Source organism: Lichenostomus cassidix, chromosome 5 (assembly GCF_008360975.1).
Source record: "Lichenostomus cassidix isolate B80296 chromosome 5, HeHo_3.0, whole genome shotgun sequence".
In the NCBI taxonomy this organism is placed as follows: Eukaryota; Metazoa; Chordata; class Aves; order Passeriformes; family Meliphagidae; genus Lichenostomus; species Lichenostomus cassidix.
Genome location: NC_139486.1, coordinates 13,178,194 through 13,322,372, shown reverse-complemented (window position 1 = coordinate 13,322,372; position 144,179 = coordinate 13,178,194). Strand labels below are relative to the sequence as shown.

Here is a 144,179-nt window from a genome sequence, read left to right as displayed (position 1 = left end):
AATTGGTGTTTTATTCCTAGCATTGAAAATTATGTCAGGAATAAAATGCCAATATTTCTCTTGTAATTGACAGCTCATTTCTGTCATATATTAAGGAGGATTAAAACATCAATTTAATGATGATAGTGTGACATTTTAGATATTTGACCCAAGCTTCAGATGATAGAACAACTTGTGGGTGGAGGAGCTCTATTCCTCTTATAGAAATGATGTTAATTAGTTGCAATATTTATATGAGAAGAGGAATAAAAGAGAGAAGGGGAACTTGCCCTGTCAAAATGTTTGCAATTTAATATCAGTGTTTGGCAATTATTAAAAATGCACAGACACAGAAAAGTTTGCAAAAGTGGAAATATGATCAGTGTAGCAGTTGGTACCTGGAAATTGCTGGCTTTTGTCCACCAATCCTATATTTGTCGAATCCTCTGCTCTTTCAGGTATCAAAGTTCACAACTTTTGACTCCTGTCACTTTCTCAGATGGAGAAGCTTATGAAAGGTAAAACATAACACATCCTCATGTCTGCACAACGGATTTCATTATTTACTTCCATGCAAAGTGCTCATGGACGTGCAGTATGCCACCATGCGAGTTGTTGAACCTTGGTGTTCAGGAAGCTAAACATCTATAAATCAAAATCCATATCAATTTATCTCTAGAATTGTTTGACTAAGGATATTTGTATTTAAAATGTCTGAAGGTAACTAGTGCAGCTTTCCTGATTCGTTTCAATGTTTGCTCAGTGTGAAGGTAGATAAAAATGAAGCATGGGTGACAAGAAAACATCCTAGTAGATTTCTCATAGAAGATAGAGTTGTGTTGAATACTTCTCATAGGTCTCTCCAGCTGTCTGGGAATTACAGCCAAAATATTGCTGCTGCTCTCCAAACAAAGTCCAGGAGTGACAGAAAGCTGGAGCTGACGTATTGATTTCCCTTTGCTGTATTTGGAAAACCTGGTAAAATGGCAAAACCCTGGAATTTCTGCCCTATGTTACAACAGCATCTCCGTTCCCTTTTGTCACTTAAACAACTTGAATTCCAAATATTTTGCAAGTGCCAGCTAGTGATATTTTAGTGCCCTCTCCACTATTCAGATTTTACTTATTTCTATATGTGAACTCTTCCCCATTGCCTAGATTTTATATTCTTCCACTTCCTTTACTTTGTCTTCTACCAGAGTGCCCTAATCACCTTTGTCCCTTGCCCCAGACAGCTCCTGCATGGTACAATCTCTCTAGATTCATCCTGGCACATGACAGCCTGTCTTAAAGATGTGGGTTTTGTGCTACCTACACTGAAGCCAGATACCCTGTTGTTGTTCCATCTCTTCAGCTTCTGTAGTGGTCTGCTTTTGGATGAGGAGCAGTGAGAAAAGAGGACCACTGCAGACAGTATTAGAAAAGTAACCATTCTCTCATAGCTACCACTTCAAACCATCAGTCAATAACTAGTGAAGGAAAGATGAATTATCTATCACATGCCTGATGTCATGGATGTAGTGAGGTAAAATATCCTTGCTCATGCAAGCAGCTCTACAGATTGAAACATAAAGCACAACTGTGTAGAATACCATTTTCCCTTAACATGTGATATTCCAACAGCCTGATCCAGAGGTCACTGGAAACGTTAGGAATCTTTCTGTTGACATAAATTATTGCTGGGTTAGACATGAATAAACAAAATATAAAGGATATTCAAAATTCTTATTTGGCAATTCTTGTTGCTACAACCAATTTGATTGCCTATCTGAACCTGACCTGTAGACAAATGCAAACCATAGGTGTGTATTTTTTTGAGCCAACCTCAAATGCCCCAGTTACTCGAAAACTGAATACTTATTTGCAGGACAGCACTGAATTACATCTGTTTCAAGAACACATTTCACAGAGTTTAGTCTCACTGCAAAGCAGTTTTTCTGTTACCTAAAGCCCAGGCTGTAAAGGTTTTGAGGTTCAAACAAGAAATTGAATATTTGCATGTGTTCATCAAAGGCAGGTGGCCAGACTAGCTCATTGCAGAGATGCTGCAAGTCTCCTACTCTTTAAGAATCACTCTGCTGTATTGCAAATGACACCTTTGTAAAAGACTTATAATTTTTCCCTGCATAGAACTTACATTCTGAAGAAAGCTTGTCAAAACATAATTGTAATTATGTAGCACAATATTTTGTACATTTAAAGATGTTTTAAAACTTATTATATTTCTGAGGCTTCCAGATTGGAAACTGCAGGAATGTGTAACTACATTGCTTTTGTCTTTTTAGTTCTCACGACAATTGTTTAATCTGTTTTGTTTCACACCTGCACTAATCCTCTGATTCTCCTCATAGTACTACTTCTGAATGAACTCTCATCTTTTAGTAAAGTCTTGCAGTACAGATACAACCTTGTGAACTCCACTAATAATGCATAGAATAACTCATCACAGAGTTTAGAGAGTGCCAGTTACATATCTTGCCTTTTCTGTGTGTACATTGAAATACAAGTGTCTAGATAATAGCAGGCAAAAATAACTAAAAAGAAGAGAGACATATCTGTAGTCTAAACAAAACAGTGTATTTTTAATTGAAATAGCATTCAGTAGAACTGAACATCAAAACATTTAACTTTTTCAAAGTTTTCAGCATTAAAGAATTAAGATGAAACACAATTAGGAAACAGAAAACTGCAACATTGTAGAGGATGGTCACTTTTTGTATGTCATGTGGCTTTAAAAACAAGTCAGATAAATGATGATGCCATTAAAACTGAACTAATTAAAGAAAGCTTCTTTTAAGAACTCATTAACTGCAACCTCATTTGCATAATGATGCATATTAATTAAGTTTTAATGAATCTGAATTTGCACCAAGCCTATTCATGTTGGCTTTGAAACAAATTGAACAAATTAGTTAAAAGCTTTTTGGAATCTACTTTTCACACCAAACAGGATATGAATGCAATCATCTCCACAAAAAAGAAATATTTTTCTTTTAATTTAATTCAAAGGTATGCAGACCCATCTATTAATTATTTTTAAATGCAATAATTTCCACCTTTTCTTTGCAAAATCAACAGTATTACTCATTCTTGAGCGGCATGTATTATAAATGTATGTTGTGGGATAAAATCATTACAGCCAATTTATTGAAAATAAGGTGGAAACATTTGACTTCAGGGTGCATTTAGTTTACTTAATACATGGATTTCAATTTTGTTGGTAACCTTTAGGCATTTTGGCTGTGTGCAGAACAACCACTAAAACTGTATTTTTTATGTTGCTATCAATTTTTCAAGATATATGTAAAATGCTAAATTGCTCTTATAATACCCATTTCCTAATGTAAGATTTCACAGCATTGTAAGCCTTATAAGTATTATAGGAAAAAAATAACTTATATGCTTTTAAAAGCTGCATGTTCTTGCTTTGGTGTTGCTGGATCTTAGTTTTTTTTCATACACACAGGCATACACACACAAGCAGCAGAATCCAATTTTAACAAGTTTGCTTTCAGCTCATAATAAAAACCAAAATTACAGCAGAAACACTATTGATTTCCTTATACTCCATTGTGTCTTCATCAAGAATGAAGAGATTTATGTAATTACTGCTCCATCTTTTGTTGTTAGAAAGCACTTTTTTGTAAGTCAGCAGATACAAAGGCTGGAATGCTTTTATTGTTGAGATTAAAAGATCATTTTTTCTCTTTCTGTTAAACTGTTTTTCTGTGATAGGTTCTTCAGGGAAGCTGACAGTTAGGAAGATACTATACATTGAAACCCCACAGTTTTAACATAATTTTTCCAGCATTTTATCTTGTCACCTTCTTATTAAAAAAAAACCAACTAAAATGCACTGAACATCCCCCAAACAAACTCCTCTCTTTAATTCTCTTTTGTTTCATTGTCCATGGTGATATCCTCTGCCACTAAGCTCATACCAAAGCAGATTTCCTGCAGTAAAGTACTTTGAATCCTTTTATACTTACTGGTTCAAATTACAAGATGTTGTATTATTGTCTCCTAATGATTTTATATTTTGGTTTTCATTCCCCTTTCATCAACAATTTGTCTTTCCTATTCATTAATAAACAAACTCAAACATGTAATATCTGAGAGGTTTGAGGACTGTGTTCTAGAATTGTGTTTTCAGCAGTGCAAATCTCTCCTGAATGTCCATTCCCCTAGTGGGAACAATCTGTACTGTAAAAGGCAACGAACCTTCTGCCAAGATTTTAAGGCATTGCAATACTGGATTATAGAGGCAAAGAAATGCCTGGTTATATTGTGCTAATTTGTCTCACAGTTAATGAAGTAACTGTATGGAAAACTTTGGAGTAGAAAAAAAAAATAGTTAAATCACGATTGTGCAATTGGGAGAGACTCACTGATTTTCTTCACATTTGTTATCAGAATTTCCACAACATAAAGACATGGTCTTAAATTTTGTGTCACTGTCCAGTTTGAAAATGTCATCAAAGCTAAGAGAAATGTAGACTTCTCTGTGATTTTAAGGGCAATGATTATATTCTACAGTCACTTTAATATAAGACATTTCCCCATTTAAAACTTTTTTTTTTAATTCTTGTACTTTTATAGTGTACTGTAACTTGAAAACAAAATGAAGCTATTAAATACTTTAAGTACCATCTGATTTCCAAATAAGAATAAATTTTTATGAGATCACAACCTGGAATAAAGAAAAAGAATTGCTCTAAGTTATAGAGTCATAATTCTTTTGAATTTTAGGATCCTGGATTAACCAGTGAACATTAACACCATTATAATAACCTATAATTAAAAAAATAATAGAGGCAGTTGGGACCTTCCATTATGGTCTCTATTTAAGCAGACAGATATCATTACAGATAATAGTTTTATATTTGCCAGAAATGCAGTCACCCTCACCTATAGGCTGCTACTGTAACCTGTCATGTAACCCATTGCTTTGCATGTTACACTTGAATATTCATGTTTCTGGCCTTAAAGATTTTAAGCTTCTTGGAGACATAAAGCACAATTTGCAAGGGATGTTTGCTTTGTTCAAGATTACTTTTAATCTTATTTATCTGATCGCAGGAAGCTTTTCCTTGGGGAAGTGTTTTGTGGATTTTTTTTTTTTTTTTTAATACAAATTTAGTGTGCAGAGCTGGTTTCTTTTGGGGGAATTTTGACAGAAAGTGTCTTCCTTGGGGGAGGTCAAGAGTCATTGGTATTAAACTAGACAAGCTGGTAGTGTAGTGTTAATGGAAATGGAAAGCAGATGTTTGGTAATTAGGGGAGATGTGAATGACAAGGCTTGAGAGGTACGGTACATGCGCTGGCTGGCACAAAGCAGCTGTTGTTACCGATTTCACTGTCAGAAATGTACACAAGTCAGACCATCCCCTGTGAGTTTGCCATAGCAGTGACAATTAGAAAAAATTGTATTTGATTAAAATAAGTAATATATCATACAGAGTAATTTTCGTAACATTTCGAAATGGCCTGGGTTAAAGTCCAGGAAGATGAGCTAGATGTAAATGAAGCTTGGTGAATTGACAGTCCTTAAAAGTAGTGAAAGTCAGGATGAGTACTGACAATTGATTCTAAAACTCTCTGTCCTGACAGAGGGAAAAGGAAATAATTTGATCTTCTGAAGGGTACAAAACACAATATTTAAAAATTGAAAATTAAGAAATAAATTAATCTTTCTAACAATTTTGTATTTAGAAGAGAATGTTCTTATTTTATTTAAGTGGTGCTAATACATTTATTTAACAGAATATTAATTAGTTTTTTATTTATTTTATATTAACATAACTTTAATTCTATGGAACAATTTTTTTTTTTTTTGCTATCAGAAAGCAATTCATTTGAGATGGACCAGCATAAACTGTGATAGTAATATAATTATTATGGCTGATCCTAGATAGCTATTCCCCATTAAGTCAAATAAGAATTTTGCCTTCAGTTTGCATTAGTAATCTTCAAAAAGTTCTGTGATAGGTGCTGTGCAAATGCAAAAAATTCATGATCTCTCCCTATTTTTACTGGATTCAGCTCATTTATACCTAGATGGAAGGGTTGTCACATCTGTCATCAAAAAAGACTGGGCTCATCTCAAGTTTGCTACAGTTTTCATCCTTTCACCATTTGAGCTCTGTGGGTTGCAAACTGCGTTAATAAAAAGGTTACTATAATAATAAAGGAATAAAAAGATTGCAGCCTTTCAGACATTAAGCTCTTCCCCATTCAGTCCATCAGTGCTGACTGCCTCAACTAAAGAAAGAGCTCTCCTTTTTCATTAGTGGTGAGAGGGAAAGTTGAATTTTCCCTCTTGGCAGTGTTTTCCCTTTATGCTAAACCAAGCTACTATTTTCAAAGCAAAATTCTGGTGATATTAATTTCCAGTGTCCAAATATGCCTGTGACACTGGTCTTTAAAACACTTCAAGGAGCACTGGATGTGAAAGGTATAGCAATAAAATGTACATATTTTTATGAATAAATTCTATTTCAAGAATTCATTTGGTAATTGTAGAAATATAATGGGCCAAAAATACTAGAGATGATTCCTTGATACATTGTTTTTAGCTTGGCACTTGCATAAGGAATATCTGAATTAGATCCCTTTGTGTACTTGAAATTAAAGTTAATTATGTTTAAGTATGTCTTAATTCATCTGTCCATTCGTGAATGAAACTTTTCTTCCCACCCATAGTAAAGGCTATTAAAAGTATTAGCTTTCATAAATGGGATTTAAAGATTTTAGGGCATTTTTTATTTTCTTTGGAAAATAATTTCCTCTCCCTGACACATACATACATGCACCTACATGAACACGTACTTCTCATGTACTAAGGGTACCATTTTATTTAAGAGGTCTCCTGGGAAACAAAAGCAAAAAAAAAAAAAATCAATATAAAGAAATAATTTCTTCTTTGAGGAAAGGCTCATTTGTGAAGTTTGTTATAGCATAAATTTTAAGTGACATTAAAATACATTCCCTGAGTTGAAAATAATCACTTTTCTTTGGACATGTCAAAGAACATAATGTATTTGCAATCGTAGACGTTCAAATTCTGATAGAAATTGCAACCTCTACTTTTAAATTACTTAATTCCTTATTTTAGTTTTTCACCTTCTTCTGATGTATAATTTTATATTATCATGTAGGGGAAAATTCTGCCTTTAGATGTGCCCCTGTAGCTTCCATTAACTTGAATGGTGTTCTGCATCTCAAAGTCAAATTTCAGTTGATACTATGTAACATTTTTCCTCTTATGTGTTCACCAAAATGCAGTGTTAATTTAAAAATAAAAGTGGTTTCATTACACCTGAGTGAAGTACACATAATTTTAGGTGGGTCAAAAGCAAAAGATCAAATGCCTGGTGAATAATATAGAACTGGGTTTTATTCAGTTAATGACAATTTTGCCTGAAAAATACTTCACTGTTGGATGTTATAGGACTGCCTTTAAGACAGGTATGCTTTGTTAAGCCAACTGAACAATGGAATCAGAGATTACAACTCGAAGGGATGTTAGATCATCTAATCTTCAGTGTGCCCTATAATCCCTTTTTAAATATATCTACAGATGGTGTTTTAACACCTCTTCTTAGTGGTGGTTTAGCTGTTAGATTGTTCTTACTGCTGACTGAGCTTATTTCCTTTTAATTTTGAGCTGTTTAAAGAATTATTGGTCAATTTGAAATTAATTTTAAATAAGAATGAAATCAAAGTTAGAATATGGCAAATTGGATCCAAATCCTCCCTCTCTAGTCACGAGAGCAGAAATTCTGAGATCAGAGCTTCATGAAGTGTAAGTTGCAGAGTAGTGGCACTGCATGTGAACAACTGGAGAAACTGGTTCTATGAAAGCAGCACTGTTGCTGATATCTGGATTTGCAAAGACATTTCTGGGAGATGCTGTGTTAGCAGTGCTGTGGGAGAAAAGACAGGGATTAGATGAGAGTTTTGGAAGAGGGGTCCATGGTTAATTTTGTTCTGCTTAGAGAGCTATGGATGCTGCTTACAGGTTTTACTTCAGGCTGTAGCTTTTAGTATGTCCTGGCCTCATGGCCAGTTTGGGTTAGGAAGAAGTCAGCTCAGTTCTTTAATTCCCTAGGAATTCTCTGTGATCAAAAGTAATTACTTTTGTGAAGATGCACGGGACATTTTCTTTTGGCATCAGTGTATAATGCAGTTTTGGTTATTTAGACTATCTTGGTACTGAAAAAATGGACCATGACACAGGAATGAAAGCTGATATTTCCTCTCTGCCAGTGGTAATTCTTAAAAATCTCTCAAATTAAAGAAGTGTTCAGACTGAGTAGTTAGCTTCTGTATATGACATTTCTTCTACATCTGTTTAATACAAAAACAATTGGAACTTAGTCAGAAATACAGCCAACATCATTTCTAGAGCAGGGGTAAAACCAGAGGAATCAAAACCTATTTTTACATCAGTATTACTGTTCTGTAACTAAATGCTCAGCTGGTGCAATATGAGTGTTGAAGTCACTGACTGAAGATCCATTCCTTCTTACAAGGGCCAAGACAGGCTTTGGTTTTCCTGTGAACATAGGACACATGGATTAGGATCTTAATGCTGTGGTTTGGAAAGAAGCAAGAGATGAAAAGGATTCACAGTGAGACAGGTGCCAGGACTCCATCCATCACACATTAAACAGGTCAATGAAAAATACTGAAATTAATCATGGGATGTTTTGTTTGAAGGATTTGGGTGGGAAGTGGCAAGAGGAGGGGGCTAAGTAGAGCATATGGAGTGAGATGTGCCTTACTGTTGAGAACTGGACTCTGACCCTGCTTGTAGTTGATGATTTGGAAAAAGGCCAAAATGAATATATTGAATTTTGAAAACAATTGCTCTGGTTAACTATAATAAGTGAGAGATTATTTTCAGTGCATTATCTGCATAGCAATGTTCTTTTTAATTGTTGATTTGAATTCATTCTAGCTACTTTTAATGGTGTGTTGGTTCATCTCCTTTTGGAACTAAGCATACACACATTTCTTGTATTTTGGATTATCATTTTTCTACCCAGTGGGAACCAGAAAAAAAAATCCTAATGTATTTTAAATGTGATATGTAGAAAAGAAAACATAAAGACATGATTCTCAGTTGGCTCATACTGCCATATAAATATGGTATAGTTACTTGATTTCTATAAGAATTAAACTCAAATCTTTTAAAATGCATGCAAATTCTTGCAGAATATATATGAAAAAGTCACTATAACTATAGAAGCACTTCTGCTCCCTTGATAAATGGGACTTCTAGACCACACTTTATTGAGTCTCAGATTTTTAATAATTTGAATCCTGCAAGATTTAATTCTGCATAATTCTGGCTGAAATCAGCTTTTGATTGAGTTGTAATGGCTGTGTTATTGTAAATATCTCTTCATGCTAATGTTGTGCTGGAATTCAATAATATTTAGATGAAATTTCTAGCCTCAAGCAGTGTGGAAGCCGGATTTAGAAAGCCTGAAAGTTTGTGTCAAAAAGTCATTTATTTTTGGGAACCCATAACATGCACTGTAATAAATGGTCATCCCAAGGTCCAATTTAAATATATCCAGTAGAAAAGAGAACAGTTGATACAGTGTATTTTTTACACCCTTGAGCTGCTGGACTGAATAGTATTGATTGAGCAGGTTTTGTAAAAAAAAAAGATTTTGAACTGTAATCATCCACAGTGAGGGTAGAGTTGGTGACACCAGATGAGCAGGAATAAATCATGCTATCACAACAGGCAGCCATAGCCCACTGCGCTGTACTCTGATGATATAGCAGAAATAACCTGTCTCCCAAAAACCCTTATTCCAGATGTGGCTTTTCAGTCCCTTTTTTTTGCTTCTCAGGCTGGAAAATGCTTCATACATGCAGGGGAAATCTTTCTTAGTCCTTATATAGTTTGTATTGTTCTGTTTTCTTTCTGTGTGGTGGTGGGAAGCCTTAGCAATTGCAAGGGAGAGGTAAAAATCAAATTAAAAGAATACAAGTTCAAAAAAATCCATCCAAAATCACTGAATATTTTAAAAAACATTTATAAGAGAGACGAGAAAAAAGTCTGAAAATAGGTTGAAAAAAATAAAAAGGAATAGAGCTATAACATGAAATTCCAGAAAATCAGGATATTTTACTTTACATACACATGTGTTCATTCTGACACATATCTGCTTTGCAGTTTTGTGTCCCATTATGAACTATGGGGGTCCAGAAGGACCTGGTTCCCTGACTGAAGGTCAGTGGTCCCTCTTTCTGTAAACTGAGCCTTAGGAATAATAACTTACTACCACAACAAACATTTGAGAACAATAAATACGATACATGCTGTGTATATATGAACATTGAGAAATCTCACCTTTAGTATTGTCCTCAATAGTTTCAGAATACACTTTTCATCTGCCTCAGTGGCTTCTTTTCTAAGTAGGATTTTTTTGTTTTAACACCTCTCAGCTGTGTTGGTTTGTTCAGATATTAGGCTCCTCAGTCAAATACAACGCACATATATTCATATATAGTCATATATATTAATATATGCTTGGCTTGTTACCAATTGGAGAAGTTCACATTTACTATTAAAAAAAAAATTCTCTAAGCATATCATCAAGTTCAGATTTGAAACCTGATTCAGCAGCAATATTCACAACCATCAAAAATGGGTAAAACCTGTACGTTTGAGGACATACCTGCCCTGAAATCACTGCTCTGACATATCCACTGAGCTTCAAGCTGGCTGCTTTGGCTACTGCTGTCTGCATAGCTGCAGCAGTGTGCAACTTGGCATGGGCTCTTCAAATCTGCCTTGCAGACCTCCAGGCTATTAGCAGCACTGAGGCTTGGCTAGGTAAACCAGATCCATCTGAAAGACTGTCAGAACAAGGACTGCAGTCCAGATCTGTGCTTCAAATAGCAGCTAGCTTTAGTCCAGGCTCTTTTATTGGATGAGAGATGTCTTCCATGTATGGTTATTAAAAAGCCTTACAAACTTAGAAGCTATTGAGCCACTTGATGCTGTTGCCCTAACATTTTGATTGATTTGATTGAAAAGCATAAGAAGAGATGAAAGGCAAATGTATCTTCCTTGTAATGGGTACAAATATCCCAGATTAAAACTGCAGTTAATATTGCAAGAGTTAATATTGCAATATCAGGAGACAGAGTTTGCTTCTGCTGTGGATCTCAGTGCCAGAGAACAAAGGTCACTTTTATTTATGTAGTGGTCCTTGTATGGAAAAAAGAAATGACACTTAGAACTTCTGTATACAATGCTAATTTAGAAAGATTATCCTTCTTTCCCTGATTTACACTGACTCTACTTCTCCCCTTAAAACCTGAGGTGAAATTTAATCGTCAGCTTTTGTTGTTTTCTGGGGGTTTCCTGAGCCAGCCAGTATCTAATTTCCTTCTTTTTGTCTGCAAGCAAAAGGTGAGACTCTTTACAAGACTTATCCTATTTCTCTTATTCCCTGTATCTGTTAGTCAACCCTTGCTGATTATTTTTGCTGTATCAAGCTATAGTATATTAAAAGTGCTCTCCTCTCAAATGAAATGTCTTACAATTTAAATCTCACTAGGAGTGTCAGCATTGCCATGGGACATCTCCATCTTCCCAAAGCAAACAAAATTGACACAGTTGATTTGGTGTATAAATGTCTGCAGCTTTATTAAATATGCATTAAAGTGCAACAGTCATAAATTACATGCACTCAGCTCACTCAGAACATAATGTGTACAGCTAAATAACTTTCTGACTCTACAACCTAAGCAATAAGACCAACCTAAAGATGGACTGGATGCTGAAAGTCAGTTCCCTAAAGTGTTTGCCATTGGAGTATCATTTTATCATGCTGTTAAGCATCTCACCTCTCTTGTGCGGTGTATATATGAGTAGAGGAGGGAGGGGAAGGGGAAAGTGAGATTTCTGTATTACTTTTACTTTAAATTATCCATTTCATTTGCTTATATGAACCTTCCTTGACATGGAATAATGGGCAGTTTTCTTCTTGGGTATTTATTTGTTTCAGATGAATAAAATAATCTCAAATAAAATAATATTTGCTGTTGTAATAATGCTAGATTATATTTATACTGCAATTTTATCATATGATGTTAATATCTTTCAAAACTGGACATATTGGAATCACCCCTTTCCTTTAATAATTCCCCATTTTCCTGTGGTAGAACACAATGTAAATTGTATGTCTTTCTCCACCAGTGTGTATTATAGGAAAGAATAATTTCTCAGCATGAAGCAGAAGGGACACTGGTTTAGAAAAGGCAGAATTCAATTACTTGCACTCCTGAATAGATGGCCATTATGCAGTGAAGTGTCATGACTTGATGTCTGCATGTACTGTAGTACTTTTTCAAATTTGATCCAGAACCTGACTTGAATGGTCTTTCTGCCTCTCAATGTCATGGTTTTTCAAGGATGATACAAATTGTACTGATAACATTAGCCATTACACTTTGTAGTACCTGTGTTTTTCTGAGCTTCTTTCTTCTGCTGACTGACCAGTGTCAGCCCAGATCACTTTCTGATAATGCTCAGTACTGTGCAAGCATCAGTGGGCCATGGAGTGAGCTATACATTGCAGCCTTCTCACTACCGCTGAATTCAGGTTTTTGGTTTTTTGTTGCTTATCTTTCTTTTTGATTGTTTTCTTGTTTGTTTCATTTTGTCTGGTTTGATTTGATTTTCCTTAAAACACTGTATTGAGCAGAAAGAAGATTTAGTTGCCTTTTTCTGTTTCTTCTGGCTGAAGTCCTCTCAAATGTCCTTAGGGTCAGTGCCATCTAAAAAAAACCCCAAACTATTCCTTCGCAAAAATATCTGGAAAATCCATAATAAATTAGCTTGTATTATGAAAAGCAAGATAGCAAGACACTAACTTTCTGACAATATCTGTAATTCGTGTTTATTTTATTTCCCATTGATTTATTGCCATAAGTCTCTTGGCTCTCTCCCAAACATCTCCTGGCAACAGAGTCAACCAAATTAATTTTGTGCAAGAAAAGATCTACTATGGTAACTTAAAGTCTGTCTTCATCATCTGGTTAATGATCTCTTGTGGGCTGCTCTATACTTGCTTTATTTTCCCTTGCTTGACAAATATGAAAGGAAAATCTTGGGGTACATGTAATAACTATGACCTTGCTTCTCCCTTTTGAGAATATGTTTAACCTCCCATGATCTGTCATGTTGGAAAGGGTCCTTTCCAAAGAATTTTTATTCTTTCTCCTCTATAGATTAGTTTCTCACTTCTCTATTTTTGTTTCATAGCTAATCCTTGTTTAACATTTACATATTCCTGATACACATTACATAATATACATTAATTTGTTTCTTATGGCTATTACTAGCTGAATTTAGATAACTACTGTGTTCTGAAATGTGACTTGATCCTGCAGCTTTAACTATATTTCCTCAGTAGTTTACTTTTGATTTCTTAACACTCAAAACTTCATGAATTTTTTCTCTCTGATTGCAAATCAGAATAAGTGATCCCCATTTAAACATTAAGGAATAAGTTTTCTTTCTAGTTTCTTTCTATTTCTTCTTTCTGGTTCTTCTGACCACTTCTAAAATGAAGAAAACACATTATATCATAGCATACATATCACATCTTGGGCTGGAAAAAAATAGATAGGCTAGAGTTTATTTTAAGCTCTAGTTGGTTGTTGAATTAATAACTCTACTTCACATTAAGTCCTTACCATCTATTCAGTGACAATAACTATACTGTTGTAAAATTTTCAATAGCTTCAGCAATGAGATGCCATTTTAGCCATCTATGCATTATTCTTTAAGTGGTATACCAGGCTACCACCTCTGTATCTTTTTTCCAGACTTAGTGAAGCACAGCTTTTGTCACTCCACTAACTCAGATGTTCTCTCAGAGTGGCTGGCAAATCGAAGAGAATATGACAAAGAAAAGGAAAATATTCTTAGTGGCTTATGACTATTTTCAAATTCTTTTATTGCCACCAATGTGCTTTATTACTCTTCAGTTCACAAGAGTCTATCTGTAACTAAGTGAAGAAGGCATGCAAAAGGGAATTTTCTAAGAGATGACCCAAGAGACAATTAGTAACCACGACAATTAAAACTAATCCTGAAACATATATCACTGAACTCTTTGTGCAATTCATGCTCCTCTGAAGATTTTTCAGTGGCAGAAAATCAAAACTGCTAAGAAATGGAATTTTTCTGAAAAAAATGATGGTTTATAAGATGTTTTAAGATCAAACAAGTGCCTTTTTCTAGAAGCCTCACAGTGATGCACTAAATATGTAAAAATAACAGGTAAAGAATTTGCAACAGACCCTCTGCAATTAGACTTCAGCACATGGTAGCCATTGCAGTTCACATGATAGCCATTGCAGTCAATGGAAATCTGACACCAGCAGGTCTGAGAAGACAATAACATCCTTGGGGACAAATCAGGCTGCCAGTCACCTTTTTATCATTGTTTTCAGTGTGTGGTTTATGATGGGAAGAGGATCACTATTTGATTAAAGGCTGTATCTCCTATATGTACCACTGACCTGATCTTTTTCTTTTTCCTTGAAAAGTTTTTGTCAGATGACCTCTGCTGAATTCTGTAACCTTCTGACCAATCAACCCCTATTGTCCAAAAATCTGAGAGAGAGAGGAGAGAGGGCATCCTTTGTATGCAAGAATGTATGGCTCATGCTGTATCAAATTGTTGAAAATAAAGCACAGTTGCTACACAACTGTTATTGTCTCCTGGAAATATATGACTTTTTTCTTTTTTTTTTTACTCTTGTTACAATAGCATTACAACCTACATGATATTTTCCAGACAATCTGTGTGCCCAGACGTGGCAGAGTTGAATTATTGTCCTGCTCTTTTAAGGGATAATAAACTAGTTTCATGTATGATGTAGCAGAAAATGAATTCAGGAGGGAGAAATACATACAGCTACACTCAGGCTGTTAGATAAGTCTGAATATGATTTTGGGCCTAGAAAAAAAGAAAACTATCTTGCTCCTACTATTGTAAGATGCTAGTCAACTACCTAGGATGAAAAAGGAAAGCATAAAATTTTGCAATTGCATATTTCAGTTTCGTAATTTGGGTGTGCATGAAGGAGGCCCTGTGGAAAGTAGCTGTATATCTAACACCACTTTTGGCATGCTTGTTGACATGGAAGTGAGCAAATCATTTAAACTGGTGAAATTTGCACGCTGACAGATTGCTGATGAAATATGTTTCAGATGGAAAAATAAACAGGTGTAAAAGTACAGGATCCGTTTCATTTGGCAAAGGTAGTTCTGTGTACCTAGAAACAAAGATGTGTAGGACAAAGTTGAGTGACAAACAACTTCAGAAAGAATTTATTTGGGAATATTTCTATGTGCTCATATTCCTGGTGAAGTGCCATGGTTCAACATTTTAATGGTACCTTCAGGGGCCAGTACAGAAGATTTTTTAAAAAATAAGGGAATACATTAATTTATATTTGATAGAGAAGGAATAGCACCTGAAATAATGTGTCCATTTCAGATATGCATGATTAGAAAGAATACTGATATATGGAGAGCTTGAGACAAAAAAACATTACAGGACTGGTTAATGTAATGAAAGATACCTCCTAGAGAAAGTAAACTTGAAGTATTTCACACTGGTTTAGATATGTGTTTGGGGGAGATGACAGAAATTTTTGATCTATCAGGTAGAACTAGAAAAAACTCTGCAATTGTTAATAGCTGAAGCTGAACAGAAGATGACAAGGAATTGGATCCTCTTCAGCAGTGAAGATACTTAATCACAAAATAATTTTCACTATGAAAGACAATAAATCAAGACAATTATTGTCTATGGAACACAATAAATCAAATTTTTGTCTAAAGATTATCTGTGAATCTACATCAGCTGATGTGCAGTTAAAGTAGAATTGAATATTAGAAATGCATTACTATAAAACCCAAAATTTTTAAATTGGAAAAATGAAGCAAAAGTGATAACCAGAACCAATATCACAGCGTAGCCTTTGAAGGTGATTATTTTCTTTTCTTGAAAATATTAAACTACAGCCTATACTGCCAAGGCAAGTCACATATTGTTAGTGAAATATTGAAGCCTATGTTAATGAACACAGTGTAGTTTCTGTTTGTGTAGGCCTTCCGCTGCATTGATTTATCAAACCAGTAAAATACACCAAGTGCTCATCTTGTGTGTTTAGTTTCCATTATATTGGTGCCAGAATTCCTGGATAAACAAATGAATATAAATATATTGTGAATAACAATTATAATTATTTAAAGGGGCACAGGTATGGTGAGCAACAAAATTTTTAGATTTGTTTTGTATCTGGGAGAATGTTCCTGTATCTTAATTAATAACCAACTCTTTCTTGAAAACATTTACAACTAACTTCTATGGTTAGGTGTTGCAGCACCTAAACAAACACCTTCAAATTCTTTTCCTGAATCCTACTGAATTTCCTGAATGTCTTACAATTATTCGTTCCTCACGTTCCTTGATGAATTAGTGCAAGATGCCTAAAAAAGCCCAACAGATTTTGGAAGGTTTTCTTTTCTGATGTGTTATTTTAAACTAAGGATTTTAAGGATCCTTTCTCAATTTGGTCCTCTAATTTAGTCATTCAGATACCTTCAATAACTTTTATACTTTTATGCTTAACAGGGATGACTACAAGCTGGAGTTTTTTGTTCGAAGGAAGTTGGACATTTTTCTGTCCAATTTTGGGGAAAATAGTCCTTGGACTGCATCTCTGCAAGTAAGATTCCTCATGAAAAGGCATGCTGCCCACTTTACACTCAGGCATCCATGTTTGTATTCCTTAAAAATATAGTTTAATGTTTGTATGTTGTCATACAAAATGCACAATGTGTAGCATCTTGTTTCCACAAAACCCCTGTGGAGACAATAATAAGATATAAAGTTGCAATTACATGTATTATATGGGATCGATTAGACTAGCTGGGAACACATACCTGCATTTAAAACAGCTCAACCTCATTTTGAGTGCCCTTGATAATAAAATTTCTATCTATCTTTAGCATTTTTCATCAATTGATTTCAGTGTACTCTATCATTTAGTGTTTCACGTTCAAAAGCGTACTAAGAAAATGAGTCTGAAATAATAAAATCCCTGCAGCATAGGGTATGGTGAATACTTCTGAAGTTCATGTCAAGGGGATCCTCAGACGATATCACAAGTCAGGCCCCTTTCTTTCTGCCAAGAAAGTCAACTTCTTCACCTACCCAGGAAGCAAACTGCTCTTGCATCTTGCCTTTGCAATTCTTTCTCCTTTGTTTGCCCCTTGTAATGCTTTTCCCCCCTGCTCAGATTTTTGTGGGTTTGTATGTCTTTCAGTTAAATCTTAGAAAAACTGAAAGCAATAGAGATGCCCCTTGCAGTGGAACTGTCCAGAAAACCCTCATTCAGTTTTGGTCAGAAAATACAGAACTCTCTGTGTTAGAGAGAGAGATGTATTCCTTTGGATTTTGCTACTCTGAGTATTATGGGAGAAAACATTTCAAATATTTGTAATTGGCAATAAGAACAAATGAAAACATAAGAATGTTTTGGATAGTGATTCTCTGAGATACTTGATATAGAAAACGAGACATAAGGCCTGATGATCTGGATCAGAGACATAAATGAACTTTTTTCTCCCAGGTCTGTTGCTTATGTATTAAGTACACGGGAATCAAACTTCAAAATATGTTTTGGTGAACATACAGTTTTGCCAGCATAGCCTTAAAGGACTAAGTTGATTCTGTGGATTTGTTTTTGCATACCCTAGAGATACTCAGGGACTGCATCATAATTTAATTCAAAATGTCAGTGGACAAGTAAAGAATAACAACATTAACAGCAACAAAAACAATAGTAAAACACATGCACAAAAACAATTTGTTCTCTTAATCTAGGCTTCCACAATTTTTATTTCTTAAGGTTGTATCTTTTTTTTTTAATGCTGATAGGTAGACAAGACATAAAAAAAATCTGGTAATAAATATTTTTGTGGTGTTATTTAGTACCTTTTGAACACATGCATCACATACACTTTCTTTGTGAGACAGTGAGATGTTTCTGTGGAAAATTTCAGTCATGCTTATGAGTGTAATGTGAGTAAGTTAAAAATGTGTTGTTGCAAACTAGTAAAAATTTCAGCCAGAACTGGCCCAGGTTTCTGATGAAATACTAAACTAACCTTGTCTAATTATACCTTTTAAAAGATGAAAAGAGGTAATATGAGTTATTTTGTATGTAGTGACTGCAAACAGTGTTGCTGCTCTGCGTTGCTGTTTCACATTGAGCATGGAATGACCACAAAACATTAGAATAAATTGTAACTTCTGCACATAATTTTGGTGGGGGTTTTTCTGTTTGTTTTTGGTTTTTGTTTTTGTTTTGTTTTGTTTTGTTTTATTTTTCATTTGGTTTGATTTTTTTTTTTTGTTCAGAAAACATGCCATGGAGTTAGAGTCTAATTAATATCTGATAGTTGTGTTATGTGTTTAAGATTGTCTGGGCAGTAATCTTATGGACATTTTAAGTGTTTTGGTTCTTGGTGGTGTGGTTTCATGAGAAATGCCATGAATCTATAGGTTTAAAAATACTGTAGGATATTTTTAATTTGTCAGAATGCAATAAGAACTATCGCTGTTGAGCCGCTAGCAGAGAAAAGAACCCAGTTCTCAGTGGCAAGAAGGAAAGACCTTTATTGTTTTGATTTCATCATATATATAGAGTTTTCAAAGGTCACCCAGATTGGTCAGTCAGAAACCTTCCCCTAGGCGTGATTGGCCAGGCCTGCACCATCCAAGTCTTGGGACACTGTTTTTAATAACATCCAAACTTTATCTTTATTTATCAAACACAAAAGGAATTCTCATGGGAAAGACCTGTGCTAGCCACAAAGAACAGGCTATTCCTTGATTTGTTGGTGATTTGTTTTGTATGCCTGAAATGTTGCAGTTGCAAGAGTACCCTTCAGGTCCAATAATTTGTTTTACAGACAGAAAGACAGTCATCTTAATTAGCTGCATAGTGCACAAAATATACTATAAATGTATCTGATTATTTTACAAGATTGAACAGGCACATTTTCACTGTCTAAGTGATAAAGTGTTTGGTTTCCAAAAGTAGCATGGAATACTGTTTGAACAAGAAGTTTTACAGGCATTAGTAACTTATCTGTCACATATAACTGAATTTAGACCTATTGGTGCAACAGAAAATTACAGAAATCTTATTATTGACTTAACAAATGAAGATATTTGAGTGACTTGTACGGGATTTTCCTGGAAAAGCAGAATTTTCATTCTAATGTGGAGCCAGGAACTATCTGAGGGAGACAAAAATATCATCTAAGAGCCAGGTGAAAATATTTCTTCTGAAGTAAAGTAAAAATCTAAAAACTCACAGACCAAGAAAGAAGTGCCTTGATGAAACAATTATTTACTCATCCCTATAGACAATTAAAAAAATCTATTAGGCCCTATTAAGGACAAATTTTAATTTATAGAAAAGTATTTATTCCCAGCCTGCTCATATAGTGGTGTCAGACTGAAACCTCTTGCACCTTGATCTCCTACAGAGAGTACTATGATAAACGAAGCATATATTTCTAATTAAGAGTCAATAAAACAAACTGCTCAACGTGTCCCTCTATTACTGTGCTGGATGTAATTGTTTTTAAAACACTGAGCTAAATCCAGTATTTTAACATGATCTGGGGTTTAATCAAAATCAGGATTACAGCATATTTTATGATAATGTCTCATTTACTCCACATTTGAAGACACAGTAGGATAGTATAGGAATAAAGGCTACATGACTGCTTCTGTGTCTACCACAGTTTCCCTGTGTCCGGGGAAAGATGTTACCCTTCTGCTCCTCACTTTACAGATCTGTGAAATATGGATAATTATACCCTTCCTGAACAGCTGCTTTGAGTTCTGTCAGTGTGCCACATATTATATTATCATTCACTTCTATTTCGTGATGCTATTCACTAGAACTTGGAATTATTAAGCAAGCTATTAGGCTATAATTAAGGAAGTGGTGCCTGAGTATGCAGAGGTCCAAGGCAAGGTTTATGCAGATAGCTAAAAGTATTGTCTAAAGATTTCTAGAGTTGAAGCTCAAAGTCTGTCCTGAGGCTGAACAAGCTTGGGGAAGATTCCTAGATGGCTTTGCTTTGACAAGAGCAGAGAGATGGCTTTGGCAATTAATGAGGGTAATGGCTTGGCTGGTTACCGAAGTAGTTTTATCCTACCCAGCTGCATTATGTCTCTTGCCCAAGTTAAGCTGAAGCCTCCTGTTTCTCATCTATAAGTATTGCTGATGTAAGGGCCTAAAAACGTACATGTTTCTGTAGAATTACATAGCAAGTTGTGTGCAACCATTTTTTCAGGGACAGTAGCTTTTTCCCCATGTGTGGATTGAGACTTGTTTGTCTACTGTATCACGGTCATATATGGTCAGTTCATAATCATTCCATAATATGATTCCTCTTGTATGGAACATATTAATCATATATGGAAGACATAATTATAAGGCATAATCATATAACGAAGAACAGTTTATCTCTGAACCTTGCAACTGGCATCTTGTGAGCAGCCATCAAATTATCTGTGCTTTGTTCCTGAGGAGGAAACGAAGTCTTCACACTGTTTTGTGTTTGTGCTCTGGTACTCTCCTGTGACCCACTTTGTTTTAAAGACAGCTGATAGATCCCCCAGTGTCAGTGTTGATGTGAGTCTCCTTCCCCTGGCCATAAGGACACCATCCATCAGTGCCATCAAAGCTATCATCCTGCTTCATGTTTGTGAGGGAGCTGTGTGAAGTGTTTACACCTCATAGTTTCCCAGCAAATGACAATAGACATCAGTTTGTATCTATCTCATGAGTTTGAAACTTTCATGAAGATGAATGGAGTGTGTCACATCAAATAAGCTCAGTGCCCTCCACTGCTGTATTGGGATCCTTTCAGAGTTCCGCCTTTGTGGAGCGCATTTCACCTGTCCTGAGCAGAGATATTGAAGTAGCTGTGCTGTTTCAGTCAAAACATTCATTGTCAGGAGAACATATTGGTATCATTTACTGCAGGCTGGTGCTCTTTTTATGGGTATTTGTAATCTTTAATCAAGTGGAATATTAATAACATTGGATTCTTTTATATTCCTGTGTTTGCAAAGCTTACACTGTTTGCCTCTTCAAAAATTAGAAAAGGCTGTATTGAGTTAATTTTCTTTTGCATGTATAATTTTGCACTTTTTTTTTTCAATGTCACATGAGTAGATTTGGGTCAAATTTGTGTTAGTTTGCTGTATTGGAACTGAACTTTAGGAAGTTTACACAGTGGGAGCTGGTGTGAACATATCTACTCACACTGAAACCTTTACTGCTTTTCTTTTAAAACCTTTGACTTTGGTGTAGCTTAGGTGACCTCGTTTGTAATATAGAACACCATTTTAGGATGAGGGAAGCAGTGTGTGAGTAGAAACAATGGTTCAAAATTAAACACTGTTTCTGAGTGATTTTCATCTTCTGCATAAATGTGCACATAGGAAACCTAGGACTATCAATGCTGTTTCTAGCCATGTTATCTGTTAAGGCTTCCCAGAACCAGTTTTCTACAAGTCCTTATTTTTAAAGCAGAAACACTAAGTAGTGAGTCCTACACTGAAAACTGAAAATCGTTTGGCTGGTAGCATACACTGAACAAAAATGTTTTCCCCACATAGAGTATGGAATGCTTGCTAGGAACTTCCTTTCATTCAGAGTCTATCACTCTTTTTCATAATGTATTCTCAGAATATTTTAAGAACAGATTATATCTGCACATTTTCTATTTCCTTCTGTGGTGCATCTTTTCTTTCTAAAGTACAGTTAAATCTTGCCCTTCTGGTTTTGCTAACCCATATTTTGTCTCACACTTAAAAATGTATTATAAATTCCATGTGGCAGAGCCTATTCCTTGTTATGGTAGTCTAAAGCAACAAGAAGAATTTAATGTTGTATAGAATGGTGAAACAGTTAAAGACTTTAAAAAAACCCTTTTGGATGTATGCAATTCAGTGGATAGCTTTGGTGCTGAAATGCATGGCTTAACAGGCCGTGTGACATGTTCACACTCTAAATAATCCTAAAAATGAGGGTTTCAGGCCAGTATAAAAAGCCAAAAATAAAGTGGGAATATAATGATATATTTTTAATATAAATAGCAAGACAAGTTTGAATTATGATAGTGTTACCTTGCTGATGGAGTGACATGCTTTACTCACAAGAAAGAAGCAGTAAGGTGTTTCTTGATAGAAACATGCAATTTAACAAACTTTGATAGTAAATTTGATAGTGGTTCAATAAGGTTTGTTGTCAAAGTACACTTGCTTTTTTTACTTCATAGAGGGAGCTTTGTCCCCTCTTGAGTCATGAGGTTCAGAATAGACCATCTTGCTTTCCTCAGAGAGGAGTCCAGGTGCATCTGGATCCCCTTCTAGTCTCAGATTTTGTCAACGGTCTATAGGATTAGATGTGCACAATCAATCCTTTCTACCGCTTATCTTAGAAGTCAAAGTATATCATGCTATTAATCACTCAGTAGGATCTGTTGTGGGAGGGGATCTCTCAACCTGGAGCAGTAACCTTCAGAGATGTCCCTGCTCAAGGAGAGATCCTGGTGTGCAGCCTGCTGTACAGGAGAGTTCCACAGGCCCTGGGCTGCCTGCTATTTATAGAGTGAGATGAGTGACTTATGGCCATATTTGCATACCAGCAAGACGTCTGGGTCACCATTCCAGACAGCCCTTGGCTGCCATGTCCAGAGTAAGATGGATGCAGCTGGAGCACACCATGATTAAAGGAAGTCTGTGGCAGAGTAAGGAAGAGATCTCAACTTCTCTAGATTTCAACCAAGATAAAAATTCCTTTAATTCTTTGTGCCTCATTCTCTGCTTTTCTGTTCTGTACAAGGGTTTCACTCTTTGAATGCCATGATCTTTTAATAAAGACACTTCTACAAAAGACTTCAGTTGCTGTTTTACTGAAGAGCAGAAATTTGCATGATATTTTTCATGTCTTTAAACAAGAGAAAACAAAGAAAGAAAACTGCTGTTGTTTAAAATCATGCCAGTGTTCATGCATTTATCAGTGAAGTAAAAATTTCTTGGTTCATCTTCTGGCTACATGTGGAAATGTGGCTTGGTAATTATGGAGAGCCCAGACAAGCACACAGATTTGAAATGCATCTTGGCTATGTGTGTACGACATGGGTCTGCTCTCTTAAAAACCTGGGGTTTGAGTCCTGCTGCACAACAAATGACAATTCCTGAGCTAATCCATCTGCAAAATATGGCAAATGATACTTGTCTCTTTCTTAATGAGGCCTTGCCGCATAATAAGGGTTATGTAGTGCACAGAATTATTAACGTCAGATGAAGAGCTGCAACTAGAACTCGTGGCTCACTGCCCATCATATTTTTGCTAGGCCAAAGGGTGCTTTACAGATGTAATTTGCTTGTATATGCTGGATCTCTCTATAAATTTTTTCAAGGCATGGAGTATAATGGATGTAATTTACATATAAGGAGTGCCATGGAGCTCTGGGCACGCCTAATGCAGACAGGAGCTCAGTGTGCCAGGAACAAAAACTCAGAGCTGGCGTGCCAGGAACTGTGGGGCTCAAGTACCCTTTGTGCAGATTTAGTTCATTCGTGGGAATGACTGACTCCTGCTGAAAATGTAGCAAGGATAGAAGGGGGTTACTCTGAGACAGTTATTGGAGGATTGTAGACCAAAGTAATAATGTCTGGCAAAATTAAAAATAGAATTCCTGAATTTTATGAGTTGATGGACATCTACTGAGATGGCTTATTCTGAAGCTTTTTATGTGGTTTCTTTGTAGGCAAAATGTCCATGGATGCCAATGGGATTTTTTGCTGTGTAAAGAATGCTGGAATACATTGTAGTTAGTAAGAACTGTTTTGGATCAGAGATTGTTTAGGAATGGTTTTGCTGGGTGAACACAACTTCTAAGGACACTCATAAGCAGTACAAGACCCTGTTATAGAGATCCCTTGTTGATAGGAATTGTCAGAATTTTGGCAAAGCTGCTGGAAATACATTGTACATGCCAGCTGAAGAACTACTCCCATGAGAGCGACTCAGTCTGAGCTCTGCTAATGGGGGTGGAAAGAAAGTGGGAGCACCTTCTACTTATGTCTGCCTTGCATTACCTCTTGGTTTCCTGACATGGTTGATGGTCTGAAGAAACGTGACTGAAGCTGGATCACTTATCTACGGAGAGGACAGGATAAGAACCATTGATATCATGATTTGTCTTCATGAATCAGTGAGTAACTGCCTGCCCCTTCTGAAGATGTAGGGCTAACGGGCATTTAATAATGAGCCTTCAGTGTCATTAAATATCTGTTAGTGTGCTGCACATATTTTGTTTTCACTGGAGTTATCAGTGAAGGCCCACATTTCATAAGGTACTAATACAGTATGGCAGAGATTAGTATATCATAGAGGGAGGAGGAGAACTAAAGTATTATCATATGTAAGCTATTAGTGTAATTATATTTTTAAAGTGGTGACTTAAATTGGTTACTTGAACTGAGTTTCCAGTTTGTGTAGAGGAAACAGGAGAAAATAATTTATATATGAAGGCCTCAGTCTTTTGTTTAAGTCAACAGCACATAACGCATTTTAAGTTTGCTTTTTTATTGTTGAAGTCCCATAATCTGTGAACACTTGGTCATGAAGTAGCTTGTTATTAAAATATAATATCATGTTCATCTGTGATTATTATTTTAATTCAGTGCTTGGTTGACTTATACAAAGCTGCCTGAACTCTTTCAGTAACCACTCTCCATTCGCCTACATTACATTTAATTTATACCACGATGATAAAAAATTTGATTTATTTTACAACAGATCAGTAATTGTGCTCTACAAATAAGTCCGTAATGATAATCAACAGCATTTTCAACATAATTTAATTTGTCTTCTCCCGAGAGGTAGTTAAATGCAGTAATAATAACACTACTGTTATGGACTCTGCTGCAGTTAATCATGGCCTGAATATGCAGACAGCCCCAATATTGTATTGACAGAAATTAAATTAACCATCAGCTTGGGCAATCAGTGGCTGTACAGCTATTAAAAGTAATAAAGGCAACAAAACCCAACCATAGCCAATTACATTTTGACATATAAACGAAAAAAGACAGATGTTTTTGATTTGAAATTTTTATTTTGTTGGAAGTAAGGAAGACATATCTTTTCATATACATTATTTCCTATGCCTTAATTAACCCATAATACACATCAGAGCCTAAGAATCATACTGACATAATGTAATATCACAGGTGTATTCTGCATGCCTCTTAACCCAAACATTTCATTATCTCCATATAGAATGGCTTTGTGTAGCATGTTAATGCAAAGATATATATCAAAATACATGGAGAAGACAAGGTGCAATCAACATTCAAAAAAATTTCAAGAGATTAGGGAAAATAGTATCTCTCCGGGTCCAATGTGGCATGTTTTTCTTAAATTCCTGTTGAGGTGAGAAGCAAAACTCTCAAAATTTCTGAGGAAGTCAGTGACTTGGGTTGGGTTTCTAGGGGAGAAATTAAGAAAGACTCATTTTCACTATATATACAGTTAGCACTTCCTAATTTTTTTTTCTTATGTGAAATGAAGCATCCATAACTTAGTAAAAGTTACTTTTATGTTGTGTTCTCTTTAATATCTCTTTTGTCTAAGAAAAATCAAACATTTAAGTGCACTCAAAAGTGGCTAGTTATTTAAGTATTAAACTGCAAGGTAAAGTTTAAATACTTACATGAACATGTATATGTAATATGAAATTATAAATCTAATGTATATTTAAGGGAAAATAGACTACATCACACTTAAGGTTTATGGATATTTTATCAGGGAGCAATGCTTTAACAAATCAGAGGAGTCATTATGTAATAAAATCTAAATATATTAATTTGTTTTTAATTTACTTTGTAGTACTTTCTATAGGTTTACAGCTTGAAACATATGTATTTCAGCTTATTGTGGTTTATATCTTATGATGAAAACAATGTCTCAGGGTACAAGTGAAATAAATAGCATAATATGCCATCATTCTTAATCAAAATTAATCTTAAAAAGAATATTTTGAGAATTACAGCATTATCAGTCTCTTTAGACAGTGTTTCCTAATCTTACACAGCAGTTACCTGCTCTATCAATAGCTTTCTGGAGAGTTTGAAAAACTTGGCATTTTTACAACCATGTCATGACTTTTTCAGAGTGATGACTAAAGACATTGCATTTTAGAAGGCTGAAGCTTTATAGATCAGAAATGAATTCAGTTGCCTAATCCCATAGGAATCCATAAGCTTAGTTCAGATCCATTGAAAAACATAAATACATGTTTAATTTGACACATACTATTACTGAATGCATATGACTTTTCCAGCTCCTGAGCACTTCTCTGGAAAGGGCCTTAGCCAGGAGAAGAAAATAATCTTTCATCTCTAAATCTTTTTGCTCCTTAGATTTATTAAATTCAATATAGTTCACTTACATGGAAAAGGAGAATAATCCTGTAGGAACTAGGAGAAAAAATTATGTGGTTTGTGTTATGCAGGTCAAGCTAGGAGCTCAAGGTTTTTAGAAATTCCCTTCTGACCATACAACCCATGAATTGAAGTTCTTTAAAAGAAATTTGCCAGAGACAAAGGCAGGTTTTAGAGCAGCACTGACTGTACAAGTGGAATGACAGAGAAGATGTTTTCATTTTTTGAAAGCTGAAGTGTCTGTGAGCAGTAGAAGATGTAGGGCCAGGTTTCCTAAGGCACATGTTGTGTGCTACCAGGTCCTAGTGAAGCCCCAGGTTCCCTCTTGTGACTTGGTTCCTTGAGCTGAGTTTCCAGCTGTGCAGATTTCAGATCCCCTCTGTTCAAACCCCTGTGCAGGTGGTGCTTGGCCAGCTGTGGCCAAGGGGAGAATGTAATAGCCAAATTCCCACTGCTATTCCTAGATAGAAAGTCATGAGAGACTTTCCTTCTTCGGCCACTGAATTCACAAAATATCTAGGAATCTGATGATCTTTGAAAGATTTGCTCTTTGAAGTGTAACTGCAGTTGGCCAGTGGTTTGAAAAGATGCAGAGAGAGACTGACAGCTATGTGGGAGGGATTTCTGTTATTTCATAAGACAGCAGCCAAAAGCCAATCCTTTCCAAGTTTTGAGGACAGTTATTCTGTGGCAGATCACAAGGTTGTAAAGGCTTAACTGGAGCTCATGTGCAATCTTTAAAGACAACCTATTCTTGCCTCACCCATTAACAGGCTAGTTATAACTGAATGTGTTCAAAGGCAACATTTTGGTTTATAATTTTGATGTATATTCCACGTAGCATGTGCACTTACTTCTAAATATGAATATAACAATATGCTGTCAGATGCTAATGTTTATATGTAGGTTGGGTTTAGGTATGTCATGCAATGACAAAACGGAGACTTCCTTAAGTTGTACAGGATTGAAAAATTCCTTTCCTAGCTATGTTTCTGAGCTTAAACTTTCTTAGCCTTTATAAATAACTTTCTTTCCTGAAGAACAATGATTTTGTAAATAGGTAGCACATGAGGGCCAATATCTGTTATGACACTTCTTACCAGGAAAGACAGATATATCATTCATGGCTATTTCAGTGATGAGTTATCTTTCCCCTCTGTAGCCATGAAGATACATGTCATAACAGAGATCAACTATAATTGTAATGCAATTTTCCTTTATGCAGCATGTGTTGTAAATGGTGTTGATTGCTGACAGAAACTCAGAGGGTGGGAGATATTACTCCTGGTACTCACAGGGCAGGAAATACAACTTAGGCAATAGTGAATATTATATTTGACGCATATTTGCTTTCATCCTATAACTTTCTTCCAGGTTGTCTGCAAGTTTCCATAAAGCAATCCACTGCATTAAAATGCAGTCTGGAAATTTTGTTCCCTCAGACACTACTATATATTCCCTCATATTTGTTCAGAAGAGCGAGATACACAACATTAAACTAAGCAACAGGTTGCCACTGTATTAATTGTAAATTAATTCAGCAGGATGGGAGTCCTAATATAATTATGAGGGTCTTTGGGAAAATGAAACCAATCTTCAACTAGCATACCAAAAGAAAAGGCTACTGTGGCTAGCACAGGCTTTTCCCATGAGAATTCTTCTTGTGTTTTATAAATAAAGATAAAGTTTGGATGTTATTGGAACAGTGTCCCAGAACTTGGACGGTGCAGGCCTGGCCAGTCAGGCCTGGGGGAAGGCTTCTGACCGACCAATCTGGGTGACTTTTGAAAACTCTATATATATGATGAAATCAAAACAATAAAGGTCATTCCTTCTTGCCACTGAGAACTGGTGCCTTCATTGCTCTGCTAGCTGCTCAACAGCGACAGGCTACTTTTTGCTTACACAGCATTAAATTAAATATTTCAGCCCTTGTCATCCCTCTATTTCTAGAAAGGGAACAACTTACCATCAACAAGATAAATCTAGAAAATCCAAGTTTGGTTACCAGTGCCAGCAGCAAATGAATTGTTCTTTCTTTCTTCTGGTTCTTAAATTATAGTAATCTAGGCCAACAGAGATTTTGATTTAAAGAGCAACCAAGTAAACTGAGCCAAACCCACACCCAACCTGAGCTTAAACCAAAATCTTTCCAACATATTTCTGCCAGTTTTTCTTTCTGTGAAAATTTTCTGTTAACTGTTCTTATTGTACGTTTTTCTTTTTATAATTACTATTTATGGATAAAAAAATGAGAAAACATTGATATTGACCATCCACTGCTTTCAACTGGTACTTTTATTCTTTCACTCTGATATTGACAATCTCAATATTGTATTATCGTGTATTTCTCTATCTGAAGCCTTCTTGGACAATAAGTAACTTTTTTAGAAGAATTTACCGAGAAGAATAAATTTTGAAAATAATATGCTTGTATGCTTTTTATATACAAATGCACATATATATTATGTAACACTGCTGTGCTATTAAATGTGTTTGAATTAAAAAACATTTGCTTAATTTAACAATTAAGAGTATACCTATACAAAGGACACAGAGTTTAGTGTGAAGTGAAATGTATGATATAATTGTGAGTCAGAACAGAAAACTGTTTAAATGATCTAAAATTTTCACTGAAAAATAAAAGCTGTTTCTTCATGTTCCTTCTTTCCTTTTTTTTTTTTTAATAGCTAAGTTGTAAATGACACTTGATTTTATTTTGAGAATATAATGAAGCCAAATTAATATGAATTCAGTAAAAGGAAGACTGTCTTTTTTGTTGGAAAGGTTTCTAAATATTCCTATACTTCATCATTTTATGATTTTTTTTTAATAAATTCTTTCTTTTATTCCTCCCATCCTGTCTGGAGTTGAGAAATATTGACCACATAGTTGGTCTACGCTTTTGAACTTTGATACCTTCTCTCAATTCAGTGACACATGAGTGAGGTAGAATCTAAGAGGAGACCTTCCTGAATATCCTGGAAAATTGTAGACTGGAAGAAACAATTGCTTCAGGAGGTAAAGCTTGTTGACCTTGCTATTTCTGTCATAGAAAGAACTTGCTATTGGTCATAGACCAATTCATTTTGGTCTAACATTAATGAAAACATGCCCAAGCAGGTACATAAGGAAACTCAAAAGCTGTGGACACAGGCTGGTACTGGTATTTCACATTGTACTCTCTCAGAGAGATAGGGCATAAACCCACATCAGTACATCTGTAGTATTGGAGTAAATCAGTCAATAATTTGGGGGTTAATTTTCACTAAATACAGAATCTTATCACACTTTCCTGGGTAGTGAGTTTGTTAAGGCAGGTGGCATAGCTGCAGTTTCTGTTGTCCAGACTGAGCTTTTGAGACATCCAGTTGCTTGCATAATTATTAACATCTACATGAATTCATCCGCCCTCTTGCTCACAGGATGTGCCTCGGGAATGGGAGATGGCATTTCACTGGCTGCCCAAAAATACATATAACTTCACTAGTGGAAAGAAACAATTCATTTGTAAGCAACAGTTGAACACTAAGCATCACCCTTGTTATGTTGGTATTGTCTAGAAACCAGAGTGGCAACAGATCAAAACAGAAAACCGTAACTTGAAGAAACAACATGTTATTTTGATAGCTCTTGTTTTAAGAATGCAAGCACATAGCAGCTTGATTTTAAGTGTGTTGTTGTTTTAAAACTATAACAGCTGAATGAGCCTTTCTCTGGGCAAGATTTTTGTATTACCTGTCAGCTCCATGACTTCTGCTCATTTCCAAAAGCTACTAATGGACAACATGCATCTTTAATAATCTGTTATGGCCAAGAAGTTGCTAGACTGAAACATCTGATACAGGAGTCTGATCCTCCTCTTGTTTAAATTTTGCTATAATTGCGAAACTGTGTTATCCAACTCAAAGGGCACAAACAGCAGATTTGTCGTGTAAATTATGGAATCTCATAGAGAGGGATGATAGATTAGAAATCCAAATATTAAAGGTAGCATTCAATATAAGGTCTTACTTGTGGTTTCTGAGTATTAGACTTCCCTGGGGAAAAAAAGCAATGTAGAAAATGCCACCTTAAACTACTTCATCACCCTTCTTGAAACCTTTTATTCTTAAAACAATTTAAGGACATATTATAAACTGCTGGTTTATTGTTTACCCTTCTCACTCTGGCTTTGTCTTCTATTCCATTGCAGCATTTCCTTTCCATTCATGACATCATCTTAACCCTCACTCGGGGAAAGGGAAAAAGAGACAGAGAGAGAAAGGGAAAAAAAGCCTCGCAAGACAATCCCCCCCACCCCCTTTCTTGGCAATAGAAATACCTTTAAGTGAAACATAATTGCAATCTCTCTGCCCTTTCTCCCCCCTCTGGGACTATTCAGCAAACCCTACAACATACACTTAAATCTTCAACTTCTTAGAGACACTACACGCAGATGGGAAAGATTTGATTAAAATTACAGTGCTTTAGGTTCAACTTCACCTATTAAGAAAAAAAAGGATCTGGTGGTGGACTTCTTTCCCTGAGAAATAACTAGGCCACAGTAATTACAGACAGGGCCCTGCTGTGCACCATGAATAGGATCCCTGGGGTGGTATTTTCCTGTAACCTGTCTATGCAGGGCTGTTGACATCAACATGAATGATAACTATGCCAGGCTTCCTTTTTTTTTTCTTTTTAAAAATCATTATTATTTTTTGTTTGTTTTACTTTTTATTATTGTTATTTTTTTATGCCTTAGAAAAAGAAGGGGAGTAGAAAGAAAATTAAATGTTATAGGTGTTGTGACTTACATTTTTTTGTGTCAACGATGCTTTTATGTACTGTGCTATACATCTCTGTGATTATTTTCTCAGATTATTTTTCTTAAAGTTGAAATTTAGCCTCAAGCAATTAAGAGGCCAACATGAGGAGAGTAAAAGGCATAGAATACTAGAAACTGTGGAAGTTTAAAAGTTAGCACTTTTCCTAGAACCTTAATTAGTGGGAGCTTTCCTTTTTGAGCACTGACCCACTTTAGGACAACTGACTCATATTATTAGATAATGTCCGCCAAATTAATTTTATTTGGATTTCATGTCACATTAGACAGCTATACTTTGTTATTGCTTTAGCTGATAAAAGTCCTGAATTACCCAGAAAAAGCTTTACTTTGCATTACATAGCACTGGTGAAATGGAGATTAGAATTATATCTCCTGGCACACCCCAGGCATTGAACAGAATCAGTTGAAAGTGTATTGGAAGAAAATATCTGATATAAAAGGCAAGGAAACAGCACTACACAATATTATCAATATGTTAGGATGGGTACAAAGAAACCCATCAGTTTCCACCAGTGGAAAGTTAGGTTGAGCTCAGATCATAACCAGAAGTGCATATAGGATACTGACATGGGATTTAGAAGAAAAGGTACTGTCTGGAAATCTTTCAAAAATGGCAGAAGGAAAAGCATGAAAAAGGGAAATAACAGCAGGATCTGGCATGGAACAACTGTAATATTTGTTGGAAGAAGCAGACAAAAGTTAGCAAAGACAAAGTTCTTCCCTTCTCCCTTAATACTCAGTGCTTGAGAAATATAAAAAAGCACTAAACTGACCAGCAGCCTTGCCAAGCTCAAATGAAGCTCAGATTCTGCTAATAAGGGAAAGTTGAGTTGATGATTGAGAAATGACAAATAGACTGAGCATTGACTCTGCTGGTCCACACAAGGATGGAAATGTTTATGTTTAATGTAAAAACATAACATGGAACCAAACAAGAGGATGCAGAAAGCAGAATGATGTGGTCAAAGGAAAAATAAAAAAAAATTATCTTTTCATCATAATTGTGAATGGATTTGAGCATGGCCTGGTTGTATTTGTCAAGTTTTGACAAAAGGATGTTGCAATAGTCAAAATGAGAGATGGGACTCTGGATATGCTTGCAAATCTCACTTTAAGCACATAGACAGAGGGCCCTATATAGAAGAGTGTTCTGACTTTATGGGCCTTTATGGTGGAATCACTTTGGATATTGTCCACAGTGATTGGGAAGAATGGGAGAAAACAGCTCTTTCTCTCCACATTAAGCTCAAGCTATTTTATATCTGCAAAGAAATGTGTGAGAGAGGCTTAGATTTTACATTTGACAGAGATAGACATGTAACAGGGGGATGTATAAGACATCTGAGATCTTGCAGCTCAGACATGAAGGGATGCTGTTGGATGGCTGCAAAAAATCCAGTGCTATAAATGCAGAAACTCAATTGTTTTCTATTTCCTATAACCATGATAAAGATGAGTTTTGCCATTACAACCAGCTTAAATAAGGAAAAGATGACATGATTGCTATGGGATTTGTAGTATTGTAGTATTAGCAGTTAAAGAATGAAACTTCATTGTGCTAGAGGTCATGTGTGAAATTCTTTAGTGCCTTCCAGGACTGCCTCTTCAAGGGAGGGCTGTAGAGCAGACTGAAATATTTGGGTGAAGCCTAACTTTCTATGTGCCTCTCAGGTGGAATGGAGATTAATGTTTATGACATTTCCTCTCTAATTATTGAAGGGAGGGGGCTGGGAGAGCCATGCTTGGAAGTCTTGTGGGAGGGAGCTCAGATTCAAGCCTGCTGAGGTGCCCCTGCTTTCTCATGGGGGGCAGCTGTGAATCTGATCTGCACAGTTGAGTTATGACTCAACATTCTCAGTTTGGTATTTTTTCCCCATTTCCCTTGTACTTCCATGGATTCTTTTGTTACTCTTTTTATTTTCTATTTATTGTCCTAAGTTCAAATCTTCTGTAGTATCTTTGTGCTGCTTTCTGTCTATAATGAGATTGTTCTGCTTTTCCTTGGTTCCTCATTTGCCTCAATGGCTGTTCCTGTTGCTATCTCAGCAATTGAACAATGCACCAGGTTCTACCAGTGCAGAGCCTTTTCTGCTTTTTTGTCAACTGAGACAGTAACTTCTGCTCCTTGTGGCAGATGACATATGCAAGGAAGCACTTATGCAGGGCAGGACTTCTCCCCTCCTTCACTCTCCTCAGCTCCCCCAGCCTCTGCCATCTCTGCTTTCTCATATTCATAGCAATAGTTCAAATGTGCCTGGCAGTGAAAGGAGTACTCCTGCAGCTCTTGGATCTTGTTTTATTTTATTATTTCATTTTATTTTATTTTAATTTATTTATTTTATTTTATTTTATTTTATTTTACTTTATTTTATTTTATTTTATTTTATTTTATTTTCTCTCACGTTAAATGTGAAACATAACCCTCCATTCATGTCATAGCTTGCCCTTCTGACTGGTGAAAATGCTCTTGGCTCACAATACATGTCCTTTGATGGAAAGTCCTCAGCTCAGTTAAGGTACCTTTCGTCTGCTCACCTTCTCTGGTGGTTTTTGCAAGGAATTTTCTCACCAGTGCTAGGCTTTCCCAAGAACTCTCCCAGTTTCAGTGATAATAGGTTTGTGTATACTGCAGAGTGATGCTGAGCTGATCCAGTTGGTTTTAGTTCACATTAATCACACTCTTTTACTCAAAACAGTATACCTCTGATATAAACTAATTAAGCTAGTGATGTTTAGATGAAGAGATTAATACGGCTTAGAAAAGCATAACCTTTATCCATAGAAATATCTTAAGATAATGAGTTTTACTCAGTGGGCTGGATTCATAGAAAGGTGTGCTCTGGATTTAGACATCTAATTGCACATCCTAAACCAACAGGAAAATAAACTTGTGCAGGCAGAGAAATTTCATCTGCATACATGAAGATGTAAAGGAGGAATTATCTTGCTTTAGATCTGATGCTTGAGAATATACAGGGAATTAAAGATAGAATCCACAAAATGAAGAGATGACTAGACTTACAGGCAAAGCAGAAAAAACCAAACAACTTTGCTTGTATTTAAAAGTACATTTTCTCCTTCATGCTTCATGCTGACTTAAAAAAAAAAATCTTCCTTTAATTTCTCGAGTTATACTAAAGACAAACATTCTGGTTTATAATTTTAAGCTGCTGTACAGCCTTGCCATGAACAAATTCCTGAATTGTCTGTATCTGTAGGATACCATTTTTAGTTCAGGGAACATATGAACAAGATGAAATTATTTAGAATATTTATACATAATATACTTATGATGCCTGAAAAAAATTGATGTTAGATCAGCTATGAATTTGTAATTAATTAGAATTTCAGTTAATTTTTGAGTTAATTTGATATAATTTAGATATTAATACATTAGGTGTTAGATCTGTGTTCAAATTCAGCTCAAAAAGTCAAAGTGTTCAGAATAAGATCTGTTTTTGGTGGAGTGTCATACAGTCTTAGATCTTGGACCTAATCCTGGACTAATCTTGGTTACCTCAGAAATTCACTTTAAAATCAAACAACTCAGCTCATAGGACCTAGTGTGGTCAACAGGAACAGAAATTTAAAAGCCACTCTGCACCAGTATCTAAGCCCCTGGAAAGGGATAAAAAAAGGAGGAAATTGCACCTCCTCAAGCTACAAAAAAAGGAAAAAATTCCAGCTATCCTACCAGTTTGAGTTATTCAAGAAAGCTATAATAATCAGGCATCTGTAAATGAAAATTCACCTCAGATATATATTATCTACTGTGCTTGTCTCCTGTCATAGCCAGTCTGTGCTGATTCAGAACAAGGCAGTTCTCTCCTGCTGCTGAGCACTTGTGCATTTCGAAGAAATAAATCTTTCCTGGCCAACCAAACCCTGAAGTATGGGTTTTGATATTACTGCTTGTCTGAATGCAGAATTTGTAGCAGTTTAAATAGAACTCCTCTGTGGAGCATGCAGATGTAACACTCAAAACAAAAGTCACTTCCTGCATTCTTTGCATCCCTGCTGGGGTCTAAGATCCAGACCATGCACTTCACTCAGCAATGAGGTTTCTGCCCACTTCATTTAAATCCCTCACTCATTTCTAGCATCAGACAGAAACCACCAACTTGACAGTCCAGGCATCTTCTATCCTGCCCTCTGGTGCCACTGCATCCGGAAAACACACGTTCCTCTGCTTGCCTCTACTTCTCATTATGAAAAAGATGTTCTGCTTTACCTTTAGCAGCAGACTCAATAGTTGTGTACTTCCTCTCCAATGTTTTGGCATCCAACCCCTTCCCACCCAATGACCTTGGAAAGAAACACCAGCTCAAGGAAGTTGATTGTAACTTATAATTTGTGGTTATATAACCAGTGTAAGTAGCAAATCTCCATAGTTTGATACACATCAAAAAATGACTTGTGTTGTCATGGTTGTATGCTTTGAAATACCACTTCTTAAATTAGTTTTGGGCAGATTTCTTCTTGAAGGGCTTTTCTTTCCCCATAGTTCCTATCAAAAAGGCTCTCTGCCATGTAGCATCCAGCAGTCCAGGCTGGGCCAGATTGTGCCTGTGCGAAATTTGGTTAAGTGCTTGTCATCCGAATTATATGAATTGCTTAAAGAGCAACTTGGAGAGGGCAGAAAAAGAAATTTTCAGCCATATTTGCATTTGTCCACTCTACATAGACATTGCCAACTTTGTCTTATTTTTGGTTGTTCTGTGACTTAGTGGGAGCTGTGGCATTATCTGTGTATCTTTTGGATTCACTGAGAGCTTTGCTGAATTCCTCACACAGTGCTGATCAGTGACTCTTACACATAATTCTCTTGGTTATACTACAGGTGCTTGGTAAAGGTTCTGTTCACCACCAGGACTAAGTGATACTCAGTCTGGTCAATAGCAATCCTTTGCTTTACAAATGAAAAGGCAGATTTTTGCACATCAGAGGTATTTATTAACTCAGTACTGAGAGTGAAGAGTCCTGTGAATGTCCACAGTTTTTTCAAATGAGCTGTAAGTTGGTAAATTTGAATCTGATTTGTGTCTGATGAGTTTAACTCAAGGGAAGACTAAGTACGCTTGAACCTGGTGCTTGAACTAAGAATGTATGCAGCTGGATTCAGTATAAAAATAGTATGAATCCATTTTACATTGCATGTAGAAGTTTTTGCACAACTTTATGTAAAATAACTTTTTATTATACTACAGTTCTGTGCAGTTTACTCTGTAATAGTGTTTTCAGAGGTAGGAGTTTAAAATTGGAGGTCATATTTGCTCCATATGAATATTAAATATCCCAGGATTATTTTCATAATCATACAGATTCACAGCATGTCCTTGAGCAGACCCATCTTTCCACCAGGACTGGGTAGTTCCTCAAGCCTGCACAATCAAATGAGTGGCTATAGGCTGAGACAAAGCTTTGAAAACAGTGAAATTAGAGGCATGATATTTATGCAAGAGTACATTTGAAGAGTGGAAAATCCATTGCAAAAACAGTTGCACAGCTTAAATCTCTTGGATTCTGTGAGTCCTCTCTCTCTGCTGTTTGCATGCAGAGGAGTTCTGTATCCTTGGACACATCCCTGCTCATGAACAGGTTATGGAACTACATCACAAAATTCCTGTCTTCACCTCCCGCATTCCCAGGAAGGATTATCTGTGCCTCTGTGGTTACATTTTAGTGTATCTCAGGGTTAAATACTGGGACTGTATTGGCATATTCTCCCATTCCTTTTGATTTTGTTCTGGGGTTGCTTTCCACAGAAACTGGGCTAACACAGAGCCTTATACTTTGAGCTGGCTAAACTTCTGACTACATAAGCAAATATGCTTGATATGACACTGTAGGAAAGGAAAATGGGATCCCTTTCTTCTATTCTACAGGCATTCACAAAAAGAGGGGTGTGGCCCATGCTGCATCTCTTCTTTAAACCTGTGTTTATGTAGTCATTCTTGCCCTTCTTGTTGTAGTGCAGTTTAAGAAGAGAGACATGAGTCACAAGAATTGGGTCTAGACTGGACTGGTTCTAGAGCCATGGTCTGAGGAATTCTGAGGATATTTTCACATGTAAATCAAAAGACTCCAAAAGACTCTTCTGGCTCAGATTAAAGTTTTTTCTTAGTGAACAGGACATTAGGGAAAAATGCAGAATTGTTTTCATTGTAGCAGAAAAAACCCCAAATTTTTTGCTGAATGATATCCTCGTAAATTCTGCAGAGACCTACACCATACTGTTTGCTACTGGAGTAGACAGGCTGCAGGATGCATCTAAGATACATTCACATGGAGTTTATTTACAAGTATTTGTGAAAGTGTCTTAGATATTGTCATGGTTTTGTCTGGGAAAGAGTTAATTTTCTTCCTAGTAGAGGGTACAGTGCTGTGTTTCGGATTTGGTAGGAGAATAATACTGATGACACGTGTTAGTCACTGCTGAGCAGTGCTGTTGTTACTTCAACATGTGTTTTGCTCCTCTTACCTTTCTGATCCTCTCTCCCATCCCACCCCGAGTGAGGGGCTGTGTGGTGCTTAGTTGCAGACTGGGGTTAAACTTGTCACTCGTATCTTGGATGGCGCTTTCATCACACCTCTGCATCTCAGCAAATTTTGCAGAACTTACCTAAAAGCATCTTCTCTGATGTATGCATATCTCTCATCTCCTCTCTGCCAACAGAGTCTAGGAGCTGCAATGCAATATTACTATGCATTTGGTTTGTATACAATCAGCTGCCTAAGAACATATATATACACAGAAAGTATTTGGTAGCTTTGTGACCTTGAGATATGAGCTATTCCTCATTGACTAACCTAAGAATACACATCCTGGTATGTTTTATTCATAACCCTATATGTGTGTGTAAATATACACATATATGCAAGTAAATATTCATTTTGTACATATTACACATTATAATGAGTGTGATTTATAATTTGAAAAATGAAAGCTAGTGGGAAAATTCTTACAAGTGACTGCTATTTTCTCCTTTGATACATTTCCAAATTGATGTTTCCATCTCATTGTTTTTGTATTTGTTTTTAACTTTATCTAAAAGATTTTAAAATGGGGTATTATTTAACAAAGAGGAAAACTTTACCACTTTCTCATGTAAAACTAATGTGACAATAAAACTGTCAACAAGGAGGCAAGATCCGTCTCACAAAAATCTTGAAACCACTAAGTGGAATTTGCATAAAATAGTTCTGGTATTATTATTCACTGTTCTTTCAGTGACAGATATGTCAAGGCCTTAAAACCTAAAAGAACAATTATGCTATTGTATCTCTCGGAGGATTCAAGGGGTGTGTCTTTGGTGAAAAAGTGCTATTAGAGCTTTGAAAAGCAGTAAAAAGACAGCCCAAGGGGCTCTTTAGCTAGTCATTTTAAAAAAGAATGCCTGGGCTTTAAGTGTCTTAAAGTACATTTATTCAACTCTTACTTTGTGCTTTAAAAAAACTGCTAATAATTAATGGCTGTAACATTTTTTTAACATTTGCATTAGCTATAAATAAAAACTCTTGATAAAGCCTTTATTGATTAACTTAAACTGTGATTCTCTCATGAATGTTTCTGTATTTCTGTCAAGCATATTGCAAAGAATTATATATAAGCTTTTTGGTTAAGCTAATATTGAGGAAATCATTGAACAATTATAGACCAAAACAGGAACTAATCAGTAAATCCATTACTTGAACAAGCTAGCTTAACATAACATGTCTGACATTAAAAATGAGGGATTGATAAGTAAAGTATCATTACAGCTGGATGTGCCATAGAAATCAGCAATCCAAATGTAATTATGTATTAAGCATGTTCTTGATTTTAGCTTTGGACTTGTTGGATTTGGTGTAAAAATATATATATTTTGAAGTTCTCAGTAGAGAACGAGTTGGAACAAGCCTGTAAAGTACAAAATCACTAAGCAAAGAAAGAACATGTAAAGCATGTATAAAAAATGGATCAGACTTGAGAATATGGAGCAAAGAAACATCAAAAAGAATTTAAATAGGGAAAATCAAGACCTGAATTAGCAAACTTTAATTGTTGTCGACACTAGCCAGCTAATAAATGTATTTTAGAGTGAGACCAAAAATAGCATGAAATTAATTTATTTCATACCCTTCGCTGTAGAACAGTGTAATTATGAACTTGGCAGCTAGGTGCTAGATTGGCCAGAGACCAGGTTAATATACAGTATTTGATTATAAAATTATTCATTATAAATATGGCAGGTCTATCTCTTTCTTATCAGGATTGTCATATATCAATATAAAGTAAATGAGGGAAAAGTGCTGGCCTTAGCCAGCTATTTTTTGTTATTAAAGAACACATTGCTGTTACATCTAGAGTACATTGAGGTGCTATTCAGTTCCCACAGTAAGTCTCTTTACAAGTACTGGTGGAATGTAAAGACTTAGAGCAGTCTGTGTAAAGTAGAGAAAACTGGTTAAATTACTACACTGTAAATTTTACAACAGACAGAATACAGCAACTTCCATTAAAACTCTTCTAAATAGCATTGCAAGTCAGTAACTTTATCTTAATATTCTTTAGATATTCTATACACTGACTGTAGAAAATACCATAAAAGCAGAGTAATGCTGGCTATTTGGAAAAGTTAAGGTGTAAAGTTTTTAATGGTGACCACTCAGTGTGTGAGTGATTAGAATGTCTGATGATATATATATATAAAGATCCATATAATTTCAAATTTGTCATGCCCAATATTTAGGTAAAATCAGTAGTAGTCGATTTTTTATTCTGGATATTAATCTAATTTTTATGTGATATTCACTTAGTGCTAAAATACCTATTCTAATTAAACTCATGTGGAATTTTGCAGGATGTGTGGAGTTGTGTGAAAATTGGGTTTTGCACTATGTGGTTCACTTTGCATTCACATGGTTGAAGTTTTGTCATGCAGGCATACAGAATCAGGGCTTTTCTTTTGTAATTTTGACCACGTGCTTTCTGTATGTGTGAAAATGCATATTTGTGCATAGATAAATAAGTATAACTATGGTTCTGTATTAGAACTTAATTTATTGCAACATTCTGATGCTGGCTCTTGAGCCAACATGCATTTTATCACACTATTAGATGATTTAGGATTCTGCAAATATATATTATGCAAGTGTGGATGGATAGCACTTTATAAACATAAGACTGAACCATACTTCTTATCTGTCCTTGAATTTTAGGATTGTGATTGACTTTGTATGAAAAATTCTCCCTAGCTTTCCTCAATGTACAGTAGTTTTGTCTTTTAAAGATTAGGATTTATAAAGCAGAACATAATTGTCAGATTTTAAAATACAGTTGGGCTTTCTTTCCAGCTGCATTCTTTGTTAAAAGCTGCTTAAATTCCCATACATTTAATGATGTCTTTTTTAATGACTTTTTCTGATTTAAACCCTTTTTCCATAATTTAATTTTTCTTCTCCTTTTCTTTTTGTCCCCAGCTAATGTAAGAGCTTTCTGACAGGACCATATTTAATTAAGGAAACAGGCCAAATTCTGCCCCCACTTAAAACCCATTCAACTTCAAATTTGATGGGCAATGTGGAGATGGAGACAGCTGGCATTTGTCCTGGCTGATAGATTTTGTAAAGCTGCAGGCAACAAGCTCGGTCAGAATGGGGCAGTGGTCAAGCACAGTCCTTGCTCTGCAGATCCTCAGTGAGCAGGAAGGAGAGGTGGCACCTGCAGCTTTTGCTCTGAATGCTTTAGGCAAAAGGAGTCTCTCAATCTCAATTTCTACCCCAGGATTTTTACCAGCCTTCCCTGCACTTTTTCATGTGGGCATTTCATTAGGAGAATGCACTGACAAGGAATTTAAAAGAAAAATAGGGCAGTGGCCTTGCTATTTGGCTAAAAAAGGGTAGCAAGGAAGAGACCATTATAATTTGACAGAGAAATAGGGAGTCAGCTGTCAAACCTGGAATTGCTGCCAGAGTGGTGGGGAGGAGGTTCCATAAGGGCCAACTTGAATAAATAAGCAGAGCAAAGCTCTGAAATGGGACGAAGGAGCTTAAATGTCATAATCAGGGGATTGATGGATTCAAGGTGTGGGAAAGATACATCAGGTCAGACTGAAAGGCAAGGCAGATGTTCCTTAGATGCAGAGGATTGTGGAGAGAAGAAAGTGATGTGAATATGTGGGAGGCTAGAAAGGAAGAGCTGTAGTGGACGAGGTATTTAGGGTAAAAGAAAACAAAGGTCTGGATAGGTGTTTCAGAGACACGGTCAGAAAAAAACCCACCTGACTATTGAAGGCACAAGAAAGGGCAGAATTTGGACACAGGCTGCTTATAGGGGGAAAAAATTGAAAGGAAATAATCCAAAGAACCTATTGAGCTGTGGGCCCGACTAAGAGAAAAGGTGATGATTTTATTATACAGAGTGAATGATGTCAGCGTGAGAGGCACTCATAATAGCATTTCTGAAATGTGACAGTGCTAATGGGTTTGCAGCCGTGTGACTCAGAGAAGTTGGCCCATTTTTTTTTTTTCTGAAAGAAGATGGACTTATCTAGATGACAGAAATAGCTATTGTCCCAGATGTACCATCCTTGCTCCCACAGAATTCTTTAGGAATGACTCTTTCAGCCATAGCATTTCTGTTCTCTGGAAGAAAAATCTTCCATTCTCTAAAAGGCTCTAGAAGTCAACACACATCTTTTGAATGGGTATATATATGCACAGAATTTTTCCCTGTGTGTGTCAATGTATTTGTTTGCTTCACCAATAGTATGATTGGCATTTGTTATAACCTTTTGTGTTAGCAATAGAGACACATGGCAGGTGCTCCTCTCAGCCCCTCAGTATCCAGTCCTCTTAAAAATAAAGGAAAACTGTGAGAAATATTAATATATGTTCAGACTACTGTTTAGATCACTACAGTATGAGACATTGGTTTGTATCTTGTAGCATCTTGCTGCAAGTGAAGTGTTTATACTGATACAGAAAGTGTATTAAATATTTAAGGTGTGTGTCAGCTTACTAGTTTTGGAGCTTTGGGGACAGGGACAATGCCTCAATGTGTATCATGAACAACACCAAGTACAGGAGGGTCTTGACCTGCTGGTCCTCCAGGAGCTGCTCCAATAAATAATAGTAGTTGGGAAACAGTCTGTCATTGTAATGCATTGCTGTTACTGTTGTAGTTAAAAGAGAAATGGGAGGATCATCTTGACAGCCAAGTCCTGGTCTTTGGTGGTAGATATTGTCCTTGTTACAGTGAAATCAGTAAAAGATTTTATGTCAAGCACTGACCCCGGCAGTTGTTAAAATCCCAAATTTCTAATGAATGCAGGTGTGCTCCAGGTGGTTGGCATCCTTCCCTATCAAGCCCCAATCAAATACATTCCTGCATGGATGCCCCACTGTATATTGGGCACAAAACTCGATCATCTGATCTTCTGTGAGAAGCAATCTGTGGGAAACCTGAACTCTGTGATGATACCATGTCTCTCGAGAGGGGCAATGGCTAAAAGGTAATACCAAAGTGAAACCAAGAATGCTGTGGCATGCTAAATATTGTGCTGTACTTCTCTACACAATTTTCTGTTCTACCCCTCATGGAAGAGATCAGCCTCCTATTGCATGTCCTGGGCTTGCTATGCCTCTCCTCAGATATTCTTTACAGAATTGGGTGGCACAACCTGATCGTGTTTGGCTGGTGTGGGAGCTGGAGCTTCTCTCCACAATCCACCTAAGAGCACTTCTCTTTCTCCCACCAAAATGAAAGAACAAAACACTGCTGCCCTGTTTAGGGGCTCAGCCGTGGGTCTAAGAGGAAGGTGGGCTGCATTAGCAGTACGGCATGAGAACCCCAGAATCGGTGCTATCTCCCAAATAAAGTTCAAAAGGAAGGCAAGAATTTAACAATGGAACGAGAACAGGGCCCCAAATTTACCTTCTTTTAATCCAACTGAGTACTTTCCCAGGAGGTTTAGTAGCATGTCTTAACTTGGTGGTATCTTAATACTTTCTGGGTGTCAGTATTTTGAATAATTCAGGTGGTGTCATCTGTCATTAATCTATGCCTCCTCTGCCAGTCAGGGTTCTGACATTGTCTGTGGGTGGGATCCAGTACCTGAAAAGTTTCATTGTGTTCCCTGCTGTTTCACATCTGAAGAAGGGCTTACATGCCTGAAAGCTCGTCTGTTCTTTTCTAACTAAGTCAATTGGTTTAATAAATTCTATTACCCTTCTGTACTAACCCTGCCTCTAGTCTGTTGCTCATTGCACTGTGCTTTTTCCTCAATTACCCTTAAATTCAAGTCCTTCGTCTTCAGTTTTATACTTTTTTCCTCTTTTCCTATTTTTCCCTCTATCATCTCTCTTTGTATATTTATTTCTCATATCTGTTGCCCTGTTCATTTTAAAAGCCAGAACATAAATCACATTTAAAAATACACTTCTGACTATGCTGTTTATACTCTCTTGGCCTGAGTTGCCTTTCACACCTATAAGCTTTGTCCTTTTCGATCCATTTATCTTTGCTTTTGAAGGCTTCAGCATTCTCCTAATAGCAGCCTGTTTCTGTGAAAAGCAGCATTGCAGGACAGACTCTAAAGAAGAGCTAGCTAGAGTAAGATTTGTCTTGACAAAAATGACAGTCAGAAGAAGTTTGAGCTGACACTATTTTCGTGTAACAATTTGGAGAGAAAAGTACTTTTAAAATTTTAGGAGAACAAAAATTATTCAGGAAGGTAAACACTGAAGTATATTTTCTTATTTTTTTATCCCAGTTGAACCAAGGAATTCACAGAAATTACCCAGTCCACAGAGACTTGTCTCTTATAATGTTCCAATGCACTATGCAAATACCTAAAACCATTTTTCCTCTGGACTGAAGAGAGTAGCATGCAAAAATTTTTATAATCAGATACCATTCTGTAATTATCAAAATAAAAATCAGAAGTTAAGTTCACATATTAAATTACAGTAAAGCACATCCCAGGAATCTAAACACAATTAACTCTTTCTTTTGAAAAGTAATGTCACTTGTCTTGCCCCCTTTATATTCCTTTGAATCATTATGATGAGGGCTTAGAGAGGTAACTTTTATCCATGTCTTTCATCAAAGTTTACATTCTGGCTATTAATTCAGATACAGTTTTAAATACAAGTTGATTGCATTTTCAATACATCTTGAAAAACTACCTGATTATTCTATTTCCTGTCTCAAAGTTATTCTTATCCTCTCCAAGACATCTCAGAGAAATTAATGTAGAAATGACCTGTTGGTAGATTTTTAAGAAGCTGTCAAATCAGGCACATAACTGAAGGCAAATTTCAAATATTAGTGTAGTCTATCACTTCCCCATCATACTGGAAATATCTCTCAATAGCGTATTGAAAAAGAGGCATTCAAACCAACTTGTTGCAGTAAACAACAGTGCAGCAAAAACAGTATTACAAATTTTTTTGTGACCTTTTGGGAAAAGTGTTAATTTCTTGGGGATTTCAGGGAAAAAAGTGCCAATTTCATGCAAATTCAGGGGAGAAAGGTAGATTGAAAGGTTTTTCTTGGGAGGTATAAAAGCTGTAATGATTGTAAAAGACATACAAGCGTAATAATCATGAAAGCAACACTTTTTTACTAGTGTATATTAATCGCCTCATATCATGCTGGCAAAATGTAGAAACATGATGTTTTACCACAAGAATGATGAAATGCATCTTTACATTAGTTTCCAAACAATTCTAAAAATGGATCCTTAAATCAATGTCTTGCAGAGTTCTCTGGGGGCTCAAATAGTTCTGCCTCCTTACTGAAGCCCAGAAGTACCAAGGGCATCCTAAGTATAGATCTCTAGCCCATGTGAATAAACGAGACTTGTTGATTATTTGAAGAGATTATATGAGACTGAGCCTTCTGTTATTGCTCCCCTCCTTTGACTCTGAGGTTTATGGGAGAGCACATTGTATGAAAGCAGCACCTGCAGCCAGTAGTGGCAACAGTTTACTGTTGAATTTGAAGTGAATGTAGAATAAAAGGTGAAAAAAATCAGAACAGGTTTTATGATTATTTAAATTTTTAGCGATTTACTTATCTGCCATAATTGCAATCATTGAGAAATGTGAATGATGTATCATGTGTCCTTCAAAAGGATAGAAACTGTGGAATTTGGATTTGTCTATTAGCAAAATGTCATTTAATCTGTCTCAGTAAGTCTTGCCTGCTTCTAGTAGAGAAGGCAAATAGCCAGACTGAAACTATTAAAACAATATAGAGGGCAAAATATAATTTTCACAGATAATACAGATAGTGGTAGCTGCTTGTATGTATGAGCATTCTACCCTTAGAAGTTAACAGCTGATATTGGCTCTGGAGCAGTGGTTGGATTTCTGGCATATTTTGGGAAGAGTTTGAGTCCCCTGTGAAAGCTGCAGAGCTGTGGTGTCACCACTAACCAATAAAAATTTCTAAAGTCTTATTCATAATATTTGTCACATTGAGAAGCAATTGCATGAGAAGGATGTTGCATTTTATTAGCTATGCTGAACTAGAATCAGAGACGTTGATTTGTATACAATTAAAATAGTAGAATTACTGAATGATGTTTACCATATCTGTTATGGTATTTCTCTTTCTTTGAAATTTGCTGTTAAAATTCCCTCATTTACATTTGCTTACTATTAATCTCTCTAATTCTGCCTGAATTGGATTAAAAATTGCCTAAAATAGCCACAAACTAAGAGGATCTTTATGACATTCTAACAGTTTCTCTGCAGTCACCAAAAAAAAAAAAAATCAATAAAACCAAACCAAACCACAAATAAACAAGCAAACAGAAAGGTATGTCACAGTCAAAACGTGTGACCTCAGCTCTCCCCAAAGCAGCATGAAAAGCACTTCCAGAAGAATAAGGGGGTGTACTATAACCTGATTATAGTGTAGAGAGAAACTGCATACTGTCCTTCATACAGTTTAATTGAGAGATGACTCTATAAAGAGTTGTAACTTTAAAAGGCAGTTTTATTGACTTACAGAATACCTGTAAGTCCAGCAAAAGGTTAAACATTATCTCAGAGAAGTCCACTGTAGTTTAGCAAGAGATCAAAGAGTTCCATTAATAGTGCAGTAGGAGGCAAAATATATATATATATATAGCAAAGGTTTATATAGCTCTGATGAGACTCCCCTAGGGAAGAGACTCAATAGGTGAGAAGGAAATAAGAGGGGGGGAGATGGGTGGGAAATTATTGCCAGTCTAGAAGGAGGAGGCAGAACAAATTATTTTAATGGCAGTTTTTAGGAATACATCTTGAATGCACAAGCTGATAGCAATAATTGAATGTGATAAAATCCTAGACAGTGAACTTTCCTTTAGCACAAACATGTCAAGACAAAAATATCAAGTCACGTAAAGACCCTCCACCCCCTTTCTGACATCATGGTTCAACATTAGTCATGGTTGGCAAACTTATCCTGAACTTACTGAAACAAAATTTAAACAAAAAAAAACATAATGGGAAAATGGAGAAAAATATCACCTGTTCTTCAGCTAGGTTGGGCGGGTTGTTAATAAATAACATTAGCACAGTTCTAAAATTCTGGAAGTAATGGAGAGTGTAGGTAAAAAGTCTAGCTGAGGCCATAGGCTAGCACATAAACACCACAGACTACCAGGCTAAAACTACAGAAATAGTTTAAAAGTAATACTTTCTGGCTTTCTTGATTGTTGTTAATAAAATCAGAAAACATTTTGAAATAGAGCAAAAAATATGTTCCTTCTCTCTGCCTGAAAATGAAAGAAAATAGAATGCTGAGAAGTCAAAGAGACTCACCTTGAATCGCACTGAAATTTTCACAGTGCTTGAAAACAGTTCCTGCTTTCTTGCTCAAGTTTTGAGAGCTGGACTGCCCTCTCTGCACCCCTCACACTGCAGACCTTCCTCCAGAATCCCAGCACAAATAGTTTCTGGGCCCATGGCTGAGGCTGTCTGTGGATTTGAACATAGAAGATTGAAAATTACTGAGCATGATTTTGACATGGACCCCCAGATGTGAAAATAAAAATAGCAGGAAAAAGAATAGCAGGAAAGGGCAGAAAATTAAGTATTTGAACACCAAAAAACCCCTTTAAAATCTGTAAGTAACAGGTGAGGTCACCAGCCAGGGAGCAAGGACAACCAGAGCCCACTGAGGGTTTTGTAGTCATCAGGATAATAATTTATTTAGTGTTTTATACAGTGAAAACAATGGCTCCTGGTCACTGCAGACTTGACATACCAAACTCCTAGCACCTTACATCTGAGGGGAAGACAACACACATCATTGCTGCAGGCCACTGCTGGAGAGCTCTGGCAAACAGCAGTGAAAGGGGTGAACATCATCAACTGCATTCAACTTGAGGTAGAATTGAGCAAACTGCACCCACAATGCAAGAAAAAAAACATGTTTCCATTTAAATATGCTATAGACAATTTTTCAATGCTCTCAATATTAAATTGCATGATATTAACTGAACCTCAGGGTGCAGGGTCTGGACTTAGTATCTGAGGCTTTAAAAAGTACATTTATGGGAAATAATGCCACTTTAGCCTCCTCCTTCCAACTCTACAACAAAAAAAAAAAACTCAGTAGTTTTCTTTTTGTATAACTTCGTATACATTGAATTTTGTTTGTTAGAGAGAATTAGATCCTTTGGCAAATGAATCATCTACCATGCTCCATCTTTTCTTCCCCAAGGGGATAGAGCCTTAGGCTTTGCATCAAATTTTACAGTACACAATTTTTTAAGTTGTTGGAGTTTATTTCTAGTTCGCAAATTATTTGATTGAGTCAAGTGCAGTCATGAGGTGGAAAAGTGGTGATGGATGAGTATGATAAATGCACTTTGAAGAAAAGTGCCTCAAGAAAGCTGTGCAGATGTATTCAGCTGCATAATATCAGATTTCCATGAAAAGGGTAGCCATTGATATACTAGAAGAACTCCCACTAATGGAATCATAATTAGTGCAAGCTACTTGCATCCTGTGCAAAGTTAACTCTCCCTTGTCACAGATAAGAGATTAGTAGTATTTTAGTAAAGCTTGATGCTTTGCTATTTGCATTTTCAAATGCACTTTAAATTAAATCCTTTCTCAGATGATAATTGGTGATTGGGATTGTCTACTAGAGCTGTATTTGGAATTTTCTTGCGGTATGTGTCACTAATGAGAAGCTGAAAATAAGTTTTGTATTCAGCGGTGTGGGTTGCTTAAGGACCTGGGGCTTGGGCAGGTACTACCATGGACTACAGGTTCAAATGTTGTTTCTGTCTGAATTATCTGCATCAAAGTATCATGGGAACTTCACACTGACATCACCTTTGCATTTGCAATCTGGATATACCCACCAAATATTGAAAGCACAGAGGAAAAATACCAAAGTCTAGCGATGTTAAGGATTTATTCTGAAATTTTTAAAAAAATTTCAGTCGTAGGATCTTTGTGTTAGATTTTGGCCTAAGAATTTTCCTTGAAATCTGAAGCACTTTAGGGTCTTCAAAAAGTAAGAAAAATACCCCAGAACAGTGTAGAGTGAGGATATTACCTCCCACACTAGAGATTCTCTTCTAGCAACAGATCTGTGAAAGGCTACATCTCCATTCAGGGCAAGGACATCTGAGTCCCTCAAAGCACTGTTGCAGTGAGCAATGGCTTCTAGAACAGCCAAGCAGACCTGGTCATTCATACACTTGAAATCATTCAATTTGGGTTTTTTTATGAATATATACTTAGGTCTTATCTGTGTTACTGCTGCTTATAGTAGCACTGAAGACTGTGAGGCCCACAGTACCAGGGCTGATGGCTAAACAAAGAGTGGTTGCAATGGATTCAGCAGAGGTCCCTATAGAGCTGCCAGCTGAGAAATGGGTCCTGTTTGTCAATACAGGATGAAGAGCACAAATGAAATGGGGTTCTGCAAGCTTGGTATGATGCCCATGAAAGCAGTGGAGCTTCTCTGATTTATAGAAGAGGATCACCTCAACTGCAATTGTATTTTAGTGGGTAATTGAGTACAAAGAAACCATGCACATTGTATAGATTTTTTTTTTTTTTGCAACAGCAAAACGGGATTTTGGCAAACTTCTAATGAAAAGTCATTCTTAGTGAGTAAATTTCATTATAGTCAGAGGATGAACGTGTAAAGCATGACTGAATCAATCCCATAGTCTTTATTTTAAACCATTCCATATTAGTTATCAAAGTATTTTCTGTAGTTCACCACCCTGCTTAAGTAGAAGGATTTGCAGCAATATTGCTTGGTAAGAAAGGGTTAAAAAGTGAAAGATAAAGAGCTCCAAGTGTCATTGTTTTAGTAACAGTAATGTTATGTCTCTGCTAAAGAGCATAAAGAAAAGAAAAAAATGCTGACAAGAAAAGAAATATCACACTTTAAAAAACTTTACTGAGTCTAAGGAAGGCACTTTTAAATTTGTGCCAGTTACAGTAATTAGTAAACTTGTTCTTAATAGTGTTGTTAAAATGTAATTTTTTCACACTTTCTCTGACTTTGACACTGCTGCTTTTTAAACTTCATTTTGCACTTTGTTCCATTGTTCTTTAATCTTCTGCACTTTGCATTTAGTATCACTGAAATTTCGCACTTACTATGTCAATAACATCTGGCAAAATTGCCACCTATTAAGAGTAAGTGTTCTTTTTTCTCCTGTGAGAAATGTGATGGTGTATTATATTGGTTTCCCTTGAGAGGCTAAGGAGACAATTTTAAAGCAGATAAATGCATTAAAGAAATAACCTGAACTACAAGAGAAGGTTAACGAAAGTCAGAAACTTTTTACTTTTTTTTTTTTTCACCCTTTCTTTTTTGCTTTCATAAAAGCTTCTTGTACATGTGGGGAGTTTAGTTATGCAATGTTTTGCACATTTGGATGTATGTTATATTTCATAATGCTGCTGCAGGATAGGATATATTCTCATAGGCTTTTATCTATAACTCTTTCTGCCCATATTGGCTATGTGTTAGTTTAGTGATGTACTGCAGCACATGTGCTGGTAAGCTGAGCACTGCTAGATAATTGTGAAAACATGGAAGTATTTTTCCAGAGATGATGTAGACAGGAGTAGGCCTGGCTTTGAGTTCTCCCCCTCCATGGTCAAGCAGTATTCTGGTTCTCTTGTGCATGGAGCGAGTATCAAGTTCCTTCTCACAGCAGAAATGTTCTACTGAAGGAAGGTGGGATGGGTTGAAGTCATCACCCTCGTTTCCTCTGTACTTACCAGCCCAGACAGAAAAGTTCCTGACCTTTCACATTATCCATAGGCAAAATATTGACCCACTTTTGGCATGTTGTCTTCAACTTCCCAAGTCAGGACATACATATGCTTGTCTGTACACAGTCTGGCTTTTAAAAATGTTTGATCTTGCTTTTTATTGCAACCTTTTCCTAAACTGTATAAATATCTTGTGTATGCATGTGATATTTCTACATATAGTGCCTGTAAATGAAACTGAATTTAGATAGTGAAGTACAGCTTAAGTGACAGACTTTTCCTTTGCCATGGATAATATCTTGGCGAAACTGAGCCCCCCATGCTATACACATGCTGAAATGATGCTTAACTTCACATAATTGCACACAAGGCAAGGAAGGAAAAAATTCACAGGAGAAAATTCTGTACCACTGTTTACACTGTGGGGTCAATTTTCATAATACAGTCTCCCATGGCATTGCAGGAATGTGAGCTGGGAAGGGCTAAAGGAAATACAGTGTGTTCCAGAGCCTGCCAAAGGCATGGGGAATCCTTCCTTTGACTTTGGGAGAGCCTTGGCCTGAGTCTTTATTTTAAAAGCAAACTATATGGTCTGATTAAAAAACCAGGAGGGATGGGAATACAATGAACTGAGACAAAGGGATTTTGGTATTTAGGCAGATTGTGGAAGGGCATTCCATGTCTGCAAAACCTCGTGTCAGGACTCAGTGTTGCAAGCACTGTGCTATCTGGCTTTGCATGAGGGATGTGAATTTTGCACTCAGCTACACACACAGGCCCAGTTAGCATAATGAAAACTGTGCATACATTGAATCACAGAGAGAGGCTTGAGCAGAAGAAAGTCTGTCCCCATGGAAAAGTGACTTAACAATTAGACTAAAGAAATGGACTGTTCTAAAATTGGTACACTTGAGCTTTATTCAGCATATTGTCAAAGAATAAATAGATACAGCCTTCATCTCTGTGCAGATTCATGTAAGAGTCTTAAAAACATAAATGGCCTGAATTTGTATGCTTGAATTCAAAAGAAGTTTTACTTGAGTAAAGCTACATAGGGATGAGTTCAATGCCTTTTTGACTTTGATATAAACAATTGCTATAGACCACATCTAATCTGAAATAATTTGAACTAATAATGTTGAAGATATGCTATAGTCTGACTGTAGAACAATGGATATTTCTATGGTTTTAAATTTGCACATAATATTTGCAATGGCTTTTATTAGCTTTTTTCAGTATATATCTACCCAGGTGATGTGTTGCTACTTAAACTTTGAATGTAGATCTTGGAGGACATAGAAATAGCAAAATAAAGTATACTTAAACAGTTTCACTGTTTCTTTCTTCCATGTATACAGTTAAGGCTCAGATATTTGCATCTCAATTGATCCTGTATTATAATATGAAGTTTACATACCACTGGTTACAAATAATGACGTGGTGAAGAAAAACAACTGTATTTCTCCTCCCAGATTTTCCCTTTTCTTAAATTTCTCTTCTTCATTCTTTATTGGCTGCAATTTAAAAATCTTTTCCCTGACATGAATGCCTTTTCTTCTGACAAATTGACTCTTCTGATGTTTTGTTATTTTAAAGTGATTTTATATTAAGAAAAAAATTCTTAGCAATACACAAATAAGACTCTAATGAGCACAAACATGAATCAAATGCTTGTGTTGTCCAGTGTTATCCAGGCTGATACTGCAGTGCTTGTCATTAGCCTTCCTTCTAAAATTGTAACCTTCAGTTTCTCAATTTAGAAAAGATTATTTTTTTCCTTATTCTGAAAATCCACCAAGAATTTGCAGTTGTGATTCATTAGCTTCCAGTTGGAGACAGAACTGGAGACTCAAGCAAGTTCTTAAGGTGACTGCTTGACAAAATTGTCCCAAAAATCAGTTATTTTTCTGTTTAAAGACACATTGTGATAGATTACATGCAGCTAGCTCATGTGAGCCTTGTTCACACTTTGTAGTGATTTTCTTGGTAGGTAGTTCCCATGATTTCCTGGGGAAGATTCAGAGAGTAAGTCAAGGTTTGGCAACTTTTCAAAGTTGAGGTGCCAGATGGTATTTTTCTTTCCCAAATTAGAAGTTAAGCATGCTGTTTGAAACTCAGCAAGAGCTGGGAGATACTGCCTTTCACAGAAGCAAGATGCTGCCAATCACCTTTTTGGAGGTATCATCTCTCTGCACAAAGCCGTAGTTTCTCAGCCCCTGTTGAGTGTGGAGGGTGGGGGAGCCTCTGCCTTTCACAGGTGCCTCTCTAAAGATGTGCTTTGTCTCCCAGCTCCTGAGCCTGCCTGAGCCCTGCTGTGTGCCCTTGAGAGACTGCCTGTGGGCCATCCTGGCCAACCAAGCTGAAGGGTGGTGATCCCAAGGAAAAGAATTTTGTTAAAGGAGCAGAGAGTGCCCAATCTAGCCCTAGGCAAGGGAGCCAGTTTAGATTGTCACAGGGATGCCCCCATCTGATAGATGTTTGTGTGCTCTCTATTTCTGTTGTCCCCATGTTGAAGATATTTTGGGGCTTGTTTGCTTTTCCTCCAAATTCAGTTTTAAATAGGTGACTAAAAGGTCAGGCCTTCAGCCTATAGTGTGTATCTTCAGGCAGTTATGTTCACAGTAGGTGCTTCAGAGAAAACAAATTTCTTTCAGGTAGACAAGTGACTTAGCTGCCAGCACCCATTTTCTGGCACCTGAACATTGGCAAAGATCAGTCTACTTCCCTGTTCAGCTGCAGCCTGTCAGCTGAAAGCTGCTGCATTTTATATTTTTGAATCTCTTTCATGTCACCAGAGGTCACAGTCCCTTGTCTGGGAATCAGTGAACTCGTGAACATCTTCACGGTGTAAGGCCCTTTAAGTCTTCTGCTTTGTGAACTAACGGGAGCAAGAAATGTTAGAAAAACACACCTTTTATAACCTGTTAAGTTAGAGATTGCCTTGTACTGCAAACTAAAGCCTCCACTCAGTGAAAGGGCAACATAAAGATACTCAAAATAGAGGGACAATTTCTGAACCAAGTAAACAGAGATCCAGAAAGGTGGTCTGGCTTGTCCTTCAGTCCAAACGCAGGTTCAGCACTCCTCAGCTGTTTGCATGACATGAGTGTAGCCAAGCTGTGGCTCTTGAGAAGAGTCTAAGTGGATACATGGGCCCAGGGACAGAGTCCTCTTGTGCAACTAGCAGGAGCCCTGCTGTGTTACCTGAATTCACAGTGGCCAGAAGAGCTTTGGAGGACAACATCAGTGAAATGCTTTGGCACCTGGGCTCTTGTGATGCAGCAGAGTGGCTCATGGGTTTCTCGGGCAAGAACGTTGCATTTCTCATGAGTGTGAACATCAGCAGATTCATATCTGAATAGAGGCTGAGGCAAGTCAGAGGACTGTCATCAGAAGTCCAGAATCTCTTGGCTACTACCAACTGATAGCTCATCTCCTACCATATCAGAACAAAGAGTGCAGAAACCTATGTTGATGCTTTCTTCATCAACCTACCAACTTAACACCACTTTTAAACAAAAAGGAATGCAAACCAACTTGACATTTATCAAGATAGCTCAGAGACAAGAAATATGTTCCAAGCCTGAAGACAGGTGCATTACCACTAAGAAGGATTTTGTTATGAATGTTCTCATTACAGTGTGTCATGGATAACTAACAGCATAGAGTTTGTGCCTTGAGGTTCAGCTTTGCTCTTGTTATATTGTTGTCACATGATTTTATGCTAATCTTTTAGATTAAATGGTAAATGTAGAAGTCTTTATTCAATTAACAAAGAAGTAGTCATTAAGGGATGGTGATTGAAATAAAATGGTGAGAAATATTATCGTCTTAAATAAGAAATTACTGCATGAGTGGACACAAGCAGTACAGCAAGGGATGGAATCAAACTGGAAAAGAGCAAAAGAAATACTGACACATGCCTCAGCTCTTTGTTTAAAAGGTAAATGTTCAGAATTTTCTTAAGCTTTTTTACCCACTCTGCATGACACATGTAATGTATATCCTAAGTTCTGCATGTGAGTATTCACACATATGATGTTCAGTATTTACTCTCTTGTAGGTTTCAATTGTTTTAAAGTTTGCTGGTGGCTATATATCTCTCACTATAGATTTCATCGGAAGTAAAATAATGGACTCTTTTAATGTTATTATCTATCTTTCGTACAGTAAATCTTCAAGTTGAGGGATGCATTTCAGTCCTGCATTTTGTTTTAACCTGTATTCTGATCAGATCTGACTGTAATTGTTATCATTATCATTATTATTATTTAAGTGATTTCAATAGACTACTGACAATTACCTGGAATAATATAGCCTATGTATGACAGTGCCAGCCAGCAAAAAGAAGGGAACCTGCCTATGGAGCCAAAAGAGCAAACACCCACCACTCTACCTATTAGACAGCTAGAAAATGTCTTCTCTGTCCTTATAGCAGGTAGGCAGTTATGAAGTGTGGTAATTACCTGTCCCTTATCTTATCAATAATTAATACTTTTCACTTTCATTATGTTCTTTTCTTTCTGGTTACTACACCTTGTTCACCACGCTTGCTGTGTCTTGTTCTGTGCATTTCCACAGCTGCCACATGTTAGTTTTTTGTGCTCTTCTTAGACAGAAAAACACAGAGAAAATTTTGGATTAATTTTTATAATCAGCATATCTCTACATATACATATATATAGTGCTAAATGTTCTGGAAGAAATCAAGATCATGGTCATTATCATGGGCTTGGAGGGGAGGGTTTACTCTGCCTTAATCTGCCAACAGCATGTCAGCTGCAAGTAAAAAAAAGTGCTCGAAGCAGAAGTCTACATTGTTTTGCAGGTGTTTAGGTTATATTGGCATTTTCCTTTTAATAGCCCTCTGACATTTCAACTGTCTTATCCATTGCAGTTGCACTACACAGGCATCTTCAATCTTACTGTAAATGCCCAGTGGGGCATTTAACCAAGCATTTTATTTGCCCCATCCTCAGAAGTACTGAGGGTCTTTACTTTTATCCTGACTGTGAGGCAGGACCAGGACTGACAGAGCTCAGATTTCCTCTATCTTTCCATCACAGACAGAAGCCGTTGAGGAACCTCTATGACCAGTGTAACTTAGCATAGCTTGGCAACAGCTCCGTGCTGCAGTCAGACAGCCTGTTCTGGCTGCAGATGGTACCCTGATTTCTCCCTGCTTAAGCATCCCCTCAGCTCACACCCAGGCTCCTGCAAAGTTACTGCCTCCTCGGGTCTACTGGCATGAGTCACAGAGTGACTTTCTGGTCCAAAGCAGCCAAACCAATGCAGGTTAAGGAAATAGTTTTTGTTGAATAAGGTTAGGGAGAGACTAGGCAAGCAGGCAGTGGCAGCTGTGAGGGAGCAGATAAGAGGGGAGCAAGTGAGGGGGTTTCATCTGCAGTGAGAAGAGGGTGTGCCTGAGCAGCACATGAGTGATGTCAGAACCCCTGACAGTCTTCTGATAGGGGAAAGGGGAGAGACTCATGTGCCCTCCATTCCTTTTTCCTGAACCAAGTCTATCTGTCACATAGAAGTGTATCAAACTCAGTGCTAAAATGCATTTATTATTTTAAGGAGTTGAACAGCTGTTACCCCAGACAGTGAATGGTTTCTCTAATATTTTAGTCACAGATCAAGTATAGAGAATAGAATGAACTAATTTCTCCCACTAGCTGCCTTTGTTTGAAGTCTGGCTTTATATACTAGGTTAATTTATTAGATCTTCTTTTTCATTTTCCTTTAGCTGGTTAGTATCTAAGGCCTAGATGTGTTACAGATAGCTCACAAAAAAAGCTCCATTTTGAGCAGTGATCAGCTCCTATTTCACATGAAAGCTATACATAGGTCTGGTCAGAACTTCAGCAGTAACAGCTTTAGGAAAACAAATTATCATAGGAAGTGATTGATGTACTGACTAAATAGGTTGCAATCTTCCCCTGCAGTAGGTGGTGCTCACTGCTTAAATAAAATTAAATAGTGACAGTGATGGGCATACCAGTTTTTGGTTGAGTTCTAAAACCGAGGATGGACAAATTGTGAGGAAAAAAAATCTATGAGAGAGCAGAGCCTTGTTTCATAGGGTGCATTCTCTCTAGCTAACCTTTCCTTTGCAGTTTCACTTTTAAGTACTATTGCTAAAAAAAACTCCTCTGCATGCATTCTTGCTGCAGGGACACCTGGTACATTTCAGTGTACAGTGCACTTTAGGAATGTCTCAGAGTAGCAGAAATGTTAAATTTTTATGTAAGAAGTGCTATTTTTGGTGAGAAAAATTGATTGGTAATTTGTACAAATGCTAACTTCACCTGTTCAGCTGCTGTTTGTAGGGACTCCAGTGGGGGGATATGATCCCTGTTTCCATACTTCTGTGTTGAATAGAAGCAGTCACAGAAACTAAAGCAAGCCCCATGTGTTATTCTGTAATAAAATTTTTTAATTCATACTGGAATTTTTGATCCAGGCCATTCTTGAACTTTTAGGAAAGTTTGGACCAAGATCTGAATTTTATGGCTTATTTCTAGAATGGTTTTGAACTAGATGCTAAATTTGTGAGCTCTGTCCTGTCTAAGTACTTGGATATTATTGCCTTAAAAACTAAAAAAAAAAAAAAACCAAACACAAAAACAGAAACCAAAAACCTAAACAAAACTAAAAAAAAAAAAATCTCAGTAGTGAAATCCTGTGTTTTGAGACTTTTTTCAAAACAGCTGATCTGGTTACCCAAACAAAATAAAAATGGAAATTGCATTAAAGGAGTGTGCTAAACATTTTGTAGTTTGATTTACTATTTGTATATTTGCAGGCCATTATTAACGTTCCATAATAATACTTCACCTGGTAATAATACATATTTATTCCCTCATATTTCTAAAACTCTTTGAGAACCTAGAGAAGTGCAGAGTGTTCTTAAATATGTGTAAAATTCCAGCTGTTTTCCACACAATAGATTTTGCCTTAAGTGAGAATGAATATTAAAGAAAACATGAAACTTTTTTTCTAAAGTGGATCTTTGCCGACCACCTGATAAAAGTACATTTATTGGCATGCTTTTCATCTTTTTCTTGATGATATATAATTTTAGTTTGATTTAGTTATTACTTCATTACTCTAAGAATAAAAGTTCACCGAGGCTGACACTTGTCTCACAAGGTAAATCTCCACTCCCGTAACAGTGAAGTAAACCTCTTCTTTTCAGACAGAAGAATATTCTCCTGTAATGTTTTCTTCATAAATATTGGTGTAGTGCTTAATAATGTCTTCTGTACAGAAATCATGTCTCTCTTGAGAAATAAATTGGTCTAAGAGCCCCAGAGAGAAAAAAGTAAAATCCTTAGCTCACTACTTTAAACCTGGCATTTTCTAGATGCAGTGTTCTGCATGGCTTGGTTTTGTTTTGTTTGAAACCACAGTATTTCTATTACTATAGAACCTGTTGAAATGTAGACTGTTAGCTTGCTAATGTAAATTGTAAAAAGGAAACTAATTTGTGCTGTTTTCTTAGGCTACAACCAAGATTATTTTTTTGTATTCAGAAAAAAAAAAATTACGATGATGTAAAGGTCCATGAGTTAAACTGCAACCCTTTGTGTAACAAGGAAAAAAGCCACCTGAAAATATGTGTAAAATGTGTTTTGAGCTGCAACAATGAACTCTTTCAAAACAATGCTGTCACTGTTTCAGTACTTTAAAGTGACACTGTGATTTTCAAGTATTAATAAGCATCCAGGGGGAGCTAGGGAGTAACAATTTTGCTTTTTCTAATGGTATATAAGGAAATATGAATGCAGAGAAAAGTAGTATAAATGACTAGTTCATATTTTGGGATTGGGGCTTTTTTTTACTAGGAACTTTTGATGAGAAACTGGTCAGCCTTTCTGAGGGTGGTGGAAAGACTGTCAAGGTCACTGCCAAGGACAAGAGAGTCAATTAGTATGCAGATCAGAGCCAAGGAGTTCAAAGGTATTGTTCCAATTCAATCACATTAGCCAGGCCAGTAATGAACAAACGGCATGACCTTAATCAGGGAGCCTGAACCACTCATTGAAGGGAAGTCTGTGTGTCTCTGTGTGTATTTGGGGGGAGCAGGAGGAGGGGTTAGGGTGGCAAAAAGGATGTGGTTTCTTTTGTTGTTGTTGTGGTTTGGCTTGGGCTTTTTTTTTTCTTTTTTCTTTTTTTTTTTAAAGGGACAGCAAGCCCAGTTTGCTTAATTAGCCACCAATAGCAGAAACTTATTTCTGGGTCCCTGTGTTCTGAAGTACAAAATTGCTTTTATTTTGGGGGGATAAATGAAACAGCTTCAAATGGACAGGTGGCTTGAATATTTTAATAAAATGCATTCAGTGATATGCTAAAGGGTATGCAGGAGGAGGGAGATAACCTTATGTAAAACACCAAACCAAATTTTGCAATTACAGTTTCTCTCACACTGTTCTAATTTTCTGAAAGTCTACATGCAAGGAAAATTGTGGGTGATTTTTTTCCCCTAGACATAATGTAAAATAATCCCCACTCTAGTTAATAATGGAAAGAATGTTTATTTAGAAGAAATATTTCTTTAGAATCCTCAGTCTAAAAAACATTGCATCATACATAATTATATTTTAGCTATACAAATTGCTAAGTTGTTTCATGTGCTCAGCACAATGCACACTGCATGTTTCAGTGGACTCGATTTAGTACAGTCAAAAAGCAGCATTCATATTCACCTTAACAAATGCCCATTATTATAAACTTACAAAATATATCTCTCTGCTATTTTTCATGTATACTTAAGCACATTCAAATACTTCTACAGAAATGTGTACATAGTGAGGACACAATAATAAAATGACAGGATATATCTGTACTCATTTATATATTATAATGTCTGCATGTTTCTGCAAAGTGGTTTTTGAATGCATACTTAGGACTCCATTGAAATTTCTACATAAATCGGGTCTGTGTTCCATTTTTATAAGCTAATGATTGAATTTGGTAGCCAAAAATACTAAAATAACACTTAAAAGGGTAACATTTTTCTGTGTTTGGATATGCAAACACATAGTTTCTGCACGTGGAAAGACTAAAAAAAAAAATCTGCAAGAAATCAATATTAACTGTTGAAAATGTGAATGATGCCTAAAATACATTCACACGGTTTACCTGCAAGTTATGTGTTCACATGGTTTACTTACAAGTTAATATTTTGTGTTTATATATACAATAAATTATAAGTTTTCTGTATCTTTCTGGGTAACATTTGCTCAACAGTTACTTCAATTGGAGCAGATTATCAAAGAAAGCTGCAGGCTTCATTGGGGAGACTGCAGAAATCATTCATTTCTCCTTAAATGAATCGTGATAGGCAACTAAGATTTTAGGAATCAAGGGGTACTTGTTTGGGTTTTTTTTTCTTTCACTCTCTTCCTCTCTCTTCTTTGCTGGGGAGGTACTTCATCATATCTCACTAAAACGGAAGATGCATAACAGAAATGAAACTATTCTAGGCTATGAAGCACCCTAGGGGTTCATGAATGTTGGGGGAGGAACACTGATTATACAATGCAATAACATATTGAGACACTATTTCAGTTTTACACTTGGTATCAAGTAAATACAGGATATCTCACCCATGAAGGGTGATTATCTTTCATGAAGGGAGGAAATGAGTTATTAAGGTCTTTCTCAGGAGCAAAACAAGGATAAGAATCTTTATTAATGTAAGAAACATTTTTTTCCCCCTACAGTAATATACTTCCTTTTTAGCAAAGATACAGATTTTTTTTGTCTTTAAATTGTCCATATCTCAGAATGGAACACATATCAGTTTTAGCTGACACCACTGCAGTGCTTGAGAATATTGTTATAAAACATGTGCTCATTTTTTATCTAGATCACAATTAATAACATTTTTAAGCATGCAATGTCTATCTCGTCCCATAAAAACACTTGTAAAGTATTTGACATTTTATTTGAGGATATTAAAAGATTGTTTAAAAATAAACATACACCAGCAGAGCAGAATTTTCACGCGATTATTCAGATAGTCAATAGGTCCTCTTTGATCATATTATTATGATGCTTCTGCTGGATTTCAGTCTAAGACAGGCGTATTTTTTGCTCTCTCTCTCTCTGTCTCTGTCTCTGTCTCATCCCCCCCCCCAAACAAGGTCATAGATTTTTTAAAATGAGGACTAGAAGTTCCAAGTACAAGATTAAGTAAGTTCTAACAGTGTTATAAAAGTAAGTGCTTTTTTCTATAATAAAAGGTGTTTAAAAGGTTCGCTACAGCTTTAAACAGAATTACAATTTACTTCTTTCAAGTGTCCAGGCCATAAATTCTTCTCAATTCCCTCTCTCTCTCCTTGTCGGAATTAATGAGATCAGATTTGATCAGGGCAGTGATGTGTTCAGAGCCAAATCACACAACAGCGCGCGTGCGGTAATGGAATTTGCATCTAATGCATACATAAATCAAACATCTTTCTGGACATTTTCATATGCATAATGTCATTTCATCCAGTTCTCTCTGTGCAGAGGGGGAGATTTTTCTCTCTGAGAGAATGACTTTCTTTAATGCTTTCATTTTATTTTCGCTGACTACAATCCCCGAGAATGCGCTCGGTCGGAGAATCTTTCGGGGCGCGGTTGACAGTTCCTTTTCCAAGAGGGGTCCTTCACATTTATCATGCCTCTTCCTCGGGGGCTTTGTTATGCAAATGTGGCTGAAATTGATAATTCCAAAGTGCTTCATTTCGGTTCCTTGGCGGTTGGAGATGGTAGATAAAAAGAAACTGACAAGACACACTGATTGCCCTCAATGCTTGTAACTCTCTTGCTAACAAGGCTCGATATTGTTAAAAATTCCTATTGTTATCAGGGTGGCAGTTCCATTATGCAGGCCTTGCAAATTTCTCATTTGAATATTAACCCCTTAATCACCCTCCCTGCTCCCCTCCCCCAGCCCCAAACCAGTTGCCCTCGGGTAGGTCAGAATGCAAACCAGGAAATTATTGCCCTATTTTTAGTGAAAACTATGTGTGTGAGTGTTTTGTTCTGTTTTGGTTTTTTGTTGTTTCTTTTTTTTTTTTTTTGGTTCCCTAAACTACTTATATTAATAATTTTTTTCAATGAGAATCTTTTACTGTTAAAAAAAAAAAAAAAAAAAAAGCTTTAACAAAACATGTCTAGCAGAGACAGACAGAACCGGATTGTTTAAAGTTAGGTTTGGGAGAATATTTACATCAAAATATCTGTTCACAGAAGTCAAACTCAGTAGCTCCTGGAGACTGGAGAAGTTTCATTATTTTTAACTTGTATGTACTTGCACTTTATGTTCTAACTTAGGTAGGCCTCAGGGAGGGGATAGCGTGTCTTTATATACCAGAGATACACGAGATTTTTAGCTGCCGGTCCTACTGGCTGCACCATGCCTATCTCAGGCTCGCCAGCACCTAACTTACAGCCTGTAGACAGGTGGCTGAAATAAAGGAGTAGAGAAAAAGGGAACTTGAGAACCTCAAGGATTTCTGGAGCTGTTGCTTTTTTAACCCTGAAGGACAGATGCCTATAACTTCCACAGTTAAGCACTTATTATTATTGACAGATTTCACTTACATACATAGAACATACTGTTAAAACATGGAAGGGGAAGGACTGATTCAGGGACCTGATGCTGCAGCCCCCATGATTCACAGGAGTTTTGCCGGTATTTTCAGTGACCACTGCATCAGGTGCTAGAAAAGACATAAAATCAGGAAATTGCAGGTTCAAGCTAAGGATTAGGTCACACAGCAAAAGAACAGGACTGGTTGCTAACTGATTTACTCATTGATTAATGAAATTGTGAAGTCTGGAATTTCTAATATCACTCTAATATTCCCCTATGTGTGTGTGTCCACAGAAGGTGAATTCGTTTCCACCAAGCACATACCTTCAGGCACATATTACAATTATAGGTTAATTTTAGTTTGTCATTTTTCTGGGGATACCTGACACAGTTCCAGTTAAAGTAAATCTTGGTGTGAAAAAGGTAAGTACTGCAGATGCTAGCTGGAAGTGGAGAAAGGAAGAATTTGCTCTGTAAAATATATCATAGTTAACTGCTAGCACCAGGCAGCTGCAACAATATAATATTTCTCTACAATTACAAAGAAGATGCATCTCAACCAGCTCAAGTCAAAGGAACGTCAAAGTTTTCCACTTTCTTAGCTCTGAAGTCTTGCAGAGATGTGTCTGCCAAATTACAGTAAATAAAAACGACACTTGCACAACAGTAACTGAAGATTTCTCTCCCCTACTCTATAAAAAAAGAAAAAAAGAGAAAGAAAACCCTCTCATGTTATTGTAGGAACTCTTGGGAAGCTCATACTTCTTTCTTTCATTTATAGGTGTGATGGCAGATTAAATCCATGACAGGAAGCAGTGATAATGCCCACTGTAGAGCCGTGTGAGTTACAACAGCTAAATTTCCCATGCCGGTGCTTTTTCTTTCAATTATCTGAAAACACCCTGTTAATTTTTAATGTGTTCATACCCTCATTCTGTTACCAAAACTGCTACCTTTCCCCCCCTTCCTACTTCAGAAATAGATTTCACTAAACCTGGCTGCTGTAAACTCATTATATGATTCTATCATTTATTCTGTCCATTAGAGTAACCAGTGTTAGTGCTTTTCCCCCTACTTGAGTCTGTCAAGTGCTGTTATTTATGCTCAGTGGTATTAATATCTCTGGTTGTATTATGGTTGCACACTCGAAATCTCTAATACAATCTAAGCTTGGCAATAGTGACTGCATCAGCTATCAATAATCAAAAAGTCTCATGCAAGTTGTAGGTATTAAGAGTCAATATTACATAAATATAATTAACATCTTCTGCGTGCTCTAAAGAATAATCAGTAGTGCTGATGGCTTTAAAAAGATCCTCCTTTTCAGAATCAGAGAGCGTGCCCATATTATGAACAAGAGAATTAAAGATTTGACAGTATGATTTTGAATGTTTCTTTTCTTTCGGTTACCCTTGGCAATGACTCTGCTGTAACCTGGCTATATAATGTTGTCTGCTGTCTTTACATGGAAGAGGGTTTAAAAGTAGATTTTTTTCTTTCCGTGCTTGATTTCAATGGGTTAATTTCACCAACAAAAGATTTTCTGTTTTTCTGTAACAAGAAAACTTCTTAGGTAATTTGTGACCATAGAATTAGAGCAATACAGCTAAACTAATATATATGCAATGGTTTCATTATGCATAAGAGCAGGCACTCTTTACTTTGCAGCCCAAAACACACAAAGCACCCATTAGAATGAAGAGGCCTGTGATGTCTCTTCATGTGCAGAGTGTAAAGGTACATGAATGTCCTTGCTTGTTGGCATTTAATTTACCAGTTGCCTCTGTAGTGGAGCCTTGGCAGATTCAGCTTGAATCTGAAAGACAGGCTGTCATACTGAGAGTCTGCTGCCTACTGCTGAAATTGAGAGGCTTGGCAGATATGCAAACAGTAACTGGGTTTGAGTTGTTTTGATTACAAGTTAAACAGAAAGTCATTGGCAGGGCCAATATAAATCTGCTGAGGTTTTTTGGCAAAATCTGTGGAGGTATTTCTATAGATTCTGCAGAATTCTGTAGCACCTTGATTTCACATCAAAGAATGTCCACCTCTGAACCCATTCTGCGGATAAATGTGTCAGAAACGTGAGTGAACATGTTTAAGTCGCTGAGAGCTTCCAGATTCAGAAATATAAAGCATATTAACAACATGCTGTACCACACCACCTTTGTGCAGTTGTTAAAGTCTGAAACCAAATGTTTCACTGAAGTTCAGGTGGATTTTTGGAGAAGTAAAGTAAGGTCAGTTATAAACAGCTGCAACAGGAAGGAAAAATAGATTTTAATGAAAGTTTCAGGTGAAGAAATGAAAACAAAAAAGAGAATTAGACTATGTCCTGAACTCAGCTGTGTTGCTTGAAATGCTGAGATATTTTACCAACATGTTTTTTCTGACATTAAGACTTTCTGAAGCTGCTTCCTGCATGGCATGCAGTTCTTTAACAGTGGTTAGACCTGGTACAATTCAGTCTGAAACTGGCTTTTTTTCTCCCCTTTTTCTATAACTTTGCCTGAAACACCATATTTGACTAAACATCCAGACCTGACAAAATCCAAATGCTCATCCCAAATTTATTTCCTTACAGAGTTCATTTGTCTCCCTGCCTAATCTGCAATGCTGAGTTGATAAAAGTAACACAAACTGACATTGTATAAGCAAAAAAAGGAGGCTGTAAACTTTAGTTATATGCACTTTTACAGTACAACCTCTGCTCAATTCCAACTTAGTGTTTTGAACACTAACACATCCTTTACTAAAATTGCCTTTCAATTTTAAGGCAAAACCACATTAACTTTGGAGGGAGGAAAGAGTACATATAATTGTCGCTCCTATTGTTTCTGTCTGACTGGCTGTAGACAGATTTCTGCAAGGCTGGCTAGCAACAATGCATTGATTTACAGAGGCAAGAATATCTGCACAATTCAGAGGGCTAAGACACCTTTATTTGAAAACTGAGAATCTGCAAAATGTGGCAAAGATCTTGGAAAGGACCCAAATGTATGGAATCTTTTTCTCATTTTTTTTCCCCTCCTCTACTTGTATCAGCTACTTTGCCTATTACAGCTTTCTAGGCAGGAAAAAAATGCCACTTTTGAATTTGCATGAAGTATTACATACCTCATGCTAAATTTTACAAGAACCTAATTTGGACAAATTCATTAGAATATGAACATTGCTATCTAAATGCTCTTTATTTCCAGATCTGACAAATTGAAAAAGCACATTATTTTCCTGTGAGAATTAAATGTTTGTTTTCTTTGGAAATTACTCCACTGGTTTTCTCTTTTTCATACTGAATCTCCCTTTCCTTTAAAAAAACAGAATGAGAGAGTTTATATGAATGGACCATGTTTCACTCTGATTAACAGACAACAATAGCATTTTAGGAATTTCATTTTCAGATGCAGGTTGATAATATATACAGACTTTAAGCCTCTTTTTGTTTCCTTTCACTGTTCTATATACTTCTCTTCAAAAAAAGTGAATTTAGGGAGCTTTAAACAGCCTACTCACCCAATACTGCAACCCGATGCAAATTTTTAGAGAATGCTTACAAATGTCAAATCCCTCTGAAAGTGATATACTTTATTACTGTTCTTTCTTATAATACAAACATTTCAGTGCAGCTCAGATCCTATTTTTCAAAATATACAGGATTTTGATATATGGACAACAGGAGAATATGTATCTTAGATATAATGCCATAAGTGCTCAAAAGTTATTTCTGAGCTGATTTAACATGGAAAATCTCCAGGTAGATTAATTTTATAGGCTGCTTTTATGGGTGTAACATTTCAAGATGAGAAAGCCGTGCTTCTGAAATTTAGTTTCGGCAGATTTCATTGGCACCTCCATCTCCATCTTTTATTACCTTAAAGTTGAAATTTAATCTCTCTCTCTTTTTACTCCCCCCTCCCCGCCCCCCCCTCGATTTTTGCTTAATTCCTCACTGAAATGGCTGGGCCTGTATTTTTGTTCTCAGGTCCTGTTGTGTCTATTACTGTCTAACTACTTACATTCTGAAGGAAAAAACAAAATGATTACAAAAGAGGCACTTAAATAACTATGCTTAGAAATTACAAGACCTTTGATGTAGAAGATTTTTTCTGGGACAGGCAGCTATACAAGAAGGTTAAGCAATTTTCCCCCATAACCTTCTCTCTAAATGGCTGAGTTAATATTGACAGTGCTAAGAGTAAGTTTCCCCAAACCCAATTTATGTATTTTGGTAAAGGCAGAGTTTGAAACTGCAGCCCTTGCACACACAAAACTTCTGACAAAAACACGACTTTTTAAAGAAACACCTATTTGTAACATTGCCAACAGGGGCTGTGTTGCAATGAAAGGAGAATGTGGACTATACACAAGCATGTTTAGTAATGTTTCTGCATGACTCTTAATAATATGGATTCAGTACACACTTCATAGATGTTTCCAGAAAAAAACCCCTTTGAACAATAGTGTGAATTTGAGTATTATGTATGTTTTCCTATTTCTGAAGCATAGAACAGAATGCATGGCAACTGCATATGAAAAGTGGCTTTCATGCATGTGTTAAGAATGCTTTATAAACCTCAGTACCTCAGCCAGTTGGTTGGTTGTTACTGTTATTTGTTTCTCTGACTGTAGCACAGAGATAGTCAGTATTCTGGCCTGATGGCCTGCAAAATTGTTAAAAAAAGGAGGAATGCATTTTTTTGATTTCAAGAGTTCAGGTTAAGGGAAAGAAAAAGAAGCATTTAAATCAGGAACTGTGAATGTGTGTAAGTGTCTTTGTGAGTGTGTGTGTGCATGTTTGGAAATTCATAAACTAACACTTTCAGGCTATGATCTCAGTTTTTACGACTGAATTACATACCTTAAAAAATTGGTCTCACTAATATAAATGCTAAGAAACTCTCAACAATTGTAGTGCCTACTGTAATAAAATTCTCTGTGAGAGAATGACAGAGATGCAAAACACTAAACAATGATGATTTCCTCGCTACCAATGCAATTGCATAAATTAGGTGTGTATAAGTTCCCAATGATTTATAGCAGTTGAAACTTACAAAAAATGATTACATTTGATGTTTCTTTAGAAGATAGAAAAAAGCTGATGTTTACTCACAGAGTGGTTAAAAGAAGCAGAAGCTAAATCTAGATTATAGAATCTGTCTTACAGAAATCTTTGTATACCTTTTATATTACTTTTTTCCTGCGGATTTTCCTTGAAGATATATTTCATTAACCAAACTTGCATATACTATTTGTTAGTTTGGAAAAAAATCTTTTTTATTTTTTCTCCGCTGCCCTCCTCACTGCTAGCCTATTAGTAGAAGTGGCATTTTATTGATTAGACATTTAATAACAATATTCTTCTATATTTGCTCAAATATTTAACTGTTTGCATTGTAGCTGGTGTAAAGGTCCTTAAGAGTGGTAAAACTGAAATGGGAGAATGAAGAAATGTATTGGCTATGACAAGAAGAAGTAATTGCTTTTCCTCAAAGGATCAGATGTGGTATAGTTGTTTGAAAAACAATCTAAACAACATTTTGTTCACCATTGATTTTAAAAGCATTAAAATTAGTTTTTATGCAGCTATACTCATTAAGCTTTTATGTATACTGTGTAGGGTGAATAGTTAAGAAGCAATAAAGCATTCTGCAGTAAAATATACTTTGCCAGTTGTCAGAAGAAATAAAATACATAGATTCAGAATGTTTGTTTCCCATAGAATATTGAGATATTTGCCATGTTAATTACAATCCAAATAAAGCTATTTTATTTGTGTATTTTAAACAGCCTTGTAGCTGTAGATGACTAATACAACTGTTATTGGAAGTGTTGTGTTTGGAGCTTGTGTGTTCATACTGAAGAGAACCAATCATCAGTTATATATATCTCAACAATTCTTACACTCCAAAATAAATCTTCTCTTAGAAATTAGTGTTTCAAAGTCTAATTTTAAATTTTAGCCTCAAAAACCAAATGAAAGTCCCATGCTGTGTAATTTTCTCCTGTACTCTCTTTAGTTTCTCATGTCAGTGTCTGCATTCATACACAAACTAGTTCCTCTGATTTCACTGAAGTAGTTAACAATTAATTAAAAAAGAAATAGTCTGGAAAACAGCAATAGTCTAGTGCCCAAGAAAACTTATTTGGTTATTACTTGGAAGAACATAACCTTTTATTTTGTTTCTCAAAAATGAAGAAAGGAGTATGTGTACAGTACAACAACATGCCATCAGAGAGAATAATGCATATAAAAATGAATTCCTGTTATTGTGTTCAGGTGTGTTTGTGAATAAAAAATGGAATTTTGAAAAGTCAATTAAAATGCATTTAAATTCTTTAACACCAGAATTCTTTAATGTGAAAAATTTTTCTAGACAGTTTGTCAGTATCACTGTAAGCACTGTGCTGTGATCAGAACAGGTTTCCCCCACCTATGAATGTTAGATGGCTCCGAAATGCATTACACCTTCCTGTTTCAAACAAGGAGACCACTCTTGAAAACATGGAAGTACTTATAAAGTAAATAACCTTTAATTAAATATCATTGTCTAGCATTAATCTTTATAGCTCTGTTCCCTATGGAAATAAAAGTGGATATTCAATTTGTTTTGATTATGCATGAATTTTATCAGAAGTGTTATTTCTATATTGCTGTGTTCTTCGAGAAAGCAGAATATTTGTGTCGGCATAAGCCATTAAGAAGAAGGCTCCTCATTAATGGGAAATAAGAGCGACTCATTTCTGTTGTATATAAATAGATTGACATTTAGAAAGATTAATTATTATTTTTAAGAATAAACATCAGTTCATATGCGGCTGGTGTAACTTTCCCGTTCAGTCTGAAATCCCAGGTTTTTTCAGCGTTAACTGTGAAGTGAAATACAAAGTGTTTCTATTGTTAAATAGATATTATTTGTGGTACCTGCTGATTTCAGGGATGTTTGGTTGCACAAGCCAAGATACACTTTTCTCCTAAACTAGGGCTTGCATAGTGGGTCTCCAGGTACATGCACAAGGCAGATCAGGAACACATACTTAAACCCTGCTTTCATAATGTGTTGAAAACAAGCTCCATTCAAAAGGGTATTTTCAGCCCCATACAATTTCATTCATCTTTTCCATCTTCGCTTAGGAGAATTTTGTGACAACCAGGTCAGAAAAGTCTACTAAATTCTATCTCAGTGGTAGGTCACTGTGCCAAGGTGCATCCCACTTCATCAGACTCTTGCAGCATTCACCAACAGCTCTTCTGCTCTTGGCAAAATAAGTTAATCTATTCTTGGTGAAAATACACCCTTTAGTGCTGAGCTAATGCTGTCCCATGTGCTAACTATGGATGAGAGCTAAACAAGGAGGAAAAGGGTGGTCATTCCAACTCCTCAGTATTGGAGCACAGTTTTTGCTCTGGCCTCTAACAGTGAAGTGAGGAAGGCAGGTTTCATGGTGAATGAGGAGGTAGACCATAATCTTTGTAATAATGCTCTGCCTGACATGGTCTGAGGATGCTTGTCCTCAGCGCAGTAAACACTGGATTTTTTTGTAGCTGTGTGGTAAGACACACTTTGCCACTGCTATGGCTATGCATTTGCAGGAGATGTCAGAGAGTGTTTAAATAATGTGTAATGGCGTGTTGCTCTTTCATCATTTAGGGAAGTGGCTCTCCCCTGTGACAGTCATTATATGCTCAGTGCTGAACCTTGGAAAACACTTTTAATCCTGTCTGTTGTGCCCACACAGCTAGGCAAATGCATACAATTCAGCACAGAAGCATTATCCCAATGTATAACATGGTGTTTAGTGACGAAGCCTGAGCAAACTGCACCAATGCAGACCCTGGGAAACATCCACTGCAGAGCTGTGGGCAGATCCATTAGGGTAGAAAATAGCCCCAGGAGCAGAATTCTCTGCACCAGTCAGAGATCCCTGCAATTCCTCTCCCAGCCTGGCTTTCTACTCTGCAAACAAGGTGAAGAGATAGAAATAAACAAGAGAAGTGAAACAACAGATAAGAGGAAGGTCACAGCAGAATGTGTGTTTTTAAGGAGAAAACAGAGAAACAGCATTCCTCTCATTCTTGCACATTTAATATCCATTCTGGTTATAGGAAAGGAGTAGGGACTGCAAAGACAGAATGCTGTCATGCCATCCCACTATATATAACCAGAATCCCAGACTTCATGTATAGTCAACAGAACGGTGCAGGGTTTTAATGCTGCTGTTTTGAAGCTCTACTAACTATGCAGGAATCCTTGAAACTGCCAGAAGAGAGACAGCACTGGATCTTACTCGGTAGGCATTCAACAACTACATTCTCCTGAGAGTCCCTCCCTTTCTTTCACTTAATGGAAGGTAGAAAGCTGTTGCTGGGGATGTTGGCTGTGCAGTGACTAGGCTGGGAGTGTCACAGCCAAAGGGCACGAGTGTGCTCTCCCACAAGTGTGGGAAGAACTGCAACAGTTCTTTTCAGAAACTAGGTAAACCAAATTAAAAATTTTATCTGCATATCTCAGGCTGAAGACTTTCTCTGGATTAACTCTTGCTTCAAACCTAACAGCTGTGGTTTGATAAATATCACCTTTTTCAACTATCCAATAACACATTTGTTAGTTGCAGCAGGGGATAATCCACTCTAAACCTAGAAGTTTCAATGCTGTTAACGCAGAGCATCTGGAATAAAACTTTAGTCTTTGGCTATTGCTCTTTGCAATTTAAAAAAAAAAAAATTTCCTTCTGGATGAAGATTCCCCTAGTATTAAGTCCTTATATATCTCTAGAGATGTGCCTAAACAGTAATCAAGTTATCCTTTGCATTTCTCTACACTAAATAGAGTTATTTATATATTTCACTCTAAGTCCTCCTCCAATTCCATCTCTGATGTCTTTCCTGCTCCAAAGTCTTTCCAAACCTTGTGGGACTGGTCCCACTACTACTAAAAACACATGTACCTTTTCTACTTCTCCATATTCCCCTGTTTATTCTTCTCAGGACCAAGCTAGTCCTTTTAGCTTCAATGTCACACATTAAGCTCCTGAGAAGGAGATGAAGGTGATTAATGGATCTAGAAGTCAATTTTTAAAAGTTGACACCAGAGCAAATGCTATTATAAAAGCCTTTAATGAGAATGAATCTGTGCAAATATCACTGACTGCACCTCTTCAGCATTTGTTTTACAGTAGAGATAGTTGCACATTAAATGTCTTTTGGCAAGGGACTTAAGGATTCTATTGGGAGCAATATAACATCCACTTTTTGGTACTCTATTCCTTGGGAGATCATATTGTTTCCTACTTGAGTAAGTCTATCAAAACCTGCCCTTGCTCTGGAAAGCATAATTTTGTTAACACTCATTTTCAATCTTTCTGAACTTGCCAGTAAAATAGAATTCAATGGGCTTGTTCAATGTGGTATGAACACAGACAAGAAGATAGTTCGCTGTGGCTGGAAAAAAAAAGTGTAGAAAGAGAAGTTGGAAGTTGCCCTGAAAATATTCTGCTCTAAAACTCAAAAGGTTGATTATTTGCCATAATTTCTTCTCTAAATTATAACCAACTGGTTCTATTACAGATGCTACTTCCCAGTGTAAGTGAAACTCTCTGAGGAGTAGTGATAAGTCAGTGAAAGTGTATGGAGGAGGGGGTGAAAGAAGCACAGTCAAGAGGATGTGGTGAGAGGAAATGATGAAAGGCCACATTAACATAGCAGGAAACAGCAGAACATGTGGCAAACACACTGAGGACTGGATGCATTTTATGTGTCAAATTATCTCCAAAGAGGTTTTTTTGAATTTAAAGCATAGTAAGAAAGTATATTGCAAAGCTCACAGGACCTAATTATGTGGGACAAATTAGTCTGCAAGACCTTCATAATCTGTCTAAAGATGTGGGTGTAGAAGTAAGTTAACGAGCAGGTTATTTTGAGTGAGTGTCTGAAACTCCAGTTGTGCCACATGCAAAAGAGCTTATGTGCAATAAACAGAAAACTGCAGGAGGTTTTAATGCATACCTGAAACAGCAGGGTGACGTAACGGAGACAAGACAAAAGGGAAGAGCTCATAGTGGCTCATTTGGGCAAAATGGGCTCAAATGTCTTTGATGACTGGTAACAAACATTATAGAGCCATAGTTTAAGTAAGAACAATCCCCAGATTCTATATCATCACAATGAAACACATTTTCCATGGCTTAGATGACTCATCTACTACCTCTAAATACCTCAAGGTATTTAAAGACCACAACAGAACTAAGATGTGAGAGACATCTTAGTTCTGTTGCAGATACCGTACCTGCAATTTTAGCTGGGAACCAAATGGTAGCAAAAGTGGGTGGTTTGTCAGTAATTTCACATGGATGGGAATAATAGTGTCTGTGAGAGAGACCTAGCAGGGATCCTCATAATGCTGACAACATGGTGGAGAGAAGATGATAGAAGCTGTAAAACATATCAAATTAAGTATCTTAGTGCTTATATAGGTTACGTACTAGGAAATCTGATTCTTACATCAAGCTGAAAAAGTGTTAATAACAAACTTTGAATCATGAGACCTTAGATTAGTGATCAAGCCAATCATCTGTGTGGAATATTCAGTGTGTTTGAAGTAATCTTTATCTGGAAAGATAGTGTAAGAGAGTTGAAAACTTCTGTTTTCACTTTGTCTGTCTTTTTATCCACTACCTATTTTTACTGTTTCCTTTAGTTTATGCACTTAGAGATGTGACTGAAACGTGGTACTGATCCTTCAGTTACTCCAAGAAATTTTTATCTGCTGGGTCAAGATGTTTAGCTAACTTGATCTAAAGCATAGTTTGTAATTCAGCCTGACACATTGTTACATCTCCAGAAAACCTCAGCTGACACAGTCTTTGAAGAAAAAGTTTCAAAAATACAAGGACTAATCCCCAATATCAGTCCCTTTCTGGCTGGAAGCGTAGTAATGAATACAGTCCTTTTTATAATTAAGACAATTTTCTCTTGAACAACAAATTATAGGTTTGTGTGAAGCAGTACTGTCCAAAGAGGATATATCTTGAGAGGTGGATTGTACTAATCTTTTCTGCCAACAATTTTTTTTGTTTTAAATACACAGTTATTCATGATTGCCTTAGAAACAAATTATAAAGTGTTTAACAATGTTAAGAAAAATGAGAACAAAATGTTGTTTGCTAAAACAAGCAAAGTGTTAATCTTTGTTCTACCTATTGGTCTTCCTCAGCCACCACCCTTTGGTTCATCACCACAGAACCACCTGTCAGCTGAGGAAGCATGATTTTAAGCTTTTTTATCTGGTTTTAAAATTAATGTTTACAAGGAGTGTACTTGCAGTCAAAATGTAAATAGACATTTTTACTGGAGCTCTTAAACCCTTACAGTGTCAGTGTAACTGTGCACTGTGCACCTGCAGTTACAGGTATCAGCATTTCTGTTGTGAGGCCTTGTGTTGAAGAGAGATTTGGTTTCAGATAGACAGCAAGTATTTTTGCATTGTCATATTAACTCTAAAGTTCTAAAATGTGTCTAAAATATTTGGACACTTTTACCATGTGGGAAAAAACATATATATATCGAGTTGCTTGTCATTTCTTTCATTTCTTAAAGTTGCATTAGTTTGGGTGTCAATCTAGAAAGATATTACATGTTGAATTTTTTAATTTTAAAGTAAAAAAATTAAAAAAATTATGGTATATAAAATGATGCATTTAATGAATTGCTGAAGCTCTACAAAGCAGGATCTCCAGTAAGCCTGACAGCGGTATGAATGTACTTCAGGCAATTGCACAAGAAAGTTAGTAAATAAAAATGGAAGCTGGTTTTATGAGTGAATATTGAAAATGATGCTCTCTTGTGCAGAGAGCACTAGTGCATGTGAAACCCTATGTGCTTTTTACATAATATGCCTCTCTAGTTAACATATAACATAAAGTGTCACAGATCTTTTAGAGCTTGATTCACTATGAAAGAAACACAGCCATCTGTAGTGTGAAAGTTTATGACTCAATTGTCCACACCTTACAAAGTGATTCAGCAAAGACATATCTGGGCCGTGGAAACTTTTCTTTCCCTTATTCCATTAGTTCTTGCTTTGAAAGAATAAAAAAGATCTTTGAGATGCAGTATGCATTTTAATTCTTGCATAGTAAGACAGTGTGCAGATTTAAGCATGGCTTTTACTTATTATTTTTGTTTCACAAGACCATTTCCTGCTTCTGAATCATATTTTGAATTTTCAAAGGTGGATTAATAAAATGTGAAAAATGGCAAGTCATTTTCAAAGTGATGGGCGTATGGATAGATTAGATTAGACAGAAATCTGGACAGACCATTGGAGAAATGTTGTTAGACAAAATGGGACTTCTGCAATTACTTCTAGTCCAGTTGTGACCCATTTTATAGAGGTTATGCAGTGCTATTTTTTAGCTTTCTTTTTCTTACAAATGCAAAACCACTCTGTAGACTCTTAGTTAATATCTCCTCCTTATGTCCTCATACAAACTGTGAGGCAGTGTCCAAAATAATCAAGCTTTCTTTCTTTCTTTCTTTCTTTCTTTCTTTCTTTCTTTCTTTCTTTCTTTCTTTCTTTCTTTCTTTCTTTCTTTCTTTCTTTCTTTCTTTCTTTCTTTTTTTCTTTCTTTTTCTTTCTTTTTCTTTCTTTCTTTTTTCCCTTTCTCTCTCACACACATATGCTGTATATACAAAATGCATAACTCCCCTTTTTTTGTTGGAGACAAACAGAATTCAGGTGCCTGGGTCCAATAGATCAGCTGATGCAGAGTAACTGCAGCAACATTCACATTTTCCCTCTTTATTTAGTGTTCTCACTAAGCTTGGCTGTGTGAATAACTTCCCTTTAGAACTCCCTGCAAAATCCCCTTCTTCCTTTTTTTTTTTTTTTTTTGATTGGGGTGGAGCCACACCTGACATTGTGAACAAATAAGCTGCAGTAACTTTTAAGTCCCACTTCAAGTCTTACTGAGTTCTAACACTTCCTGACAGATTGGGGCAACCCTGTTATATACCCTCTGAAGAAATGGTAAATCTTTTTGCCCTTCATGAAAGCTGCCAAATAGAAGAAGCTGAATGCACATCTAGCCTCACTTTGGAAATCACCTTGCTTCAGGAACATGCTATTTCTCTCATTTGATATTAAATCTTTGCCAGAATCCAACAGTTTCACATGAGCCAACTTTTTGAGATAGAAGAGCAAGAAAAAGTCAAAGGTATCCCTCTATTTTTTTTTCTTTTTTTTTTCTTTTTTTTTCCCTGGTTGTTTTTAATCTTGGCATTCTGTTCATGGAGAGATCTTTGTTGCCAACATGTCTGCTGCTTCTCCATCTCTCACCCTTCAGGTTTCTTAAAATAGCTAAGAACACAGAGTTTCTAAGCCTGAAAAACACACTTACTGGGAAAAAGGGTATGCATGAAGTTAAAAAAAATATATTTATACTGTAAGCCCTGCAACCTGGCTTCCTGCCCACGTTTGGGCATCTGTGCTGTCTCTGGATACCTCAACTGACACATGCCAGCTCCAAAGAGGAAGAAATAAAGGGCACTGCTGGTTCAGTGCTGAGCCCATGAACACAGTGCAGTATCTTTGAGAGGTGGGGTTTGCCACCATTAGTCTGCTCATTATCACAGGCCTCTGGAGAGCAGGGTTTAGTCTTTATTATCTGAAATTAAAACTTCTTTCATAATACATACTGTCACTTCAAGCAGAAGTCATTCATTCATTCATTCTTTTCATTCTTTCACTGCAGAGTCTGGAGTGTCTTTTCAGGTGAGTGCATCTTCAAGTGCAGATCCAAAAGAAGGCACACAGGGCATGGTAAAAGACAGAAGATGATAATTTAACACATCAGATAATTTAACACATTAGATGATAATTTAACACATCTAAAGTTCACATATCTAGAGTTAGTACTGAATTCATGGAAATAGAAACAAAAGTTTCAGAAGGGAGCATAGCAATTCCTCAGGTCTTGGCACAGAAATCAAATTCTCCTCTCACGAAGGGGATGGGTTTTAGAAGGAAAAATTCAAATTGGAAGAAAAAATGCTGGTGTACAAATGAAGAGGAAAGACAGAAGGAAAAATGCATGGTACATATGATAAGCTTCAGAAAAGCTTAGGGAGTTCAGAGGGTTGAAAGAAGAGCAACTGAATTCAAGATCCAAGATGCATGCTATTTAACTTCTCTGAACTATTTCTGTTTTCACGTTTTGAAATTTTCATGGATTTGACAAAGGATTTTATTTATGGTCAACAGAGATGAATATATAGCAAGAAGGAAAATGATGGAGGAGTATGACTAAGCCTGTTGGTTGCCCTAAAAGACAGTCCTTAAGCCTCCAAAAGCAAATGACACTGTCAAAAAGATTTCCAGTAGTACTGCTTGCCCTTGGCCCATCCCTTTCTACCTGGAAACACTTGGCTACCAAGGTTTTTTGCCTTCACAGGGTTTATGCAACAAAGAACTGTAAAAACATAAAGGCTGTCAGCTCCAAAGATATTTTTATCCTCTCTGCAGGAATCAAGGATATGCAAAGAGAAGTTGGCAGATTTATGGTACTGAGTTAGGAACTGGTTCTGCACCGGCTGAAGAGCTTGTTGAACTTGCACAATGCATAGGGTACAGGCTGGTGGGTTGTGCCATCTGCTTAGAAACAAAAAGCAAGGGAGAATTTCAACAGCTGTTTGTTGAGTCAGATACTCATCCCTGATTGTTTGTGCCACAGTGGCAGATTACTGCCAAAGAAATGCATCCCCTGTTGCTTAATACACCTGACCTGGATGTTATAAAGTTACACCTGCTGGAAACGAGCCTTATGATGTAGTGCTCATAAAATGCCAGCAATTCTACCAGAGAAATGTCCTGAAATCAGCATGTTGAGTTCATCCTTGCTTCTTTGTAGCTAATAGTGATATGGCAGGGGGCAGTAGGGATTTATCCCAGCTAATTCTACAAGGTGATTAGGGCATGATCATGATGCTTGTATTATATTCAGGTTTTCCCTGAGTATGCTCAGTTTTGTTGGGTATGACATACTGCATGTGAGTCACTCATATTCTGCATGAGTCATATGCTGAAGTGTGAAAGCAATGCTGTATCTCTGCCGTTGTTACCCGTTGCTCAGCTGCTGCCATACCACACAGCTCAAGCCAATTGAGCTCACCTTCCCAGTTTGAGCCAGCTCTCATCAGCTGCCTGAGCCCTATAAATGTGATCCATAGTGTTGTCCAACATATAACTAACGTGAATGCCATATGTGTTTGGTATTTGGATTTGAATTACGAGTCTGTGGGTTAGAACCTCCAAGAGTTCTTCTGAAAGGATTGTAAATGTCCAAAAAACATGTTGACATCTATAAAGTGTATTTTAAAAAGGAAAATAATTTAATTAATCTTTTAAAATGCACTTATCTGTAGTACTAAGTAGATAAAAAGGTGTTTGTCTTCCTCACAAAACCAACATTTTAAGAGTGCAAACCTACTCTGTGTTTGATGGATTGCTTGAAGATCGGTCGAACCAAGAATGCTTCACACCTTCAAAGTCTGAGAAATTCTGGTGCAGTCACGCCCTGGAGATCATTAGTCAAACACGGAACATCCATTGTGGACTACTGAGGTGGTTTTGGGTATATTTTTTTTCACTGATGACAAGATAGACCTTCAGTTTGCAGGTTAATGTCAAGAAGCTGCAGAATTTGTTTTGGCTGCAGGCACCAAGCTGCTCCCTACTGTGGCTGTGGTCACCATATAGAGCCCTTTTTATTTGTGGCATAAAAACTCTGTTTCAGTTAGGTGATAATGAATAGCTCTGGATTAAAGCTGCTTAATAAAGGATATAAAGAGGAGTGCAGTTATATTATACCTGTCATTTGTAAGTGTCCAGCGACCCTCCAACACTGTTTGATTCATGGAGCTGAAAGAAATTTTGCCTAAAAAATTATTAGTGCTGATTCTGCCTGCAGAACCCCTTAATTCCTGTTACACATGTCAGCATATTATGACTGTGAGCTGTCAAATTCTAATGACTAAAATTTCATTTTTCTCTCTTTTCATGCTGTGTTTGAGAACTATAGGTTGGAAATAATTCCCTAGCTAAATTCTTCAAATGGTAAACTCAACTGTTTTTGTTCTCTCTCACTTTGTCTCTGCTACTTTCTAAATTCATGTTTACACTAGTGACTTTCTCTTTTTTTTATGTTTTTCTAAGAGAAAAGGAATTGATTTTCTTCCCAGAACCACTGTCCATTTTAAAGAACATAATCTTAGTTGACAGCACACAGATTTGATGCAAAAATATTTTTTTTATCCACTGATTTGATCAAAACCTAGATTATTTAAAAGAAGAAGAAGGAAGAGGCAGGGTTAGTAGGAAACAAAAAACCCTTACCACTTCATGTGGTTAAATAACCTTGACACTGGAAAATATTTTTGCCATCCTCCTTGAAACAGGAATTTGTTGACACAATGTTCAATAATAGAGATACAGGACTAATGTTAACATGCTTCAAATACTGCACCAAATAGCATCTATTGATCCTCCTGTTATTATGCTTGTTACTGAAATGCTGTATGTAAAGCAAAGGAAACCAGTTTCCAATTTAAGTCATTAATAGATTGGTTTTGAAATTTATGTTATACATGTCCAACAAATCAAGAATAAAAGCATGTGAAAGGCTGTGTAGTCCGTATTGAATTACTCATTTTTTTTCCACAGTAAAAGCCTTTAGCTAGAGATTGACCAAAGAATTTTAAATATCTCATTATATATATGTCATTGTTCAAAGTGTCCCTAAATGGGATTAAACAATACTCACTCAAGAGTTTCCTGCGATGTCTGTTCCCCTCCTCTCGCCCCCCTTCCCCTCCTCACCTTGACTTAAATTAAGGCTAATGATATGTTTTCAGTGTAAGGTAAAAGAAGGATTTTCCTTGAATGACTTTCCAACATTTTCAAATCTAATTCATTATAAGTACTTCTATCGAATGATTACTTATTTCATCTCGTTGTCTTAGAAGATTTAACTCTAAAACACATGTTTGATATGGATTTAATGACCATGTTATAAACCGAAGCCAACTAAAGCAGTGTTCACCTACAAATTTCTGTTTGTGCTCGGATTAAAAATAACACTGTGACAATTTTTCAAAGAATAATAGATTTTTTCCTAACTGCTGTTTTTCCCCTGGTGTGTACTGGTTTGTCTTAGTTGCTGATTCTTCAATAAAAGGTAGGAGATAGCTTCATGAGCTTCAGGGGAGAGGGAGGAAAGGGCACAGCAGAAGAAACAGTGGAGAAAGGCTATTTTTGCATAAAAGGCTACTTTTGAATACCAACTCCATGACACTCCACATCTTTAAACAGAAGACCTATTTCAAAAACCATTCCCCCTTTTAAATCCTATGTTAAAAATATTTCCATAACCATAGGCATAGTAACACTAAATATCTTTATAAAGAGGGAAGAAGCAAATAGTTTTGGTTTCTCACCAAAAAAAAAAAAAAAAAAAGTTGAGATAATTAAGGTAGCGAACATATTGCGCTGCTATATTGGTTCAGTCACCTGATCTGTCTCTCCGATCACTATTTGCACGATATACATGGTTTTGACGGGCTTGTGATAGACTGCTGTCTGAAATTCTTTAATCTGGGTCTCCTGTTTGGCAGTGCAGCAGACTTTGCTATTTTGGGTTTTTGAAACAGAGCCATACTCTGGGAGGATAAGAGATAGCTGTGACTCTGTACTGACTCATCAGTATGAAGGAAAGCCAGGTAAACTCAAACCCTGAGAGTCCTGTTTGTGCTGCTGCTTGTGCAGATGTGCAGCAGAAGTGATCCCACTGAAATCTGGGGTGTTACACCCTTGTGCATGCCTGGGTATACCTGAGAATCACACCCTAATAGTTTTAGGTTAAGAATGCTGTAAGAATAAAATAAGCATTTAACCTACAGGAGGTATGTGGGAAAATCCAAACTTTCTGAGACTTTGCTTCAGGAGGTGAAACTGCTCAAGTCTCACGTCGAGAGCAGGCTGTGTTGTTGCATCAAGGAGTGGCTTTGGCACAGGAGGGTAGATGCTGCTGAGCCTGTCTTTGGCCCTGCAGAAGGAGAGAAATTTATTAGCCACTAACACATAGCTCAAGTCTTTTTGCTCCCAGACTACAAAAGATAGCAAAGAAGACTTAGTTATGAAATCAAATTTTTAAAAAAAACCACAAAATTTTCTGATTTTGTATCAGGAACAAGGATGTGAAGGACACTTCAAACACAAAATGTAACCATTTAATTTACTGATAAATCTATATTTTACTGTAGTTGCTTGCATTTTGACTTTAAATCATGTTGAATGTGAATTTCCCCTTAGTGACCCTAGGATGTATGTAACTCTCCAGAGCTCAGTCAGGACTGAGGGATGGAACTGAAAAGAGTGGAGAACTCAGGGCAGAATGGCCTTGACCCCACAGCCTTTCTAGCTGTCTCTGTAGACATTTCCTCAAAACTTTTTTCCTATGTGACTTAAGAAAGAAAACCAAGAAGCTGCCTTTTTATGCATGGGTTTGAAGAGGTGCATTGCTGAAAGGCTGGTAGCATTTAGGAAGTGGGAGCTGCCATTTCCTGGTTGCTTTCATTTGCAGGGACTTATCAGGTCTTTCCTCTGTACTGCAGGTGTTTTTTCATCCAGAGCATTACAAGAATGTTTTAAAACCTCAACATAGCAAGGATTTATTTTTAGAGGATGAAGAATGAATCTGCAGCTAAAAGGGCAAGTGGAGTCTGCAAAGTTTATACTTACATACTATCAACAAGAAAGATCTCTAAAGCAGTCTGAAAATTAACTAAACACTATTTTCCTTACTTTTGTAAGGTTTGAGTCTGTTAGTTGTGGTTATCTCCTGCTTGTGTGCACAAGGCATATAAAGAGCCTCACTTCTTTTAAAGGGCAGGGTGCAACTGAAATCCTTAGGGCAGATCCTTTTCTTCAACACTTACACTGGATCTGTCTCTGAAGTTTAGCTCATGGTGCAGCCACTCGAACATTGTTTTGATGGCAAAATCCATTTGTGACATTCCTCATTCCTGCTCTGTAGTTTGCTGCATTCTATCTTGAGCAAGACCAGTTGTGACACTGTCCTGTGAAGTGACTCCGTGGCATAGCCTGTCTTTAATCTATGTCTGCCACCAAAGAAAAGAGCATATTGTCAAGGCCTGCTTCTTGCTCACATCAGAGAAGCCTGAAAGCAATCAAAGCAGGCTTCCCTCCCCTCTTAAATAGAAAAACAGAAGATTTGATGCAGGATTTTTGTTACTGTTATCAAATAGGAATGAAAGATTTTTAAAGGCTGCTCCTATAAAACAGGGTAACTCAATACTCTTCTTTAGACTCTGTGGGATTTCCTTGCAAGTTAGGAAGAAAGGTATTAGATCCCAAACCAAATTACACAGATTGTAATCAAAACAAAAACAATGGGAAAGAAAAACACACACAGATTTTGTACTGTATATTCCCAAAATCAAATGTGAATAAAATCGCTGAATTTCTTTTGTAGGGGACACGATTTGCTAGCAGTGAATGTGTAGGACAACTGCCTTGTGTTTCTGAAAGTGCCTGCAAAAATGGAAAGATTCACAGAGTTTGCAATGAATGTTTCTCAAAATTTGCATGAAAGTGTGTAATTTGCCACTTGCTAATAGTTATTTTCCTTCTTAAAATATTTCAGTCAAGTAACAGCAATGATAGTATGACGTGGGTTAGCTTTACAAATTTGTTTACATTTAGTATTTATATTGCAGTCAAGCGTAGCAGCTCTCCTCAGGGACTCATCTCTATTCACTGCCGCCAGTGCAAATTGCTGAGTGCTTTCGTCCTGCTCTGGTTCCTACAGCAGAGCTCTCTCACACTTGGGGTTCTTTGATGGATGGGAGCACAGATGACCAGGTCTGGGGCTCCTTACCTCGAAGGCTTTACAGGAGCTGGTCCTCAAAGGCTGCAGTGCAGCAAAGATTTACATGTGTTCTGAGCAACCCATCTGAGTTCCAGTTAATCTTTGCAGGATTAAGATCCTGAAGTTTAAATGGCAAACTCATGCAGCATGAACAGCCAATAATCTATATAACCAGTCTGTAAACAACCTGCAGACTGAAAGCTTTCTCCTGGCCTGTGAATGAAGTAAAAAACAGAGAAGAAGATTCGCTTCACTTAACAAAGAATAATCCACTAATCATAAACAAAACAGGGGCAAGAGAGGACAGGATGGTGATGAGGGCAAGGGGAAACAAATCCTTAGTAAATAGTTTCATTTGCTCCAGTATTTCTTTGTTGTCAGGATGTAATTTAACTGCATGACATTCAAAGTTGTTGAGAGGTTGTGCTACAGAGCAAAATTCACGCCTGTGAGCTCTGAGGGCAGGACGCAAATCTGCGAAGAAATCATAGCCTTAATGCAAAATTTATAGGATCTTATTTCCAAGTAGGTAATAATGTACAAATTCCTCAGGACCAAAGATGAGTTAAAGGAAGATGTCATGCAGGAGCAAACTGCAGAAAACCCATCAGCTGCTACCCCACGTGACAGACCCAGAGGCAGCTCCAGAGCCATTAACACAACTACCTAGGGAGTTTGACAAGGAAAAAGATTCTGACACTGGAATAATATCTGCCAGCACTTGGCATCTGTGTCCTGTGATGGCCAACCATCCTGCATGGGTACTGACTCCACTGCTGGAAAAAGTAGGAAAAGGAGAGCAGTAGCAAAAAATTATCATTTCTCATATGAGCTCATAATGTTCACAGAAATTTAGAAATGGGAGCTGAAAGGGCAAATCATTTTGCCTATGCATATTTGCAATTTTTATTTACAAAAAAAAGAAGTATCAAAAATACGTGCTTGAAAAATATTATGAGAACATATGATTTTATAGGTATGATATAGTAAGGGACAATAAACATCGAAATAGTATTTTTGCAGATCCCAGGCTTCCCAAAGCTGACTCTGTGCTAGCACTAGTTGATGATTTCTGGGGTGAAAATTATTCTTATTTAACCCAAGTGTTTGGCTTTCATATGCATTTTTTCCTGTTTGCAGCCAAATAAATAATCTGAAGATCAGAAAAAATGTAGTAATAAGTAAGAATTAAATCTGGCAGTTCCTATGCAAACATCACTGGTATGCTGGCTATTTGAAATCTTGGTCCATGAGTTAAACCCAATCATAAATCTTTTCTGAACAGTTTTTCTCCAGCTAGCGAATCAGGCCCTGTGAACTCCCTGAGGGCTTGTGCCCGTGGTTTCCAATGCCCGAGTGACAGACTGGTCCACCAGGTCCAGCCCCTACAGACATTTCATTGAGCATGTACTTTCCTAACCTTCTTGCACCAACACTGTTTGTGAAAAACAGCAAAAATGCCTGCAAGTATCCTTTGAGCCAACCTGCAGTTTTTATCTGAACTCACATATGAATGCTTCCGCAGCAGCAGCATTTGTCCAGCTCTCATCATCCCAGCAGGGCACAGCCTGAAGGAAGGGAACGTGTGGCATTCGTCCTCGCTTCAACCAGCGTCCTCTCTGCTCCTCGTGTGTCGAAAATGGCCCCTGCCTCTGCTCCCAGACCATTTGTCTGATTTGTTGCTCTTGTGACGCTGAAAGAGCTCCCTGCTCGTCATGGCTGCAATTATGGTTATGGCTGAGCCCCTGGTATGGAAGGAAGAGTCTGGCCCTGGAGAATAGAAGGCTATAGCCTCTAGCATGTTGTTCCAGTCCACTGGCATCTTAACTAGACAGTGTTAGGTTTAGCATAAAATCCATATTCCTAGACTTATGGAGGAGCGAGGCAGGTTCTGTTTTCTTTTTCCTTTCACTGCAAACATCAAGCAGCCCAGCACAAAGTTCAGGAGACAAAAGACTCCTTTTCTGTCGGCTTTTTGCCTCCGCATATCTGTCGTTTACCTGTACCATACAAAGGGTGTGGTTCACTCTTTAATAGCAAGAGGTAGTGAGAGAATAACCCTATCCTGAGAATAATCTGAATAATTTATTATTTAAATGAGATTTTGTGAGGTAAAACGATGAATCCAGTACAGCCCCCTTCTGAGTTTTAAGCATTGTTTCTTCGAAGGCATAAATTTGCTTTGCAAAGGTTTCTTGATCTACTGTAGATGGTATTCCTACTTATGCTACATGGTGACAAAACCTAAAGAGGGAGTCAGATGTGTGCTCTACAGTACTTGAGAATTTAAGTTAAATCTGTAATTTTCCCCCCTGCATTTCCTCAGAGAAATTAGCTATTCTATTCACTGCATAAATTTTCAGGTTTTGCTAGCACGACACTCAGGGTGTTGAATTTTTTATGACAAAAATGCTGTAATAATTGTTGAACAGATGTAAGTGTTGGAGAGTGGGCTCTGGCAGACCTCATGAAACCTCTATTAGCAATTTAACCCTGTCGTTACTTGAGTGAAATGGGAGTGGAAAAGGACAAAGTTTTGAACTGTTTCATTCAGACGTGCACAAGGGGATTCCAGGTAGGGGGTAAATGACCTTTAATTAGATCTGTTCCTAATAAAATTAGGCATTAAAAAAATCTGAATGAGCACTAACTCTATACAATAGCACTATTAGGACTTTCTGCTGTGATGTGTGGAGCTAAGAACTGGATTGGATGGAGATATCCCAGTCCAGTGATCTGTGTTGTCTAAATATTCATAGGACTTAATCCTCCAATTTTAGGTTAGTCTCTGTAATGCACCTATCCTTCACTGCAGCTGAGGTAGCAAATGATAGCAAGACAAAAAGTTTATGTCCAAGAAACCAGTGGTGCTTTAGATTTTCCACACCTGCTGTATTAAATACATGGCTTTTGAAGCCTCCAAGGCTTCAGGAAGGAAATTGAAAGAAAATGGCAGCCCATCAACAGTGCAACTGAATAACTGAGGGAAATGCTTCTACATGTAGGCGATGCCAAAAGAGGGTGTTTTTCTGTGGCTTTGTACCTGCAGCAGAGATTTTGTGTATTTGGGGTAGAAATAGACACGTACGCAGGTGTAAACATAAACCCATACACATAAACACGCCCATCCCAAATATATGCATGCATTTAAAACTGATACATATAGATGCATTACCTTGAAATGATAACCTGTATGTGATGGAAGACAGTAATTAGTAAACAATTACTTATGGAGTCCTAAGACCGTATTATCTGAGTGCTTGGTGGGTAGAGCCATACATACATACAACTGCACCTTATAAGGGCAATGTAGAAATACAGGATTGCTTTGAGATGCTTTGATATATGAATGCATTCTGATTTTTTCAAGTGAGTGAATAGGTTTGCTATGGTGAGTCTCACTTTGTTATATATAATTTCAGTTAGTAATGGAGCTTAAGGAAAGAAATACTATGTTCAACTCAAGAACAGAAGTAACAATGCAGAAGTCTATCCAGAGTGATGTTGTCTATCTCATCAATTAAGTTACTCTCCTTTGTTTTGGCTTGATGTACTAAAGGCTAAAACTTGTTTGGGGTTTTTTTTTGGTGTGTTAGTATATGTAAAATCTATGTGTGTGCTTGCTCCATCTGCTTTTGTTTTACATGCCCCTGTGGTGCTTAGTGAGGCATAGGGAACTTTAGTGCAGTGGCTCAGAAGTTTTGTGGATGAAACCAGGAAAATTCTAGCTCTAATTTATGACACACGATAGCATGCATCTATAACACAAGTTACTAAAAAAATTTAAAAAACGTAATTTTTCAAATCTGTGTGTGGATGAGATGTGGTAACTGAACTTTTCTGGAATGGCAATGTTTTCAAAGGTTGGAAAGATATTTCAACACCTGGCTGTTTCTTTATACACATTTATCCAACCAGCTATGTTAGAGAGTATAAACAAAGATATTTCTAGTGCATCTACATATTCAAGAACATATTCAAACATTTGTAGGTGGACCACTTCAGAGACATGCTCTCACAGCCCTTTTCTGTTTGTAGCTTATTTGCAACCTGGCATTTTTCCTGCTTCTCTTTGTTGTTCTTTCATATGCTGTGCTCTCAGAACCTTATAAGTAAAACAATCTTATATACGAAGTGTTGTCCAGTAGAAGTACAGCAGAAAATAAGATAATAATCTAGAGAAAATGTCAGTTATGGATTCAATTATCATTTTAACTTGTCCTGCTTCCTATTACCTATATAGATATAGCAACTGAAAGGGTTTGTTTTTGAATGATTTATTCTTATCCCTAGAACACAGCATTTGTAGTTACATCTTCTTTTCAGATTTCATTAGAGAGCTGCTGTACTTTTCAAGGTGCTTAAAGTCGAAATGGGGGCTGTCTGTAGGGTGTCACTCTGTAAATCTGATTTGATGATGTCATAATTTATGAAAGAACACATAGAAAATTTGCTCCACCATTGAATTCTCCTCCCTTGAAACAAAACCCAAACCCCAAAATATGACTTCTGACATTGCAAGATATCTTGTAGTTTTTGCTAATTTGGATGCTCAATTCTTCTTCGAAACTACTAATTTTTTTTTTCTTTTTATCAATTTATTAGTCAGTACTGAAATCTGGTCTTATTTCCAACACTTGGAAAAAATGTTATCTAACCCGGGTTTTGCACATATTACATCTATTTACATTATCTGTTTTAACAGGAAGAACATTTGGGAAAGTAAGAGATGTATAAAGCTGAAAAGAAGTGGGACACCTGAGGAACATACTTGCAAGTTTGAAGTTAAAAAACACAGTGTCCCTTACAGGTGCATTCCAACCATGTAAAAAAATTATGTCTTTGGTAGTGATCCTCACAGCAGAGAGTACTGCCCTTTAGAACCCTATATATATGGTTTTTATTACTTAGTGCTGCACTAGAAGAGATAGAAGGAATTAACTTTATAGATATATTTTAATAAATTTTGTTGTCAACAGTCAAAAATAACAATGTATATTGATAGGAAACAGCTCAAAAAATAAAATTAATCTGATATTTATTACCTGTGTATTAAGGTCACCCTAAAATCACAACTGGAAACTGAAAAACTAGAGGAAAGCTAGTGAGTAAATGTACTTTCCACTGCAGCAAGGGCTTTATAAAGATACTAGAGAACAGATGCTGTATGAGCTTCTGATGTGAACAGATGAAGAATGACTTAGTTTTACTCAAAACAACATTGTCACACAGGTGCAAATCCAAAACTCGACCCCGTGCTTCCTAAAGAAGCTTCCGGGTAACTTCTGTTTCCTAAAGTATAGTGCTGCACTTGGACACCTGGATGCCAAAGCAGCTTTTTTGTGGCAGGCTGGCACTCTGGAAATGAATCTTTAGTGAACAGCAGTATGAAGTGAGGGGCAGCATGACCTCTGAAAGGATCTCTGAGAATGAGCAGCCAATAAAGAGCTGGATGAAGACTTTTCACCACTGATACTGAAACATGGAGTCTTGTTAAGCAGACAAGAGGACTGCAGCTATGGATTCACCAAAACAAACTCTCAAAGTAAAACATCTTATGGGCTCATAACTGGATGCCAAAGTGAGGCAGCCCTTTTCCTTTTTTGAAAAGCCTGTAAGCCCCCTGCTTGAGGACTGAGGAAAGGGAAATATAGCATTTTATGTTCCGGAGACCAGGTCATTACAGAACTGCAGATTAGAAACTGTAAAAATAAGAGTCCTAAGGAAATGGCACTTAAGTTAATGAAAACTAGAAGGCTCTTGTCATAAGTCAGAGAATTAATTTACAGAAAATGTTCAAACTTCATTTTAATCATGTCATCTGCTTATAAGGGTTGACTGAGTGGTTAATACAGAAAAAGAATATATTCCCAGAATTTTAGCTGCAATTCAGTCCAGCCTAACTGGAAACTGATCTACGTTTTGAAAGTAGTCACTGATTTTCAGTGTTTATCTTTGACCTACAGGAACCAAATCAAAGTGGCATCCTCACATGCAAAAATCAAGGAGGGTAAAATAAAAGGACTTAAAAACGAAGTCCAGGCCTCAGAGAACAGTGTCAAAGGAGCCATATACTGGAATGAAGCATGGCATGGGAAAAACCCCAAGATCAAGCCCTTTTTAAGACTTTTGTTCAGTTCTCAGGTATGATCTATTGTCAAACACAGCATATGATTGCTGTTTGTACCCTTATGGTCAAAGACAAGAACATATAAGTAAAATACATTGATTTTTGGTTTGGAATTCTAGATTTTATCAATTTCTTATTCTCACTTGTGGTGAGTTTACCATCTGTTTTACTTGCCATGTTATGAAGCCTTGGTTTGTGATCTTGAACTTTGACTGTTGGGACTGCTTCTCACCAGTCATGCACTGACTTCTTCCCTAGGCAAAACACTCCAGTTGATCTGGGCTCAAGGGCAAAAAATGAGCTAATTTTTCTTCAGTGTATGTGAATCATGCCTTGTCTAAGCTCAGTGTAAATCTAGGGTCATTTGTACCATGTGTAAAGCTCTCTTTATACCGCTGGAGCATGTCTGCATTAGAAGTTTGTATCGCTGTAGTTACAACAGAGTAACTTCACCGGTGCAGGACTCGGTGTAATTAACGCAGGGGGCACGACGGCCCTGCTGGCATTGCTTGTAATGAAGACTAAAGACGGAGCTTTCAAAAGTGCTGAAGTGACTTATAAACGTGGCTTTCGTTGTACCACAGGTCATGGACTCATTAATCACTCTTAAACCACGTCTACACAAGGAGATTTTATCCCCACCAGCCAGAGGACTGTAGTCATACGGCTGTATTCATAGTACTAAAGTAGATCCACAATTTCAGATAAGAGACTCTATCAGAAGTTATTTTTATGGGACTTATCTAAATAACATATGCATCCATATTGCAGTAGTTGCACCTCTTGAACTGAAACAGTACAACCCTCCAGATGAACAAGCACTTGGGGGCTTTGATAATCCCACACCTTAAGATTGTTTTTCCTCTTGCTGAATAGTCAGAGGTTTAGATCTGTCCACATTTTGTTAGTGTTTTTTTAAAGGGATGAGGGAGGCATCTATACACCACTGGTATTTGAAAGAAGATCTGAAATCACACAGCTTACTGGTTTTCTTTACACGGTAGTGTGCAGCTGGTCAGCTCTGTCCTCATCAGCAAATGTCACCTGAGTTACAGGGAATCCATATCTGGTTTCAGAGAAGAGGAGAGTTTTTGCAAGAAGATAATTTTATTTCTACTCGTTACTCTATTTCTGCTAACAGTGCTAGAAAAGCAAGATTATGAGGGCTGTGTGTTTAATACAAAAAGTAGATTTGCTGATATAACTGTTATTTGCACTGTTTATATTTAAATGTCCTTAAAAAAAAATCATCAAAATTTACGGATAGTAAGAGTGTGCAAATCAGAACACTTATCTTCTTTTTATAGACTAAAATCAAATTATTCCTCACATTTTTCTCAGTTACAGAATATTAGACTGCAGTGTCTGGAAGTTACTTGCTTTTCTGCGGAAGGTATATTCCCAAACTAAAATTGAATACTGCATCAAGACTTTTTGGTTTACTTTTTTTTTAATTCTCAGCAATTATTATTTGTCCTACAGTATTAACATTTTATCATTCCTAAACCTACCCATGGCAGCAGAGAGTAGCTCATTTCACAATCAGATTCTTAATTAATTACCTTGTAGCCTGCTATCTTAAAAATACAGGTCGAAAAATGGTATGTTAACCTTCTAATTTTTTTTTAACCTAATAAAATAACCAACTTGTGTTGTGACCTGTAATTCTGAATCTGATTGAGTTTTCAATATACTGTAATTCACAGATTTTCTCCCCTCTAGCACTAGGTTTGTATCTGTCACATGGTTTTCAGTGTTCCTAATGAGCTGTTAACAAGCTGTCAATTACTTATGCAAATGAGGCAAGCAGAAATGGAGGGGTTGCTATACCTAGAGTTAAAGTGTGCTACCTCGGATTGTTACGAAATAAATCATTTCAGTTTTAATAGCTGTCTGTGCCCATGTGGCTTGTGTCATGTAGGCACTTTTTCATTATATTATTTACCCAGCAATAAAATGCTGCAGGGGACTTTGGGGTGATTAAAAATTTGAGAGGGGGAGGGGAACTTGCACAAGTGACTTCATTCTTCGCTGCTTTGCACCTTCTGCTCTTCTTGGGTCGGGGCTATGAGGCTACAAGCTGTCAGGTGCCCTTAGCCCTGTGGAAATCAGTGACAATTCAGGACTTAAAGACTGATGCTGCCAGACTATCTAACGAAGGGCCTTGCCAAGGTATGTAATGGAGCCTCACAAACATATAAAGACTGGAACTAGGAGTCAAAATCTTGAATTTTGGAGAGAAGGGCACATTTTTTTGTATGTGTTCTCAGCCTCCTAAGAGCTTTCTACACAAAGTCCAGGCAGAAGAAATTTTTGACTTTTAGTTGTGTAATTCGGAAAGGAATTTTTTCCCCCTTGTTAAAGTCAATGAAATTTTGCCTTCAGATTCTTTTTCCCTTTGCTTTAGCTTTGTTGATGCCTGCTGTAAAACATTTTGTGATATTTTGTATGAAGAAGGTTATATAAAGTGAAATTGCATTGTATTTATGACCAGCACTATAATAACGGTCTATCAGTGTTTCCATTGTAAGCCCCTATTGTTGAGGTCTTTAAAACTCACTCATAAAAATTCACTCAGGATTGCAGCATGGTCTACAAACGATACACAAACCCTTTTCCCTATTTTTGAGTTAGAATACGTGAAATATAGACTGGAAATTAGAAGAATGGGAGGCTTCCTCTCATTTAGGTATGTATGTGTGCCTATATATACATTTTAAAAGATGGGTCAGAAGCATTTTTTCCATTATTTGAGAAAACACTATCAAAAAGCTCTAGGTAAGTTAATGGATCACATTGTTTTGCTCCAGCCCATACCTAATCAATTGGTGCTTGTTAAATCTGCTGGCAGGGTCAGGCTCAGACTCCTGAATTGTCACTGATTTCAGCAGGGAAGGGACATCCCATGGGCAGGTGTCTTGTAGCCAGCCCCAACCCAAGAGCAGAAGGTGCAAACCACAAACAAAGTCGCCTGTGTGAATTCCCCTCCCCCTCAACTTTTTAATCACCCCTAAGTCCCCTGCAGCATTTTATTGCTGGGTAAATTTGCACATTCAGCTGACTTGGCTGAAAGGTCTTTGGCGTAGGTACTTCTCTTCTTATGTCCATTATATTTAAGGTTCAGGGACCTGAATTTGTGCACAATGAAGCCAGGAAACCTGGTGTGAAGCAGAGAGGAGTGTTCTGGTAGGAAGCCAGAAGGAGACAAATTTGAGAGATATAATGACATGAGAACCAGTAAATAGAAGTGAATTAAATAAAAATCAAGAATGCCTTTTCAGATGGGAGAAACCCCAAAGAAACAGTCTGTGAGACAATTAGTAGGCTAAGTCTTTCACTGATCAATCCCGATGGAAGCTTTCTGGTCAAAATGTCAGTGGTAACTTTATTTTCTGCTGGTACGTACAATAATCCTTTTGTTCCATCTGCAAACACTAGGGGGTAAATTTTTAGCGTGATGCTTAGGGATTTAGCTGTAGGACTCCCATTAACGATAATGGGAATCATGTAGCTTGAGCACTCTGCATCGTGCTGAATATTTACCCCTCAGTTCAGAGCACTCTCTCGTTGAATTTTTAATTATATTTACAGATAAATTCCATAACCAAATATCATCAGCTCTCAAGCAGATTGTTTTATTAAAAGGTGCAGATTTCCAACTTCATTTTGAGCTGCAACCTACAGTGATTGGTTTAGCAGCTGAGTAATTTTTTTAAAGTGTCTATTTAATAATGCCTGATTTGTCAGCTTCAGAGCATTTGGGAGAAAATAAATATTAGAAAGCATCCCACCCCACATCCATGTGCCAGAGAAATGCAAAATGTGAATATTCTGCCTTGTACTGAGCTTTCAAAAGGTGTGTCATGATGCAGCAAGCTCTTTCTGGGAAATACTACTTCTGCATAAATCTGTGGTTAAAATCAGTAGTAGTATACAAACACTCAGCACTAATATGACACAGGTGGTATAGTTTTATTTGCATTTGTAAACATAAACAATGGGAGTCAAAAAAGTTGGGAGATTTGCCCAAGGCCAAAAGGGTTCGTGTAAGTGAGGATATTAAAATTCAAAAGTCCCTTGCTTCTACACTTACATCAAAATCTAACACCAGTATAAACACGTGTATGGGAGGTGGTGCACCCATGCTGATCTGCTTGGCTCCTCTCTGGGACATACTTCCACTTGCTTTTGCAGCTGTTAATTCCTGAAGTAGCCTCATCCAGCTCTGCTGTGACCCTGTTGAAATGTCCTGCAAAGTAAGAATATTTCTGATAATTTATTTCATGTTTGTCTATCAGTGGCATTAGAGATAATACTATTGGTTTTAAGATAAGGGGGAGATTAATCTCTTTTCAGATATTTTCTAAAGGAAACCTAAAGGTAGTGATGGAGGGCTGAGGTGTTGCTATTTTTCTGGTGCAGCTATTCCAAGGGCCCCATGCCAGGTTTCAGCTGTTATGAATAGAAGCACAAATTCTAACATCATTTTAGTGCCACTCATGACTGATACATGTCACTTTGGCTTGTACCAGAGGACTAGACTGACACACAGCAATCCTGAGATCAAAAAAGCACTGAGACGTTTTGACTGAGCCTTGTTGTCCACTCCAGTTTCTCTCCACACAATATTTAGGTGTCCTCAGCTGAAACAGCATTTCTAAAGTGTGTGACCATAAAAGCTTGCTTGCATAAGAGGCTGCCTTTGAAGATGTTTTTGTTACTCTGTACATGGACCCAAGTAATCCATAAACTGAAAGTTTCTGCATCAATCAATACACAGGAACTGTCCTCATATGAAAGTGCATGCTTTGACTCCTTGGGGAGTGTGTTGATTTCTGCTAGGGGAATACCTGCATTTGAGCAACTGACTTGAGAGCACAGACCTTCCCAGGGTATGTTCATACTTAATCCTTTCAATTCACACTACAACCACCAAAGTTCAGACAAAAAACATATGCTGCTCCCTTGTTCTTTCCAGTAACCTACAATGAGGGAAGCAGAGCTGCAGTGCCTCTGTGTGCTCCCAGAATTCGAGTTTGGAGTCCCACAGCTCCTACTGGAGTGGGACTGGCAGAGTATTCATTTGACTTTGATAGAACATACCTGAACACCCATCTCCATCCATGGCAGCACTCTAGAATCAGGATTGATTCCCTCTCAAAGTCAGTGGAAATCCCTATTATGGTTGACAGACTAAGATAAAACCTGAATATCCTTTGGAAAAAAAAAAAAGAATAGTGATCCGTCTCTCTTCCCACTGATGGTGATTGACAGAACAAGACAATGGCAGAAGCTCCACAATATTTTTTCTCGGGAAAACTTTTTTTTGTATGCTAATCTTATATCTGAATGTATACCCTAATCGTAGTATTCATATCTCTGCCCTTGGTAATCACAGCCCATCCCTAATGTTTCTTTTGTTCAGAAAAGGTAAACTCTTCTCACTTTTCAGTAGCAGATTATACAAAGGGAACTTTATGGTATATATTACACTCACAAAGCAGTTTTCTCCATCTTGCAATCACTTAAAAAAAAATAAAAAGAACTTTCTTATCTCATCTTCCTTCCTGCATGAATGTCTGAGATAATCAATGAAGTTCCTGTGTAGAGAATAAATTGAGCTCGAATGGCTCCTCTTAAACTGTACAATCAAAGAAAGAGGAGGCTTTTGCTGATGATTTTGATATTCAGTTTAACTTTCTTCACAAGGCTGTCAGCTCAGTGAAAGTGAGGTCAATCTGACCACACTCTTCCTAAAGGATCCTCTTCTGAGCCATCTACTTGAGTATACATCTCCTGACAAATCAATGGCAGAATCGAGAGGTAGGTACTTTGCCCAGAAACCTGGGGGCTGATTGTCCTTTGCTGTGCATCTTATGCAGTCATTTAGGTGAGTTCAGTGTGGGTGTGAGACAGTGCCTGATAGCAATAGTGCTGCTTAGCATCTGCATCCTGGTGATAGAAATGCCTGCCTGAAGATGCAGGACAATGGAGATGCAGACCTGAGTCCTGCAACACGAAAAAATTCAGATAATGGCAAGTACAGGGGAATATGGGCACTCACATGTACCTACATATGCACAGAAACAATTTCAGGGAAAGGGTGGTAAATGAGTGACAATTTTAAACTTAGTTTCTGGAGTTGGTGATTCAGTAATCTGAGGTTTTTTTACAGGACAGATGTTGGGAAGCAAGCACTAAGAAAATTACAAGAACTTACAGAGAGCAAGAAACTTACCCTTCCCTCTTTCAGCGTAATTTTGCATTTTTTGACCATGAGCACTTGCTGAAAGCTCTGGAATAGGAGCTCAATAGGACTGTTGGTCTCCCATGAAGTTATAGCATGGTGGAACTGCTGCACAGCAGCAACACAAGTGTAATGAATGGGACCAGAAGTCCCTTAAATGCTGTTTTGCTAAATTATCTAGATCCAGACAATTTTCTCAGGAGTGAACACCAGTCATTTGAAACAGTTCAGATCTGTCTCTAGGATTACTGCCTTAGACATTTACCATCATGGGCCTTTCCTGCTCAAGATGAGAAGGGAGCTGTAGAAAAGGAAGGAAACCCGAGAGCAGATTTGGAGTGCTAGAAAACTGGTCAGCTTTAGAGAGTTTCTTAAAATATTTACCTAGTGTGGCTGAATCTGTGCCTTGCACTTAGGCCTGAGAGGTTTTGTTAGTGAATCAGATTCATCTGGTCACAGACAAAACCTCGACCCTCATCCTCTGTCTTTCCTCCCACAAGTTCTCCTCTGAGCTTGTCTGCATCCTGACACGAAATGAAGTGATGTGTATGAGAATAAGGATATTACATCCTGGGTAATATCCATTATGTTGCTCTCTATTAGCTCTCAGTTCTTGGGAGTGCATTACTGCATTGTTCCTTTTGTGCCAAGGCTATTCCATCAAGGCCAATGCTGGTTTACTCAGTTGTATCAATGATTTCTTCTAAGGCAGTCTAGACAATATGCTGTAATGTATATTATACTATGTGATTTTTAAATCAGCCTTGCAAATGTATTCTAAAAATTTTGCAGCTCTTCAGTCAAATCCTATTGTCCATAATTCCTAATGATGATTACTGGTTAGCAGAAAACAAAAAAAAGAAGTGATTTTTGTACACATAAAAAAGATTGACTGAGTGAACACAATTCTTTAGGAAGCTTAGGAGTGAGAATTTTGCTTTGACCCATACTGTAGAAAGCTTTTCACTTGTTTTGTAAAAGGGGAAACAAAATACATTACATAATTTTGGAATTGAATATGTAACAATACAAAAGTGTTAGAGAGTTACATGTGAATTGAAAAACATATTTCTACATTCTCTGAATTACAATTGTATTCAGACTTCTTTTCATCTGAACAAATGAATTAAAGTCTATTCCTTCAGTTTTAAGAGCGTTAAAACAATGCTATTTCATGAATGCAATTTCAGACAACTAAGATCACATTTCTGTTTTAGAAATACTACAATATTTTAAAATAATGTTCATATTTAGGCATTTTATGTATTTAGAAAAGCTGTAGTGCATCAGACATTTCCAGAGAGAAAAAGGCTCCAACACCCTGTAGGCAACAGTACTCTGTCCCAGCTGAGTTTCCTTCTCTGGGTTTTCTTACCTCTGCTGCATGCGCCTGGGCAGTGAATGCAAAGGCAGGCACAGGAGATGGGGGATTTCTGATTAGGCATGTTAAACAAGGCTAAATTTAGGATGTGCAGGACCCAGGTGTGACTCCCTGTGCCGGCCAAGCTCCACCCCTCAAGCCTGAGTGGGTGAAGTTTAGGAAGTTCCCTGCACTCAAAGGGTGAGGTCTGAGGATTCAGTCAGTCAGTCCAGGCTACTTTTTGTCTTGGGGATACCTTTCTACTCAAAGGTAGGACTCACCTACCTTCTCATAGTAAAATTTCACTTAATATTTCACTATGTTGTGTCCAAAACAATGGTGCATGTTTATTTGAGAGATGAAGCTCAAGAATAGATGCATGGTAAGACAAAAGAGAAAAGAGGGGTGGAAGAAGAGAGGACTGATGCTGATAAGGCTAGAAGAGCAGGAGGAATGCAGGATATTTATCTGAAAGACCATGCTGAAAGGCATGTAAATCCAGTTAACAGCTTGAAAACAGGTAGCCACATTAAAGGAAGTGGAAATAAAGTCAATTAGTGGCAGGAGGCATTAGTTGAGGGTGTCAGCTGGTGAATGGCAACTAATTTGATATAGTCTAATCACACAGTTTGGCTATTTGATTACCAAATTGAGATCAACCAATGCTTCTTCCAAGGCAATCACTTCAGAAAAGAGGGTAGCTGGAATTATGAGATCTGATCCATCCCTTAATTGAAATTACTTTTAAATAACTGTATCAGATTTTATGTAAACCCAAGAAATAAATAGCTGCTGGAATGTGGTATGAAACATGGTCATTCAGGGAAGCTGAGGATGCATGGACAAGGAGTGGGACTATGCTAAGCTGTGAATGTGCACGTGGAGGAATGTGCACTCTACAGGAGTGAGCCTGTAGAGACACTTCCCTGTCTGTGGTGCTCTTAGTCTCTCCCTTTCTCTGTTGATACTCCCTCTCTATTGACGGTTGCTCCCATTTGGATAAAATGTGTTGTGAATGCCAAGAATCAGCTCACTTTTAGTGGCCAGCTGGTAGAGATGGATTGATACATGTCCAAAAGTTGTAGGTGCCTAGCACACCTTTGTAAGAGGCTGGGCAGCCTCTCTGGCACTGTTTACTCTCTGGCATTAGCAGGAATGCATGGTTAGGGGAAAGCAAGAGGAAACAGGAGATATATAAAGTGATTTTTTTTTTTTTTACTGACAATCAATGGTGTAGCAATTTCCTGAATCAGAGGTTAAATCCAGACTTAGGAAGCTATGTTTTACAAATTTCTCTAATCTTTTCAAATCTCTTAGCTTTTTAGGTCTCTCATACTCATGTTGCAGCTGAAAATTTATACAATTATGGGCTTTGGGGAAAAATGGCTTTTTCTGTTGTAAATGTAGTTCTTGCCCACTTCATTGGGTGCTCTTTCCTTCTGATAACATGGGAAGAGGAGTAGTCAATGCCTGTGCTGGTCAGTTTGTGACCTTACACATCTCTGTCAACCCTCCTCAATCACCTATCTTGTTCACTAAAAGATGTAAATTTCTAACATATCCTTTCTTCTCAGCCATATCTCCATTTTCTATATACTTTCTAGCTCTTTTTGTATTTGATGACTGGGTTCAGGCTTCAAGGGTTTTCCCCCTCTGCATCATTTGCCCACCCAGTCATTGCTGGAATGTACACTGCAGGAAGAGGAGGGATGTTCAGGGGAAAAGGGCTTCTCTGTCAATCTTGCCGCTGCATTCCTGAAAGCACTTTGCCCTTCCTGGAGCTTTATTCAAGGCTGGACTCAGAAAAAACCTGCCCATGTCATAGGCTGTGTTTCTATGGTCTGTGATTGGTGAGTGGAACACAGTGTGCATCTCCTTCAAAGGACCTGTTTGATGCTGCACTGTCTGCAGTCGTGTGGGTCATGATTCAGCATGAAGTTGCCCATTTTTGTGCTGAGATAGAGATTTAGTGAAATACTTTGAGTTAGGCATGTGCTTAACTATGGTAAATTGTTTTAAACTGCTGATGTAAAAGGTGAGCATGGGATCAGAGAGAAGAGGAAGTTTTCATTCCTGCCTGCTAGCACATATCATAAGTGCAGATCATGCCAAACTTATGCTTTAGAGAAACAGAAAATCACTCCCCAAATGACTCCATGTATAAGGGAGCTGCCTCCACTTTGCACTAGAGTTTAAATGAAACCAAAATTCCCTTTCTTTGCAAGTAGAAATATCAGCTGGGAACAAAGAAACAGGAAGGAAATATCATAGGTAATTTTTGTAAAGAATTTTTTTCTTTTGGTTGGTCTGGGGATCATCAGGATTGGACCTTAGCACCAGCAACCTCCAGCAGACTGCAATGGCTCTGCCTTTAATACACTTCCACCTCTGAGTGTTATACAGCCGTAATACTGAACACACGAGGCAGACAGATGCCCTGAGGCATTCTCCGTAAAAACTTTCATATCACAATGGAACTGAAGGTACCATTATAACACCATGTCTCCTCTTCTTCATGGTAAGAATTTTTCTGAAAACCAGGCAATGTCATAGAGATGTTATAATAGACACATCCGGAATATATGGGTGAGTTAGTTGTCCCCAGTGATGTATTTAACATGTTCTTTCTACTATACATAGAGCAGGTTAAATATATTTAACATTGGTCAAAGGGTCCTTTTAATTTACATAGTTTATGAATGTATTACCTCAATTATCAGGAAGAAAAAAAAGGGAAGGCATATTTCTTAACAACTGCTGGTGTAAGCTTCTCTAAGTCATTTCCTTCACAACATGCATTTTTGCTCTCCAAGAAACATGAATATTTTCACTGTCCTTACATCCCGTAATTGTTTTATTGCTACATTAAAAAATGTAAATAATCATTCCTCCTCCCCATAATAAATTAGATGCAACCTGTCTAGCTCTGAAAATTAACATTTCAATATCTTCAGTCACACAATGACATCATATCAATATTTAAAATCATTTTATGCATGTATTCCAGGTTGTCCAACTTCATTAGGGGCATTCATCAGCCCTCCGGCTACAGTGTATTCCCATTGGAGTTGTAGGCCTCAGGCCCTACCAAACAGAAATTTAAACTAACTTGCCTTTTTAATTCACATTATTCTCAAATATTCTCTTTTTTAACCCCCTGCCATGACTAAGGTGTGTAGACCTGGCTATGGTTTTGTGCACAGCAACATTTAACAGAAAAAATTCCCATTTTTATGCCAGAACTAGAGTACATGTAAATAATAGCTTTTCTCCTTTAATTTCCCTCCTCTTTCCCCATCGATCACTATTTCCTGGGTGCAGTAATAACTGTGCTTCTTTTAATGCTCTATTCTAATTTAGTAATTTGTGATACAGGTTGGTAGGGATATGAGCTTGTTGGGGTTTTATGCTTAAAAATGTACAAACATTTCAAATATAACATTTCATTCTTTTTCTTTCTTTATCTTTCCAAAATAATAAAAAAACTCCTCTTGATCTATTTTTTATACATCTAAGGATGCACAGCATGAATACATTTCCCTGATAGTGGCATCAAATGTTGTATTAGTATAAAACTTTTACCCAAAAAACACTCCAAACAAACAAGCCAGTGTTTCCATTGTTCTGATCTGTAGGATGACTGTGGATCTGCTCCCCAAGATGTTTAGTGTCCTTCAAAATTGCTGGTTAAAAGTCACACACACTACACAGAAGAGGAAAGAGAATTATGATATTAAAAAAAATTTCTTTGCAACTGGCCAGAGGGTGTAGCTCTGGCTGAAACCTCTCATCTATCCTCCCATATATGTGTGGAAGGAGTATAAATAGCCATCATTTGATAGAAAAAAGACAGAAGAATGTGGAAGCAGCCAAGTTAATATATAGTGCATCTGAGAATGGAACAAGCCTGTGAGAGATATTGGTGACTGAAAACAAAAAAGTTGGTGTGATATATGTCAGTGTTATTAGCTCTTCTGGCCAAAAAGTTCAGACCAGATCATAACCATGCACATGGCCAGAGACATGATAAGCTCACACTGATGTGTTATGATCCATTTGCCTTCAAAAAGGAAAGATAAAAGAATGAGAAATTAAGAGGAAGAAAACAGTAACTGTGGGACCAGCTCTTGGATTTTTTTTTTTTCCCCCTAAGTAACACTTTTTTAAACAACTGTACTGCTCTCAGTTTCCTTTTGCTCTCTGCATCTCTCATTCTTCTCCCTCTCTGCCTTGTTTCAGTGTTCCAGCACCCATGTTTTTTCTTATGTCACTCCAAACCTCTTCCTTTTTTCATTTTGTTCCTCTGACTTCCACAGCCCTCTGGATTGAAGACCCCTCTTCATATATGGCAAAAAATTCAGTCTGTCAAAGTAAAGCAGTTTCAACCTGTCCCTTTGGTGGTGGTACAGCTAGTCATCATCTACATTTTATCATTCTTGAAAAATGCAGGTGCTGTCTCTTCTGTCGAAGTCCTGGATACCTTACCCATCCAGCAAAACTCTGAGGCTCAGTTTCTCAAAGACATAGAAATCCACCAAAAAAATTCAGCCTCCTAAAAACACTATTCAGTGAGTCAGGAGCTTCCATGAAACCTTACCACAGGGAAGAAGCAGCTTGAAGTTGTCTCTCTGCAGCCCAGAAAGCTCTACAGTGTTGTGTTTGGGAGTTTTTTGGTATTTTTTTGTTGGTTTAATTTTTTTTTGACCTTATTATTATCAGATTACTCCTTCAAAAGTACCAGGAAAGTGTTTCACTTTCCACATGTGAGGTGCTCTAAGTAATTTTGTCTCCTGTTTTTGTTGGATTATCCTTATTGAGGTGGAATCTGCTGTGCCAGGTGTGCCCAGATGTCTGCACTTGTGGTCTTTGTCTTGAACGCAATCCTAGAGAAGAGAACTCTTGACGACAGCCACCCAGCCTGTGAAGACAGTCTGGAGCCTGCTTGTTTTCTTCCTGCAGTTACCTGACAGCCTAGCCATGGAAGAATTGGAGCTGCAGAAGGAATTTGTGTCCCTTGGAACTCCTGGCAGGTACTTCACAATAAATGAGTTGGCTTTATTCCTGGAGACCATAGGGTGGCCCTGTCCTTGCAGACTCCAGGACAGACTGCCTTGGAGCCAAAACCTATTCTCCCAACATACTGAGGGGACAAGTTAATCCTAACATTCCCACATACCACCCAGGCCCTATCCACAGATGTAAAAACAAGAGCTGGGAAAGAGATGTTTGAGACAGGGAATGCCCCTGACTGTTTAAACAGATCATTAAGAAGGTTGATGGTGATGGTAGTGAAAACACAGTCAAGATTAGATCTCTGAGCATTATTGCAATAAGTTATGTAAATAAGAATAATAACAATGGAGGAAGGCAAAGGGAATGGGGTATGTGAAATTATCACAATGAGGAATGGGGTGTAAGGAGAAGACTGAGAACTGAGCTGGGAAGGAAAAAGAGTCACCATCACAGGGGATGAAGAGAGAAGACAATAGGGAAAGAGAAAGAGATAAAGAGGAAAGGGCTAAGAATAGAAAGAAGACACAAAAATACAAAGTAACAAAAAGCGGTAGAATATTAGAAAAACTGGAGAGATACTTAAGCTACAGAAAGTCCAAAACTGAAACGAAGTGAGAATAAAGAGGAGGGAAAAGAAAAGGTAGTAAAATAAAAAGAAAGCCCAGTAAAGAAATAAACATAGAAAATCTATTTCAAATTAAAACAAAAAAAAAAAAAAAAAAAAAGAGAAAGTGATTTTTTTCAGATACAGAATATGAGTGGGAAATTAAGCTTAATTTTCTATTTTGTAGAGTACTGGAAACCTGCCCATAAAAAGGGCTGTATAAAAACTTGTAATTATTGTTGGTTATTTATTGCTCCTTTCTTTTCAGGCAAGCTACACTGATGTAGCTATATCCAGGACTTGCAAGAGGATGGTGTCACTTTTGATACTAGTTGAAATAATAGAGCTCTTTATTTTCAGACACACTCTGGTTTTCTTTTGTGGCTGTGGCATCCTTGTAACTGAGACCTGCATAATGCAGATAAAAGGACTTTGCTGGACTGATGGAACAATGTTTTCCATTAAGTCTTTGGCTCCACATCCCCTCCCTGCTAGGACAGGTATATCTCACGCATATAAGACCTGTAGGCATCGTTGATAAGTTTCTCCCTCTATGAGCTTGTAGATATTATGGGAATAGTGTTTTGGTTCAGGCTTGGAAGTACATTGGGAGAGGAAGGCTCATGGGGAAGGTGAGTGTGACTCAGTGTGCAGAATATTAGACTGTACTGAGCCTGGCTATGGCCAGGGCTTTTTGCTCTCTCATTTTCATGAACACATCATTCATTCATAAATTTTTAAAGGGGACAGAATCATTGTTTAATGAACTTTTGTGAAGAAAACTGAACAAGGGAGAAAAGAAAAGCAACACCACGAGCTCCTTACTCCCTAGACTTATGACCTGCATAACTCCAACCATTGTGTTATTTAGACAGCCTTCATCTTTAGCCGACATTAAATTTGTATGCTCCCACATGGTTGAGTTGCTACTTTTTTTTATCCATGCAGCTGGGATTCTCTGAGGAAGCATGATGGGTCAGGAGGAGGAGGGGAGGCGAGGACAGCCATCTCCAAAATGTGGTGGATGTGCCTTTCCGGCTCTACACTGGTTGCACTCAGGCAAGTTGACGGGAATCGGCGGTGGCAGCCATGCGAATGAGGTCAGAGTTGGTTCCTCCGTGGCTTTTTTATTCTTCTGAGCACTCTGAAAATGTGGGTGTGCATGTTAAAACTGCCCTGTGAGGCAGCTCTGACATGTGGGGCTGCCTGGCACAAACACAGCACATAATAACACAAAGTGTTTGGCAGCGTTACAGGGCTAATCTTTACGTAACTGTTCCTGAACAACTTCTCTAGCGCGCTGAGCACAAACAAGCTTTCCATCAGCCTTCGGCTGCATGCAGATTGTCTTGTGTCACCTGCTTCTCTGCTGAGCAAATACTGGCTGTGGTCATGGCAAGGAAAACCTTCTTTTGCATTCGGAACTGGCTCTCCCTAAATTGCCTCCTTGTTTTCCAAGACTATTCATGAACCATAGGCATGTTTGTCAAGAATGTCCGCTTTTATAGAATTTTTCCTCTTATGCACAAGTGTATGCTAGAAATTATGTTGTGGCCTGTTTTCAGAGCAGCAGTGGGAAAACAGGGCCTGATTTTTCAATGGTTGCCCCCATGTTGACTTATGCCATGGGAGGAGGGATGTCTTTTATAGTTAAACCACTGGAGTGGGACGTTGGGAAACTGAGACTGGAATTAAAATGTTTTATTCCTTCTACCCTTTGCCTCTCTTGTCACATTTCAATGTAAACTCTTTATGATTATTTCTTACGGTTTTGTTGCCTGGTTCAATGGGGCCTGGTCTCCATGAAGAGTTTTGTACTACAGACAGCACCACCAGAGCACACATTGACAATAACAAAATCAGGGAAAGAAAATAAAGACTAGATCTTCCCTAGCACCTTTGATCAGTGCTTGTAATGGGTCTCTTGTTCTTGCACGAAGTCAATCAGGTGAAAATCTTTTCTGTGGCTGGTAGAAGATGAGAGTTTTTAGCTTTCTTCCCCAACCTCAGGTAGCACCATCCATCTGCCCAGTACCACCCAGTGCCACCTCCCCACCCACAACACTCCTCGATTTGGGTGCTCTTTTCACTCAGCACTGCGCAGCCACAACACATGTGCTGCTGCGCAGCAAAGCCATGTGGCAAATATATGAAAGTATGTACGTTTCTGAATGCTGGAAGAGAGCCCTAATTCTGTTGGCAGCGAAGCTGACTCTCCTTCTTCCCTCGGAGTGGGGCCCGCCGCATTCCTCCGTCCCACAGACATAAAACCCTCCCTGGATTTCTCCCAGTGCGGCGGCAGGCTGCCAGCCTGCGACTTCACCCTCGGCTCTCGCTCCAGGAGGGGCAACGCCTCTGCCTCGATGCTCAGGGAGCCTGAGCTCCCTGCTCCAGGCTCATCTCACTCTCTCCGATCTGGCTTCGGTCAGCCTGGAGCCCCTCTTGTGGTTCTTGGTTTAATCTTAGCTGGTGAGGAAAGGTTCCATACCAGGAGGGAGGCAGCCAGACCCAAATGTTCCACAGTTGCAAAGATGGTTTCTAAATACTGAACTTTAAAAATAATTTGGCTTGCATGTGGAGTGGTGAGAAAGGGGAGATCTTTCTATTTGCCTGCTGGGATTTGGAGTCTATAGTTTTCTGGGGACACATTTCCAAGTTTTTATCACCAGCAATAGGGGCTAGAAAACACTCTCTCATGTTAAACGAAAGCTGAAATTCCCCCTAGTCCTACACACTGACGATCTGGAGCTTTAACCCTGACTAAATCACAACAACATCTTTAGAATCAGCCCATGCGAGATGTCTCTCACCAAAGAAAGAAAAATCCATACAGAAAGAGTTGTTAAGGAGTCCTGAGCAAGTGCAGCTGTTAAGGGAGCAGTCACTGAGATACAACCAGGAAGGAGGAGAGGCATTTTCTGTGATGTGAAGGAGGTTTGTGCAGCCAAAGGTGAGGAGATAGGGTCACTGTGGTCTATTCCCAAGACCACCCTATTGCTCCAGCAGTGTATTGATTTGTGGATCTCTGCAAAGCACACAGACCAGGTCAGAGATGTCCCTACGATTCTTTTTGCTCCCTTGAAGGTATGGATTTTTTCTTCTCTCACCTACTTTTTTCTCTATTTCCCTTTCACTTTTACTGTATTTCAAGGCAGGAGGCTGTTACTGTTTTTTTAATTATTCCCCTTTTGTTTTAAATAGGGATTAATTTTTAAATAATTTGTGAGTTTGCCTACAATGATAAAATGCTTTTCGATTTGCTTCCAAAAAGAAATATTTTCTAAAAAAAAAAAAAAAGAAACTGAAGTGCTTCATCGTTTCCAAATGCTATGCTTCACTTTATTTTTTTTCTTTTTAATTTTTTTTTAATAAGAGCACTTCATTTTGGAAGTGAATAGTGTGCTCTGGGCACGGGCACTGCAGACCAATTTAGATTTCCTAGATTGCTTCAATAATCTGAAGAGTACTCCAGTAATTTTTAACTATTCTACACTACATGCCTTCAAACCCATTCATTTTTTAACTGAAGTGACTATACTTAGGACAAACTCTGCTGTTCATTTGAAATTGTTCTATTCTGCATATCTGTAGACTTCAAATTCCAATATAGAAACTTAATACAATATTTTGCTGTAAGACTGTGTTACTGCTTAATTCCATAACATTATTAGTCAACATTTTTTATGCATTGCACCTTGTCTGAAGCATTGCCATGTCACCACAGCCAGCTGGCTGCAGGAGACAAGCCCATAATTAGGCAAGACAATCTTTACATTTTGGATTTTTTCATCCCAGGCTTTCTCCTGAATTTAGCCTTGAGATTCAGTTTCCTTTATGGTTTTTTAATCTGAAGATCAAAATGTTTTTGCAGATAGTTAAAACACCCAGTACCTTTATGGCACACATATTTTCATTTTGGGTAGGGAGTGAAGGGGATCACTAAAGATCTCACAGAGCATCATCAGTGACAGAAGCAGGAAATAGTAAAACACAAGCAGTTTTAAATTTTTCCTTTTCTTCCTTCCTGTTGCACACACTCCACTTGTGTCATGTAGGGTACAGCCTTTTCTGGCACTTTTACTACTGTATCTCGGCTGTTGTTGCTGTTCTTCAGGGAGTAGTTATATTTCAAACACCACCCAGAAGAGAAAGCTTATGAGCTGTCTGTTGAGGATTTCATGCCCTAATTCCTCCCACCTTTACCTTGCATATAAAAAGTAGTTATTCTTAGTTCATATTTCTATAAAAGCATGTCTGCATTTCTAAGAAATACAAGCATATTGTTCCAGGGAGGCTCTATGCTGCCTTAACTAATTAAAGCTTAACTGTAGGGCAGTCCTGTATACTTTGGAGTCCACCTAATGTCTTATTCAATCATGATCGAGCATTAAAATTATTGGAAGGCGGCACAGTTTACATTGATCTGCTGCTGGCACGTCTTTTTGCTAAATGAGTGCCCATCTTTCACAAAAGGTATTAAGAAGGCACAGAGGAGGCATAAACATGCCCTGGACTGTGACCTCTGTGGCAGTCCTGTGGTGCTCCTGGGGGAGCAGCTGCCCTAAGGCTGGTTTTGCAGTGTCTTTATGCTTGCAGGGAGTAGTTTGGTGATGCATTAGCAACAATATTGCTGAGACACTATAGCTAAAACCATGACTTTTATTTTGTCTTACCATTTTTAAATGGAGGTGGAGAACCCTACGTGTATGTAGGCTAAGAGGCCAAAGCTTGTGGTGTGAATTAAGAACTTTTTTGGATCACTATAATATGACCCTAATGACAAACCCAACTTGAGATTTAGACTCTAGAATATGTCCTAAGTAATTTTGAATCTATTTGGCCAATTTCTTCAGCTGAATTTTGCAGTTTTCAACTGCTACTGGGAATTTCAGTGAAAAAAATATGAGTAATTTTTTCAGAGTATGAGTAATTGACAGACAGAAAAAATATTGTAAACATAAAAATGCTGGTTCCATTTAATCATTATTAATACATTCTGCATACGAAACTGATGCTTTTTATAGGAATCTTGTATACATAGATTTGTTCTGTTCTAGATATTTTCTGTTCTTGTTTTACAAGATTTCTTTCTAAATTTAATGTTTCAAGGAATGAAAGATCTCTAGAGGAAAGATAGATTGAGAATAAAGAACTTGTGTGGTATCAGGATTTCAGCCAACAATGTCTACTTCCTCTGCATGGCTGTCCCTCCTTGTTGGGCAGACTGTGCTGTCGTCAATGTAGCACTTCTTGAATGAAATGCTAACTTGATCCTGTCCACTTACAAAAACTAAAGATCTCCCAGCTTAAAGAGTAGTATCTTAATCAATTTCTGACTGGGAGATTGCATTCTCCCTACTTACTGAAATTCCCTGAAATTTCAATTGGATGCAATCTTTTTCTTCACTTAGAGCCACCCTTTTTTATGTGTTAAGTGCTTGCTCTGTTTCAACTCTGATGGAGCTGATTTTCAAGAAGAGAAATTTCATCATCTACACAGAGCTTTGTGCTCTTTTGAAAAAAAAATCTTGCATCTATTAAAGATATGCTCTCACTTGTTTGTTACAATATTGCTGCATTAATAAAGAAAGAGGCAAAACAATGATTTCACATAGTTCAATTAATTTTGAAGAAGAAATCAAGAACAGTTTTCTTTCTCAAATAATGCTTCTAATATTAGGTTTTGGGTAATAGTTGCTCAGTCAATTCCTCATATAAATATTAAGATAATATTATTGTTAAATTATATTTCCTATCCTTCTTAAGAATGAGGACATAGATTCAGAAAAAAAACCCCACAGTATTTTTCCGATGTGATTAGCTTCACAGAACTCGATTTCCTTTTAATTTGGCTCCTTTTTTTTTTTTTTTTTTAGTTATGTAGCTCAATGGACATCAATGAAGAACTATCTATAACTCCAAAGTAAATGGAGCAACTTTATAGGCCAGAGTTTCCTTCTGAAAGTTATTTGGGGAGGCAACATTTGCTAATATAATGCTGTATTATAATTCATCCTTGTACCTGTCCAGTTAGCCATAGATCCATCCAAGCATACAGTATAGTGTAGGAGGATTCCATTCTGCAAGATTAAATCTTCAGTTAAATGAATCTAAAGTGGCTTAGGGTGTGTATGGCAAGATATCTCATTGAGAATAAGTTGAAGAGAGGGAGGAGGGGGTGAGTATGCCTACAACATAGAGACAACTCTGTGTATTTCCTATGATTTCCTTGTACTTCTACGTCATAGCTATTTTTTTAAACGAATATATAAAATAGGAATAGCCCTGTCTATTCAGTAGAAATACATGGCTATATCTCAAATACAAAACAAGAGTCAGTGGTTCCTGCTAGACTCATTCATATCCCCTAAAGTATCTGTAGATCAGAATTATTAGGGGTCAGATAGCAACTTCAATACAAAGAAACAGAGGACATTGTCTTTAAGTATCTCAAAAATAGGTAGAAAGATAGAGAAACTACAGGAAATTAATCAACTTGAACTCGCCAAATAATGCCTGGTTTTTCTTAATATCTACTCTATCTTTAACTATCTCTCTGCCAGCTACAGATTTTTGGAACTAAATGAGAAAAACCTGATGGAGTCTACAGACTTTGAGATGTTTTTCATAGGGGAATAGTTTAAATTATATAGGTTCCAACATGGATTTCCTCAGTGTCTCCATCTTTGAAAATACTCCAAACCTGACTGGACAAATCTGAAGCCTGCTCCAGTGGGCTCTGCTTTGATCGTGTGGTTGGACTGGTTGATCTCCAGAGGTCCTTATCAAACTCAGCTATCCCGAGATTTGGTGACTGTCAGTGGTGAGAATGATGAAACTAAAGAGCAAAATGGAAAGTATTTCCTTGCTTTCATTTTGTTTTCATTTTGACAGGGTCTGTAACAGTTTGCACCAAAGTTTCCCAATCAGACTCAACCAGAAGTGCTGGGAGATATGAAATGATCATGTCTAAGATGTGACTCTAGTCAGAAATGGTCCCATAAAGAGGAGAGACATATGATGTGGGAGGGAGACAGTGGGGGCAGAGAAAAAGTGGTAGAGAGATAGGAAGAAGGACAAAGGTGGAACTAAAATTATTTTGGGGGAAGGGACCTGGTTGCAGGGAGGTGTTACACATGGCCAATTTTCTCAAGCAAGGATTGGTCCAGAAAATTTGGGAATCACTGGTCCATGATACACAGGCTTTGTTGGCTGAGTTGTACCAGAGGAAAAACATACATTGGCAAAAGGAGTCTTTTTTCTTCAACTCTTTGAGTGGCATAAGCCATGCCAGCAAAGGGATTCTTGCTTCTATACAGAGGGTGTTGCTCACATATCTGTATCAATTAAGGGTGTGATTTTTTTCATGCTTGTGACTGAAACAGCTTTGTCAACAACACTTTATAATTTAGACCTGGCTTGAGAGCTGTCCTGGCTCTCAAGCAACAGCAGAATGTTGGGAATTTTAGAGTGAACTCCTATATTGTTTGCAAAGAAATAAAAGGACACAAATGCAGCAGGGTAATTTTGAATAGATTTTTTTTATTGTTATTCACAGCACACAGAATTTCTTTTTTGTTTGGAAAGGTGGTGACTGAAGAAGCAAAAATAGCAGCTGTGCAGCTTCATGGCAGGACATCCACTGAAATATAGGCTTTCTTTGTAATCAAAAGCCTAAAGGTTTCTGTTATGACCATATCCTAGCTAGAAAGGGCTTGTGATATAGCTGGACTGTCAGACACTTCCATTGGAAGCTAAGTTTACACTGGTACAAAAAGCTGATAAACTGATACAACTTTCTGAACAAGATAAGTATAGACCAAAAGTACTCTTTTGTAGATAAAATGGCATATACGTCAGGGGAGTTGCAGCCATAGTAGTGCTGGTTAGGAGAGGAAAGTGTGGTTTGCTAGCTCTTTGTCTTCTTCACAATCTTAATCAACTGCCAGGCTGGTGTATGTCTCTGTGTAATTTATTCCACCCTGAAAAAAACCCAGCTGGTTTTGTGCAAGTCTTGTCATTTATTCCTACCAGAGATCCCTGTATTTTGGTCAGAACAACAGCTCTGACATGGCCAAAGAGATAACTCCAAGTACAGTGACAAAACAATGTTTAAAGGGTTGATTTCCCCAGAGGACAATCCTAAAATCCTGCTGATACAGAGAAGAAACAACCTTTCTTCCTCCCTCCTCGTGCTGTCTCTGGAACTTGTTTAATGCCCCAGCAAGCTGCTTCAGCTTACTATACAGACAGAAAATGAATGCAGCAAATACCAATGCAGCATTTTCTGCCAGTTTAGTGAACTAAATTGGTTAGCTTAGACATCAGGTGAACACTCTGTGTCTGCAGAGCAAAAAGCAGCAATGTATAGCTGAGAGCAGAAGAAATTATTGGAAGCACTCTATTTTATAATTTTTGGTCAGTACTAGATTGATATAACTGTCTTGCCATACTTCATAATGCTGGCAAGGTCACAAAATGATTAACAGTTCAAGAATGTCCATCCACACTGAAGCTTGCATTTGTTTAGCTGATTCTGAATATCAGAGCTCTTAAGGCTTGTCTGCACATGAAAGTATTTCTTGGTGTGGCTTGACTGGCACTCTCCCATTCCTCTGAAGAGATGCAGTTTATAAGTCACTTGCTGAGGCAGCTCAAACCCAATTCCAGAAAAAGGCCTTCCTTTTGATATCAGCATTACCAAGTCTGCCTTAGGCTCCTTGTTGCCACAGCCATTTTGATCAGAAAAGGCATTTTTTTTTCAGGCTTGTAATCAACAGAAATGCTTATCATACTGGTAAAACAGTGAAATGGAGACCAAGTTAAAAGCAGTTTACTTGGAGTTCTTCTGAATACGAAAATAAGCATTTCCTTGATCACACAAGGAGTTGTCTTTGAGATGGGGTGTCTAGCATTTAGCAGTGGACTGGTTACTTGCAGAAACTGATGCAAGTTATTTTGCTTTTTCAAAAGCTATTAGCGTTTTTTTTTTTTTTTTGTCTTTTTAGTAAACTGATACACTGTCAAAATTCAGATCAGCGAATATTTTGGGATTTTTTTTAATTGCATGCATTACTTCACTGCTACCTTGTGTGTTATGTATGCAAAATCAAACTTCCTTACATTTTAATTTATGAAAAAAATGTGTTTGGCTAGTAGTACAAATGGGGGTAAAAGAAAACTGAACAAAAAACAGTTTGGAGAGTAAATGCTGGAAGGTTGTTTCTTTTGTGAGTCACAGAAGGGTTTTTAGTAGCAAATATTCAGAGAGTTGCCCCATAGTAGGGTAATATTTGTGATTGCTGAAAGTTGCTCAGATATTAATACAAAGCCATATTAGGAGAGTCTGAGGTCACTTGGTCTGTTCAGCTTGGAGAAGAGGAGGCTAAGGGGAAACCTCAGTAGTCTAGAACTTCCTTGTGAGGGGAAGAGGAGAGGCAGGCACTGATCTCTTCTCTGAGGTGATCAGTGACAGGGCCTGAGGGAATGGCCTGAAATTGTATCAAGAGAGGTTTAGATTGGATATTAGAGAAAGGCTCTTCACCCAGAGGGTGGTTGGGCACTAGAACAGCTCCTCTGGGCAGTGGGCACAGCACCACACCTGGCAGAGTTCAAGAGGTGTTTGGACAACACTCTCAGGCACATGGTGTGACTCTTGGGAATGGTCCTGTGCTGGGCAAGGAATTGATGATCCTTGTGGGTCTTTTCAAACTCAGGGTGTTCTGTGATTCTATGATTCTATGATTCCATGATTCACTGAACATCAGCAAATTTCTCCCTAACAATACAGTTCATTGCTCATTATTAGTTGCTATTTAATATTCATGCATCTAAAATCATCCAGCACAGGAGAGTTTGATCAATTTCTCTGTAACAGCAGTGACTAAATTTAGTGGCTACTGTGCCTGTTATGGAGCAGAGGTTGGGATATTTCTTACCTTTATCTGAGGGGCTCTTTTAACAGTACTTTCTGTGTCATAAATACTGTGTGCTTAGAGAATAGGAGTGACATGTGAAAAGCTGAAGCAAACAACCCACAAGCTGAAATGGCTGGATGAACTATTCAGCAAATACCTATGAAAAATAAAAGCAAAATCCATTTGCAAATTATTTGTTAATCAAAATAACCTGAATACTTAACTGGTGTAATTTGTAGCTAACAGTTTGTGAAGCTGTAATGGGCAAAAAACACTTGAAAGGAATGAAATACCATGGCTGATTTTAATTGGATTTTTTTTTTTTTTTGTACTATTAATGCACCCAGAAATATTAATTTGGTTCTCATTATGAGTGAATTAACTGAAAAAATATTAGGCAGTGAAACTATATATATATATATATATATATATATATACACACATGCATACATATATATATATGAACTTCTATTTGTTGTTTAGATACTTCAAAATCTAATGGCCCCATTAGCTGGTACAGCAGAGATTTATGGTTCCCAGGCACTTAGAGCCTCTCAAAGTCCCTCAGAGATAATTTGTGATCACACTTCCCTAAGCCCTTTTTCCCCTGTCAGAGCTGGCAGACTGTCACTGAGTCATCTACCAAGGAAAAACCACTCTCTACCTGTACCTTCAGCCATGTGCATCCCAAAACAGCAGTTCCCAGGCTGTAGTCATCCCCCAGTAGTTTTGCACAAGGATATAGCAAGAAGTCTGCAGGGAGTGCCTGAAGATTATCAGCTCGCTACATTTGGGTGGTTACTCTGATGGCTAGAAAGTTGAGTTCACAGGTTTGGGAAACACTAGATAGAGGCTTATTTCTCAGCCTTCCTGAAATTTGGAGAGTGCTATCACAGCTACCCAGTATGTGTATGCATTTAAATGCTTTTATTGTAAGTCTTAGAGATATGCAAGAGGAGACAAAAATGCCCTTAATAATGTTGACTGTAGGTGCCATTTAAGCAAATATTTACATGGTTGTCTGGCAGATGAGATCTTTAGAAGTATAATTACCTGTGGCTGTGAAAGCAGAACTTTTATTCAGGTTGGGATATTAGGATCAGAACACACTCATTCAAGGTTTATTAAATAATATGTGAATCACTGTATTCCAGTCTTTAAGACTTGCCCTGAACCACTATTGAAGTAATAACCAAAATGGAGTAAGCCTCATTGTAAGCTGAAATTGTTTTATTTTTCACCTTCTCTTCAGTCTCATTTAATCTGTGTTTGCCTGTTTGGTGTAAACCCCCACTGTCTTTCTAAGATGAGGATGGGAATTGCAGATAAGAATATGCACACCTTTTTTTTTTCTTTTTTTCTTCTTCTTAGGGCTGCTGTGAAGTTACAGTTGCAATACAAAGATGACAAGAAGTTCAAGACAAGATAAAGGACCCCGGTGAGATTGGACACTGAGAGGTGCACCAGACTTCCTCCTTTTACTTGGCACTTCTCTTTTTATTCTTTGATTAAAGTCTTTTTCCTTTACTTACATCCTCCATTAAGATGTCTCAGTGTCATTTAGGGTGTTAATTGAGAGGAGGTTTAAGCTCATCAAGGCGATTATAAGTGATAGTTAAAAATTTCTATATATGGCCTATGCTGGAATCAGCACAGTAGGATGCCATTTTTCTTTTATCTAACTGACATTGGTAATAATAGATGAAATTATTACTAAATCGCAGCTGCAGAGATGATATCATGATTTTTTTGTGTAATCTTTGATGAAAAATTAATTTTTGAGAGGGATAATTTAAAATGATTTAAATAGTATTATACTGAAGTCCTTACTGGTAATTAACACCAATCTTGTCAGAAGTGAATCCACTTTTGCAGCTGTTTCTAAAGATACCTACAGTATTTGTAACTTTTCTGGGAGTGAAATTATAGTGTTTGGACTTTATTTTTACTGCATAAGGACCATTAAGAGAAAAGGATGTTAATAGAGAAGGCTTTGTTCCCCAGCAGGGCCAAAGTCTATTTCACATTTTCAGTGTTTCTCTATGTGTGTATTTAATTAGCTATGCTCAGCATGTAAGCAGAGTTCAGTGTATGCAAAGTAGACTTTACATGGTATTTATATGTATGTATTCGCATGCCAGTGTACACACAGATATGTATATCTTTATGGGTTAGCTATATAAGTATACACAACTTTATTTGCGAGGGTTTTAATTGGTTGAACAGATGGCTGATCAGAAATGCTTCTTCATCTTCATCAGTGACTCGTCTTTCTTTCTTTGCATCGACTTTCATCACAGTGGCAAAAAAGTGCTCTAACGAGAAACAGCTGAAAATAGATTTTTCTTTGGTACTTTCATCATGCTTTAAATGACAGAAGTGGATTTTTTTGTCCTATATATAAAGACCTGCAGGAGAAGGTTAAAAAAGGAAATATAGTGAAATCTAAATAGAAAAATTTGAATGAGAATATGGGAGAGCCTCAGATTATTCCTCTTATCTTCATATTTTACTTTCTTCTTTTTTAAAGTACATGCTGATTTTTGACAAGATATATAGTCATGGTTATTCACGCCAGCTACAGTACCTGCCAATCAGTTTTTCTTTTCCTCGAGTTTGGTGCAGAAAGGGGGAGGGAGGGACAGGAGTTGAAAGATGACACAATGGCTTAGAGGACTGTTACTTTAGGTATTCATTAAAAAAGGAGTTACATGGCCAGCTTCTGCTGTTTCTGCAATTTTATTATATTCAAATCAAAGCCTGACTTCTGTAGGCTTTATAAAGGAAACAATGTGCCTTATAAACAGAGTGCAGGGTTCATGTAGGAGTGGTTCACTTACAAGCAGATTCGTGGTTTGAGTTTATGTATAGATATGTGAATACTCTATCCCATTTTTAATTTGAAAGAGTAAGTTATCTGCTTTTTTTTTTTTGTCAGTGTTGAAGTCTTTTGCAAACAGCTGCTTTTATTCTCTGAATTCCTGTGGATACATCGCTGTTGTATCCACTTTGCAAATTGGTAAACTGAGGAATGTCTTGACTGAGGAAGCTGAGAAAATCATACAGCTGACTGAGAGTCAAAAGCAGAAGCAGAACTTGGGGATTCTGTTCTCTCATTTTTCTCCAGAAGCAGACCAAAACCCCTGGAAATTATGGTTTACAAAGGAAAAATTACTCTTTGCATATTTAGCTCGGTTTGAACTGAATGTGAAAGAAATACTCCATGGTTTCAGTGTAATAAGCTTTTTTCTTAGTGGAGTCCAGTTTTCATAGGCTTTCTCCTCCTAAATGAAGTCAGCAATCTGCTCTTGTGTCCAGTGCAGCTGTAGAAAGACCACAGTCCTCACCAAGTGTATGGGGAGGCTCAGAGGAACAAAGAAGTGATGAAGCCTGAGACTGCAAGCAGAGGTTTTTCATCCAAGAAGCAGCAGCAAAAGAGTAAGACTAACATTCTTCAGTACTGTTGGGATGGGTCAATCTAATGCAGATATGTTAGAAATGAAAGGGAAAAAATATGTAAACGAGAAATTTCTGGAAGTTAAAGATGTGTAGGGAGCAGTAATTACCTCACAAACATGAGATATGGCAACTCCCAAATTTTATTATTGAAAGAATTTTTGAGAGAGAGATTGAAACTAGAATTTAAGGATAAGCATACATGAGCACCATCTGGCTCTTTAATTTCAGTTCTTTACACTGGAACAGTCTGGAGATACAGAAGACATTATTAGGACTGTCTTCTCACAGCTTGGATGTAGCAGCTCATGTGCTTAAAACAGCAGTCAAAAGTCATACTGGAATTTTCTTTTTCTCCCAGAGCAATTACTGCAAAGTAAGGATGATGTTTGTGTGCTGGAAGGAGAAAGAAAAGATGCTGGGAATAAGAACTGCAGCTTCAGATTTTTTTAGCCCTTCTTTTCAGATTGTGACCCCTTGTTTGCAGGCCTTGAAACCCTGATAGAAATGGTGTGGGTTTGGGAGGAGGTAATCTTGGCTCAGGAGGTCCAGCAGATGGTGTTGGCAAATGGCACTGCAGGCTCCTGCAGCGTGGTGCAACACTCTGGAGGTGGGTAGGGGAGCAGCGAGGTTGTGGGAAGCAGCTGGTGGCAAATACACTCAAGATGGCCCCAGTGAGCAACCCCAAACAGCCTGGTAGGGTGGAGAAGGAGCAGAGCAAAGCTCAGAGCAAATGAACCACTGTGGTTGTGTCCCTCTGCAGGAGGATGTGTGAGAGGTGAAGGTCAGTAGCTGGCAGAAACAGTAGTAATGCAGTGCTGTCCTTCTCACCCTTGCTCTTTGTGGTGTAAACCTCTCGTAACACAAGCCTGAGGTCTTAGAACCAAGAAGGGCTGCCATTAAAAAATATCTATCTTCATGACTGGAGGAACTCAGTTCCCTTTTATAGTGGTGTAAATCCATAGACTTTCCATTGGAGACTGTGACACAACCTTATGAACCAAGAGTACTTGGGAGGTGGTCAGAGGACTGAGCTGCCTTTCTCCTCTCCCTCTCTTCCTATTTCCTTTTTTAAATATTAAAGATGATGAAAATAATCCAAGAAATTAATATCGTCTTCTGTCTCCACTGAGGTTAGTAACATGGAGGAGGCAATTCTTTTTAATCTATTGATGCTGATAGTCTTCAGCTAGAGAGGATTTTAGGTGGTGCTTGAGGATAAAGAAATAGGATAAAAGTAAACCAGTCAAGAAACATATGCTTGCATTCTGACTTGTTCAGAGCACTAAGGGAGGTAAGCAGAAGGGATCTGCACATTTACACATCAGGTAGCACCAGATCAGAGCTAGACTATTATGGGTGAAGGTTTACTCCAAACAGCTTCACACAGCTTTGCCAATGCATCTTCATCCAGAGCTGCAGTATTTTTCAGACCTGTGGATCTTTATCTGACAGCCTTAAAAACTTAACATGATTAACTTATTTTTATATATATATTGCAAAAAGATTTTCTGCAACAGTGAAAACAAGCAACAAGAATGACACTAGTCTCCTGGTGCATTTCTCTAAGGCTCATGATATCTCTGCTTAGTGTTTACCTTGCCTTCATATCTCATCATTCTGTTACTCCAGAAGTGCATCATCTTAAGAAGTGGCTACAAAGCTATTAGGTATTCAAGCCAAACATAGGGAAGGTAGACAACCAAGTACTCCTGGTTGGCTGAACAGGACATCCTCGTTGCAGTCCTTGAACTGGAGTCCATGCCAAACATTCTATGCTGTTGGTTCCAAGATGGACAGATGGGGGCCTTATAAAATAAGGCAAGATTCTCCTTCCTTGCCAATGTCTAAGTGTGCTGCCTCCATACCTGTTCCAGGTATTGATGGAAAGGAGCAAGATTATTGCACATCATGCATCACATGCTTGATTAAACAGAATTGAATATGAATTGTCACATCTTTTGCTGTTGCAAATCAGTGCCATGATTCTTCAGTCCATTTATGATTAGAAAGAAGGGCTATTGGTTAAAAAAGTCCTTAAAACTGAACTTCTTGAGATCATATCTGATTATATTAGAAGGGTTTTTTCTGGGGGGGCTGGGTGTTAAAGAGTGATTTAAACATAAACAAGGAAAAAGTGAGTGTGATTATAGATAAATTTTTTTATATTTTATTAAATGTAAGAAGGCTTGACAGTTGTGGGTTGGGTCATCCCTCCCCACCCCCTTTTTGTTCCATCTCTTTCCTATTATATATCTAACTCCATTTACTATGATCTATGCCTGAATTGCTGGTGAAATTATGATATCATAACAGTCAAAAAGATAAAGGGAGGAATGAATCAAGGAAAGTAAAGGAGTTTTAGTGGTAATTCATGTTACATTTTGTATTTTTCTTTTGTTAACACTACTGAGCTGTACTGCAGTATAGCAGTATAACCTTTTCGAGAGGGTAAGTTTAAAATATTTCTTCTTTCCCCTTCCTCTTCAACCATGGTATGTATTTTTAAATCACTAATGAGTTCAGTGATTAAAATACAGGAAAACTAAACTGACACTTATAAATACCTAAAAAACCAATAAAAAAAAATCCCCCAAACCTCACTCAGGTAACAAGAACAAAATAAACATTTTGGCATTCTTCCTTCATTCATCATGAAGTATGTGCTTTATAAAACTGGTAAATTATTTGTAGGTCACCTTTAAAGAAGCTCCTGAGGTAGTAATGCATCCCCTGAAATGAAAAGATTCATAGATTTTCTATTCCTTGTATGAGACATGCTTATACTTTAAAAATATTTTTGCAATGGGTTTAAAGAATGATAAAGATGTTTCAGTGTTATGTATGTTTGGAGCTACAGCATTTTCTAGTGATCTGAACTGCAGACACACAAAAGTGCAAAAACAACCTTGAAAATGCTTTGGCAGACTTCACATGTTAATCACTGCAGAATGGCTTAAAATTAATGAACAGAGTGCAATTGTTTCTGTATAAGTGCCTCACTCTGGGATGTAAGTGAAATAGAAATTTAGTGTAGTAGTTTTCAAGACAGTGATTAATATTTACATTTATCAGCTGAAAAGCCCCAAAATGTTATAAAAAGGTAACTTTTACAAAGTAGAGTACTCGTTTCCCTGCTAATAGGCAGCACTTAGCCATCTAAAGTCAGTCTCTTTCTCCCTCCCCTTCCTTACCAGAACAATTGCAATGCTGACGGTAATGCCAAATTCATGTATGTTTTTCTTCTTGTTATGCCATTAAGATGAATCATTTGCAGTTAGACTATATTGCTTCCTCCTTTTAAAATGTGTTTTGTTATTTCACAGTTGTACTTTACTTTTTAACATACTTTTACTTTATTTGTGTATTTTTTAACTTCAGATATAGTCTTCAAAATCTTATTTATTCTAAGCTGTTCAAGAAGAGAATTTAAATGCATCACAGGATAGGTAGATGTACCCAAACACTCATTGCCAACTAGAGTCCAAAATATTGTTGTTCATTGTTCCCTTCTACATATTCAAGAGATATTTGATCAAAATGTATAACAAACATGAAAACATATAAAAGCTTTGAATTTTCTATGAGGAAAAGAAAATATGGAAAAATAGTATGATATTGTACTATGCTTAAGAGCACTGGTTAGGGTATTTATGCTGGAGAAAATAGCAAAATGCACAGAGTCTGACTAGTTTCTTGGAATCTTATGTTTAATACTTCTTCAGTATGGAAATCATGCAAAATTACTTGAAAATGGCTGTCAAGTGTTTGATCATAGCTGTATAGAATCCCTGAGAAGAAAAGGAAAAAATTCCAGAAAAGTTTTGAGAAGGTTTGAATATCAAGTAACAGACTGGGCTGCTGTCTTCATACTTCTGGTGCGTTTTTAACTAGGCTACCTTGTGTTCTTTTCTTTCCTTTCCAAACCCAGTATTTAAAAGTCCCATATGGCAATAGATATTGCTGGAATAGAATGCATACTGTTCTGGAATCAATTTTATCTCAGTTAACTTTCTGCATTTTAGAATGCAGATGAAATATTTTGCCTTCTTTACATTTTCTTTTGACCTGGTCCTTCTCCCCTCTCCATTCTCTTGCCTGCAGCCCTCTGAATGGGTGTTTATGTAATATGCAGAACTTTCTTTTTCAATCCTGTACAGATGTAGAAAGGGCAGGGGAGAGGGGAGTAGTAAAATAGTTGTTCTGCCCAGTGGCATATATGCTTAGATAACAGACAAAGGAAGATTGAAGGTGACATATTCTATGTGATAACACTAGACCAGACACATTAGGTATGTACTCTTCGTTAATGGGACAAGGATGGGAAAGAATGTGAATAGGAAAAGCAGAATCTTCCTTGGAACTTGTTGATGCCAGAAGCATTATTTAACTTTTGAAGAATGAAGTTGATGCTTAAACCTAATTTTCCCGTGTGATCTGAACTGATGACTCTGCCTTTTACTCACAGACCCTTATCATAGGAGTTGACTCATGCTCAAGGTCAAGAAAAAAATCTGAACAGGGATACTGTTAGGGAATAATCCAAAAACGTGCTTGTTTTACTTCATATCCTGCTTAGGAGAGACTCCACTGCTCATGACTGACAGCTCTTTTCAACCATTAGAGATTTTGTGTCAATAGGTCAATAGATTTAATATCCTGGGGATATCCCCTTCAGATTGCTGATCGGCGCCCTACAACAGCCAAAGGCCTGACCTTGGACCATTTGCAGATTTAAACTGAACCAACTGGATGTCAAACTAGGACTTTGGGAGACTAATCAGAACAAGGTGCATAGTCTGGTAGTACAGCCATGATCTGAACTGGGCAGACATTGAGTTCACCTGCTGCAATAAAACTACAGAGAAAAAGAAATCATATATTCTTGAGCTGGTCTTTGCTGAGCAAAGGTGCTTGCAAATCTAGAGTAATATCTACAACTGTGCCAAAGCTACATACATTTGGAAAACAAATTGTGGGAAAATACTTACTTGTTTCTTAATGTATTTTTAATAGTGTTTTTGATTGATATGGAATATATGCAATGAGAATACTCTCTTCTTGTGCCTGGTGTCATGTAGAAAGTAAATTTAATAGTGTTAATGACTAATGAATTAGTCTAAAATCTTCTTCCTGTCCATAGTGATTTCAAATTATTTAAAAGGTGATTATAATTTCCAGTTTTGTTGATTAATGTATAGTCTAGCCAGATTTTGACTGGAATCAACATACAAGAACAGACCTTTGTCAGATTCCCTTTAGTATGATTTGCTTTTTTTTTTTTGTTTTTGTTTGGGGTTGTTTTAGGTTAGGTTAGGTTTGGTTTTGTTTTGTTTTGGCTTTTTTTCCTCCAAGGTGACATTTTTCTTTCTGGCTTATTATTGTAAACCAGCTGATGGTGATTTTGAGATTGCATTCCCACAAATTTTAGGAAAATAAGAGGAAAAGTAGAGAGAGGTTTCCCACATCAGTTCCCGACTGAGAAAGATACATTTCTCTAAGCTAGCAGGCATTATTAGTAAACTAAGAGTACACATGGATTGAGGCATGCCAATGTCCCAGGTACAGTGAAGGCTTCAGACACAGCTTGAACTCTATTAGATGTAGATAATACAATGAGTCAGGAAGCCATAAGCTTCAGGAGTTGTATATCACATTGTTTCCTTTCCTGAGTCCAAGGGAAGGTCTTGTACAGGGTCACCAGAAGCTCAAGGGTGTGTCACTAACAGCTTGAGGGGAATTGGAGCTGTTAGAATGAGTAGCACTGTCACAGGAGGATGTTTTTTTCCTGTTCCCAATGGATCTCCAGAGCTTCCATACACTAATTAATGATGGAGGCTGCTGTTGTGGGAAAGTAATATAAAGGCCCAGATTTTCTGCTGCAGGCAAGGAGCAAGGAGTGCTAATTGGGAGGGAGGTGTGAGCAAAGATGCCACCTTTCACTGACTGATCATTAGCCAGCTTTTGTCCCTTGCCATGAGTTAGAGCAGTCTGAGGGTGACTGTAAATTATGTGGACTGATAGTGGCACCAAAGGGCCATTATGTTGGCAGGGCCATGCTGCTGTGTCACATACACTTGCCGAAATCTGTTTTATCTGCTAGGGAGCAGAAGTGGAGAACATTGTACCTCAGTTTTGAGAAAGGGCTAAGGACTAATTTGGACAATTGAACAGAAACTTTAGGTGAAAACCTAAGCCCTTTATTGGGATTTCTTCATTAAGTGTTCAGATGTTCAGATGCTTAGGAAAAGGGCTCTTTGCAGAAGGAATTGTATGGAGAAGACTCTCTGAATTTATATTAATGCTTCAACTTCTGCTGCTACCAGAGTGTAGCAGGTAGTCTATCTCTAGAACATCCCACGCAATCCATTCGGCTGCAGCTCCAGAGCAAAATCAAACTTCTCAGATAATATGCTTTAGAAAGTCTCTTCTGAGTATCTACAGAGTCCTCTAGACAAGCTTTTTTATTCCTTGGTCTCCTTCCCCTTCAGCTTTCCTGCTGGGGTGACAGGATTTGACCAATATATATGAGCAATATATGTAGATCAAGGATAACGTAAAGAGGTAAAAGGCAAAAAAAGGGGAAAAAAAGGAAACAGAGGCCAGTCAAAGATCTGGAGTTCTCACTTTGAGTAGGATTTATGGGATCTAACAGAAATGTGAGCTGTCCTGTCAGCTTTGCATTTGATTTTTTCCTGATCATTTTCTATTGCAGAGAGTCAGTGCAGAGACAGAGTTGTTACTGTTCCTGCACGTTATGGTACTTTGGCACAAGGCCACTCCATGCATACATGCCAAGATGCTTTTATAAAACCATTAAAAAAGCAGTACTAATTAGATATTTAGAGGACTAAAAATTCTGACAATTAAAATACCAGTAAAGCAGTTATGACCACAAGTGTGTTTTACATAAGTAAGCTCATAAAGGGTTTTCTTCAGTGGTGAAAGCAAAAATTATGAACCCCATGTTTATTTCACAGTAGAACAGGTTAGACTGTTAAATGCTTTTATGTGTGCTACTATTCCATATATATTTTTTTCCATTTATTATCTTTTCTTACAGTCATATTTAAAGGCCCCACCATCATACCTGTTACTGCACACACAAAAATACAACCTCTAGCTTAAATTGCTTGCAATCTCATAACCTTTCAGTTTAAAAACATGTTGCAAGGCACATTTTAAGGAAGCAGATAAATACTGTCAAAGATGTACCAGAGAATGAATGTGGGCATGATCTGAATAGTTTTATTTAAAATTGTTTCTTTTCATAGAAGTTTCCATATACTGTAAACTTCAAACTTTGCTAGGCTTCTTAACTGAGCCAAAGAACATGTCCAAGATGAGGAAGCCTATTGTGTCTTGAATGGCTTGGAGAAGATAAAGATGGAAGAAACATTCAAAGAGGAACTAGGGGTCAATCAATAAAAGGATCATAGAGCAATTTAAAAACAAAGAGAGGACAGCTGCTTTTACTTTCTGACAAACTTTTGACTGGTGCCACACACAAAAAACACCACCACAAAAAAACCAACACACAAAAAACAAAACACCCAACACAAACCCCCCCACCACCACCCACCCAACACACCCAAAACACCAAACACAAAAAACACAAAAAAACCAAAAAACCCACCACAACGGGTGCTAGAGAATATTGTGGGCACCAATAGGAAAAATAGCTTAAAAAATGATTAGACAAAGTCATGTAGGTTGAGATGAAGTTACTCTGTCCTATTATTGGGGTTATCAGATAAGATGACCTGACGTAACAGCCTAAAAGGAATCTCTAAGTTGCCAATTGGAAGCAGGGAGAGAATTTTAGGGAACAACCATTCTCTTGCATTTCATTGCTGTAAACATCTGTTTTCATCAATAGTCAAAGGCAGGATACACAGGCCTTTTGTCTGGTCCAGTTTAGTAGCTCTTAAGCACAAGATAAACACAAGAGGCTCATCTCAAGTGTTATTGTAGCTGACAGCCTGTGTGAGTAGTGGCAATAAGGTTTGATCCTTTTGTGCACTCTGGATACATTTTAGAGACTCTAGTCCAAAGCTGAGGAGTTTCTGAGAATAGAAGTGGTAACCTTTCTTTGCAAGTGTGAGGCACAGCAAACAGTCCTGCCACAAGACACAAGGATGTAGTCAAGGATCTGTGGCATCCATCCTCCTTTCCCTGGTTAATTTTTTTCTGTATCCACACCTTCTCTGGTTCAGAGTAAATGTGGCTTCCTTCTGAAACATGACAATTAATCCAGGAAACTGGACAAAGCATTTTCTTGCAGCAACATTTGGCCACAATCTGTATTAGACCAGTCTTACACCTTGGTGTAGAACTGACAGGTTCAACAGGTCCAAGATAATCTCTAAGTAGATAATCTCTAAGGTTTTTTGGACCATATTTATTTTACCTTACCAATCAGCTTGTGCTTTTGTTTCAGAAGGTGATGAAAAGAGAGGCAATTTTTCCAGTTGAGTGCAGAGTACAGCAGAGAAACAAAGGTGAGTATATTTCTGTTATGTGTCCGGATTTTCCTCTGTGCTATTTGATATTCTAACCCCACTGTTCTGTTTCCAAAACAACTTAAGACTTCCTTAAACAGCTGCAGAAAGTATCACAATCACTGGGGGGAAAAGAAAGTATAATGTATATCCAAATAGCCAAAATGCAGGGTAAAATTTGTATTTGGGCTGTGGTGATTCAGCCTTGCTGTATTTGCACTTCCACACTAGCAAATGCTCATGGACACAGACACACACAGACACATGTACAAGCACAGAAATGGCAGGGGGAAAGGAGGGGAAATTACATAATTATGAGAATAACAGAAAACAAAACATTGAGGTTCTGATATTTTACCTACAATGGTGTCTGATTCAGAGACTCTTTGCCTTAAATGATGTTTATCATCGATATTTTCCTGTGTGGATATCTCTCTATTTTTGTTCCCAAGATTTTGTATCCCTCTTTCAGTTTGATACCTTGTTTTCTGTTGTTGCAGGGTATAATATAATAAAAATGGTATGCATCCATCTGTAAGTTGCACTTAAGCTGATATGTGCACTGTGTGTACACATACATAATATTTTTAGATAATATCTAAATGTGATACATATATAGGCATATATATATGCATTAGAAATTAATACTTTGATGTATTTAGCATCTTCAACTAATTATACCTTGCAGTCTCATGTTAATTCCCATTTGAAACATTTGGCACTATTCCTCCTAATTCATTTATATTAATGAGGGGAGGATCCTCTGAGCAATAATCAGTTAAAAATCATGACTAGCTTTGTTAATAAATACCAGATTGGTACATGATACTGTATTGGCTTGTCCTTAATTAGGAAGCACTGGAAGGAGTACCAAGAGGGAAATACTCATAAATTTTTCTTTTAAAGTCTAACTGCTCTCTTTCTGGTATTTGCATCTTTGAAACAGAGAGAAAAATGATAACTTTGAAATTTTTTAATTTTCCTGCACTTAAAACAGCTTATATTTAATTAAGATATACATTTGATATAGAAGTTTTTCCAGCCAGGTCCATGTAAGGAAAGAAAAATCAAGAAAAATATCAGCAGCATTGCTAAGTATTAGGTAATTGAAATACTTAATTTAAATATTAGAAAACTGGAAGTTTTATGAAGCATTTGGGGAGGCTGGATGGCTCGGGGAACTAGTAATGAACTAGTGAAGTCTTCATTTCTAGGTGATTGATTGCAATTGCATTTAGGAAAGGCTAGAAAGCCATTCTTGTGAGCCTGTGTGCAGCCTTGGCTCTGCTATCAAAGCCAGGTCTTACCCTCAGCCAGGACTCCAGAAGTGAATGGGCAGATGTTAGTGAGGACAGGCATGCAGTATCTTTGGACTCTGAATTTTCTGGAAGGGTGGTAAGTAAATTTCTCATATTTTCAATGAATTGTTCCTGGGTTTTCAATTTCAGAGTCCTTTAAAGTAGCAACTTTTTCTGGCATCACTTACAGTGATTTTTTTCCCCCTCGTCTTCTAAATACTGAACATCACACTAGGCTTGCCAATGTGCAGTCCACTGGTGCTTGTTTATGCCAAGTACCTCCAGCATATGTACGCTTATTTTGTCAGTAATCAGTATTATGAGTTACTAATACAGGAAAGGCAATATTAACGATGCGTAGTTTTGAAATCTACTGAACAACAGAACAGGAGGGACTGACAGCCTTGTCCTGTGCAATGGTGAAAACGGAAGTCATCACTTTTTCTTATCAGGATCTTTTGAATAGGTTAGTGCTTTGAAGCCTGGATCATGACTGATCTGAACTGCAGCAGCACTTTACTCCTGCCAGGACAGTGCTGCTGGAGACAATATGGCAACATAAGCCTGTTATTTGTTGGTCAGATGGGCTTGAAGATGACCTAACAGTGAACAGTGCTAACATTGCTTACACACTCATTTGACCTGAAACTCTTTTCCAGTCCACCTGAAGCATGTCCTTGCAGCCCTTTTCCTTCACCTACTAGTTTGTGTCTGTAGCTCTGGAAGAGAAGTCCCTGCACTCTGGCATTCATGTGGATGCAGGCAGTGAGAGGGTTAGTTCTGGGCAGTCATTTGGCACAGGGCTTACTCTGGCTAAGCTCTTCTGGAAGGCTCTTCTGGATCATCCTTCTAGTAGGGCTGTCGCTTTGTGAAGCTGTGCCTCTGATTACCTCTCCAACATTTGTTTTTCCAGTCTGTTTCTCCTGGAAGCAGCTCTGGGCAGACATTGGTTCTTGCAGCGTATTCACACAGCTTCTGACACAGTGAACTGGACCTCTCTTTGGACCTCAAAGAATTGCTGAACAGCAAAAAGTCCTGGCATGGTAACAAGAGGAGAAAAACTTGGAGGGCAGTGTGTGGAGAGGGGCACCGTGGGAGTCACAGCACCTTCCCATGTGAGTGAGAAGAATGACCTCCAGAGGCAAATCCACTGAGAGGAGTGGGGTGGGGACAATGCCTTCTGGTGTAGCTGTACTGAATCAGTGTGGACCAAGGCCTTTGCTGGTGGGATGGGATGGCAGCCCTGGGCACTGTGAGAACGAGTGGAGGGCTGTGATAAGAAGGCAGAATTGATATTCAGTGGACCTATATCAAACTTTCTCCAAACGTTTCTTATCCCCCACTACACCTACTCCTGTTATGTCTTTTCAACCTCTGTTTTCTTTACTCACCCTCTCTTTTCATTTTAAGGACTTTCTATGTCTCGAATCAATAGTTTAGAAAGGCTTATCTGTTTAGGATCAGAGAGGCCTGAGGAGATTTTTGTTGAAAGCAGAAAAGATCTTTTTATAGGGCTGAGTTTTGTCTTCTGATCTAACCAGGTCCAATGTCCTGCTTGTCTCCTCTTTCTCTGGTGCTGAGACACAACATCAGTTTTCTTTTGGCTTGTGAAGAGAGACTGGGTGAGAAGTGCGAAGGGATGAGGGAGAAGAGGGGTTGTTGGAGGTGGACAGTGTAGGGTCATTGCTCGTCTGAGCAGCTCCCAGCCTAAGTACCTACCTGAATAATCAGTAGTGTTTATGACTAAAAAAATAAACTTCAATGCAGTCCCAATTTCAAACCATTTTTAGCAATCCTGAGCAGAAAGTCTCACTGTTTGTCAAAAAAGTGTGAGAAAAAAATAACTGGGAAATTAATTAACTTGGACTGTCTTTTAATTACTCCTACAAATGATAAAATATTTCTAAAATAATAACCTCAAAACTGTTTTAAAAAATCACTTGCATTTTAAAAGGATCCTTTTAAATTTACCAGTGACAGAATGATTGAAAATGTATATAAAACAGCTGCTTTCAGATGCAGGTAAGCTCCTATTGAAAAGAGATATAATCCTAACTGTTCATGCCTGCATTTGATGATAGTGCAGTTGAGTATTGTGTTATTTAATAATGTATTCAAGCACCTGTTTAGAGAAGGTATATCCCACTATGGTCCAAAATTAAAACAACCCCATTACTTGTCAGGGTTTCATTCATAATTCTTGTATCATGCTCTGATTAGAGTATACATTGAACCTCAGATGAGCATTACCTAAGGCACATTGAGTTAAATGCACTGTATAAACTAGGCACAAACCACAAAGCTACCTTTAACTTGCACAAAACAGCAAGTGGAAATTGATTAAAATATGCATTCTACTAATATAACGGCTGGTCTCAGTATAAAAATTAATTAATGCTAATAGTACACAATCCAAACTGCTTTTAGAAATCTTAGAACATTAACTAAAATGTTCATCTTTTTAATGCATTTGACTGAACCTCTGAGACTAAAAGCTTTGCTTCCTCCATGCAAATGTGAAAAAAAATCACAGCCTGAATTTTCAAGTGGTTATTTTATAGCAACCTCCCCCAGCCATTTGCTTTTGGATTTCTTGTTAACCTGAGCCTGGTCCCAGGCCATGTGTGAGGTTGTACTATTAGCTACTACAGATTAAGGTGGCAGCCCTGGGAATCGAGGCCAATAACATATGCAGATTGAGCCACAGAGCAGCGAAGGAGATAACTAAATGAAAAAAGGGGAAAGGGTATTGTGTTTAAAGAGGCAGTGCAGCGATATTCTAGTCTTTCAGCTCACAGTTATTCTGAGCATAAGGAGTGAATATTTGCCCCCCCCCAAAAAACAAACAAACAAAAAAAAAACAAACCACAAAACAAAACCAAAAGCAAAGCAGTCAAGCTCCAGGGCACTCTCTTCCTCTTGGTTTGTTTATTTGGTTTTTACATTTGGGCAAGATTTTTCACTTTATTGGGATGAATTTTCCTTGGCTCTTTTAATTTCCGAAATACAGTACTTTAAAGAGTCAGTTTTGTGGGCACTGCAAGGGTCTAATCCTCTGGCTCTCATGGGATCTTGTGAGAGGTGCTTTGGTGTGGCCTCAGACACTGAGCCTCCAAAACAGGAATTCCCTTTGGAGAGTGTCAAATCTGTCTGTATCATTGGTGCATATCTCCAAGAAAAAGCCTTTAATATAAGTTATGAGTTATTTAATAATAGAATTGGGTTTGATACCTCTTTTTTATACATACACATACACACACACATGCACACACACACACTGGCACGCATATAAGTATAATTACATTTATACATGTAAACTTCTCTTGATTAACAGCTACTGAGTTGTTATCTTTCTTCTGTTTGTCCCCTCTCCTTCCTATTCCATCTGACTTTGCTCTCTATCTTTTTTCTGTTTCTCAGAATCCCCCTCAAACCTTTCTGAATTTTAGATCTGCTTTTCCCTCATTTGCCCAGTTACCTCTGCATCTTTCCAAAGGTGCCTAAAACCAAAAATGTCTGACATTACAGATATGCTACCAAAACCTACGGAAACTGCAACAGTTTACATTGTAATATGTATTTATCTGGACCTTATCTGCCAAGAGCTTCAACAAGAGTTCTCAAAAACCTGGAACCTTGGCCTACATGGTTTTTCACAGTTGCAGCACACATCAGATTTTCCCCATTTATGTATTTAGCAATGTGTGGTGATGAAATTTGATGACAACACTGAAAAAACAGCCTAACAAAGAAGAGTCTTCCTTTTAATGATGCAAACATAAGCAAACGTCTCACTTTTTTGATGTGCTCAGCAGTCTGTAAAAACAGGAACCTTACATTCGATTTCCAGCTCCTACATAAGTTGGAGAATGCTTGGACTCCTCATTTATCAGTTTCTCATCTTCAGAGGTAGAAACCACGACTTGTTTCTCCTTTGCTCCTTGTCTGTTTTGTGGAACTAGTTTTTGTTAAGTTTTATGTTTCCCTGGGGAAACTTAGGGAAAGTCATCCCGAACAAACCACCTCCTGTCTTCAACACCAGCTCCCCTGTGCTTGTGTTCTGTCAGCTTCACAGTGGCCAATTTTCCATCTTCTCAGCTGTGCTTTGGGTACATATTTCATTGCCCTTTACTTTCTTTACAGGTACAGCATATTGTCTTTGTTCTCTTCTAGGCTTACAGTGACCTGGGCCACCTTAGCCACAAATATCAGTCACTGCTGTTACAGAGTTCCAATGTCCTGCTCCTCTAAGGAAGGATATTCTCAAAGCAACCACTGATGCTGTCTGTTCCAGGCTTTTTTCCTCTCCTTATACATTTTAATAACCAAACCATTAACATACAGAAAAATTTCATCATAAGCCAAGTGAGAGGTAGCTAGACTTTTTTTCTTTTTTATTTGCATTTATTCTAAGTTTCAAAGAAAATTTAAAATTACAAAATCTCAACAAATTACTTAAGGAGACATTATTAATGGGAATATTAAACAATTAAAATAAAACCCTTAATGTAGTTGAACAAAGTGTTCATCCATCCTGCCAAATGGAGTGAACAGTTATAAGTTTTGAGAGGACAGATGGATGTGTGGTAAGCCATCTAGCTTCCTGGGTAGCTTGAGAAATCAGTAAGCTACCTAGAAAGACATGGATAACTGGACCTGTGGGATACTCAGAGCTAAATGATCCTAAAAGGAAGACATCTTTCTTTCAATGGTATTTACAGTCACACATTAGAGAAATTGATAATCATTAAAGAATTATCTTCAAGGAGAAAATACAATCCATGGTTACATACTTTACAGTTTCTCCCTGGGGATGATGAATTATTAGTATTCCTGAGAAAGGCTCCTTCATTTTCATTATTTCAAAGCAGACAGAGATAAAGTTGTAGGTGATGAACATGGCTAAAAGATTGGTGAAAGCCCACTGTGGCTGGGGTGAGCTGCAAGGGTGGTTTGAATCTATTTGAGAGCTGCTAAGATACTCACTGGCTGTTCCAACTACATTAAGCAAGATTGCTAATAAGTGCCTTAACTTAAGTAAAAACTGTCTGCTTTGACAGAAGTGCTTACCACAGCACAGGTACAATGGAGCAAACATTTGATCCAGGGAAACCCTGTACAATGTGGATTTTATTAGAGAGTTTTCCTTGATCATGTCACAGCAAATTACATAAAATCTGATGTAGGAGTAGATTACCAGGGAAAATCATAGGTCCATCAAATCTGGTATACTGTATTTTAGAAATAGCATGCAATGGATGTTGGAATAAGAAATTTTGAAGAAATCAAATACAGACTCTTCCCTAGTGTAGTATCCCAGGTTTCTTTCACGGTTTCCAACTATTCTCTGAAACTATTTATACTAGTAGGATCTAAAACATATTCTGCAAGGACTTCCACTGTTATATCTAAAGATACTTCCCTTATTTTGTTTTAAATCTGATATTTGATATTTCACTTTGAATATTTGGAAATATCAAATCTGATATTTGATATTTCACTTTACAATATTACATTGTAATATTTTTTTTTAAATAATGATTTCTAGTATAAGATGTATGATTAGTTATCTTTACTTCAGGGTTTTTGCTTTCTATAGATTTCCATTTTATGTCACTTGCTCTTTCATCACTCAGCTACTCAACATTGTGTTCTTCTCATCTAAATTTAACTCTCTGGATACCAGATACCTAGTCTGAGCTAGTTCTGCATTATGACAGGCCTCTAAGAGAAACAGAATCAGTCATTGGCTGGAAACATTGTTTTACTCACTGTTTTATAGCATCTCCATTAATTAATTTCTCTACAAGCCTTCTAATTCTGGATTTCTTATTTTGATATTTGCAGCCAATTTACCCACTATAGAAATTAGATTTATTTCTCTACAGTTTCCTGGATCTCCCACCCCACTACAAAATACTTTAAAACATTTCTATTGTATTTCCCACTGCCACTCTTTCAGTACTGAGGTCAATTTAAGCACTAGGTTACACACCACAGTGAGTAGTTTGGCAATTTCATATATGAGTTCCTTTAGAGCTCTTGCATGATCTGGTCCTGATGATTTGTCACTACTCATTGTATTGATTTGTTCTTAAACCTCTTCTACTGACACATCAATTTAAGACTGTTCCTCAGATTTGTCCCTCCATAAAGGATAGTTCCAGTGTAGAAACCTCTGAAAGCTCCTCTGCAGCAAACACTGATGCAAAGAATTAATTTAGCATTTCTGACATGGCCTTATCTTCCTGGAGTGTTCTTCTTACACCTGCAGGCCTGACTGACTCCCTGGCAGGATTCCTGCTTCTGTTGTATCTGAAAAAAAAGGGAAAAAATTATCTCTTTAGTAAGCTATTCTCCAAAATTTCCCGTCTCTGGCATTTGTTTTGTGTTTGGCCTGCTATATTCTATTCCATTTTCTTTTGTCAGAAAACATAGCCTGCGACACAACAAATATAGGAAACAAAGCAGGATTTTGGGGACAGAGCAAGAGAACCACAATGACAAAAATACAAGACTTAGCTATTCTTAAACAATCAAGAATACCACCAAATGTCATTGCTTGCCTACAGATATTGTGTAAAGGGTGAATTCTACTAAAGAGTGGTAATGATAGCTAATATTTGACAATTCCTCTAATGATCATGAGAAAAAAAAGTTAATTTACAATTTAAATATTTTTATCAGATTTGAGAAAATTTCCTGATGTTTCTGATGTCCACTGATTTGGGGAAAGACCACAACAAATGACAGTAAAATTTTTTGTTTCATTTTAACCATGGTGGTTTCAGACCAAAGAGTTATTGCAATGAGCTTCATAATAGTATTACTAGAAAAGTTTTATTGGCTGCCTTCAAATATTTTCACCCAGCTTTCAGTTCAAATTTACAGTTCCATTTGTCTGTTCCCCCTTTCAGTTCATTGTCATCCTAGATTTTCAAGAAGTCTTCATTAATGTCAGTATCTTTTTGTTCTCCCTTTCTGTATTTTATTTGGAGAAACAGAAAATAGCTGTCTGTATGTGTAACTTTCTTCTTTCTATCTGAATTCCAGTAACTGGGCAATCACATCTGCAACAGGAAGGACTTCTGCATATAATGCTGTTGTGTTTTTGCTAATGCTATGACTTAAAGATTGACAAAAAAATGCAAAAAATATGTATGAAATGGAGAGGATGGCTGAGGAAAAGCTAACCATGGGTTGCCTACTGATAGATCTTGTTTGCAGTCAATATTTAGGAGCAGGCTAGAAATTTGGAAGAGGAAGAGAAAACATGAAAAAGAAGTAGCTGAAAACAGAGGTTTTCCAGCAGCTTTCTGCTTGTGCTGCTCACAGAAAAGACAGAAAGACAAAGACTTAGGACAAAAGAGTAGGACACACAGATAAATCTTACCCTCCTTTTCCCATAGCCAGTGAAGATTAAAAGAAAATAAATTAAAAAAATCAAGTAATCCGAACCATAAACTTCTAAGAGGTGGTCCACATCATCAACACCAACTGTGGAGCAATGCAACAAGAAAACTGGTTGAGAGGTTTGTAAGGAAACACACCTTCCGCCACATAGTTTCTCCTCTGAGAAACCCCGTCACATCATGCCCAGAGGCCAGAGCTCTGTCATTTAGAAGATTTTTGTGTGAGGTATCAAGGAGCTTAAATTACATAATGTCTTGAAATTTACTGCATTAACATTTCTGATAAGAAACTGAAGAATATTTCTGCTTTTTCTTTGCACCTCAGAATGGCAAAGAATAATTGTCAAGGTAGCTATTATTGTGCACTATGAACACAGGAGCATTACAGCACTCATATGGCTGGTTTTCTACTGGTTGTTTCTCCATCAGAGATTTTAATGCACAGATTTTGTGGTTTGCAGTTATTTGCCATGTTTAAAACTTGAAAGAAGAATAAATTATTCTCCATTTTTTTCCATTTACCAGTCCAACAGTACATAAAACCCAAATAAATCCTTTTCTTACAACTTTGTTCATGCAAATTGCTTGACATTCATGATTACTTTAATTTAATTTAATGGGGCTAATCATATCAAGAAGGTGTTCTCACTTGTGGACTATTTTTCAGGATCAGATTTTTGGATAACACCAGGTAGAAATCCCCATTTTGGACATAGACCTGAGGCAAGGCTGAGAATCTCTGTTAAGGGTGTAATTCTTGTTAAGATACTAATGCAAAAATATTTTATTTCTTCATTTTATGTAGCAAAATTTTACTGTGTCTAAGCATTGGAACTGGATTGATATCAACTCTTTGCTGACTAGACTGTGTTTTTATAAACCCAAAAGAAATGGTGGTTTCTTCTATTAGAATTTTTCAAGGCAGTTACAAGTGCATGTAACTTGGACATCTCAGAAAGCAACAAAAATGAATATTCATCATAGACAATCAATCCTGGGAGGATTTAATTTGGTGAAAAGTATTGTTTCTTTCTAAAAAATTAGTGTGATTATAAATAAGCGCTAAACATACTTCTTATTTAACTGTGTTTTCCAAGTTTTCCTTTGGAAAACATGTAGCTTCCTTGCTAGGAAGCAAATATCTTTGTGTTATAGTGCAGAAAGATGTGCAGATGGCAGGGAAAGGTGGCAGCTAAGGTGACACTCCAGTTCAAATGATCTAGTCATGGTCACACAGCTGTGCAGAACCCTCCATCCAGAAAGCATCAGGACCTTGGTCTGAGAAAGACTAAGTAGGGTATTAGTACTTTTTCATGTTAAAAAAAAGGAGAACTAGTCATAGTTTTCTTCTTACTTTTCTTTCAGCTTTTAAAATTACACATTCACAGTTTGTGTTCAGATATTTGAAGTACACATAGATGCTTTTGTCCTCACCTGGAATTGTGGGTGCTTTTTGACATGGCAAAACAGACCTTTTCCAGTGAAGTGCTTGCAGTATATTTAAAAAATAAAACACTAGATTTCATATCAGCAAGCATATACTGTTGATTCTATTACCTGGTTTTGCTTGAAAAAGAAATTGATCTGTTGGAAAAGCAGATAAAGTAAGTGCAGTATATTGTTGTTATTGGCCCCACACTGTCTGAAATTCTGGAGAACACTTTATTTTTAATTTGCTGTATATCTTTCCTTATTACACAGAGTGTTACTTGTGCTGCAGTGTACATCTCAGCATATCCATATGCCTATAAGGCTCACAGTCTCATAGTCAGGAGTAGCAAACTTATGGATTTTATACCATAATATTATTTGCTTTGATACTTCATCTCAGACACAACGAACTGTTTGCAGGCATCTTAACTTGGCATTCTATAGATAGCTGTTTCTCCTGTTTACAAACAAGTTACATTAATTTAATGATTCTGCAATTACATTAAAAGATTACCAGACCACTTGAAAATCCCCTACTAGCATTCTCATTTATATTAGCGTACCGTTCTCAATTAGAGTAATATATGTCTGATGATTCACTTTACTGCAAAACTTCATTTGGATTTCTTGCTAATCCACATTGTGCCAGTGTTTAACACCAAACAGAAACAAATGTCTCTGATTTTTATTATTTTTAAATTTTTTTTTAGCCAGAAATAATAAAAAAAAAATACTGGACTGTTTCATAGAACATTTTTTATGTACCAAAGATTATTATTTGATTGCTGCAAAATAGACCACCTTCAGTAGGCACAGCACATCTGCTTGATTTTCTGAGAGGGGATAAATAAACTTCTCTGAGTCGATGGATAACGGTGCTGGTGAGAGAGACATCAGTGACATCCAGACAGTGATCATCTCATTGCAGAGGAGAAAGTAAAGAACAGAAGAAAGTAAAAGCTGCCCTCATTTGCAGAAAGTTATCTTTTCAAGCTGATCATTAGCTTGCACTAAGGGCAAACTTTTCATCATCTGCCCTTATCTGCAAAGCCAAGTTATTCTAAGGGAAGCCACCAACAGGCTAAGGAGGGAAGGAATTTAAAGGTTTGGGAGAAATATATGTTAAAATCTGTTTAAGACAATATGAAAAAACTGCTCACGTACATACAAATAGGTGAAAATTCTTTTTCAGCTTTATTTACCTGAGAATGAATTTCAGTTTGAAGAGGCCTTTATGTCGTTTCAGGCAAAGCACCTAAGATATAAGCAATTTTCAACAAGAGTACTACACATTTGTCTTTATAACAATTTGTATGTAACAGCTTTTATGCAAATGATGCTAAAGTGGCACCTTTTTTCTAAATTGGACATTTTTATGGTTATAATTTTCTTCTGTAATAACAGCAAAAAAATGGTTGTCCCAGTGGAGTTGAGCATTTCATCTCTAGTGCTGTTTTGTGAAGTTGGAATGACAAGTTTCTTTCATTTGCACAAAGAATGACAAAAAGAAGTATTTTTTGTCATTCTTGTCTGACTTGGTTGAGGCAGTTACACTTGGAAGCAGCATCAGTCCCCTGACACCAACCTTTTCTCTGCCATCAAGAATGGTATCATAAAGTCATAATAAAACTTAAAGGAACTAAAAAAATATTGCATTCTCTCTGTTTATGCTCTTTGAAGGACATAAATCACTTTGTTAGTTTAAATAGTTGCTGCTTTGGTGTGGTCTTTGGCGTTGATTCACACTCATTCTCCAGAGGTCAGACAGGTGACTTTTACAGACCATGGTTTTGGATTTAATTAACTATGATACAAGAGAATTTATGTATTTCATGTAAACATTCCAAGGCATTAGTATAATAAACCAAATAAAATAGGCAGGTTCTTGTTGCTTAATTGACTATGCAGTTCTGCAACAGTGATGTGAGAAATTCTGGGTCTTTAACAACGATAAATTCTATCCCAGCTACCAATTAATTAGTGATCTGTAACCAGGAAAGTTTATGATGGATGATTTTACCCCCATAAAGTGATAAATTGGTAGACTTTAATTGAGACATACAATAAGGTTAACAAAATCAAATTGAAATCTGATACTTCATCTCATAAAGTAGAATCCTATAAAATATAATTAAATGTACTATTTAGTAAAAAAACCCACAAATGTTTATTTGAATGTGAACAGCCAATAAATGCTGAAGCCCCTTGTGTGTCTCTCTCTAAACTATGTAGGTAATATTCATATGCCTTCTATATATAAACTAGTTAAATTCAAAGTGTATTTTAAACCAATCTTCTGTTAGTACTGATTTTTATTTCTGCTACTCAAACATTACCAGTAGTGTTCCTTGGCATTCTTCACGCTGGCCTAGTGTGCTGTGTTTTCTGGGACAGAGTTAATTTTCTTCACAGCAGCTAGCATAGGGCTTTATTTTAGATTTGTACTGAAAACAGGGTTTATAATGCCAAAATGTTTGTGTTATTGCTAGGCACTGCCTACACAACCTCAATGTCTTTTCTGCATCAATGCATTTTCTGCAGAATCTGGTGCCTGCCTTTGTTAAACATCATACACTTGGTGACTGCCCAGTCCTCTAAATTGTTGAGGTCTCTCTGCAGGGCCTCCCTGCCTTCAAGGGAGTCAACAGCTCCTCCCAGTTTTGCATTGACACACTCAGTGCACCTTTGAGTTCTGTGTCCAGGATTGTTTATGAAGAAGTTGAAGAGAGTTGGCCCTGAAATGGAGACCTGCAGAACCCCACTAGTGACCCATCACCAGCCTGATGTCACCACATTCACACTAGGGGCAAGTGTAACCTTAATTATTGTAGTAATGAACTGAAAGTTTAAGTCCAGCCCTTCTTTTTTTTTTTCTTTTCTTTTTTTTTTTTTTTTCCAGAGTGCTTATTGCCTGGAATGGTTTTCCTTAGAAATTTAAGGTGTTCTCTCTCTGCTCAACAATTTCTGTCTTTGAAGTTCCTGTGTTTTGCATTGTACCTTCCATTTCAGCTATACAGTATCTGTACATATAATTGCTGAACTGCCAGAGGAAAGAATGCCTTGAGACATCCTAGAATTTCAGCCAAGGCAAAGCTTCAAAGCAATTAAAGTCATAACTCTTTATGCAAAAGGAATTTCCTGAAAATAATGACTGGAGGAGGAGTTGATTATATTGATAGGTATATTAGAATGTTAACACTGAATTTTTTCTTCTAAATCCCTGGAATAAAACTCTGTTCAGTCATTAATATTCCTATAAAGACATAATGGAAACCTGCATCCTCCTATCCCTGAAAAAGAAAAAAAAACCAACAGTGGATAGAGCTGAGTAGGTGAAATGTTTTGTATGCTTGGGGCACTCCCACAGAAACCACATCTTGTCTTTAATCATTTGGATTACTTAAATAATTTCACAGCACACCATCTAATTTATAAATATCTGCTCACGAAGAAACACTTCTGGTGTTATGGAGGAGAGGGTGTGGGTTAATACATTATTTACATTTTAGAAGCAGAAATGTCTTTTTCTTGGCATAATATTAATTAATAAATACTTTGTACATTTAATAGTGTCTTTTATCCAAAGACCTCAAAGCATCTCCACATTTTTGGAAGTGGGCAAACTGAGGCAGATAACTACTAGGCAGCATTTCCAAGGTCATTCTGTATGTTCCTGGTGGAGCTAACAATGGATACTCTAGTGCTCTGACTAAGAATCCTGAAACCAACCCCTCTGGCCCACTGCGCTGCACGAGAAAATCTATGTACACTAATAGATTATTAATGTTTTGACAATCTAATGGTTTACATAGTTTGACATACCTTTAGGGCTTTATAATTAAGGAAATATGTGTCAACTTTAGCATTAAAATACTTTTTTTTGGTCAAATATTCAGTGGAATCAAGTTAACAAATGCTAGCTTTACTGTCCCTGAAAACTAGCAAGGAAAATAGCTCATATGGGATGTGGAATAAAAGGGCTGATTTCACATAAAAAAGATTTTTTAAGTCTTCTAAATGCAATGTTAAAAAGAGTTTGAATATATTGAGCATCACTCAACAAGCAGGGCTGAAAAAGAACCCAAGCTTTAAAAAATATATTTTTTAATTTGTTTGGAAAGTCCAAATCCCCTCTGGCCTAATTGACATCTGCACTATGGCCTCTTTATACTTTTCTGGTAACATAAAAGCACCTGAAAGTGTGGATATATTTTAATATACTCTTCTCCAACGGTCTAAGGAGATTTAGTCTGAGAAAAAATATCTCTTCAAGGTTGCCTTCTATATTTGCAATTAACTCAATAGGAAAAATAAAGCAATACAATTTCTTCTGACAGTGTTTTCAGTTTCATACACTATATTTACATCTGACTAAAAGACTTCTTGGTGCAACCTCTGCTAAGCAGAATGATCCTTGCATCATGAATAATCAAATGAGATTAGCCAACTGTATCCAGGTCCAATTGTCCTCTTATTGTCTACAGAAAAAGCATCCTTTGGTTTTAGACTACTTTATAGTCTACTACCATAATGCCTGATAGCCTATCACCAGAAAACCAACCGAATTCCTTCTTTTTTTTTTTTTTCCCTTAAAATATTAAGTGTTCTTTATCCATTCTTGTTTATCTGCTGTCTGTCTGTAGCATGCATGACAGTTCAATATCCCTGTCATCCTGGTGTGTTTTGTGCTTCGTTAATTATGAAAATCACATGGTGATTACAAAGCCTTCATGTGCAAATCAGAAAACATGATGCACACAGTTACACATAGCCATTTACCACACTCATCAGTAACTGCAAGATCTCAGGAAGAACGCTCACAATTCCCCTTGCAACATTATTTCTTGAAAGCATTCATTTGCTATAGCAAGGTAATGGACTGAAGGAGGCACAGATCCTCATCTCCCTAACCTTGGTGTAAATTAGGAAAAGCTCCCCTGAAATCAGTGCAGTTGCTCTGAATAAGCAACAGAGATCAGAGTCTGGCTCAGGAACTTTGCATATTCACTATTAAACTTGGAAAAGGGAACCCCTGTCTGTCTCAATTTCCCAAGTGCTATCTGTCTGTTACAAGGCACACACACATTAATTGTGTGTTTTAAAACTTTGTTTGGTTGAACTTGTCATCCTAGGCTAAAATTGTGTGACCTAACTTGTAGTAGCTTTTGCAGTGAAGGTATCATTTACTGTTGAGTATATTTTACTGTGCTGTTATAGATCTTTTCACTCAACCAGCTGTCTAACATGTTGAATAGTCTTTCATCTTGTCAAACACTTCCATTCCCCTTTCTACAGCTTTCTCAGCCAGCATGTACACACCTAATCAATCTAATGCCACTGTCTCCAGACTTTAAAACCAAAAAGCACTGCCCAAACTACTTTTTTAAAGAGATAGTCATCCTTTTCCAGTAAATTCATCATCAAGAGGACAGATAAATTGTTAAATGAGAAGAAACACATCTCTGAAACTGTTACTCTAGGTCCAGCCTCAGAGCTTGGGTTCACTCACTGAATCTGTCATTCAGTAAAGGCTGTTGGGGGCTTCCCTTCACGCTGATCATGTATATGTTAACGTAATTTAATTTAATAAACATCTTACACATGGAACTGAGTTTAAATCCTCTTGCTTTTGCTTACTTATACTTTTTTTTTTTTCCATTTTTAGGCAAACAAGATTAGTCTGCCTCAATCTGTTCAATGCCATTTTTCTTTTTTATTTTTTTTTCTTTTCCTTATCCTTCATCAAGGGAACTCCATTAGTAGATTGATGTTTACATCATACAGGAGGCAGATGAAAAAAATCCATTGGCATTGCTTTCTGGTGGCCCCTTCTATGTGATATAGTGTATACCTTACATGGTATGGAGTATTCATTAGGTCTGTTTTTATTTTTATTACTTTTATTTTTATTAGATATATTACCTCCTGAGACTGTATGAAGTGAACCATGTCACTGGGTGAGATTACTACTCAGTTAATAGCAGTTCTGAAATCAGTCAGTTGGGAATAGGCTATGCTGCAAGAACCTCTAAAATGTGAATATATGCGGTGGGGGACAGGGTAGCTTTCCAAAGGGGAGGGTTTTTCTTCTGTTGATAGATTCTCTTGTGGAACATTTTTCAATTGCATTCTCATTTCTATATGTGCTTTTAGTTAAAACAGATAACAGCACCTGAAACAAACACTTTTATAGCCGGCAGGTACACATGAAATAGAGAGGCCTGAACAAACAGGTAGGGGTGGGTGCTTTGTATTTTCAGTCCGATTTTGAATTACTAGGATGGAGGGAGGTAAAGACACTTCAACCCTTAAGCCCCTTTGACATTCACGAAGTGCTAAAAGTCAGCTGGGGTCTCTGCTCTGACAAATTTGCATCTCTTTGAATATGACGCTTGAAAAGCCAAGCCGCTAGATTAAATTTTGCCATGGAGAAAATGAGAAAGGCTTCCATCTCCCAGGTCTACTGGGAGGATCTTTATGGTTGATTTACTTTTTTTAAATAAATGTTTCTTTATGTGTTTTCTCTAGTTTGTGTCCAGCCTTCCTCTATCATGCATGCTGTAACTTCTGCCAGTAATATCAGCCCACAGTAAGTCAACCTGGGCAGAGCACAAGGTGAAAGTATATTTCAATCCAAACTGCATACCCCTTCTGTGTTTTCTGATTAAAATTTGCAAGCAAACCTTGGAATAAACTATACCTGACATGACTTCTAAAATAATTTACGCAGTTTATAAACCACGGGCTAAATCCTGCAAACCCTCCCTATGCCATTTGTATGCAGAAGGGCTGCAGGTTTGCAGGAACTGGCCCAGCTGTGTAACTGAAGCCTTACTGTAGAGGACAACAGGCAGAATAATGATTATACTGAACCCATAAAAATAATAAACTGATTGCCCATTGAATAAAATCCACTAAAGTATGAATTATCTAATGAGCTGCTGCTGTGCTTCAGGCTTACTTATCCTGCATTAAGTCAACAATGACACACCACAGACTACTGTGGACCTGCTGTGGGGAGGTTGAGGGCGAGTTTGGCACTCATTTAGGTGTAGAACTGTTTCACCTAATGACAAATAAAAAGGTGTATGTGAGGCAAATGTTTCAAGACTTATAGAAACTTATAATATGGACTCCATTTATTTGCTAAGTATTTATGGCAGCTCCTGAATTTATAACCATGTCAGGAAAAAAACTTTTCACAGATGTTGAATGTAAACATTGTTTTAATAGTCATTGATGAAATCCCAACTACACTGCTGTTGTACTTGCATTATTAAATAAGGCTAGTGCTTGAAATCATACTAGATTTTAAAACAAAATCTAATGCCTCTCCCTTGTATCTACATTTGCTACTACGGGATACTCATTATTTTTGGAATTTCTAAAGCAGAATAAACATTTTTTTGTGAGCCAAGAGACGACTCCCTCAATGCATTACTTTACTCTCTCTTTGTTTCCTCATTGTATATGAAATGTGTATATAATAGTATCATACTCAGAGCCAGTAGGAGATATTGTGTGTGAAGGGTTTTTTCCTCTACGCAAAAATTGTTTGCAAGTTCTGTGCACAGCAAAAGCCATGAAAAAATCACGTATAGCTAGTTTTCCCTTTTTATTTTTATTTCCTTGCTGAGTTCTTATAATTTTCTGGCAGATCGCATTACATTAGAATGAAATGTGATCTGTAGTTAGGACTCAGCAATGCATCCTGCAGCTTTAACTCAGTCACTTGGGTTCCAGTTCAGCCCAACATGTGTCTCTTGAAATAATTCAGGAGAGCAGATTGATGATATACTTAGCAGAGGAATAACAGCGTTGGAGACTGCCAGTACTAAACAATTCAGTTATTAAATGTATCTAAGCATCTGAAGAAAAAATCCAACTTTCTGGGAAAAAAAAGGAAAATATTTAGGAACCCAACAAAGTTTCTGCTGGAGCAGTGAGATATGCAGAGCATTTTTAAAGGACTTAAACTGGACTTGAAAATCCAGTTACTGCAAATTGATCCTGAGGGTCTTACCCTCAGAATCTTACTGTCATTTAAGGGTCTCATTCAGGTCTGTTTTCTTCAGATGTCACTGTGGCATTTTAGTTCAGACACAGATGTATTCTCTCTTCAGCAAAAGCAATTCTTTCGAGTAACTAAATGGTTTGAAGCTTTTATATAACATTAATTTATGCACCCAAATGTTCTCACACCTTTCAGTGTCTGTTACTTTTGCTACTTGTGTCTTTTCCTCTCAAATCCAGCTGTTCTCCCAGCAGTCTCAGACCAGCTCTGGCCTGTGGTCACTCTGCTGCTCTGCACATTGAATCTGCCTCTTAATTCATGTCATTCCCTACTTTGGAAGACTGCCCTTATATGTGGCATTTTATTCCCGGCTGGAGACTGCAATCACCTCCATGACTGTAGCATATGAGTAGCAGTGGGACCTGCCAAACACATCCTTGCTGGAGGAAGAAAGGTGCATCAGTCCCACTCAGGTACACAGCCCCACAGAGTGGGCATGGTTTGGGGTGCAGCAAACGCCTTGCCCAAGTCTCAGGCCAGCTGTAGTGGGATGGTGACTCAATAGAGCCTAGCAGATTGAGCACAGCCTAGATATTTTTGCTCTGAATTAAGCCCCTAACTCCCAGCAAGTCCACTTCCCAGCTAGGATAATGACTTAGATGCCTTTTTCCAGAGAAAGAAAAAAGTGAGTGATCTGGGAGTTTCTAAGAAAAGCACTTCAATACCTCATTTGAGTATACCCTTATGCAATGTATTGGAGTTTCTAGGACAACTCACTTACAAATGGATCATTACAGCGGTAAAAGCCAGTTTATTATTTAACCAATTCAGGCTGAGTAGAGACTGGAGAGTATTGGCACTTGCATTGATTGTAAGTAAGAGTCTAGCAATTAATGAACAGAGTTTTCAGCAACAGTCTTGAGGAGAGAGTGAAATGAGCCCGAATAGGTATGACTGAGGAGGTGTTAACGGAATTCAGAATAAGCCTGAAGAAAAGGGCAGTGAAAAGCAGGGCATTCCCATAACCCATTGCCAATGTCCACACATCACAAGTATTTTTTAAATGCATGTGGATTAAACTTGACCTTTGATCCGGGTTGACAAAGTAGTTTTCAACCTTTATATGCTGATTATTACTAGTAGAACATTTTACCAAGGAAGCCAAATGTCTCAAAAGCCACCTAGGAATTTCTGTGAGTAATCAGTCATACTAAGGGGGTGAAGAAATGTCTGTGATAGCCAGAGTCTGGAGGAAATACACAGACGTGCCTGGGAAAGGCCACTCTTGTGTCTATTGTGGCACAGAACTCCGGTAAGAAATGGTCAGGCTTGGTGCTAAACTAATACCATTGCACATACATAGATATATAGGGTGGAGAAGTCTGGCTTGGAAAGGAGCTCTTCAAGGCACTTTGCTTTGAGGGGATCAGCTAAATTCTAAAGCTTATGGATTTACTGTGGCCACTTTTCATGCTTACAGCACCAGGCGTCTGTATTTATTTTAATGAAACCAGAGAAGACTGAAAATTCACATGATTCCAGGACTTCAACATTTAGGAAATTCTCCTTATGCCTGCAAGGATATATTCTAAAGGGACACACACATTTAGAACACATTTCATCCACCCTATGACAGTTATACAGTTGTCTTTCCTTATCCAAGTCTCTTTTAAAGATTAATTTCTTCTATAATCCCTGCAGCACAGGTCAAAAAGAATAATAAAAACCCCTAAGTAAATAATTAATAAAATAATAAATTTGTAATCCAATTAAACAACAACAACAACATCAACAAAAATCCCCCCAGATCCTCTCTGTGCTTGAGCTCTTAACCATGTTATATATTTTCTGCATTTGTCCTTCAGGTGGCATGATCTTCAGAGTACTGGTTTAATTTCTGATTCATTCAGCTAAGGGTACATGGTCATCATATAGCAAAAGAACACACAATAATACACAGATAGTGATGGATGCAGATACACACTCCATGTGCACTGCTCAAATCACTACAAATCTGAAGGCATATATGGTTGCTCACACATTTAAAATCACACATGTAAACAAATGAGGATAGACACATGCACATGTAATCTCTCCTCATAGCACCCATCTCGGGGTTATGCAAATTGATCTTGTGCATGTGTGTGTGTGAGGTACAACAAATACCCGCAATCGTAAATTAACTCTTTCCAAATAGTAAAAATCTTGCTATTAACATGACATGCTTAAATCCAAATGGACAAGTTTATGTTCCCTTCTGCCCCTTTCTTCCTCTTTCTCACTCCCTCTCTCTGCCTCTCCCTCTCTCTCTCACTTTACCTTCCCAACGGCACTATTTTATTTCAGAAGAAAACTTATGAAAATTGTTGAAACACACACTACAAAGCATTTGCTTTTTTTTCCTCTGCTTTTTTTTTTTTTTTTTTTTTATTTCAGCAGATAGCCCCCAAAAAAGGCAGGGATGTCAAAGGCTTCGAGTCCCCCCTTTGACATTCACGCAGTGCTGAGAGTCAGCCGGGGTCTCAGCTCTGACAAATTTGCATCTCTTTGAATGTGACGCTTGAAAAAAGCCGGAGCTGCTAGATTAAATTTTTTTTTTTTCCATCGAGAAAA

General features: G+C 37.4%; 3 long non-coding RNA genes across 4 annotated transcripts; 2 read left to right on the top strand and 1 right to left on the bottom strand.

The window, feature by feature from the left end:
• Positions 1 to 58,506: 58,506 nt before the first annotated feature.
• On the top strand, positions 58,507 to 67,782 carry LOC146435979 (uncharacterized). Its single transcript, XR_014852868.1, has 3 exons — positions 58,507 to 58,614; positions 63,024 to 63,082; positions 67,640 to 67,782. It is a non-coding gene; the product is annotated as an uncharacterized LOC146435979 (long non-coding RNA).
• A 24,490-nt stretch (positions 67,783 to 92,272) lies between these two features.
• LOC146435978 (uncharacterized) lies at positions 92,273 to 96,033 on the bottom strand. The gene is made up of 3 exons (XR_014852867.1): positions 95,936 to 96,033; positions 93,417 to 93,527; positions 92,273 to 92,562 (listed from the first exon to the last, which is right to left on the bottom strand). It is a non-coding gene; the product is annotated as an uncharacterized LOC146435978 (long non-coding RNA).
• A 101-nt stretch (positions 96,034 to 96,134) lies between these two features.
• On the top strand, positions 96,135 to 126,691 carry LOC146435977 (uncharacterized). Of its 2 annotated transcripts, none has more exons than XR_014852469.1 (6): positions 96,135 to 96,190; positions 100,880 to 100,950; positions 102,486 to 102,637; positions 112,826 to 112,912; positions 123,351 to 123,411; positions 125,623 to 126,691. It is a non-coding gene; the product is annotated as an uncharacterized LOC146435977 (long non-coding RNA). The 2 variants fall into 2 exon arrangements; XR_014852468.1 differs by having other exon boundaries at positions 96,155 to 96,190; positions 100,739 to 100,950.
• Positions 126,692 to 144,179: the final 17,488 nt, after the last annotated feature.